This window comes from Coptis chinensis, chromosome 1 (genome assembly GCF_015680905.1).
Source record: "Coptis chinensis isolate HL-2020 chromosome 1, ASM1568090v1, whole genome shotgun sequence".
Taxonomy (NCBI): Eukaryota; Viridiplantae; Streptophyta; class Magnoliopsida; order Ranunculales; family Ranunculaceae; genus Coptis; species Coptis chinensis.
The window spans coordinates 51,391,729-51,535,907 of NC_141456.1; the positions used below are offsets into that span (position 1 = coordinate 51,391,729).

The 144,179-nt window shown below is 37.7% G+C and overlaps 7 protein-coding genes, 1 long non-coding RNA gene and 2 pseudogenes across 9 annotated transcripts; 7 read left to right on the forward strand and 3 right to left on the reverse strand.

Moving 5' to 3' along the window:
- The first annotated feature begins 16,616 nt into the window (after nt 1-16,616).
- LOC147524466 (uncharacterized) lies at nt 16,617-17,198 on the forward strand. The gene has a single exon (XM_086574937.1). The coding sequence runs from the start codon at nt 16,617-16,619 to the stop codon at nt 17,196-17,198; it is 582 nt and encodes a 193-aa protein (XP_086431063.1).
- Nucleotides 17,199-19,398: 2,200 nt separating this feature from the next.
- Nucleotides 19,399-20,593, forward strand: LOC147524467 (uncharacterized). The gene is made up of 2 exons (XM_086574950.1): nt 19,399-20,034; nt 20,132-20,593. The coding sequence occupies exons 1-2, from the start codon at nt 19,399-19,401 to the stop codon at nt 20,591-20,593; spliced, it is 1,098 nt and encodes a 365-aa protein (XP_086431076.1).
- Nucleotides 20,594-38,045: 17,452 nt separating this feature from the next.
- On the forward strand, nt 38,046-38,947 carry LOC147524468 (PR5-like receptor kinase). The gene is made up of 2 exons (XM_086574960.1): nt 38,046-38,281; nt 38,398-38,947. Exons 1-2 carry the CDS (start codon nt 38,046-38,048, stop codon nt 38,945-38,947), a joined length of 786 nt encoding a protein of 261 aa, XP_086431086.1.
- Nucleotides 38,948-41,510: 2,563 nt separating this feature from the next.
- On the reverse strand, nt 41,511-42,938 carry LOC147524469 (uncharacterized). Its single transcript, XR_015196972.1, has 2 exons — nt 42,490-42,938; nt 41,511-42,304 (listed from the first exon to the last, which is right to left on the reverse strand). It is a non-coding gene; the product is annotated as an uncharacterized LOC147524469 (long non-coding RNA).
- Nucleotides 42,939-43,259: 321 nt separating this feature from the next.
- On the forward strand, nt 43,260-44,499 carry LOC147524470 (mitogen-activated protein kinase kinase 10-like). The gene has a single exon (XM_086563371.1). The coding sequence runs from the start codon at nt 43,359-43,361 to the stop codon at nt 44,337-44,339; it is 981 nt and encodes a 326-aa protein (XP_086419497.1). The 5' UTR covers nt 43,260-43,358; the 3' UTR covers nt 44,340-44,499.
- Nucleotides 44,500-45,194: 695 nt separating this feature from the next.
- SAMBA (valine-tRNA ligase) lies at nt 45,195-51,998 on the reverse strand. The gene is made up of 3 exons (XM_086603374.1): nt 51,701-51,998; nt 51,358-51,468; nt 45,195-48,722 (listed from the first exon to the last, which is right to left on the reverse strand). Exons 1-3 carry the CDS (start codon nt 51,858-51,860, stop codon nt 48,661-48,663), a joined length of 333 nt encoding a protein of 110 aa, XP_086459500.1. The 5' UTR covers nt 51,861-51,998; the 3' UTR covers nt 45,195-48,660.
- Nucleotides 51,999-52,177: 179 nt separating this feature from the next.
- LOC147524472 (glutamate receptor 2.7-like) lies at nt 52,178-57,603 on the reverse strand (annotated as a pseudogene). Its single transcript, XR_015203031.1, has 5 exons — nt 57,548-57,603; nt 57,149-57,325; nt 54,695-54,750; nt 52,710-54,022; nt 52,178-52,618 (listed from the first exon to the last, which is right to left on the reverse strand). The product of XR_015203031.1 is annotated as a glutamate receptor 2.7-like (transcript).
- Nucleotides 57,604-65,561: 7,958 nt separating this feature from the next.
- On the forward strand, nt 65,562-66,941 carry LOC147524473 (uncharacterized). Its single transcript, XM_086574984.1, has 4 exons — nt 65,562-65,837; nt 65,904-66,044; nt 66,135-66,246; nt 66,466-66,941. Exons 1-4 carry the CDS (start codon nt 65,562-65,564, stop codon nt 66,939-66,941), a joined length of 1,005 nt encoding a protein of 334 aa, XP_086431110.1.
- Nucleotides 66,942-106,757: 39,816 nt separating this feature from the next.
- Nucleotides 106,758-107,594, forward strand: LOC147524474 (casein kinase 1-like protein HD16). The gene is made up of 4 exons (XM_086575000.1): nt 106,758-106,882; nt 106,974-107,103; nt 107,212-107,430; nt 107,514-107,594. Exons 1-4 carry the CDS (start codon nt 106,758-106,760, stop codon nt 107,592-107,594), a joined length of 555 nt encoding a protein of 184 aa, XP_086431126.1.
- A 289-nt stretch (nt 107,595-107,883) lies between these two features.
- LOC147524475 (elongation factor 2 pseudogene) lies at nt 107,884-108,378 on the forward strand (annotated as a pseudogene).
- The last annotated feature ends 35,801 nt before the right edge of the window (nt 108,379-144,179 follow it).

A 144,179-nucleotide genomic window follows, 5' to 3' on the forward strand; every position in this document is an offset into this window, starting at 1 on the left:
TGAAACCTTAGTTAGACACTGGATAGTAAATTAGTAATTTTGGTTTCAAGGAACGAATTAGATAATTCATGCACACAAATTAAATCCTATAATCAAACGAATAACTCTCCTTAATATAAGCATATAACCGGCGAGCGACCGCTCAGGCACCTCCACACACGCATGTCCAGTCTTTTGCCAGTTCAGTTGTTTTTTGATGTATAGTTGAACTCCAGGCTCGGATTTTGTAATAAAGTAGGATAAATCAATAGAACTTGTTTGTAATCGTTAGAGATAAAAAGAAAAACGAATTTTTTTTTAGGAAAAATGGTTTTTGATTGATTTTTGCGGATGAACATGAGTTGAACTTGGTTGAAGTTGTAAGCTTACCAAGGGATTAGAGTTTTCATTTCCTTGGGAAGTTCAAGTGCACGAGGCAAGTCGTCAATCATCACACACTTTGAATCAACTTAGTAATCAACACTCTAAGTATATTTAACTCTAGTTAATCTAGATAATCAATCTAAACTAGTTAATCTATTAGATTACTATAGTAGCAGTTTAATTTTAAGTTTTGGGCCCTTGAAGGCAAAGTTGCCTAATTATCAAAAACCCAACATGTGGGCTTCTTAAGTGAACCTTTATTGTAACTTAAAATAGGGTAAAGCTCGAAAGGTTGGGCCTGATTCTCAGATCACGTGCCAACCGACGTCGCCTTCTCCTCAAGCAGCATGTAAGCACGGCTTGAGAAGTAAATTATAAACCTCATCGAATCCCAAGTAAGAGGATACCTTGTGTGTTCAAGCATGCTTATGTGATTGTTTGAAATTTAATTTCCGCACTGCAATTTACATTCATGCATAAGGCTGAACCCGAGCCATATAACAACCATTGGGAAGTCATTCCCCAATGTAGGTAAGATGGACGTTACATGATTCTTGAAGCCCTAGACCAAAAAAATGAATTAAAATCAATCAATTAGAGCCCAAAGTAGTCACGGTCCTCTAGAAAAGGACAAAAATATAGCCAAGAGGATTTAGAGTAATCAGTTACCAGATTCCGGTGGACCAACCACCTTCCTCACTCCCCTCCTCCAGATTCATCGTGAGTGAGATTCTTGGTAACACATAACTTGGTGAAGTGACTACCTACTCTTCTGAGACGTGTAGCAGAGCCATTCTAGTCTCGCATCCAATTGTTCCCTTGAACAGGGCATAGTAAATTATAGACCAAAGCAATGTTTTAAAAACTTCATACTTGCAAAAACAAATTTCGATTTCTTGAGCATAATTTGCATCGTTTGCGCATGTTAGGATAGTTTTGGGGTCTTGCTAAAAGTACATGATACTGCGTTCAGGCACTACTGGTATTAGAAAGGATAAAACTTACTCACGTAGGATAGCACATTGTTAAAGACAATCTCCTGTTTCTAGTCCTCCATCTACTAAGACGACCGACGAAATAGTGCAAGCTGAAGAGCCTCTCTCTAACTTCTACACACCGTTACAAGATGGACCTCCATCTTGTATACGACTCACACCGCTCACAAGCGATTTTCGCATTCTACCGAACGTGTTCAATCTTCTACCCATCTTCCACGGGTTAGAATATGAGTTATCGTACGAGCATCTACGCCGGATACATGAAGTATGTAATACTTTCCGCCATCCGGACGTCACCAATGATCAGGTGAAGCTACGAGTGTTTCCTTTCACTCTAACTAGTAAAAGTCACACTTGGATTCTTTCGCAGAAGGCTAATTCTTTCGATACATGGGAAAAGGTTGTGTTTTCCTTCATGAATAAGTACTTTCCGCCAAAGAAAATAGATGAGATAAGAAGCAAGATACAGTTCTTTAGACAGAGCCCAAGTGAGACATTTTTCGAAACATGGGATGATTCTCTAACCTACTCCATTCATGTCCTCACCATAAACTAGAAAAATCCACTCTTATCCAATGTTTCTTCAAATGTCTTCTCCCATAACACAAAGTAACCCTCGACATCATGAGTAATGATAATTTTTTGGATAGAGGTGCAACCGATGCTTTAACCTTTCTTGAAAATCAAGCTGAAAAGAGTACCCATTGGGGCGACATAAACAATTCCAGAATAGCCCAACCCAGTACATCTAAGACTAGTAGTATTTTTTAGGTGAAATCCGATCCTGAAATCAAAACTTTAATTGAAACCCTCACAAGAAAGATAGATACCCTCACAACCAAAGAAAAAGACCAAACCCATTATCCTATCATGAACATAAATACATCATCATGCAATTTATATCTAAGCTTAAAACATATAGATGCCACCTGTCTCTTGATCACAAACCTATCATCACTTCAGCTAGAAGAAGTATGTGTTTTCAATGTACCAAATGCACCTTAGAGACAACATCCAAACTTCGCATGGACCAACATTCCACAAAACCAACCACCTCCAGGTTTCAATAAACCACCAAATACATTCAGACAAGGACAAGATACTTATAACAATCTGAACAGAGCATTGGTTCCATCCAAGTTTAACCAGAACTACCAAAACCCACCTATCAACAACCAAAGAGACCTAGTTCCTATTACACCATCAACTAGTGTCCAAACAGATAAGCCCACTGAAATAATGATATATGTCATGCAACAACAAACCCAAATCCTAGCATCCATGCAACAATCTCTGAACCTGTTAACCCAAGATAAAACCCAGAAAGGTGTGTTCCCTAGACAAGCTATTCCAAACCCTAAACCAACAAACACAGCCTTTAAAGCAACAAGTGACGTGAACGACGCTGGAGAGCTAAAAACTCTTTCTTAATCATCCCATCTATGAGGATTAAATCCTCTTTTCCGATGTATTCCTTTCCTATTCGATTTCACCTTTTCCTTTTAAGGGAATACATCAATAAGGTAACCGGACCTCTCCACTTAGAGGGTGTGGTTGTAAGTGCCGAAGCCTTGAGTCCACAATATATCTTATGCATTCCACATTAGCACTTTTACTCGTCGTTTGAGTAGTGTACCCTTATATAGCAAGTATACAAATTTTATTTTCTTTATTTTACACTTCTTTTTAGAATAGCTTTTCTATTCCTGTCATTTACAATTCCTATCTTTATTTTTATTTCCCTATTTTCTGTTTTTATGTTTTCTATTTTTACATAAGCATTTTTCTTTCAGTCTTCACCTTTGACGCTGAGTAGTTTTTCCTCTACAAAGAAGAGATGTGAAACAAAGCAGAGGGTGATGGGGATTGAGTGAAGGTGTCTTACGGTTGCCTCTCATGGTTGTTTAACATGTCTCGTCTTCTATAGGCATGCCATATCGTGCGATAGTTAGTAGCTGAAGCCCTTTGATTTCGAAAACTTTTTCCTTTTATGGGTGATTTCTAATTGTTTTGAGCTTCGTCTTTCTCTCTGGTTAGAATTGCTACCAAATAAGGCTAACTAAAGATTAGGAGAGGAGAGACTAGATTATCTAGGAATAGAGTTAGTCCTCTTCACTAGATTCGCTTTCTTGCAAAACAAGGAAGTGCACAATCTACGGCAAGCCAAACCCCACGCAGGTTCTCAATTAGAATCACTTAATTTCAAGCACCTTTTATTGGGAGGATCACTTTCGTCATAGTGATTTTTCTTAGTAGTTTTATAGTTTATATTTTTCTGTCATAGTAATTTAGGAACATAAAAACCAAAAAGCCAAAAACAAATGTTTCTTTCTTTCTTTAATAAAATTGTTGTTTTCACCGCGCTTATAATAGATGATTCTCGATACATCAATAGTTATGTGATTTTTCTAAAAAAACAAAACGGACAATGGATTTTACACAGACCAACCCCTAGAACAACGCAATCTATGGGTGTTTTGAGATCAGCTTTGCTTACTAAGGGTCGCCTATATCACCACAAACTTGTACAAAATTTTCAAAATTTTCAAAATTTTCCTTTCTTAAAAATCTTTCCCCTTCTCAATCTCTCTCTTTCAAAAACTTTCAAAAATGTCTTCTGTAGCAAATAAAAACCCTCCACCTAGTAAGACTAGAATGATAAGTTTCAATGATCGTGTACAAGCACTTTCTAGAGAGCTACAGGTAAAGATATGGACACATATACCGAAAATCATTCCTGGTTTAGGTAAGAGTTCATACGCACATAAGAGACGAGCTCTGAGAGAAGGCTGGTGCTTGAATTGTCAAACACCAACTTACCTTGGTCTTCAACCTCATAATAATTTTGTTTATAAAGTCTACACGTGCTATCCTCCAGTGCATTACGCTCAGACTAAGAAAGTAATACTACCATCTGATTAGGATTGACTCAAGTTTTCAAAAACTTCCAAGTCTTGGGGATCTGACTTAAAACGACCCATATTTTTAAAATTTCACTCAAACTTATTCAAAACTCAAAAAAATTAATTAAAATTTTTCTTATGTTATTTGTATATATTTCCTTACAATTCCTTTTCATTTCTTTCCATCATCTACTTTTTATCCACCGTTGGATGTGAGTGTACCTTATACCGTTACGTTGCATTTTCAATGTTGATCGTTTAGTACCTCACGGGTCAAGATCAGACAAGTAACGAAGCACTAAACAACTCTTGAAGTTGGAAAGGGACTGAGGACAAAATTGGAATTTCCTGATTTCATTTGGGCTTGGGCCAAAAATTCAATTTCACTTAGAAGGCACGTGCAAGGCATGTGCCATCAAATCCACTTAGCCCATGCGACCGCCCATATTCCCCTTCTTCCTCACAAAAATCCCCAACCCTAGCCGCCCTACACGCCACTGCCCAATTTTTTCACAGCCTGCCCCATTTTCAACCCTCATTCCAACTCAAAACCCTAATTTTATCAATCTCTACTCTAAATGGCTTGAGTTCACAAAATCGTGCCAGAGTAAAATTTTCAAAACCTCTTCAATTCCGATCTATTTGAAGTGCACTTCAAGGCTGAGATTAGAAGAAGATGATGGGATCCCTTGGTTTTGTTGGAAGGTGTGGCTTATTCTCCCTCTCTCACTCTTTCATTTTATAACTACATGCTTAGAGGGAGGATGACCGCATCACAGTTGTCAAGGATAGTCGCTCGCTTGAGCTCACCAAGGAGGTGGTGAGTGGAGTTATGGGGATTCCTCTAAAGGCTTATGTTCAGATGGAACAATCCCTGGACAACAAGACCATCGATGTGATGATGGTATAGACACTTCTCGAGAGGGTGAATAACCCCAAGTCTCACAGCGCGTTTCAGAGTTCACTGCGAAAAAATTAGTTGGCAGTATCTCAGTAGACAGCCTATGACCTGCTAGGCTCAGCCAAGCCTTTTGATATTGGTAAGGCGATGCTCCATATTCTATGGATTCTTCAAGAGCAGAAGAACAGCTTCAGCATCGTCACCTTCATTTGGGAGCAACTCTGTACACCGAAGAAGTCAACCGCCTATCTACCAGTGCTGGTCACCAGGATCATGCAGCACTAGGGGTTCGAGGCCACAGACGCCCTAGTGGAGGTCAAAGACACTACCATAAGTCCTATCTATGCCCACTGCATCCAAAAATTATAGCTTTCGCCTGCTGCCAGAGCCACCGAGCAAGCACTCCCGACTGAGAAAGTGGATTACTTCACAGAAGATGCAACTGGACAGTTCACTCAACCCATGGACGGAATTCACTTCCTCCATGGAGGCTAGAGGATTCTGCATATGTACCTCCACCAGCTCAGGGAAATTCAGGAAAACATCATAGTGGAACAACAAACCATCAGAGCGGAACAACATACCCTAGAGAGGAGCAGTGGTCCTTCCAGCAGGAGCAGCGACGTTTTCTGCACAGTGTCACTAGAACACTGCAGAGCATTAGAGACGCGCTCCCACATAGTGATAGGCATGCTAGGACCTGATGTCATCAAGGAGAAGGAGCTTCTAGACGTCGAGACAAGTCACGCACGGATTCTGACTAGGCATTTCCTTAGTGTCCGTATAGTTGGATATATTTATTTTTATCTTTCTTTCTTACGTGTCTGACATTTAGTATAAGTTTAATTATATGTTTAAATATTATATATGTTTGTTTTATTTGTTTTCTTGTGGAATTTGGTATATAAGTAGAAGGTAAAACAGATACATCATGCCAAATTTTTCCATTTTTCTTTCATGCATATTTTCAAAAATACAAAAACCCAAAAAGATTTCATAGTAGAATAGTTATCCCTAGTATATTAATAAACCATGTATTTCTTGTTCTGTATCAAACAACCCACGCCCTAAATTTATTTGGGGGTGGCGTATTTTCATCATGAAGAATAGAATACAAGTGTATCACCATTTTTGCTTATGTTTCTATGGTAATCTCCTTCCTTATCTCTTCATACTTTGAGGACAAAGTATAGTTATATTTGGGGGTGGTATAGTAATATTTTGCAAAAACTAGGCATTTTCTATATAGTAGATATAATAGTATATTTTTTCCTTTCTAAAAAAAATCGAAAAAGACCAAACAATTTTTTTTATTTAGTATGAAAAAGTCTTGTTTCCTTTGTCTAGGATGAATAAAAAGTTTAGAAGTCTCATTATAGGAATAGAGTAAGGATTCGTTATTCGTACTTAGACTGATATATATATACCAAGGCCTAATATTTCGAAATTGGGTGATATTTTGGACCCTTCAAAAAACAAAATATATCGGAAATGTTGATATATCGGACGATATATCTCTTTTTGTTGATTGGTCAAAAAACAATTTGTGTCAATATATGATAAGTGCTCAAAAAGTGCAATTTAACCCTCGATTATGCCTCTTGTTTAGCCATCTTAGTGGACTAATAGTGTTTATAAGTTGTGTTTTAAGATTCTACAGGTGAAAAAGTGAGTTTTGTGGAATATTAGAGAAAAAGTGGTAAAACGGAGCAATTCGGAGCATTAAGGATGACATGGGAAACCTGTGGACAATCGTGGAGAAGGCCAAGAAATTGGAGCTATTAAATATGCGACTTGGACCTATTTAAAAGCCTATTTGGTAGCCCAAAGCCAAATGATTCATTGCTTGGACTAAAGCCCGCAAAAGAGGATAGAAGGATAGAGCAGAAGAGACAAAATCAGCTAACACGTCTGGGACGCATGGATCGAGCGTCCAGACGCATTGATTGCATCTGAGACGCATGAATAGTGTGTCCAGACGCATGGATCGACACTGTAGCCAATTTCTTCTTAGTTTTGGAGAAGAAGTTAGACTCTGAAAGAAGTCTATTTGTATTAGGAAACAAATGACGGTTTGGAATGCTTCTAGAGCTCATTGTAATCTCTATAAATAGAGAACCTAAGTGCCTCATGTAATTTGCCAATTCACTTATATTTTTGTCTCCAGAACTTGAGGCAGAGAGAGATTAATAATAAAAGATCGGTTTTAACTAACTTAGTCTTAATAAATTAGTCTTTTTAGTCTTATCTTCTTCGACTCTTCTTCTTCTCGTTCTTCCTGTTCTTCCTTCTTTATGGAAGGCTAATCTTCTCCTTCAAGGGAGGAGATGAAGCCATTGCTTAAGGTTTAATGATTATTCTGGTTCATGGTATTCTTCAATCAGGTTAGTTCTTTATGTTTTTAGTTATTAGTTCCATTGCCCAGACCAGGGGATGGAAGTATAGATTAAGGTTTTTATTTATTGCAATCGAATATCATGCTAGTTTAGGGTTTTATTTATTGCAATTGAATATTTGCTAGTGACATGCTTTTATTTATTGCAATTGAATATAATGCTAGAATAAGGTTTTATTTATTGTAAATGAATATTATACTATTATTCTCTACGTTTCTTCTAGTTGTGTAATGTTTTAGAGTAAGGGAAGTATTCCTTGTGTTTGCCTTAGATGGTGATTCATTAAAGAGCTGCCCAAGCTCACATAAAAATAAAGAAGATGAACATAGGAACAACCTTAAGTAGAGTAATTTGTTAACGATGTTTTGTCCAAGAGGGCATCGACACTCGCTCGATTGCCTAATTGTAGTCAACTTGTGAGAACAACTATGAAGCAAAAGGTCATTGGATCAAAAGTATTGGTGGATTCTAATCTCTTGAATCCCCTTTCTTATAAATTCTCAATAGTTTAGTTTAGTTTAGTTTAGTTTAGTTTAGTTTAGCATTAGAATCTATAATATCTATAATAATAGTTTTTAATCCCTCAAACCCCCTTTCCAGTCCTGTCCTTCATATAAATATACACTTAAAAGTGGAACGATACCCTACTCATCCTTTACTTATTGAGGGATAATTAGGTTTTGATACTCTTCTATTTTGTTTAACGACCATCATCCATATCCCACATCTCACATACAAAAAAAAAAAGGCAAGGTCAATATATCGGGAAATATTGTAGATATATAGCGATATATATTGGAAATATTGGAAAAAAATAATAAAAAATCAGTCAAACATCGGTCAAAGTTAACAAAGTCGACGGACAAAATCGGATATATCGGTCAATATATATCTATATATCGGAAAACTCGATATATATCGGTTTGAAATTATATCAATATATCCATCTGAAATATTTTAATATCTCTATATCAGAGGGGCCAAAAACTTAAATATATCGCCGATATATCGATATATCGGCCGATATTTTTAGCCTTGATACGTACAATAGTTTCTGCATCTTTTCATGAATGACATGCATCAGAATTTGTTTGTATATAGCTGTGAGTTTCCGAAGTCAAGGTTAGAATAATTAAGTTCTATATCCTGTGAGAATCTAACCAAAAGTCTCATCTGAATGATTATTGAATAGGTTATCGGAAAAAAAAATGATTATTGAGTGACGACATAAAGGATGTACGGATAGAAAGACCACACGTCCACTTGCTTGATCACCACGTCATATCCTAAGAGAGAATTTAGGCCCTTTTTGGATCGATATAGCCAAATAAACGTTAAAACCCTAAAAACATAATTTTTCTCTAGTTAGCCCTCTTGAGCCTTCAACCTTTTCTAAAAGCCTTTTTATTCTTCACCAAAAATTCTTAACCCTTTACAACACACAATAAAAAGTTTACATGGCTGATGAGTTGAGAACTGAATGGATATCGGAAAAAGAGAAGAGAAGACCTTGTACAAAAACAGAACAGTTAGTTGCTTCGAAAATAAAAGAAAATAAAAAGAAAGAAAAGAAAAGAAATATATATCCAAAAACCAAAACTCCAAAAAAAATCAAAGGTATCAAAAATTGAATCTCCTAAAAGTTCAAAATCAAGGGGAGACAATATTAGAAACAAAAAGAAAAAGAAACAAAAGCAAAGTTAGGACTCCTAAAAATTCAAAATCATAAGGAGTCACAAAGCCAAAGGGCTAAAAGAATATATCACAATTCAGAAGAAAATAACAAAATGAGGTTTTTCTTTGGTTACAAGTATCTTGAAGACCTAGTTTCTCAACTTATCAGATTTTGTTTTCCCTTCCTTTTTCTTTCTAAACCATCACCCTAGCCTCGTAACTCTTAATGAAATACATCTAGCTCAATTAGGAATAGGATGGTGTGATAGTAAGTAGCAAGCGTGATCAATCGACCTCGGTTTCTTTGGACGTCATTTGAGTATGCGAAGAATATAAGTGTCCACTGCACTTGAGAGAACGAACCTTGAGTGAATCTATCAGAGAGTTGTGATTGCAACACACCCCTGTGAGAACCCACCTTAAGGACGCTCTCCAAAAGTATCAAAAATGACTCTGCTTTTGCATTTCATTGCTCATGTTTTGCACATTTATCTTTAAATGATTAAATTACTGTACATATGTTATTCTAAGTTCAAATAAGTTTGTCCTTATTCTCCACTAATGAGATGTATGGACTTCTGAGAATAAATAAGAAAACAAGACCCTTTTTACTAAATAGAAGAAGTTTGTGAGTACCTTCACTAGAAAACTCTCACAAGGCTTAAAGCTCATCCACTTGGAAATTCCTAGTGGTTTAAGGTCTTGTTGTATATAGTCAATGCAATCAAACTCTGCGAAACGAGATTAATATAACTTATAATAAATCACTCATTTGTGATCTTAGTTTTTTCTCTCATCCTTGCTTGAGGATAAGCAAGATGCTATTTGGGGGTGGTGATCAACTCCCAAATATGCGTTTTATTACCTTTATATTACTGCATTACAGCCCTTCTTATGCTTAATAAAAAGATAATTTATAGCTTTTATTGCCTTTTTCAAGTTACAGAGACTTTCAAACCACTTATCATAAAAGATGTGTCTTAGCACCAAAAGGAGCCTTAATCATGCTTATTATGAAGACCAGAAGCTACTATGAAAAAGTCAAAGGTCAAAGCCCTCAACTCAAGGGACCAAAGATGGAGGTCCTTATCTCAAAATATGGCATTCTCTAAAACCTATCTTGATCAAGAAGAAATCAAAAGGCAAAAGCAAAAGCAAAAGAAAAAAGTGAAGTATGAGGTGTCTCAATTATAATAGAGAAGGGCAAATCAGTAAAAGGCAAAAAGTATGGGTATATAATCTAAAAGTTAGGGAGAGAGAATGCACCTAAACTTAATCTAGTGTCATGTAGGATTTAATTTATAGTCTTTTACATTTTCATGTCTTTTACTTTATAGTTCTTCATTTATTTTCATTTCAATCTTGTTATTTTGCTTTATTTCAATAAATCAATCTATCTTCTTTTGTTGTTCTCGTTAAATCTTTCATTTCAATACTTTCTTTCAATGCTTTGAGTCATTTCAATCTTCAACAACTTAAACTTTCAATGTTTTTCATTCATAAACTAAAAAACTAAAGTAGTTCTAAACTAAGAGTCTACTTTCTTCCTTCAAATTCTCATCATTCAAACTTTAAACAATCTAGGATGAACCACATCAAAAACAAACTTTGAGATACTCTAATCTAGTCTACTTCATATGTCAAAGGTGAATGTATTGTTTACTCATATTATTAAGAGTGGTGAACCTGCTTTTAGTGTTTTGGTTCCAAGGTTTTTGTTGGGTGAATCGTTTCCCATGCCGGTTTATATATCGCTTCTTCCGATTATTGGTGGTTGCACACTTGCTGCTGTTACTGAACTTAATTTCAATATGATTGGTAAGTTATTTATTTCTTTGAAGAATTTTGGTACAATTTGTTTAGTATATTGATTTGATTCATTTTGTTCATTTTGGGCATTTTATTTGCTTTACTTTGTGGAATGGTTGTTTTTTTTCTGAATGAGGTTGGGTGGAAGTTGTTGTTTAATTGGGTTTATGGGAGCAATGATATCGAATTTGGCATTTGTATTCCACAACATATTTTGAAAGAGAGGAATGAAAGGAAGTATGTTGGTGGGATGAACTACTACGCTTGTTTGTCTATGTTGTCTCTTTTGATTCTCACACCTTTCGTTATTGTTGTGGAGGGCCCTCGGCCAGGCAGCGGTCGGGCAAACCGCCATCATCTCGAGATTGGATCCAATTTCATATGGTAAGAACAAATTTAATAGCTCACTATTATATGTTCTGTTTGCGAGCTATTACTTACTCGTCACAATTTGTGTTTAAGGTTAAGAGAAAATCTCATGGACCAAAATTTTCAACACTTTCAATAGGGCTAGACATATTGAAATGAGTTGATTTTTGTGAAGATTAATAATCTTCACAATAACATTTTATTACCTCCACAAAAATTCAGTCAGTAATTTGTGGTTTAGATCCACTTTATCGATGGGAGTGTAAATTGTAAGGGCATCTCCAATGGAGAGCGTAAAAATCCACCTCCACATAGGCTCCACATAAGCGCCATTAGGATTATACACTCTATCTAACTCCAAAATATATAAAGTATATATTTACTACTTGTGGCTCTTCCAATGGTAGGTGGAGGCAAATGTGTAAAAAGAGATAACAACGGACTTAATCTGTACCAGCCCATTCAAAATAATAAAAAATGACGGGCTTGGCCGTCGCAAAGGTTTAAAACAAATAATGGTCCACTTTCATAAGACATTCAAAGCAACGTCTGTGTTTTGCAAAACTTATCAATGGGACTGAGCAACGGATTTAGACCATCGCAAATAGAAAAATAAAGCTTCCCATGTTAGTTGAAGTGACGTCCGAGTTTTTTAGTTACACAAATGGTACTACAAGTGACGTCCTGGCTTTTTTATTAACTAATAGCCGGATGGGGAATTCCCCACCCCATCTATTAACTAATAAACTATTACCTACGATATACAACCCCCATTGGAAGGAGTTTTTTCGTACTTGGAGTGTAAACTTTACACTTTATACTGTTTACACCCCCATTAGAAACTTTGCTGGAAGTGCGGTAGAGTAAAGATGGCCTCGACAAGCAACCAACAGCGAGATGATGCCCAAAGAAATGGGAACGGAACTAGGTGGAGTGCTTTGTTTGGTCGAAGTGGAGCTCAGGAATCGACTGTAGCTTTTACATCGTTCTCTCCAATTCTCATAGATGGTGTTGCTCAAGTTCCAAAGGAGTTAGTAGAACAAGGGATAAAACAATGGGATGAATATTTGGTTGGATATTTCTTGGATAAATGTTTAGCGTTTCCCATGGTAAAAGATTTTCTGGGGAAGAAATGGAAACTAAGGGAGAGTTTGACATCACGACTAATAAGGACATGTTTTACATGAATTTTACTTTTACAGAAGATAGACAAATGGTATTAGATGAAGGACCGGTGTTTATTGCGGGGAGAGTGTTCGTGATAAAGCCTTGGACAATTGAGGTGAACAATTACAAGAGCAAGGAGGCTACAATACCGATTTGGGTAAAGCTGATGGAAGTGCCAAAGGAGATGTGGACACTGGATGGGTTGTCATATCTAGCAAGTTTGGTAGGAGGAGAACCAAAGTTCATGGATGATGCTACAGCAAAGAGGAAAAGGTTTGTCACAGCCCAAATTTCTAAACAATTAAAAAAAATGAATATTTGAAATATAAATATCTCAAACATCACTATGTTCAATTGTCTAAAAACCCAGACTATGACGGGGTGGATATAACACATGTCAAAACCTAAAACCCACATCATAAAGAATCTTAACAACAAAAATAATCTCCAAAATTCTCTTTATTACTTTATGAAAGTCTATCTTCCATCCAAAAATCATCAATATAACATTCTAAGAATAATAGGTCCTCCACATCATATTCTCATTCCATGATGAATATGAAACTGCGTTATTACATACTTCCAAAAAGATCAGACCTAATAAAAACTAACGGACTGCTCCAGATCAAATCCAAATCAAACGCCGCGGTTCCACTGCCTTCCACCTATGTTCCCAAGAACATACCCACGTTGCCAAAACAAAGCAAACATGGGTCAGCAAAATGGAATTTGCTAGTATGAGTAGACTAACCATATATAACCATTATCATACTTTAATTATCCAAACAATCACGTTATATTTTCCCATAACTTAATCATTCTCAGCTTGGAAGATAGGTAGTTCCGTCATGTCAACCGGCATAGTTTCTTCCCAAGCAAGACTTCTATTTTATTAACTCATTATAATAACTTGTTTTAATAACTAAGTCATTGAATTAAAACTTACCGATATCCACTGCTGTATAAGGGTAAGACCGCGTCCCTACACAAAATGTTATTAAGTCCTACCCTCCTGCAAAAGAAAGTTAAAACTTCTATATAACATATGTAGATATTATATTAGGTATTCAAAAATAAGCCCAAACACACTCGCATAATCAAATCAATACAACTAACCCGCAAAGCGAATACCTTAGTTCCTCTCTAGGGCAGTCCAAACAATCTGGTCATTCATGGCACATTCAATGAATACCCGGGTCATTCATGGCACATTCAATGAGTACCCATAGATAACGCTAATGGGCCATTTATGGCACATTCAATGAATGCCCACCTAACATATGACATTAACAGTCATAAAACTCAATTCCAAAACTTGAGGCGTGGAGAGTTCTAAAAGAGTGCGGTAAATTTGTTTACGCATTTTTTTGAACTTTATTGCATATATTATTTCAGAGAACTAAGGAGTACCTTGATTCATGTATTTTTTGGTTTACGCGTTATTAATTATATGGATGTCTAAGTGTCATAACATTGTATAACATAAAAGACTGAAAAATCACACAGTAGTTAATACACGTACATAAGTATATTTAGAAAGGTCTTAACCTAAAGTCAAGCATGCTAATAGTCCTAGACTTATCCTAATAGACCGAATCATAATCCGAGTTAAAAGTCAAACTGGGTCAACTGGTCAAAGTCAACCCTAGTCAACAGTCAAAGTCAAAGTCAACTCCGGTCAAAGTCAATCTAGCCAAGAACCCAAAGACTAAGGCCTAAAACCCTTGGCCTTTCCCAAGCCCAATCTAAACTTACTATTCATAAATTATAACCTGACCCACTTGGATTTATAAAACCAGCCCACACAATCAAAAACCGACCCAAAGAACTAAAGAAAATGAGCTGGCCCAAACAAACAATCTAAGGCCCAAGCCCAAAACCAACCGAAATAGAGTTAGAACTGGTGAGACTGGGAGCACCGGATCCAAATCTTGGTTATCCCCTCCACCACCAGCTCACATTTTTCAGCCACCTCTCCTCCCTTCCTCATCATATCAGTTTGACTCCCCATCAAAAACCAACCATCTTTCATACACACACCACTCCCTTTTATCCACTGTCGAGATCACTCCCAATTCTAGATCTCGACCGCCATTAATGCCCTTCCAAAGCTCCCAACAGCACCCCAACCATACACATTAACCCAACCATCAAACCTTTACTTCCCCGACATCAATCATCATTCTAGCATGCATCAAAAACCAAATCAACAAATGTTCACATAACCTACTGCGAAATTTCTTTGTTGCCGCCATTAACAACCAGCTTCTAAGCTTCAACAGCCCCTCTGCCAACCTCCATTACACAACCAAACCAATATTTAACCATCACAGTTCACCCAACCACCGATTCTACACCCGACCTCACCCATAAACCAAACAATCACAGTCCAATCAAAACGCATATATATTTACCTATCTCGACCCCAACATTTACAGTAACTATTAATCAATTATTTACTCGTTTTGTTTCAACGTATCGGGGCAAGTTTTCGGAGACAAACGGTTCTTCAAACGATAATCAAGATGTATGCGCAATTAACACTAAATAGTATCCAGTATAAAACTAAATCTTAAAACAGCAACTGAACAGTAAAAATCATATGTTTTCCAGCCTCATGCAATCTACAGTAAACGAGAACTTTATGAAAAACATACAATAGCTACTCACCTGTAGCGCGCTCCGATTATTAGCTAGCTAACAGAAGAAATCTTCCTTTTCTTCTTTCAGTAAAACTCCATTTTTTTCTAAAACTCTCGCTGTGTTTTTCCCTCAAAAACTCTACGTGAGAAAACTCACCGAAAAACAAGGACAACACTTATCTATTACTTACAAGACTTTTATCCCTAAGCTGATAGTTATCCTATATTATTTTATCTATTATTCATTATTATTATTATTAGGAAAATAAAAGAATAAAAACACGGGGTGTTATAAGGTTGTTGTTTGCTCGGTTCTGTATCGAATTCCCAGTAAACCATGAGTACAAAGAAAATATAAAAATCAACGTTGGGGATCGAGAAATTGTTATACCGCTTGAGTATCCATGGAAACCACAATCTTGTGAAAAATGCAATCGGTTCGGGCATACTACACTACAATGTGGAGTAAGGAGTACGATGGTATGGAGACAGAAGGCAAATGCACAACCACATGCTGCTGCAACTTATAGAGAGGAAGGAACCCAGGTGGTACCTAGAGCGCAGGTACAACAAGGAGTAAGGGTTCAAATAGCTCAAGGGCAGCAAGAGGGTGGAGAAACAGGTGGGAGTACTAGTACGCAAGGGCAGGCACTAGGTCAGAATGAAAGCGTAAGGGAAGAAGGGACAGAGGGATATTGGAGTGGGCCTGAACTAAGTATGCATATTAATGAAGAATATCATAGAGATGAAGAGGTACTAAGGTTTGGGGATGAGCAACAACAGGTGAGGGAGTCGCATTTACTACTGGTCTCCATTGCTAGTATTGAAGGTGCCATCTCTGAGCTGAGCCTAGATATAGAACAAGCCTTGGTCGTGATACAAGAGCTGATACATCAAGTAAGGCCTGAGCAACCTGGAGTTGGGCAGTTTATAGCGGAAAGAAATGTGTTTGAGGAGTTAGCAGAACTGGAGGATGATGATTTGTTTGACACAGAACCAGAACTGTTTGGAGATAGGTCAAACTCTACACCGTTGAGAGTGGGTCAGGGAGATACCCTAGTCCAAACCAGAGCACAGAAGAAGAAAAATGCAGAAAAACAACAAAAAACTACATCGGATAAGAGAGGTAGGGGAAAACCCAAAGGGAGGGGAAAGAGGAGAGGACATTAATAGCTTATTATGTCAATGGTGAAAGTAAGTAGCTGGAATGTTAGGGGACTAAATGACCCGAATAAAGCGAAAACTTTGAATAAGTATATTTTGGAGAACAAGTTAAGTTGTATGTGCTTCCTAGAAACAAAGGTCAGGATGGAGAAGCATCAGGAGATAACAGGAATAGTTTCCCCAACTTGGGGAACTATGTACAATTATGCTAGTAACGAGTATGGGAGAATATGGATTACATGGGATGTAAATTTTCTGGATATTCAGAAAGAGGTGGAAGGAGGGCAGTTTATACACTGCAAAGTTACAAGTTGCATTATGGGTATTCCTTCTTACTCATTGTTGTGTATGCCAGTAATAAAAGTCACGAAAGGTTAATTTTATGGGATGAGCTGAAAACCTTGAGTGTAGGTATACAAGGAGCATGGTGTGTCATGGGGGATTTTAATAATGTATTGTTTTCATATGAACGAGTTGGGGACAGAGAGGTACATCCCAGGGAAACAATACCATTTTCATCTTGTTTGAATGTAGCCGGACTGTTTGATCACACAGCTACTGGGTGTTTCTATACATGGAATAGTGGAGGGGCTAGTATCAGGAAGTGGTCGAAAATAGATAGATGTTTGGTAAATGCGGTTTGGACTTCTATTTCGCAAGCATCAAAGGTGGAATTTATAACCGAAGGACTATCAGACCACTCCCCCATGATCTTGACTTTTGTGAATAATTTTAGGAAGCATCCTCCGTTTAGATTCTGTAACAACTGGACTCTGCACCAGGATTTTGAGCCTTCTTTGAGAGAGTGTTAGGATATAGAAGTTCATGGTAGCCCGTCTTTTATGTTAACTAAAAAGCTCAAAAATCTGAAAGGAGTGTTAAAAGGATGAGCGAGACAGTTCAGTAATGATATTCAGAAATTGGTGGTGGACACAAGAGAAGAATTAAAGGTGATTCAAGAACAACTTCGCCTGAACCCCCTGGATCACTCCCTCAGTGTACAAGAATTTGCTATGAGGGACAAACTCTATAAGTATTTGAAACTAGAAGAAGCGGAGATGTATCACAAGACATACATAGATTGGCTTTGCTTTGGAGATAGATGTAGTAAGTTCTTCTTCAATGTCCTAAAGGAAAAGAAAACCAGAAACTACATATGGAATGTAATGGATGCACAAGGAACACAGAGAGAAGGGAAAGACCAAGTGGCAGAGGCATTTCTGAGCTACTACAAAGAATTACTAGGGGTGAGATCGAGAGAAGAATGTGATGCAGAATTTCTAGATAGTTTACAGGTGAATAAAGTATATTTGGTCACAAGACAAGCTTTGATTGAGCTGATCACTGAAATGGAAATCAAAGAAGCATTATTTGCAATGGAGGATAACAAGGCACTAGGCCCGGATGGCTTTAATGCATGCTTCCTCAAGTCAAGCTGGGAGATTATTAGGGAGGACTTTATAAAAGCCATCCAGCATATTTTTAGGCACAAGCAACTCATGGGAGGTACAAACTCCACTTTTCTCTACCTAATTCCTAAAATGAAAAATGCCTCACATGTTACTTCATTTAGACCTATTGCATGCTGTAACATTGTGTATAAATGTGTATCAAAAGTACTAACAAACAGAATGAAGAACTGCATTGCGTCTTTGATATCATGTTCTCACTCTGCATTTGTACTGAGGAGGTCTATTCAAGACAATTTGTTACTGGCTCATGAACTCCTTAGAGGGTATTCAAGGAAGAAAGGGCAGAAGAGATGTGCAATAAAGATGGACATCCAGAAAGCGTATGATTCAGTATCATGGCAAGCTCTGGAAGCAATCCTGTACAAGTTCAAGTTTCCATCTATGTTCATAGAATGGTTACTTATATGCTATACATCCCCGTATTTGTCGGTCTTGGTTAACAGGTCTCCTGAGGGATACTTCCAGGGGAAACGGGGGCTCAGGCAAGGGGACCCAGTATCTCCATATCTTTTTGTCCTTGTTATGGAAGTCCTGAGCACTCTTCTCTTACAAGGTCTACAGTCTAAAAGGATCTTTGCACATTCAAAGTGCAAGAAACTTAAGATCTCTCACCTCTGTTTTGCAGATGATGTGCTTCTCTTTTGTAAAGGAAACATGGAGTCTATCATGGCAATAAAGGATATCTTGGAGTCCTTCTCTAAAGCTACAGGGTTGTATTTGAGTAATGAAAGGCGACATTAATCGCTAATCGGGCAAGATGTCTGAGGCGGAAGGGCTAGAATTAGCAGCGGCTATGAATATATCGCTGGTTACTCCTCCGGTGATTTATCTAGGATTGCCTCTCACAGCAACAAGACTTGGAGTAAGAGAATGTCTACCGCTCATTGAAAAGATCACAGCAAGAATTTCAAACTGGAAGAACATAGATTTAAACAGGGTAGGAAGAGTGCAGCTGGTGAATTCTATTCTGTCATCCTTTCAAACTTATTGGTCTAAGACTTTTGTGCTTCCAAGAATAGTACTCAACAAGGTAGCAAAGATATGCAATAGGTTTATCTGGTCAGGGCCAAAGTTAGAGAAGAAAATGCACCATGCAAGCCACTATACACTCAGGGTGGACAAAGAACAGGGCGGTCTAGGTCTGGTGGATCCGAGGATCTAGAACAAAGCTGCTTACTGTGGGTTAGTGGTAAAACTAGCCCAAAAAACTGATTGTCTATGGGTGAAATGGACATGGGAACAACACATCAAGACCAAAAACTTCTGGACTATGAAAATCCCAACGGATTGTTCTTGGGTATGGCGAGAAATTTTAAAGCACAAAGAAGCTACATGGAAGTATGTGTGGTACTGTATAGCGGATGGAAAGAGTACGAGCTTCTAGCATGATCCTTGGTGTACATGGCCGTTGATTTTGAATGCTGAAGCTAAGTCTTTTCTCTCGAACTCTGTACTAAATGATGCAGTAGTGGCAGAGGTGATTGTCAATGGAGGATAGGGAAGGTGTATAATTAACCTACCGAATTGTGAGGTAAAAAAGATGATTATGGAAATAGAGATAAATTCGTTCATGATAGAGGACGCAGTTATTTGGACCCCCTCAAGCTCTGGGAACTTCTCTATAGCTTCAGCGTATGCAGTTTTAAAGAATGTACGAAGTAAGGTTAAATGGTATAAGATTGTTTGGGGAAAACTCTCAGTACCCAAGCACTCATTTACTATTTGGCAGTTGTTCTCTGGATGTCTTCCCACTCAGAACAGATTGATGGCAAAGCAAGTTATTGGATCCTCGAGGTGCTGTCTCTGTAACAACCAGGAAGAGAGCTCTGCCCACTTATTCTTCGACTGCCCTTTCTCAAAACTAGTGTGGCAAAGCTTTAAAAAAGCCATGGGTTTGCTAGAAGGAGTTCGAAACTCACATGATGAGTGGTACTACTTGATGAGGGTAAGCAGACTAAATTCAATAGCCTCTGAAGTAATTAGAGCGCTAATATGTGCAGCAGTTCAAGCAATATGGAACGAGCGAAATTGGCGCCTAAAGAAAAAGAGATTCAAGACTCCAGAAGTGGTAAGCTCGAAAGCCCTGAACTGCATGAGAGAGTACCTGGGGAAGAAACTGGATGTAGTCAAAGAAGATGTAGCAACTAGAGTTGTGTTGAGGAAGTTAGGTATTAGGGTCAGCTTTAAACAAAAGGAGGAGAAATGGGTAAAATGGGAGAGGGCGGGCTGATTCAAATATGGCAACTTTGAACACAGATAGTTCGGCCTAACAGGGGAAAGCAGGGTATGGAGGAGCATTGAGAGACCGAAATGGAGATGTCCAAATGGCCTTTAGTGGTAGCTCGAACAAGCTCTCAGTTATACATCAGGAATTACTAGGAGTCTTGAAAGGCATCAAAGGTGCAGCTGAGATGAATATCTTAGAAGTGGGAGTACAAGTACACTCACTCAGAGTAGCACAGATTTTGAATGGAACAGAGGCTCCGCCATGGTACTGCAGGAACTTGGTAGCACAGATAAGCGTGGAGAGGATCAATTTTGCAAAGCTAGTGGTAAGGCATGTGTTCAGGGAAGGAAATCAGGTGGCAGACTATTTGTCTAAAGTTAGTACCACTAGAAATAGTGTTAGTGATGATGATAGTTACAACACAATGTACTTTATTCCCCCGATGGATAAAAAATTGTCAGAGTTGATCAAAGGGGATAAAGAAGGAAGGATGTACTTGAGATGTTGATATTAATGAAGGTTGGGGAACCATAAACCCTAGTTATTTAAAAAAAAAAAAAAAAAAAAAAAAAAAAACCGCTCTATCCTTCCCTAAATAATCCCACATCTTGAATTTATTAATATGTTCAAAAAGGTTGTTGAATGCAACATTCCACAATAATACATCACCTCGCTTTCGTGAGAATTGACGGGTGTTCAACATCTTATATGATTGATAGAGGGGTGTCTCACGAAAAGGGGTCAATCCCATTAGTTAGGGTGCAAATACCGGCACCCTTTTTATGTAACTCGCTCCCTTAAGTAGTTTGTTTCTCACCCGAGAGTGCTCAGGTCTTTTTCCTCCACTTTACTCTTTATGGGTGAATTCATATTTCACGCCAAAATTTGAAACTTTGATACTTTTTGTTCTCCTTTTTCTTTCTATTCTCCCCTTTATAACAAAAATAAAACTACAGTAATCAGATTAATTAATTAATATATTGTTCACTTCATACTCCATTCATTATTTTTTACATATTTATTTATCAATTGACCATTTTATCCTTAAAGGAAGTGGTAGACCGAACTCTGGTTACTAGTGTGTTTAGATAAGAAATTGCTTTTTATTATACTAAAAGACACGTCATTTATTTTCATATAGGCTTTCAATTCATTTTCTTATCTAGTTTTTGTTTACCATATTCTCACTTTAATGTTCTTATAGGTAAGTAACTCTATCTAGCTTCATTCTATCGTCTACATGGTCCAACGACTACTTGTAACAGTGCATGTTGTATCACCTGAGAATTATGGAAGATTTTATTGGACTTGAAGAAAACTTGGATACTTTGTCAAAGGAGATTAATGTTCTAAAACATTTAAAGAAAAAAGTGGCTAGAAGTGGGAAACGATCAATGGACAAGTGGTTGCAAGATGTATGTAGATGTTTGGTGTTTAATGGACAATGACCTGATGATTTGTGTGATAGGGAATGGTTGCACTCTTCTTGGGATAAAAGTTGCTTACGTATCAAGTTTTTTCGGGTAAACTTGAATCAAGCCTTACGTAGTTCATCTCTCTCTACTTAAAGATGTTTGAGCTGACTTTCCTTATATGCTCCAGGCTGTTATGAAGTGCAGATTCACCTTGTGTGCTATCTTGATGATTTGTCATTACTCTGATGTTACAAAGTTAATGTTTCCTTAATCGGTGCGTTGACTGAGCTCCAAGATTGCGCTAGTTGATTTGCTTACATTTATGGCTGTAACTGATGCTTGGGATGACCTAGGGTCGGGTCGTTGGTACGTTCTGATAGAGTGGTATGAGCTGATAGAGAACGACATGGTGTATGGACACATGTACTATAATGCAGAACGGAGGGTACTTACACAGCCCCCTTTATTTGATCTGTTCTTTGGACAGCTGTGATGTAAAAAGGAAGGGTAAAATAAAGTTTCCTTTTTAAAACACATGTTGGATAGCTGGTAGGCTTAATTGGCTTTTGAAAAATGTGCAGGAACTGTTGGGCTGGATTCGTGGGCCCGAAATCACGGCGATTTGTGGGCAAGTAATGATTGTGTTATGTTGGAACACGAAACATTTTGTGTTCTCTTGAGGTTTTGGCAGCTGAGGGTTTTTGATGTGTTAAGGTGTTCTACTTTCTCATTTCGTCAATCTAGGAAAGAGCAGAGCGAAAGAAAGAAAGAGAGAAAAAAAAAAAAGCTTTTCCCCTCTTTGGTATCAGGAGCGTCTTTTGATCTTGCAAAATTTGATCTTTTGTTTATTTTTTTGAACTCGTAATGTCTGCTACCAGTGATAGTTTGAGTGGGGAGGTTGAAGTTGATCAATGGAGAGAGAGAACTTTGAATGGAGATGACGTTGAAGTTAGGGTTCGTAGTGGAGATGGAGCTTCATCGTCTTCTTCAGTGGAGACAAGGGATGAGGAAATGGGGCCTAGGTCAATTTATGCTGATCTGAAGGAGGAGTTCGGCTGGGTGAATGCCGACCTAGCCATATACGACTTTGGTGGAGAGGGGAGGTTGTATAACGATGACTATGTCCCTCTGGATGGAGGAGTGGTGGTTTGTTATGGGCAGTTGAAGGCTGGGATGAGGTTGCCATTTTCCCGTCTTGCTGTTGAGGTTTTAAACTATTGTGACAAATCCCCATGTCAGTTTATAGGGAATAGTTGGAGGGTTTTCCATGTGTTGGATTTGTTGAATGAGCGGGGTTGTAATATCCGCTTAGGAGATGTGTTGGAGCATTTCTTTGTGAAGAGATAGGTTACACTGAATTTTAGTTTGCAAGTTGTAAAAGGGAAATAGTCTTTAATTGTGGGGGTGAGTAAGGAGGACTGGAGGTGTAGGCCTTTGTTGGTTGTGGGTAACTACACTCCCCCTGGGTGTGAGCTGAGTACCTGCTCTGTAAAGTGGGCTGGTAGGTAGTTATTTTGTAGGTCATATGCAAGTATTGTACTTGATATGTTTGTACGTTCTGATGTTTTTGTGTTCTTTCGTGGAGAGGTTTCCATTCGAGGTCGTCTTGAGCTTGACATTGTAGAGAAGTTTGCTTGTTTGAGTTGGAAGGAAAAACGAGCTATCTTGGGGGAGGTTTCTCACTACTTTAAGAGGCGTGGATTGGAGAAGATCAACCGGAAGAAGGCGGAGCAAAAGAAGAGGGCTCGTAAGCTCATTTTTGACATCTCTGATTCTAGCTCAGACAGTGAGATGGAGAGGGAGAGCCAAAGGAAGGCACCTATTTCTGGATGGAAAATGGCTGGAGGAGCTGTTGATAGTCGTTCTGCATCCAAACGCTCTAAAGTGGGTGATGTTAAACGTTATGCAGCCAAACATTTCGAAGTAGGTGATGGTGAACGTTCTGGTCATGGTAGTGGGAGTGCTGTTGGTGGTGGTGATGCTCCCACTCAATTCTGGAGGCCTCAGCTGAAGAGGCGCTTTGAGGTGGTTGAGACTGAAGGGGCGAAAAAGTCCCAAACTGAATCTGAGGAGCGACCTAGTACTAGTGGAGGTTGTTCTTCTGTAGGTCGGGCTCCATTGAAGATGATGGATCTTAAGGAACTTGTTGTTGATGTGGGGGTTGTTGATACCCGAGGCAAGAAGAAGGCTAGTGAGAATGAGCCTGTTGCCCAGAAGTTGAAGGGATCGGGGAGTTCGGCCCTACGTCACAAGGGTGCTGATGACATTTTGGATAGGCTTGTCACCTATGAGGACCCAGCGAGTGGGTTGAGTAAGTTTGTGAAGAATGGGAACTGTAGTTTCAAGAGCTATTTAGTTGCTAGAAGGTTACTTGATAGCATTACCCTGGATGGAGATAGGCATCAGTTGGAGACTGGGAAGGACCTGGGGATGAACATTAAAGACATGGATCACTCCCTGTGCTTTGTAAGCCTCTCCGACCTAGGTACTGTCTTGTTTTCCACTTTTACTGCTTTGTGATTTACTTTCTTTGTTGTCAGGTCCTGGCTATGTATAGGAAGCTGAAAGAGATGGCTCTTATCTCCGACCTATACAAGAAGGAAGGAGTTGGATGCTGCCAAAGAAGCTTATGACAAGCTGCTTGCTGTTCAAGAGGTGGAGCGAGCTGAAATAGGGCTGAGGTTGCAGGTCGGAGATCTTGCTGGTAAGGCGACCTTGTTGCAACCGTCTCTTGATGCTTCACGGGTGGAGGTGCAGAACTGGATTGGTGAGTGCAGGAATGCACAGGTTGTTGCTGAAAGGGCTCAGAAGGAATATAACGATCTGGTCGACTTGGTAGAGAGCGGTGATACTTACGTTCTGGTGGACGTCCTCCTGGAGCTAGAACGTAAGTATAAAACCCTAAAGAGGTCGGTTGAAAGTGGGGCTGCACTAGTAGTTGTGAAAAGTACTGTTGTAGATGCTAGTAGACGACCTGATCTACCATCCGATCTTGTTGCTGCTTCAGACGCTCAGCCAACTGAAGACGTCTCCATAGAAGTTATGAATGTGAGTGGTGATTCAGCTAGTGGCCCTGTTGGTGAAGAAGGTGGCCCACTGGAGCCTTTGAATATGTAGAATCTTCCCCGTGTCCTCTAACTGTGCCTTTTCTCTCTTTGCTATTGATTTGTTTGAATGATGATGAACTATGTTTTCTCACTTGCTTTGGTTGATACTGATAACTAATATTGATAACTTTGATTTTTTATGATGGTGGTGCTGAGGTCATTTTCTCAGGATAACCTGGGGGCCTCTAGTATCCAACCAAATTTTGTAAGTAGTAAAGTATTTAAATTACTTACTTGTTCTGCCTTGATGTTCTCATTGAATTTTTTGTGGATGTGATTGCTTTTATTGTTGTTTGATTCGTTGTATGACGACCTATACTACATAGTGGTAGTCCTGATGACTTGTTGTACTATGGTAGATCGTCTAATGTCCTGTACGACCTGGTGAGATGACAGTAGCTATCACCTAGGTCGCCTTTTGTGCGTTTGATTGGGTAGTTCCTTTTGGGGGAACTCTGATTGTCTGATAACTAGCCTTTGATTGGTAGTTACAGTTGAGCCAAGCTTAACCCTGTTCAAAGGCCTTAAGTTGACTGTGGGTCCTTTTGGGGGTCCCATATGTTTGAATTTGACTGATAATTGCGTGAAATTTTCAGTTGAATCATGCTTAACCCTGGCCATGCGTTGGTGTTAAGTTGATTTAAGGTCCTTTTAGGGGACCTTGGGTTGGATTGATTTGATAATTTACCACTATGTGGTAACTATAGTTTAGTCCTTCTTGACTCTGTCTTTGATGTACGACCTGACATTGTGATGTCCTAGGTTGGGTTGGGTAGTGCGAGATGCCTGGCACTCATGTAATACAAAAGATGATATTTGTGCTCGAAATGTTGATGAAATTTTATTCATATTGACTGATACATCTGGAAAAAAAATTTATTGATAAAATCGCTTGAGGAGAGCTGTATTCCAAGGTCGGGGAAGTGTATCACCAAGTTGTATTTTGATCCAGTAAGCTCTATTTCTAACGACTTTGTCAACGATGTAGGGGCTTTCCCATGTTGGGTCAAGCTTGGCTGGAGCTAGAGTCTTTTTGAGGACTAGGTCACCAGCTTGGAAAGAGATTGGGATGACCTTTTTGTTGTAAGATCGTTGGATTGTTTGGTGGTACCGAGCTAGGGATATTGCAGCTACTTCTCTTCGCTCTTCTAGGAGATCGACTTCTTTTGCCAAGATGGTGTCACTATCACCTGTTTCGACGATGTCAGAACGTGTGGTTGTGATTGTTAGTTCTGATGGTATGACTGCCTCTGTTCCGAAGCAAAGTGTGAAAGGAGATTCATTGGTACTGGCTCTGGCTGTTGTTCTGTAAGCCCATAGAATGTTCTCGAATTACTCCGGCCATTGGCTTTTCTTGCTCTCCAACTTCTTTTGGAGATTTTCCTTGATTGCTTTGTTGGTAGCCTCTGCTTGACCATTGCTTTGTGCATATCTAGGTGTAGAAAATACTTGAATGATTTGCCATTTTTGCAAAAATGGCTTGACTTATGAGCCAGCAAATTGAGTGTCGTTATCCATGATAAGGGTGTGGGGGAGACCAAATCTTGTGATGATATTGGTCCATATGAAGTTGATGACATGGACCTCTTTAACTTGGACTGGTGGGATTGCTTCTACCCATTTGGTGAAGTAATCTGTGGCTACTAGGATGTATTTGAGTCATGTTTTCTTTTGTGGGATAAATGGTCCCATGATGTCTAGCCCCCACATATGAAAGGGCCATGGGTTGCCTATGTTGATCAACTTTCGTGCTGGACTCAAATAGTTGTGTTCAAATGTTTGACATTGGTAGCATTTGAGAACATATGTCTTTGCCTTGATGTGCATGCCTGGCCAATAATACCCTTGAACAATTACTTTGTGAGCCAGAGATCTTGCTCCTGCATGGTTGCCACATTCGCCTTTGTGAATTTCGTTAAAGATGAGTTAACATTCCCGTGGAGTTATGCACCTTAAGTGAGGTCCACCTGTGGATTTGTAGAACAATCGTCCATTGATTACAGTGTATCTGGGAGCTCGGAATTTTATGGCACGAGCGTTCTTTGCTTCTGTTGGGAGCTCCCTATGTTGGATAAATTGCAGAAATGGGTCCATCCAAGATTAAGTTATCTCTTCTTCGAATGAGGGCTGAAAGTCTGTGAGACTGTTGACGCTTTCTTGCTGGTATGCAGGCCTCTCCAGAAAGTCAATGTAGACTGTGGTTGGACATGCCTCTTGGGTCTTCGAGGCTAGGAAAGCTAGGCTGTCTGCATGTCTGTTATCCTCTCGAGGAATGTGTTCTAGTGAGAATATTTTGAACGAGCTGATGATATCATTGACGACTTGGGCGTATTTGGCCAGGTTTGTTCCGTTTGTTACATACTCTTTGGTGAGTTGTTTGACGATTAGTTGTGATTCACTGTGAGCTTTGATTTTCTGGACTTGTAGTTACTATGCCATGCGGAGGCCTGTGATTAATGCTTCGTACTCCGCTTCATTGTTGGATGTTGCGAAGTCGATCTTGATTGACTTTTGTAGTTGTGTTCATTCTGGTGAAGTTAACACAACCCCCAATCCACTACCGCTATTATTGCACGCTCCATCTACATAGAGATGTCATGTGTCTAAGGTGGATGGTTGATGAAATGAAGTAATTGGCTCGGGTTCCTAGTTTACATCTTCGACGGGGAAATCTACCAAGAAATCGGCATCGACCTGACCTTTGCGAGACGTTCTGGGAATGAAGTCGATGTGATGTTCTCCGAGTTCTTCAGCCCATTTGGCCATGCGGGCTGTTTTGTTGCTAGAACTCAAAACCTATTTGATGGGTACATCTGTGATGACCTTGATGCTGTGAGCCTGGAAGTAAGGTCAAAACTTCCAAGCTGAGTACAGTAAAGCTAACATTATTTTCTCCATTGGGGATTAATGTTTTTCTTAGTCGGCCAATGTCTTTTTTTTTTTTTTTTTTTTTTTTTTTTGGAAAAAGCTAGGGGTTAAGGATGCCCCAACCTTTATTTGATCATGATCTCAAGTACAACTTACCCTCTTCATCCTCTTTGACCAAAACATGCAGACTTTGGTCTAAAGGGGGAATGAAATACAAAACACTATCGTCTATAGAATCACTAAGCTTAGATAAATAATCTGCAGCCTGATTCCCTTCTCTGTAAACATGTACAAAGTCCACCAATTCAAACTCGTCCATAATGCGCTTTTATCCGGGCTCGCTATTCCTCTCCGCCCAAGGTGGCTCCTCCTTCAAGTTTAGAATACGTACAGCCCTCATGGAGTCAGAATGTACATGCAGTCGCTTTACTCCCAACTGGGCAGCTCCTTGTAGTCCTCTCATAACTCCTAGCGGTTCTGGCCGGGCTAATCGAAGGAGATGTGGACGATCCAGTAAACCCAAAGAGGACCCCGCCATCTGCGTTTCGTATTAGCCCCCCATACCCTGCCTTGCCGAGTTTCAGCGACCCATCGGTATTCAGCACCGGTACCTGATCATTCGTCTTTGACCAGCGCACCCACTGTTCCTCAACTGGCTGGTAGTTTCCTTCTATGCCTAGTCTTTCCAGCAGCACCTGCAGCGCATAGCTCTCCTTTATAGACTGCAGTGTTTTGCCAAGATAAACCTTCATATCATTCAGAATCTGCATACTCAAGAAACTCGGTAATCTTTTCCTGCCTTTCTTTAGACGCCAGTTCCTCTCATTCCAAATCGTGGACATTTCGCCGCGTGAAGGCCCGCAAAATTTCATTTTGCATTGAGTTCGCTCTGCATAGTCTCATTAAGAAGTACCACTCTTCATGCGATCTCTTCACCTGCCCAGACAAGCCCAAAGCTAGCTTTATCCTCGCCCAAACTTGCGTTGAGAACGCACAGTAAAAAAAAAGATGCGAAGAACATTCTGCGTGACCAGTGCATAAGCAACAGCTGGATACATTTATGACTTTCTTGAACATAAGTCGATTTTGGGTGGGCAGGGATCCAGAGAAGAGCTGCCATACAGTAAAGAGTGTTTGGGCACCGATAACTTACCCCAAACAAGCTTGAACCATTTCACTTTTCCTCGAATATTCTTGAGCGAGAGATAAGCCGATGCAAGGGAAAAGCGACCAGTGCTTGTTGGAGTCGAGATGACTCTATCCTCTGCCAAAAAGCTGTTTACCTCCGTTTCCATGATAAACTTTTTCAGTTCGCAGCTTGGTAATTGACAAATGGTATTTGACCAACTCCCATTTTCAATAATCGATCCAACACAAGCATCATCAGGAATAGAAGTCGCTAGCAGTTCCTTAGCTTGGGCGTTGAAGATCAAAGGGCCAAAACACCACGGATCATGCCAGAAGCTCGTTTTTAAACCATCAGCAATACTGTATCTCACACTCTTCCAGGCAGCCTCCCTGTGCCTAAGGATGCCTCTCCACACCAGAACAGTCCTTGGGTTCTTTCATAGTCCGAAATGTCCCCCTTTATAACGATGCTCCCATGTCCATTTCACCCACAAGCAATCATATTTCTGAGCAATCTTGACAACGAGCCCACAGTATGCCGCTTTGTTCCAAGTTCTAGGATCTAGCAGCCCAAGCCCACCTTGGTCTTTGGCCACTCTCATGGTTTCATGACTCGCATGATGCATCTTCCTCTCCATGGAAGGTCCAGCCCAGATAAACCTGTTACATAGCTTTGCTACCTTATCCAGCACCGTTTTCGGCAAAACAAAGGTTTTCGCCCAATACGTTTGGAAAGAGGAGAGGACCGACTGAACAAGCTGCACCCTTCCTGCACGGCTAAGAGCTGCATTTTTCCAATTTGAAATTCTCCCCGTTATTTTCTCAATGAGTGGGAGACATTCCTTAATACCCAATCTGGTGGCCGTGAGAGGTAAGCCGAGGTAGGAGACTGGAGGAGTAACCAAGGAGATTCCTAGAACTTCTGCAAGTTATAGCCCTTCTTCCTCAGACATACTACCCGTGAGGAGGGTAGTTTTTGCATTACTGAGCTGTAGCCCTGTTGCATTAGAAAATGCGGCCAAAATTTCTTTTATCGCCAGAAGTGACTCCATATCACCTTTACAGAAGAGCATAACATCATCGGCAAAACAAAGGTGCGAGATACCAATCTTTCTACACTTGGAGTGAGCATGGATAGACTTAGACCTAAGCCCTTTTTGCAGCATAGCACTTAACACCTCCATCACAAGAACAAAAAGATACGGAGAGACCGGGTCACCTTGCCTTAGCCCTCGTTTTCCTTCAAAATATCCTTCAGGTGTCCCATTAACTAGAACGGAGTAAAACGGAGATGAGAAGCACATCTTCAGCCATTCGACAAACAACGGGGGGAACTTAAATCTCTGTAGGATCATCAAGAGGGAATTCCAGCTTATAGAGTCATAGGCCTTCTTGATGTCCAGCTTTATTGCACACCTCTTTGGTCCTCTCTTCCGGCCATAACCTCGCAAAAGTTCATGAGCAAGCAACAAGTTATCCTGTATAGTCCTCCCAGGCACAAAAGCCGATTGTGCACAAGAAATCAAAGAAGAAATACATAATTTCATTCTGTTAGTGAGAACTTTAGATACACATTTGTAAATAATGTTGCAACATGCTATAGGTCTAAAAGACTCAACACTAGAAGACATTCTCTTCTTTGGAAGAAGACTGGGGATTGTGGAATTTATACCTCTAAGCATCTGCTTATGTTGGAAAATGTGCTGGATGGCTCTTATTACATCATTGCCAACAACATCCCAACACTTCTTGAAAAAGAAAGCGTTAAACCCATCAGACCCCGGAGCTTTATTATCGTTCATATCAAAAAGAGCTTCTTTTATCTCTGCATCAGTGATAGGGGAAGCCAGCTGTAGACTAGTGCAATTATCCACTTCAGTGATACTAAGCTCATTCAAGACTGCACGGTCACAAAAAGCAGGTGAGGTGACGCCCAGAAGGTCCTTGTAGTACTCAATAAACGCATCTTTCACCTCCATCTAGCCTTCTCTGAGATATCCCTCCTTGTCTTTTATACACCATACAACACTCCTAGACTTCTTCTCCTTTATAGAGTTAAAGAAAAAAGCATTACATTTTTCCCCGAAACATAGCCACTCAATATTTGTCTTCTGATAAAGGTCCGCCTCCTCCATCTTGATCAAAAGACAAAGTTTGCGCCTTGTGGCACTCTCTTGGCAGCATAACGAAGAATCTAGAGGGTTCACCTGTAGTCTCACTTGAAGATGTCTCAGCTCTTCTCTAGTTTCCTCCACAAGCCTGTGGGCATCATAACAAAAAGAGCGAGCCCAGCCCTTGAGGACAACCTTTAACGCTTTCAGCTTGCATGATAGCATGTACGGTGGGTTACCATGGTCTTGGATGTTCCAGCATTGAGCAAGGGTAGGTGCAAAATCCTCATGAAGTCGCCAAAAATTACAAAACCGAAAAGGTGGTCGACTTCTAATCTTATTCAGAAAAGACATCACTATTGGGCAGTGGTCAGAAAACTCCTGAGTTAGAAATTCCACGCTCGTAGCCAACTGTAAGGACGCCCAGGAGGAGTTCACAAGACACCGATCCAGCTTTGACCATTTCCTGACTACCTCACCCCCATTGTTCCATGTATAGAAGCATCCTGTTGCGGTATGATCGAACAGCCCCGAAGCATTTAAGCAATTTGCTAGTGGAGCTGTTTCCCTCTGGTGGACTGCCACATCCCCAATTCTTTCATGCGAGAAGAGAACATTATTCAGGTCCCCAATAACACACCACGGACCTTGAATTCCATGGTCGAGAAACTTCAGACTCTCCTCCGGAGGATCGGTCTCTCCGCATTGTTATTACTAGCATATATAACTGTCAAGGTAAACTGGAAATCATATTGTAAGATAGAGACCTTACAGTGAATAAATTGCGCCGTCTCCAGCTCTTTTGTAATCTCCATAACTACCGGATTCCATACAATCCAAACTCGTCCACTATCATCGCTTGCATAGTTATGCATACTTTCCCACGAAGGACATACTATTCCCGATATAGCTAGGAATTTCTCTCGTTTTACCTTCGTTTCCAAAATTCCCATACAACTAATATTCTTCTTTCTACTAAACAAATTTAGCTGTCTAGCTTTTGTGTGGTCATTTAACCCTCGCACATTCCAGCTACACACTCTTATCATAATGAAAATCAGTGAGCTTTTCTCTTTCCTTGCCCTCGGCCTCTCTGTTTACCTCTATTACTAGAAACTGCCTGTGTTTGGTGTTGGTTGTCGTTTCTATTCTTCTTTTGGCTTCGAGTCTGTACTGACATAATAGTTGGTATAGGAGGAGGAGTCCTATCACCAAACAGCTCCGGTTGTGCATCAGAGATGTCGTCCTCAAGGTCTTCGCCTGCTGCAAGGCATTCAAACATACCCCCTTCACTGATAAACTGTAGAGCGAGAGTGTTATCTGGTAGCAAGTGATGTAACGGCCTATCTTCATCCCCACTCTGTACCCTCACCATCTCGCAGCTCAGTTCTGCCTCTTGTAGCCCAGCAATGCTACCACTACATTCAGAAACTCCTACCACCATCAATTGGTTATCCTGCCTTGTTTCACCCTGTGGCGCTACGCCTCTTTGGGTTTGACAGTTAGCACCTTCACTGTGATTACTGGAAGCCACATTTACACCTGCAGTTAGGTCCACCACACCTACCTCTAACATTTGTCCAACAGCCTGAGTATCCACAACTGCTTCAGCCATGGCAGCATGCTGCTCAAGTTCCTCATTGCTACTTGAATTCGGAATCACTACAGCAGCTGTTCGCGATCCTGCTACTTCTTGGTTCTCTTGGACAGTTTCGATATCAATCCCCTCTTGGCTGGGAGTCACTCCTCTTATTCTTGTGGCTCTTATGGTTTCTCCACCATTACGCGAAACTGCCCTCTGTCTCCATATCCTAGTTTGTCTACCCGAGCATTGGTCTGCTGAGTGTCCAAATTTATTACAGGTTGTGCAGGACTTCGGTTGCCATGGGTATTCCAGAGGTATAACAACCTCTCTGTTCCCTGCTTTCACTGTTATTACTTCCTTGTAATCATGGTTCACTGGGAACTCAATGCAGAACCTAGCAAAAGATAGTCTTTTCCTTTTAGCTGTTGCATCATCCATAAACATAGGTGTGCCACCCACTAAGCTTGCGAGGTACAAATTGAAAGTCCATCGAAAGTCCACATTTCTTTCGGGACATCCATCAGCTTTACCCATAGAGGAATGGAGGCCACCTTGTTTTTGTAATTATCAACCTCCACTGTCCATGGCTTTACTACAAACACTCTGCCCGCAATAAAAATCGGACCTTCATCTAAAACCATTTGGTGATCCTCTGAGCTCGTAAAACTCATATAGAACAGCTCTTTATCTGTGGTGATATCAAAGGACCCCTTCAATTTCCACTTTCTCTGCAACACTTCCTTTACCATCGGGAATGACAATCTTTTGTCCAGAAAATACCCAACCAAATACTCATCCCACTCCTTTTTACCTTGTTCCAATAAATCGATTGAAGCTTCGGCCACTCCATCAACATAGATCGGGGAGAAAGACTTAAAAGCTCTTGTGGATTCAGAAGACCCAGACCGACCAAATAGGGACCTCCAGGACGTGGTTTGAGGGACAGCTTGCCCATTTGCACTGGTCGCAGAAGCCATGAGAACAAGCTAGGCTTAAAACTGTTCCAGGAGAAAGAGAACCAGCACTAAGAATTGCCTCAGCGAACTCACACTATAGATAGCGGAGGATTTTACCTTTGAGGCTAAAAGCTATAAACTTCCACTAATAAACTACCACTGTATAGCAATGGAGGATTTTACTATTAGTGGAAAGCAAAACCAGGAAAAACTAGATAAGAAACCTATGAAAGTTCAGTTTTTACTCTATTTTTGGTAAGAAAAGGAGCACCAGATCAAAGCAGCAACCTATGTTATCTCACAACCTATCGCACCAAACACTGTCCCCATGATCAAATGCACCAAACACTTCCAATTCGGCCAATGTCTTGCTGGTGAAGTAGACTGGTTTTTCATTTCCTTCGTGCTCCCGAAAGAGAACCGAGCTGATAGCAAAGTCGGTAGTTGCAAGGTAAAGCCCCAGTTTCTCTCCTTCTGTTGGTTTGGACAGGACGGGAGGAGTTGATAGGTAAGCTTTCAGGTCGTTGAAAGCTTTTTGGCATTCGTCTGTCCATGTGAATGTTGCGCCCTTCTTCAGTATTTGCAGGAACGATTTGAACTTGTCAGATGCACGTGAGATGAATTTGTTGAGGGCAAACACCATGCCAGATAACTTGTAGATTTGTTGCTTGGAGGTCGGTTCTGGCATCTCAAGGAAAGCTTGTATCTATTCTGGGTTTGCTTCGATGCGCTTTTGTGAGACAAGGTATCCTAGGAACTCCCCTGAAGCTACCCCAAATACGCATTTTGCTGGGTTGAGCTTCATTTTGTTTTGGCGTAGTCGTTCAAAGGCTTCTTGTAGGTGAGAAATGTGATCTCTAGCTTTTTCGCTTTTGACTACCATATCATCAATGTAGACTTTTATAGTGTCACCCAGCAAGTCTTTGAACATTTTTGTGACCAGTCTTTGGTAGGTCGCGCCTACGTTCTTCAAGCCGAATGGTAGGACGCTATAGTAGAACCTGTTCAGTGATAAAGGACGTCTTTTCTTGGTCTTCCTCTACCAGTGGTATTTGATTGTATCCATTGTAGGCGCCCATGAACGAAAGGAGTTTGTGACCGCATGTTTGATCGACCATAACGTCAATTCTTGTCAGGGGGAAGCTGTCCTTGGGGCAGTGCTTGTTGACGTTAGTGAAGTCTATGCAGAGTCGTACCTAACCGTTCTTCTTGGGAACGGCTATGATGTTAGCTAGCTAGGTCGGGTACTCGACTTCTCTGATGAATTTCACATTTTTTAGCTTTTCTATCTCTTCATTGATGGCTTTCTGAAATTTGAGAGCCAGTTTGCAAGGTCGTTGTTTGATAGGCTTTACATTTGGATTGACATTTAATTTGTGGCAAGCGACCTGTGGGTCAATTTCAGGCATATCGATATATGACCAAGCAAAAACATCTTTATTGATAGATAAAAATTTGACAAGTTGCTCCTTGAGCCTTAGGGTCTAAATCAGCCCCGACATAGACAAACTTTGGGTCATCATTTGTGCCCAAATTGACTTTTTCTCCAGGTTCTATTTGTGCTTATTTCCCTTTGAGCTTGTCTGCTGCTGCTGCTGGAGGGCTGGAAGCTTAAGGATCTTGCTTTTCTGGGACGTCCTTGCTGATGACCTGAGGCTTTGGTGTGGTTGTTGTGCTGACGTGATTGCATTGGTGAGCTTCTAATTAGTTGCTTCTGGGCTCCATGATGCATTGGGGTCCGGGGAATTGCAGGACCTGGTGTAGGGTTGATGGAATTGCTTGGATCTGGTGAATCCAACGGCATCCTAGAATGGCAGTGTAGGATGACTTGACATCGATCACACTGAAGCATGTTGAAGTTTTGGCCATGTCCTCCTTTTCGCCAATGGAGACTGGTAGGATGACGTCTCTAATGACATCTGTGCGATCTCTGTTGAACCCATAGAGTGGTGCATTAGATTCTATCATCACCGAGTCTGGCAGGTGCATGTCCTTGTATGCTTGATAGAAAAGTATGTCACACGAGATGCCTGGATCGATGAAGACTCTTTTGACTGTCCACCCATTGATTTTGACGTACATTACCAGGGCATCATTGTGGGGGTAAGCACACCTTGTCTAGATCGTCCTCCATGAATGTTATGGAGGTCATTGATTGAGAGCTGGTAGGAGTGATGACCTCGGCTTTGTGGGAGAGATAGCAGATCTCCTGAAGCGCTCCTACCCTTCTGCGCTTTTCCCGACCTAAGGTTTCGTCATTAAAGGTATCAGTAATCATGTTGATTACCTTTTCTTCGTCGTTGTCGGAGGAGTGTTGTCTCCTATTGTGTCTCGACCGACTAGGAGATTTAGATCATCGAACCGTGTTGCTTCTGCTTCTGTTGTTGGCAGAACGTTTGTGGTTATGGCTCCTACTTCTGTGGCGCTTGGTATCCAGCTTATGCCTAAGGTCGCTTTCTGGCAGGAATTCTTTCAATTTGCCCTCCTCGACTAAGTCTTGGAGGTAGTGCTTGAGGCTCCAACATTCGTTGGTGTCATGGTGGTGGAGTTTGTGAAAATGACAGTATGGACATTCTGGTATGGCGATCACCTTGTTGATGTTGGGTTTGAAGTATGGTGCTGTATAGATCTTCTTCAGGATTTGGCTCGGCGTCCTGGAGAAGTTGGAGAATTCTCTTTTTGTATAAGAGGGCTTGTTGGAGTTGGAGCCCTTGCTGTTGTTGTTGTTATTACCTGAGTAGTGCTTGTTTTCTTTGGGTTCTCGCTTGGTTACTGTGAGAACTTCTTTGCCTTTGCGCTAGGCCCGCCACTCTTTGTACTTGATACACTTATCAATTCTGTGGTACAGGTCGTCTAGGCGTTCTGGTTTGTTGCGCATCAGAGATCCTGCTAGGTCGGAGTTATCTAGGAGAGCGTTGGTGAATGCAGACATTGCAAAGCTATCCTTTAAGCCTGGCTCCATTGAGAGGAGCTCATTCATGAAATGTCCTAGGAACTCGCAAATTGTCTCGCCATGTGCTTGTTTTAGTTGAAACAAGGATTCTAGGTCGGCTTGCTTCTTCTTGTTGTGGACGAACTCTCCGCGAACGTCTCAGCTAGCTTGTAGAAGTTGTTGATTGAGTTAGGAGTGAGTGTGTAGAACCATTCTAAAACTCCGTCCTTCAGGCTGGCTGGAAAAAGCTTGCACTTCAGGTAGTCGTACTCTGGAGCGTTGTAGAGTGTGAGAGTCTGGCTGAAACGAGCTACGTGCTGGCCTGGACACGAGCTACCGTCGTACAGCGGGAACGTTGGTTGGATAAACTCTGACGGAGGTTGCTTGACCCTGATTTTCAGTTGTGAATGGTGGCGCCTTGTACGTCTTGAGTATCTTCGGTGCAATCTGCAGTGCGCTTGCCTTGTCATTCAACTTCTCCAACCTTTGTGCGAAGTCTTCTAACCTTTGATTGGTGGTGGTTGTGAGTGCTGTGACGGCGTTTGTTCTCCATTGCGTCTGGAGTGTCGTTGTTGGCGTTGTAGGTGGCTTGTTCCCGCATCGTCTGGTTCTCTTGTTGCAAGATGAGGAAGGATTCTTAGAGCATCTTCATCTGATCTGCCAACATCTGAAGTGAGGGGTCCATGGTGGTTTTTCTAACCAGCTTCGTGGGCTTGAGAAAAGAGTGTGTGTTCTTTTCTTAATGAAGCAAACCGGCAGACGGCGCCAATGTAGATGTGTGGTGTTTATTGGAGAACGACCTGATGATTTGTGTGATAGGGAATGGCTGCACTCTTCTTGGGATAAAAGTTGCCTACGTATCAAGTTTCTTCGGGTAAACTTGAATCAAACCTTACGTAGTTTATCTCTCTCTACTTATAGATGTTTGAGCTGACTTTTCTTATTTTCTCCAAGCCGTTATGAAGTGCCGATCCACCTTATGTGCTATCTTGATGATTCACCATTACTCTGATGTTACAAAGTTAATGTTTCCTTGATTGGTGCGTTGACTGAGTTTCAAGATTGCGCTAATTGATTTGCTTACATATATGGCTGTAACTGATGCTTGGGATAACCTAGGGTCGGGTCATTGGTATGTTCTGATAGAGTGGTACGAGCTAATGGAGGGTACTTACAATGTAGAAGGAAAGGTACGAGTGGTAGATAAAATACAGGAAGAAATGCAAGAACTTAAAAGAGGTTTTCATCCAAATGTTGATGCTAGGCAAAAACTTAATCTGAAAGTCATTGAAACACTAAAAGTTGTGAATGCTTTGACAGAAGATGTTGACTACAACTCAAAATCACTTAAAAGTTCATTAGGTGAACTTGAACAACATAAAATGCATCAATATTCTCAGGTGGAACTTGTGATTATTACAAAAACATGGATTAACTAGTATTACCCCCCTACTAGATGGGCCAATTAGGATTGCCCCCAACTAGATGGGGAAATTAGGGTCTCCCCCCTGAGTACACACAAAACAAAAGTCAACTTGGATTGACCGTGTTTTTTTTTTGTGTGCACTCAAGGAGGAGACCCTAATTTCCCCATCTAGTTGGGAAATCCTAATTGGCTCATCTAGTAGGAGGGTAATACTAGTTAACCCCAAAAACATTTTCTGATCAAATAGGTTCGGGTGCCTATGGAGATGTCTTTAGAGGTCATTTGTCTAACCATATGAAGGTAGCCATTAAGGTACTAAAAAGTAGTCGAAACGACATCGTGGAACGCACCTTCACAGCTGAAGTACGCACGATGAGTAGTACTCTCCATCGAAACTTAGTTAGACTCTATAGGTATTGCTTTGAGGCCAATATGAAAGCACTGGTCTATGAATACTTGGAGAGAGGATCTTTGGATAAGATATTATATGAGAATCGGCCTGATGTAAAGTGGGAAACGTTGTATGATATTGCAACAGAGACTTCAATGGCGCTCTCTTATTTGCATGAGAATTGCCATAAAGTAATAATTCACTATGATGTAAAGCCTGGCAATGTGCTCCTCGACTCATATCTTTCTCCTAAGGTTGCAGACTTTGGATTGGCCAGGTTTGTAACAGGGATGATAGTCAAATCTCCAAGATGGAATTCAGAGGGACTAATGGCTTCGCTGCACCAGATATGTTTATGAACATGCAGGCAACTTCGAAAACTGATGTTTACAGGTTCGGCATGATGCTATTTGAAATTTTGGGAAGGAGGAGAGTTTGTGAGGGCCAAGACTGGATTCCTGGACAAGTTTGGGAGAAGTTTAAGAAAGGAATACCAAACGAAATTCTAGTGGACTATGACATTGAGATCAAGAATAAAGAAAAAGCCAAGCGATTAGCTACAGTTGCGTTGTGGTGTACTCAGCACATGCCTGGAAAGAGACCGAGCATGGGCATTGTGGTGCAAGTTCTTAAGGGAAACTTTCCACTTGCGCCGCCTCCCGATCCGATGTATCCATTTGGTGATTCTTCGAGCACAAACAACTGGACTCCCTCAATAGTTGGTGTGCCCCCGCCTTCACCAGTTTCTTCAGTTGTCTCTTCCACACCAATGAAACGGTATGGTCACAAGCTCTCAGATTTTTCCAATGAAAAGCGTTGGAAGTTTAAGTTGGATGTGTTCTTGTGCTTGCAGCATGGAATACTTGTGGAAAAGTTAAATTATAGAAGAAAAAAAAAATTTGGGAAAAGTTACTACTGTCCATTCTTAGATAGCATGAATTAACTTAACGTCTTAACTTCCACAAAATTAGGGCCCCCACTATTGCTCACAGCCGAAAACATATAATGTTAATTTAAAATTAATATATTACTTAGTGTATTACAGTGACAGATGGAGATACAACTCCTTAGTCCTTGCATCATTTTTTTTTCGCTACAATTGTCTTACATCATTGATATGGCATTGTGCTTCCTTAATAAAACGTATAGGAATGTCTATGGAAGGAACATACTGAGGTCTGCAGTTACTCCATTGTGAGGTTTAAACACTATTGCTCAGAGCTTCAGACAATCTCAAATCCATTGTGAGATTCTCAAATGATTTGAAATAATGTAACTCATTTGGATAAAACTTATTAACTCCTGAACTGGCCAACCGGCCATCAAAAAATAACACTCTCAAATAACTTTTTTCAGCTCATACAAGACAGCTGTTAGAATTCGGGGAAGAAAAACTGCGCTGATGCCTAAGAAATTTAAATCACCGCGGGAAGGAGCACTCCACTTGATCCAAAAAGAAAATGGGAAATTGACAGGTATAGCTATTTTTTTTTATCTACAATAAAGTGCTTGTTGGATGCTGGAGTTGGTTAATGTTGTAATTCTATTAGTAATCTATTACTTGTGTATTTCAAAATACATGCCAGTTAGTCCCATACTCCCATACTGGAAAGTGAAACCTTCGAAATTGTGTTAGTCCTCGTGGCTGAGAAAAGCTGATAGGGAATAAAGGAGCGCACGCCCTTGGTTTGGCCTATCAGAGGGGCGCACGCATTTGGACTATTTTTAGTTAGGTATTTTATTTTCGAAGGGTTTTAATCGGTGGACTTTAAGGGTCTTTCAGTCATTGTTTGTTTTCAGTCATTGTTTGTTTAAGTGTTTCGACGCCTATTTAAGGCTATGTTAGGATTTGTAAAAGACACTTCTTGTTTATATTCAATTTATTTGATCAACTCTTAGTTAAAGATCAACTTTTATCAATTCTCGGTTAGAGATCGATTATTTTAGATTGTTTCAGAGCTAATACTGTATTATTCCTACATCAGTTGGTATCAGATTGAATTACGAACTGGATATGTATGATCGTGTGCGAATGACCAAACTTTTTAGGCAGGTAGCATCGCTAACCCGCCTGGTCGCCGCCATTACTCGGCAGCTTGACCAATCTTATGAGCATCAAACACTAGCAGTGTAAGATGCATTGAAGGTAAAAAGTTCTAAAACTTCGAACTTTGTTAATGTGGTTGAAAAAAATTCAATTTTTATTTTTGAAGTTGAGAAAAAATTAAGTTTTGTTGATTGGGATTTAACCCCTGTGTTTGATGAGGAGTCTATTGACGAGGGGATGTATTATCCAGCTGGTGATCAAAAGGAGTTTATCGATTGGGATTTATCATCAGTTTATAATGTTTATCGTGACGATGAATAATTATCTGTTTTGTGTTTTGTGGATCCGAGTTTGTCTAACTTGGAGGAAAGATCTAGTTGTGTTTGTTTGGTGCGTTTGTTTGAAAATTTCGCAGATCCGTTTCTTGAAATCTTTGCAGATTTATTAATGGCGAAGAATCTATGCTTTCTTTTCAGAATATATTTGTCTGTGCACGTTGTGACAACGAGTTCTTTTCATAAAACTATGCAAGTTAGTCAATATCGTGACAAAGTTCGAGGATAACTTCAGTCTGTTTTGTTGTTCATCTTTTGTCTTTACGCTTGTAACATTCGAAGACGAATGATAGGGAATAAAGGGGCGCACTCCCTTGGTTTGGCCTACCAGAGGGGCGCACGCCTTTGGACTATTTTTAGTTAGGACTTTTATTTTCGAAGGGTTTTAATCGGCATACTTTAAGTTTAAGGGTCTTTTAGTTATTGTTTATTTGTTTAAGTGTTTGGACGCATATTTAAGGCTATATTAGGGTTTGTAAAAGACATTTTTTGTTTATATTCAACGAGTATGCGAACCGTACTACGCATCGGTGTTTTTTCAAATCTTTAAACCTGTCACTCTAACATCTCTCTGATAGTATGATTTTTTTAATTATAGTTATAATCTAAAAAATAATATAAAAACATTAGGAGAGGTTGAATATAATTTGAGTGACGTGAATGAGATTTTCTAAATTATTTTAAATAATATGAAACTAATTCTAATTTTAATAAAGTGAGAGAGTTTTTGGTAAATTGTTTAAAAAAGAGGGAGCTGATTAGAATAATTAAGAGAGGTGGTTCTAAAATCATAAAATAGAGAGATTACAAATATACAGTTTGGTTGAAAAAAATTCCTCTAAAAATGCGGCTATCATATAGTGTAGAGATTTATTTGATCGACTCTTGGTTAAAGATCGACTTTTACCGATTCTCGGTTAGAGATTGATTATTTTAGATTGTTTGAGAGAGAGCTAACGATGCATTACTCCTACATCAAAAACCTGGGTGACTGGTTACGAGTCTATATAAATGGATTGGATAATAAGCCAATATTTCGTGTTCTTCTGCCAGAGAGTTATTAAGTTGTTCCAGAGGGTAGAAATACTCTGACTGCCCTTTAGCACCGTGGCCTGGGCTTAATCTTTCAACAAGTTTTCGATCATGTTGTTTTTATTTATTCTTTGTTCATACTTCGTACAATGTCTATGGTGTATCCTAACGACCTAACTCCTATTAAACACACAACACAGGCCGATAGGCACAACATATTTTTCTAAAAATTGAGATCTTTTTAGAATTATTTGAATAAAACACATAACTGAAGATTGCAATTGTGAATTTATCTATACTTTCAGCCGTCCTTTAGGACCACCTCTTCTGCACACTCGAGTTGATATAAAAGGAAGTGGCAACAGTAGTGATTCATGTATGAGCACTGAAGAGCTGAAAGAACATTTTATGAAGGTTTCCGTTTCTACAAACGACTCCCCAGTTGATATGAAAGGAAGTAGCAACAGTAGTATTTCGTGTGTGAGCACTGAAGCGCTGAAAGAACAGATAATGAAGGTTCCCGATTCTACAAACTCTCCAGTTGATATGAAAGGAAGTAACAACAATAGTAATTCAGGTATGAGCACTGAAGAGCTTAAAGAACATTTAATGAAGGTTTCCGTTTCTACAAACTCTCTAGTTGATTTGAGAGGAAGTAGCAACCACAGTGATTCGCTTATAAATACAAACAACAGTGATTCAGGTGTGAGCAGTGAAGAGCTGAAAGAACATCTTAGGAAGGTTTCTTTTTCTACAAACTCCAGCCGTAGTCAAGAAATTCCATCACTTGAAAAAGAGCTGGAAGAGAAGTCCAAGACAGATACCTATCTGAGCAGAAGGAGAGAAACCAAATCTTTGCTTGAAACATTTCAAAAGTTGTGTCCTCCTGGAGGTGAAAATTTGTTATTATTTACACAACTTCACTGGGGGGTATAAGGAAAACCATTGAAGCATGGAAGGAAGTCCGTTTAATATTACAATTCTATCAAATTGAGATGTATGAGAGAGACCTTTGGATGTACCCAGGATATAAAGAGGAATTGAGAGAGGTGTTAGGGAGAATAGAGGTACCTGTGGTGTTTGTAAAAGGAAGATTCATAGGTGGAGCTAATAAGGTCAAGGAGATGAATGAAGAAGGCGAACTAAGTATTTTACTTGATGGGATTCCCAACGCAACTGCTTAAGTATGAACAAGAAAACCTGTAATGAGAATGGATTAATCAAGTAGCATTTTCTCGGGATCAAGAGTTGCAAGTTGTAAGCTTGAAGACTCGAGTGTCTTCATACTTTCCGTCCTTTTGTAATTAAAGTAGTTCCAACCTACTCTCCCAGCTGATGGGTTGTTTACCAATCCAACTACCATTCCAGGCAAGTTGTTTTATACAATATGAATTTTATGCATAAAGAAAAATACTGAGGAGTATTATATGATCCATTTAGACTTGGGAGCTAACAAAGTGTAACTGAAAAACAAGGATGGCATAGCTGATTTTTGCATAATCACGCCAACCAGTGACCTCATTTTTATAGAACAGAAAAGAGTCCTGTTCCAAAGACCCAAAGTGGAGGAATAAAGAAGTAACAGACATGTATTGCATCGTTAATTTGCTAGTTTTGTGCCCATACTTTCGGACTCAAAAGTATATCATAATGTGCTCTAATCAAATTTCAGGTCGATTACAAGTGGTGACAACAAAATCCCATGAAAGTTGGTGTACACATGGAAGCTAAAAGACACGCACTACTCTGAAGTCTAAACCATAATCGACAAAACTCACTCACAACCAAATGATATATGCCGATGCAACCTCAAAAATCTCAGCTAACCCACTATATTCGGATCCTCAAACTACAAAACCATGAATGACTCATTTTCATGAACTATTGCATAAAGAAATAGGCAGTACGTAGAAACAGCCTCCAAAGTCCAAACCATCTAAATGGTTTTGGTGAGAGAAAGAAGACGCCAAGAAGCTCTCAGGCTCCCATTACCCATTCGTATACCTGCTCTACAATTCCAACAATGGAATACACACGCCTTACCAATGTCATCCAATGGACCAGAGTCTCCAAAGATAGAGAGTCTGTCTGACTTGGAGAAGTTGGAGGTCCTAGGCCATGGCAGTGGTGGTACTGTCTATAAAGTTCAACACAACCGGAATTCCTCCGTTTACGCTCTTAAAGTCATTCGGTTTGAGCAAGAAAGTGTTGGCTTTCTGAAGCAGGCAATTAGCGAGGCAGAGATACTCAAACAGGTTGATTCAGAATTTGTAGTGAAGTGTTATCGCGTGTTTGATAGTGGCAGAGATTCAGAAAAGGGGGACTTGTGCTTTTTGATGGAGTACATGGAAGGAGGGTCATTAAATGATTTATTGCGGTGTCATGGAAGGCTCCCGGAAAATGTTCTCATTGGTATGGCGAAACGAGTCTTGGAAGGGCTCAAATACCTGCATGGTTTGCACATTGTGCATAGAGACATTAAGCCATCAAATTTACTAATCAATGCTCAAGGGGATGTAAAAATTGCCGACTTTGGGGTTAGCAGGATGATAGCAGGTACACTAGATGCAAGTGACTCCTGCCAGGGGACCTGTGCGTACATGAGTCCTGAGAGGTTCAACTCTGATAACAGGATGGGGAGCCGGTGTGATGGATTTCCAGGAGATGTCTGGGCTCTTGGGTTGGCCTTGCTGGAATGTTACATGGGCCACTTCCCTCTGATAGCTCCTGGGAAGAAACCTGACTGGGCAACACTAATGTGTGCCATATGTTTCGTTGAACCACCAGAGATTCCCAAAACAGCATCACCAGAATTTAGGAGCTTCATCTATCGTTGTCTAGAGAAAGACTGGAGAATGAGGGCAACTGTAACTGAACTTCTCAGCCACCCTTTTGTGATTAAGTACAACTCTTCTGCATAACTGCATAAGGGCTTGCTTGATTCTTTTAAGTTGTTTCCTTAGATCTAGTAATGATAGGTTAGCTTGAAAGATTAATAAGGTACATGCATTCGCATTAGTTTACTTTGTCAGAGATATGCCCATGCGCAACAACATAACAACCAGTCCCCCTTCCCTGTAACTTTTGGCAATATTTACTCGTACTTAGAAAACATTACACTCAAAAGTTAAAACCAAATAACCAATCATATATGTTACCCATCCCACATTCCCACTGCCCCATTAATTTTTTTTGAAAATAAATAAATAAAGAATAAGAAAAAAAAAGTGTAAAATTCGAAAATGAAGGACAAATTCAGTACCACTCGGTGACAAATTAAATGTCTAAACTTGGGCCCATACATTTCCATTACCAAAAACTAAGTATAAAGCAGCACAAGAGGACCAAAGTCATGCGCCTATTGAAAAAAAGTTAAGGCAATTGATCTCTGGCACTAATGGTACTCTTTCCTGAAAATCTATGCAAAGAGGACAAGGACAAGGACAAGGACCAAGTTTAAGGACTTCGTGAAGGCACAGACACGGAGACACCTAACAAACTACATTATACTAGAGATGGGAAGTTAAAGAAGGACAAAGAAGTCCATTAATCTCAAGAACTATCCCCCAACAAAGGTCCTAAGACGCCAGTGATGGTGCACCATCCACCAAGAAACTGGATGCTACACCTTAGCAAATAGCAACGCAGCAGACCATAAATAGATTGACTCCTTTTCAATCAAATAGGACATACATGAGGAATCTTTCACTCATTTCTGGCCAACATTTGTAATCCTTCTCCCACTCTCCTCCAAGGTACCCAAGTAGCGAACTATCAAGCGGTATATAATTTTGTTTATAAGCGATATTATTGATACGAAACATGCCCTTCACAGTACATTTTCAAAAGAAAAAATGCTATTGCAGTGAAAGAGCTACAAGTTAGGTGTAGTACAGTAGTAGCATCACCTACGAATGGGTAATAAAAACATAAAGAACCAAAGAGGCACTCCAGAATGCATGCGCACCCAAGCAATAAAACAAGGAGAGTCAGTTCACATAAGCTTTGCCAGTGTACCTGAGCACCAATATCACAAAATAGCCGACTCCCAAGCTCACTGTTTGGGCATATACTCTCTTGTTTCCGAAAACCTTTAATTTCTTGTCTTCCACACTGCCCAAATCACTGCACATGGCGTGAGTCTCCACAGCTTGGCACCAAAGCCATTTCCTCTAATTTTGGGCCATATTGCTAACCATTCCTCCAAGGACACAATCTGTATAATGCAAGTAATAGCATCGCATACAAGCTGCATAAGCAAATTCCAAAACTCCAGATAAAATGAGGAAAGAAAAATGAATGCATGATGTTCTCATTAGATACACCACACACAGAGCACACGGGAGAAAATTGGTACCCCTTTGAATAAATGATTCCGCCGTAAGAGTCCTGCTATGCACTGCCGACCAAACAACAACCTGATCTTCACGCAATATAGGCACTTTCGAAACCAATTTCAAAGGAAATTTCTCAGTAATACAAGTGATATCACTATTTGGTTCAGCCAAAGAACAATAGAACGAGCTTAGCAAAAATACTCCACTGCTTGTCCAACGCCAACACCACACATCACTTTGATCAGATAAGATAACACTATCCAAAAACACCGCAAGATTTGCAGATTGTTGTACTTCCCATTCGTTGCTAAACCTTCTTAAAAGGACGTTCCAAGACCCCATTCTGTTCACTAGAACAAAACTCGCTGACCGTACCATCTTTCAACATTGATACTTGATAAATCAGAGGAAATTTAGGTCACAATGGTTCGTCAGCAGCCCATATATCCACCCAAAATCTGATAGTCTTGCCATTCCCAAGAGAAAAGGAAAAGGCCATTTCTGAACTTCTGCATAACTGATATACCTTTCCAAAGACTGCAGCATATGAGTAACAAATCAGAACACCCACCCAACCCTCCACTTCCGCACTTTGCCACAATTACTTTCTTCCACAACACCTCACTCTCAATACAGTATCTCCACATTGACCGCCCCAAGAGTGCTTTGTTCATTGCCGCCAAGTCGCGATATCCAAGCCCGCCATTTTCTTTCCGAGAGCATATTGTTTCCCACTTCACAAGGTGATACTTCCTTTTAGTTTCTGTCGACCCTCAGTTTCCGAGAGCATACTTCCTTTTAGTTGCCTTTCTTTCAATGCTTTTTGCACCACATTAACAGGGATGGGGAGCAAAGACATTTAGTATATGGGCAGGTTTACCAATACACTTTGCATGAGTATGGTTCTGGCTCCTCTGGAAAGTAACCTCCGCTGCCACCCAACCAACCTTCTTTGCACCGGATCCCAGATCTTCTTGTTTTTATAGGAAGCTCCTAAAAGCAGTCCCAATTAGAACAAGGCAAGTGCCAATGCCACACCCCATGAACCGAGCTAACAACTCCATATTTTCAACTTCGCCTACATCGAATAAGGTTGTACTCGCCATATTCGCATTTAAGCCTCATATCTCCTCGAAAATCAGTAAAATCAACTTGATGAGAATTAACTGAGAGATACAAGCATCTAGCATAAACAGGGTATCATCAGCCAAATGGTAGCATAGCCCCCTCTGGTTCGCTGCTCTGTAGACTAGGGGACTTAAAGCCTCCATTACGATATTAATCAAGAACGGAGATATTGGGTCCCCCTTCCTCAAACAACGCTGGCTATTAAAGAAACCTGTCGGCAATCCCTCCACAAGCAGAGAAAGTGATGCCGCAGAAATGCAAAGTCTGGTCCAGCGACTAAATCCACCAAACCCCATCCTTTTCATCAAGTGCCCTAGGAATTCCCAGTTAACATGATCATATGCCTTCGTTTTCACCTTGCAAATTATACCATTCCCTTTCCTTCTAATGCGAACATCAATGCATTCGTTAGCAATAAGGGGTGCATTTAAAATCAGCCTACCACCTAAAAAAACACACTGACAATACGATAAGATTGATGGCAAGACTGCCTTCAACCTGGTCGCCGGGACTTTTGTAACCACCTTATAGATTCCACAAACCAAACTAATTGGCCTAATAATCACCAAGAGATAAAGCACATTCTTTTTTGGAATATGGGTACTAAAATTTGAACTATTCCTCTTATCCTTGAAATTCTATTGAAATTAATTTCTTATGTTGGAAGCATTCCAAGGTTTTATAAAGAAAGTGGAATTTGCTTAAATCACGAGTAAGTGGTTGTTGTTGGGTTCGCATACACAAGATATGGTATGATGTGTAAATAGATAGGATGAGGAAGGGCCCAGTAATTTTTAAATAAATGCAAAAGAGCCTTGAGGCACAAAGCCTTAGAGGCGATTATTGCGTCAAAATATAAAATAATAAGATAATAAAATTATATAAAAAATAAATAAATGAAAGAACAAAAAAAAACAACTCAAGATATAAATGAATAAAAAATACGAGATACAATCATAAAACATGTCGTATGAACAATAGAAAAAAATTTAAGTTAGAATTTATTGAGGGCCATCTGTTTCTCTTGAGTACGTTGTGGGGCTACAGAGTGATTGTAGACATTTTAGGGTTGTTTTTTATATTAGAGGGGGCGTGGAGGATTCAACAGGAAAAACAAAAACAAACAAAAATAATAAAAATAAATAAATAAACCAAAAATTAGTTACTGTAGGGTTCATGGATATTGCAGAAAGTGAGGCTATAGGCTCAATGCCGTAGCTTCATGGTGTATGTCTCATACTATTGAAGCACAAGCCTTTTATACTATTGTGGCAATAGGCCAACAGGAAGTTGGGTATGAGGCTCTGAGGCTCTGAGGCAATTTAAACACTGGACCTTGTCAAAAAAAAACAACAGGCAAACATCAAAAGTAAAATTGTAAAGGTGAACACCTGCCAACAAGAAGATTCTTGTACTTATTGGAATTTGAAATCTAAATTGTCATAACTTTTGATTTAATAATTGTCTCGGCAATGTGTTACAAATGAGACGGCTCATGGACACCAAAGTTGATAAAAATAGACACGGAGTGGGGTGCCAAAGGCACCTTTTATGTCACCAATGGCAACCGCAGATCACCGCTAGTACTAAATAATTTAACGTAGACCAATCTGGGATCACAAAAGAGTTCTTGAATATTCAAATTATCAAATTTAATATTAAGGAAACAGTAACAGATAAGGGTAACAAAAATCTTGATTTCGTCCAGAATAAACCTATGCATGAGATAAATACACATCAAAGAGCAAAATGCAATCTGAGAAGTAAATAACATTAATCATTTAAGCTGACCCAGATGCCATCTTTTTGCTGTTTCAGTTTGGTTGTGCAATATACCACCTGCAAGAAAGCCCGATATCCTTAGTCCTTAGTGACAGATATTAAACAAGAGAAAAAAATGTAAACTTCTCTTTCTTCTTCCTTTTTTTTGGGTTTGAATACCGGACATGGCTGTGAGCTGCCATATTTTCTAAGAGTATTGTAGTTTAAAATGATAACATGTGAGTTCAAGTTAGTTATCATATTATCTGCTTCTATGATCAAATCTAGAACAAACAGTTTCTGAAGTGCAATACTCTAACATTTACTAAGAAAATTGGGAAAAAACTATTAAGCATAAAGACCATTGAATTGTATGAGAACAGGATATAGAAGGATTTTTATCATAGATAAAGAAATGGAATGATTTTCAAACATTAAGAGAAGGATATCCGGCTTGCCACCCTCGAGGGATGGAGACTCTCTCTCTCGTTGGTTTGTTGGAAACGGGACCTTTCAAAGATACATGATCCCTATTTGGATGAAATCATATTGTCCTCTAATGAGACTTATCACTATTCTTGTCGCAATGCTCAGGAAGAAAGAAGCAGGATGGCACACGATGAGTGGGTTAATGGATGTCAGCCTATTTGGGATGTCTTACTATCCATATAGATGCCCACACACCCTCTCCCTCTTTGATTCTATGCATTTGATGTCTTTCGATGTAATCTATATGCTTGATCAAAAAATAAAAAAGGTGCAAGAAAAAAAGCTAAATGACATTGACACGGATACCCGTGTCGGTGTCTGACCGGACATGGTTAACTATATGAAGTAAGATATGGGGATACAGCTAATTACGTAAAAAACCAATTATATTATTCAGTTACTCAATTAATTCTTGAGCTCAAGACCTTACAAAGCACCTCCTTACAAATAAATAACTATAAAAGTGGCATATTTTGGAGTTGTAACGATAATAATATATTATTCGAGTCTTTAGGGTATAGAAGAAACCCTAGTTTGAAATCTTATGCACAACATGTCCATGTTACTTAGCTTAAAAGCATCTCCAATTAGTTCACTAGAAATAGGGTCGTATAAGTGTCCGCACAAGTGGAGATAAAGAAGCATTAGAGTATAGAATGAGTAATACTTTTAGAGTGTGTGTTCCAATTGGACAATGAGTAAAATATATAGAGTGTGGACTGCCCCGGTAAATTTCATCAGTGCATCCGAATTTGAGAGCAAATTAAGACGCATGTATGTATAGGGGCATGAGAAACTTTTTGCACCTCAAGGAATCTTAAGGAAAGTTCTCAAGGGTGATGAAATTCCCCCATATATATATATTTCCCATCCCATACCACTTATATTTCCATGCAAACTGTCACGAGAGTGCCGCACAAACTTGGTATGCTTGCAAAACTTTCTTTACCACCATGAGGCACATAGGATCTTATCTGTCCCTATGTTTATCTGGAAATAGGGATGCAGATAGGAATAGGGAACTTTGAGAAGTTCTTAAAGGCATTGGCTCCCAAGGAACACAAATAGGGATATTCTTAATGATAGCGGCGCTCTAAGGAACCATCATCTAGATCAAAATCCTTACGTCTTTACTATTGTGTACATTATAGGCTGCTCCACCAAATACAGTAGCACTTAGATGTCTACAAGGTCAAATTCACTTAAGAGAAACTAGACACAAAATACCAATATTAATCACTGAGTCACCTTATGGCCATCCTAACAGAATGTGAAAGAGACATCTACAACAGACACCTCAAAATAATTTGGTCCAGCTGTTAGTTTTCACCAGCAAATTGACAAATTCCAATTTTAAGTGTACCACGTGAACTTTTCTAGTGTATTGGACCTTTACCTTTCTGAAGATCCATTTTAAAGTTGCAAGTGCACTGTGTCACAACCAAAAGCAACTAATTGTGGAAAGCCCACGGTTCAAGTTAAAACGTTTTCAGAAAGGTAAAGGCAGCAACTCCCTAGGCATGTTAATGAATTCCAATACCAAAGTAAAAGTAAAAGTCAGTAGAAAATGTCGTACTGTTCTTAGAAGGACAGGTTATGCGTTTTTTCTTTTCCCAATTTATTGTTCTTACCACTTATCTAGTGAAAGTTGAGGATCTTCGAAACAAAGGAGACGAACTTACACAAGATTGTGGAGGAGATCACAGAGAATTTGTAAGATTGGCCTTGTGCTTGTCCGATATTTAAATGGGTGATGTTTAGTGATTTCAAATGTAATTGGAACACTCTTGTAACATAAGTGTTCACATTTGAGCGGGCGGTCTAGTAGCTCCTTGCTACTTGAAACTCATATATTGTATTATGCAACCAGTAAACTTATATTATTGCTAATGAAGAAGAAAGTTTACAGAGAAACGAGAAAGTAAAGAGAGTACGGCTTAACTAGTTTCAGCCTTCTCTCACACTTTTTATATAGGGAAATAGTATGTTGACAATATGGAAAACATCAAACGTTTTATTTTGAATGAATGAAATGGATTTTACTGACCAAATATATATATATATATTTTTTTCTGGTAAAGTAAAATACAGCGTAAAATAGTTCAGCCGTGTGTAAGAGTGTGGATGTAGATGTCAGTAATGAGGATGCCATCTAGGCATCTAGTCTTGAACATCTATTATAAACAAATAAAAAATCTAAAATGGTGCTTTATTGAGAACGTGCCTGGTTTTGAAATAAGGTGGATTTGGGAGCGAGGGCCAGAAAACTTCCAGCTATCTTCATCCAAAGATTTCACTTCCTTCTGAAGCGCAGCCATCAAATCAGTTTTCAGAACTGACAACCATTACCACTTAATAGTCATTACCGATTCACAGAGAAAGAAAATATTGGTAAACAAAAATAAATAAACAAATCAAGAATATGGGAAAATAAAACTTATTAAGAGTAATGACAGAGAAAAAAGAACTGGTACCAAAACAAGGAAGGCTACTTGTCGACATGTTTTTTTTTGTTTTTTGGTCAAGTACTTATCGACATGGTTATCATAATTAAATAATGAATTTACCACGTAAGGCGTCATCCTTGCGGTCGTGGGCGGAGGAGATGGGATCAGTTGGAACATGAGTGGGAAAGTTGTTATCATCTGAGGCTACTGCCGCTGCTGCCACTGACAGAGACGTGCTAACGCTCGTTGAAATTGAATGAGATGGTGATGAGCCGCTCATTTTTCTTCTTCTTCACTCACTCTAGAGAGAGAGAGTATGTGTGTGTGTAAGAATGAATGAGTTGGCAGGGAAGAAAAGAAATACAATCCGAATCAGTTGTGCTGCGGTCACTCTAGAGACAGAGTGTGTATTAGACAGAGGAAATATTAGGGTGGAAATAGAAGAAATTGTTCTATTCTGATAAGTAAATGAGTGTTTCTACAGCAACTCACATTTTTGAACCGAATTTGTGAACACACTGGCGTGGCAAGCAGAGAGACCTTGATTTTCAGTACTTCTTTGACCAAACAAAACTTAAACAGGGTGATTTTGGACATACCCAATAAAACACTCCCTTACCCCCAATTTTAAAATAAATAAAAAAAATGATTTTAGACAGATTTAACTTTCTAAATTACCTTTCTTTTTTATTAGACGTACCCAAAATATTTATTGACTAAAACAAGTCATTTATTTACTCTACGTGATTCAGAAGAAAAAGACGTTTTTTTTTTTTTTTTTTTCTTCTTCTCCAATAACCTTTTATTCTTTTATCTCATCAATAAACATGCAAACACCCACTTTTAATTTGAATCAATCATACCAAAGTAATGAGGATGAATACCAACCGAATGAGGATGAAGAAAAAAATTCAAAATCAAATTTTGACGAATGGGAGAACGCGACTATTATATTTTGGATTACTACAATGAACAAATACAAACATATATCGACCAGTTGGCTGTTATTGTTATATCTCCCACCACAGCATCATAATTCTGATCATTCCCACCTCGAAAAATGAAGCAAATGAGAACAATCTATGGAGCTGTATGCTATGTCGATATAGTAAATATTAAGAAAATTTACCTTTAAGGTGGACTTGGTATATAAGAGCATTGTAACTGCCAGCACTTTTCCCATCCTCTCTTTGAAAGGGCACAAACTCATAAGGAAGAGTATATGGCAGTGACTCTATGGCAGATTTGAACACGTCTATACAATACCCACGGACTCTCGTCGAGTTGGTATAAGGGTCCTTTTCCACGTTCACCAACTCACTGAAGCCTTCTGGCACAGGAACACCAATTCTGAGTTTCTTCCCATTCATTGGGATCGCCCAACCCTTTGGTACAGTTGTTGATTCTCCTGGCCAAATAATAACTTGGAAATGCTCGGCTGAAGTTGAGTATGGTCCTTCACTATTTAAGTTCATTAGATCCCTCGAAATTCCATGTTTTGATGTCTAGAAGCCGACATCTCTCCCACCTTTACCAACAACATTGAGTATTCGAAAGGCTGAGGGTTGTAACTGTCCATTGACAAGATGGAATTCTCCAGTCAGTCCTTCAAATTTTATCTTTAAGATCTCTTCAAGTAGCTTTGGTCCTGTCTGGGAGACTCCCATACCAAGGACATCAGTAAAGTTTCCATCTGATTCCAGCCTGATAGGGAGTTGGGTTTCATATCTCCCACTCTCTCAGCTGCCATTGCGAGTGCCCATATAGTGTCATATGCCCATAGCCCAAAATTGATCATTTCTTTTCCGATGAACGACTCTCTTTTCCATCTTGTATTGAAGTTGTCAAGCTTTTCTGATCTTGCAATGTATGGGACTACTCCCAATGCACCTTGCATAGAATCAAGTCCAGTAGGTTCCAATATATCTAAGACGTTCATTAGCCCGCTTGTGAGTATCTATACATACCCTTCATTCATCATTCCCAAATCTTTTGAAGATTTGACACCAAAAGGTGCTGACATATGTACTATGAAAACACTAGTTTGCATTATCATCAACTTCTGCAACTCTTCAACGATTTGATCTTCTGTTGCAAAAGGAGAAATGAAGCTTCTATAAATGATACGAGTGTTTATATCTTGGAAGGCATTGATCAAATCTGGTACCAATCTATTTCCGTAGTCACTGTCTTCATGGATGAGGATGACTTTTCTCCATTCAAAGGCCCGGGTGATGGATGCAATAGCTTTTACTTGACTTTGTTCATCAGGAGCAGTTCAAACAAAATAAGGACTTCGTGAATAAATTGAAGGAATAGTTGCAGAGAATGATATTATTGGTATATGAACCTTGTAACCCAGATCGGCGATAAACTCAGTATGTTCAGACTTTTGAGGCCCTATGATCGCTTGCACTTTCGAACTTTCTAAGAGATCCATTGTTGTAACATTAACACCGCGAAGGAAGTGACATCAAGCATTAAACTATAATGTTTTGATTGTTAAGAAGAAAAGAGAAAAATGCCCTAGTACTCTGCTCCCTTGGTGAATGAAAAAAAATAAAACTGACACCCCTATCCAAGTTGACCTACACAACAAATAAATGGCAGAGATATATTTATGGAGATGCCCTCCTCCCCATGGAGACCATCTGACCAACAAAATCAGCTCATATTGTCTACTAAAATATTCGTTAAGAGTACTAAATAAAATCTTCATTTTTTGCTTCCTTATATTATTTGTCATAAAGATTCTCCCCTGAGAATCGTGTTGATGTGGCATCTTAAAATCCCAAAGTATCATTCTCCCTAGATTTTTTTTGTTAAGAACATACTATTAAATATGCACAAGAAATTATACAAAGGTGGAAACAACAAATCTCTCCGTGTTTTTGTTCGTAAAGAGCTTCTTCTTCTTGGCCTTCTTTGTCTTCTTGTTCTTCTTGTGGTGAAACATCTTCTTTCGTCTTTACTATTTAATTCTATTAATTTCTACTCTGAGTTCCTCATATATATCATATTTCTGTTGTGTACACTCTTTAAAATTTTGCTAAGATCCACTTTGAAATTTTAAACTATCTTGCATCTGCAGCACTGCAGCAGTGTTTTAAAGAACCGCACTGAGGCTTACCCCTTAAGGCTGGCCTTGAGCCTTTTTGGGTATCACTGTACTGATCAGTGGCACAGAGTAATCCAAGATTCTAAAAACTTAGTTTTTCCCATCTTAATTTTTTCCCTCACAACCGCCCTCAATCTTTGTTCAAACTTTAAAGGATAAAATACGTACGATACCCTTTTTTATATGAAAGTTTGTCCAATTTCTTGACAAAGGGAGGGACAGACAGACAGACAGACAAAGTAAGCATTTCTTGACAAAGGCGTAAGCCTCAAGCGCGCCTCTGAGCCTCACAGAGACAGACAGCCTTGAGGCTAAGATGTATGTTTTAAACATTGATTTGTTGTATCCCCGCTAGTTTGAATTGATACTTCTTGGATTTGTCTTCGATTCAATTCAGAACATCAAGCTTTAAATGAATAAGAAACAAAAATAGACTGAAACTCATGACAAAACAATTAGGATTGAGTGTTTTGGTTGACATTTTCCACGGTAAATCAAAATGAAAAATTATGAGTGGAAACTTTCGAAGAGTTACCCAAATTTAAGTCAGGTCCTTACGGAAAACGAGCTATTTTTCATTTTGCTAATAAAGAATGGACTAGTCACAGTCAGCTCCCCTGAATATCGTCAAGGATGAATGGCACAAGCCACGCTTCTAGCTAGATCATTTCAGGCTGTAAAATATATGGTTCTTTCCTAATTTCATAATCATCTAATGGATTTAACTTTTAGTGGCAAAATGAATGAATAACACACTAAAAACGCATTATGAGAACCTGAGAAGGCAGAGTTCAAAACACACTAATGCGAAGCCCAATTGGGTGGATTTGCAACCCCCCCTGCGTGCGACGTGCACTAAGGTTTTCTGGAGCTCCCACCTCCCGAGAGCCCCCAAACCAAGGAGGCCTTGTGTGCGCGCGAGCACCTCCTTATATCTCTCTACACTATCCCTCCATAAGGACACAACCAATATAAACTTAAGAGTCTTAAGTTTAGTAACCAATGTGGGACTAAAGCCCCCCACATTAGAGTGTAGTAGATACAAAAGGTCATGGGTTCAAACCCATGAGGACACAAATTCCTTCACATTTCCAACAATCCCCCACATGAATGGAATTATTAAGAAACAGAAGAAAAGAAAAAACAAAAACAAGAATGTCTGGAGTATGAAGAAGTTATGAATGGGCTGAAGGTGTCATACGACTTGAACCTTCGCTTGGTGTTTGTCTGTCGGGATTACTAGTTGACCAGTGACCTTAGTCTTGAACTGTTCAACATATATGTAAGCCAAGTCAACAGGTAACACACATAACTTCAAAAAATCATCATAGAGTTCCCTCAGTTGTGCTCGTATAGCCATGAGCTTCCCAGGTTTCATGAGTGCTCTAGAGAACAAGCCTATAAGTTCTCATAGGTAGCGGCTTTACTTCCTCACTCATATAGGTGCCTCTATCAGGAGTGTACTGTATCTTTACACCCCACTGGAAAAACCAGCTATAGAAAGCATTAAGAGTATTCACTCATCCTTTAAATGATACAGAAGGTACTACTACATCATAGGGATGGGTACAAAGTTTTCACTCTAGGTGTAGTACCCCCACAAATCACGCAGATAACTTGTTTCCCCATTGAACCTTGATCCTGGGATCTCCATTCACGAAGGTTGGGTGTCAATTATCGGTGATTTAATTAAATAGGCAATTAGTCTTTAATAGACTTTATCCCCATCCCCCTCGATGTACTAAAAACCAGCTCTCTAGCCAGGCCTTTAGTTAAAGGATCAGCTAAATTTTCTTTTGACCTCACAAAGTCAATAGCTATGATCCCATCTCTTAGCAACTGTCGCGACGGTGTTATGTCTTCGATTTAATATGTCGAGATTTCCCATTATAGGAAGTATTTTTGGCCCTCAAGATAGCGGCTTGGCTATCACGGTGAATAGAGCGAGGTGGAACAGGGTTTAGGCCAAAGCGGGATATCCATCAAAAAATTCGATCCACTCTGCTTCCTCACTAGCTTTGTCTAAAGCTATAAACTCGATTCCATAGTGGAGCGGGCAATGCAAGTTTGCTTAAATGATTTCCAAGACACTCGCGCACCCGCGCCATAGTGAACACATAACCACTAGTGGATTTAGATTCACGAGAATCGGCAATCCAATTGGCATCACTTTGTACCCTCAAGCGCGGTGGATATCGCCATAATGAACACCATAATTTGAAGTATATTTCAAATATCTCAATACCACGATAAGAGCATCCCAATGCTCCTTGCCGGGATTTATGGTGTATCTACTAAGTTTGCTTACGGCGTAAGCTATGTCGGTCTAGTGCAGTTCATAAGATACATGAGGCGCCTATAACCCTAGAAAACTCTAAAGGAGATACACCTAATCCAAAGTATTTTTTGTCAAATGTATACTAGGATCATATGGTGTTCGCGGCGGGTACCACAAATCAAATTGATTAAATCTTTTAAGCATTTTCTCTACATAATGAGATTGAGACAAAGTAATTCCATCAGAATTATACACTATCTTAATGCCAAGAATGACATCAGCGATACCCAAATCTTTCATGTCAAAATGCTTACTCAAAAAAGATTTAGTCTTATTGACGGTCTCTAAACTGGTTCCAATAATCAACATGTCATCCACATATAAACAGATAATTATACCAGATTGTTTCTCAAATTTACAATAAATGCATTTATCTGCCTCATTAATATTAAAACCATTAGAGATTAGCACACTATCAAATTTCTCATGCCACTGTTTAGGAGCTTGTTTGAGACCGTAAAGAGATTTCTTTAGCCTACAAACTTTTCTCTCAAGGCCTTCTAAAACAAACCCTTCTGGCTGATCCATATATATCTCCTCTTGTAATTCCCCATTTAGAAATGCCATTTTAACGTCCATTTGGTGAATTACGAGATTACGAGTAGAAGCAAAGGCTATTAACATTTCGATAGATGTAATCCTTGTCACAGAGAGTAAGTATCAAAGAAATCAAACCCTTCTCTCTGTTTATAGCCTTTTGCTACTAATCTCGCTTTATATTTATCAATGGATCCATCTGCCTTAAGTTTCTTTCTAAATAACCATTTATTCCCAATAGTTTTACAACCAGGGGGCAACTCAACCAGCTCCCAAGTGTTATTAGTTATAATGGACTCATATTCACTTAGAATGGCCTCCCTCCAAAAAATGGCATCAGAAGATGACATTGCCTCTAAATAGGTGTGAAGATCATCCTCTATCAAGAAAGTAAGGAAATCAGGTCCAAAAGAGGTGTTAGTCCTAGATCTCTTGCTCCTCCTGAGTTCAATTTCATCTTCAGCAGAAGAATCTTATCGAACTCTAGGGGCAAGTGTAGAAAAACTCGGAGTCCCTCCCGATATCTCAATAAATGGGAATTTATCCTCAAAAAAGACAGCATCCCTAGACTCAATAATGGTATTATCATCAACAAATTTATTTTTAGATTTGAAAACTAAAAACCTGTAGGCACTGCTATTCTATGCATGCCCAATAAAGACACAATCTACAGTTTTAGGGCCAAGTTTAGTCCTTTTGGGTGTTGGTATAGATACCTTAGCCAAACACCCCCACACTTTAAAGAATCTATAAGTCGGTGTCCTATTTTTCCACATCTCATATGGAGTTTTATCTGTGTCTTTAAAAGGTATCTTATTCATAATATAACAGGCCGTTAGCAAAGCCTCCCCCCATAGGTTCATAGAAGCCCCAGAGCTATTGATCATTGAATTGATCATATCTTTGAGAGTCCTATTTTTCCTCTCTGCTATCCCATTGGATTGGGGAGCATAAGGGGCAGTGGTCTCATGTACAATACCATTATTTTCACAAAATTTATTGAAAGGACCAGAATATTCACCTCCTCTATTAGACCTAACTATTTTTATTTTCTTGTCTAACTGGTTCTCAACTTCAATTTTAAAGGAAATAAATTTAGCTAAGCTATCATCCTTACTCTTAAGAAGATAAACATGACAGAAACGTGAAGCATCATCAATGAATGTAACAAAATATTTATTACCTCCTCTAGTCATGTAACCTTTAAGATCACATAAGTCAGTGTGAATCAATGCCAACAACTCAGTGTTTCTTTCTACCTTTTTGAAAGGTTTCCTAGCATATTTAGATTCTACACATACTTCACATCTCTTATTTTCAGAAATAGTATTCTTGGATATGTTACCTAGATGCATCATTTTTTAATTGAAACATTATTAAGCGTGTCCAAGTCTACTATGCCAATGAGATCAAATGACTCAACCATATAAGAAGAAGTAGATGCTTTATTAAATTCAAAATCAGTTACATTGAGCTTAAACAAGCCTTCATCTAAATAACCTTTACCCACAAAGGTTCCCCTTAGTCGAGAACAAATTTGTCCGACTCAAAGACAAGTTTGAACCCTTCTTACTTAAAAGGGAACCGAAACCAGATTTTTCCTAATATCAGGGAACATAAAGAACATCCTTCAAATTAAGAACATTTCCAGAAGTGAACTTCAAATTAACAGTCCCTTTTCCTTCAACTCTAGAAGCAGATGAGTTACCCATGAACAGACTTTCTCCTTCTCCCAGAGGAGTGAAGGACGCAAATGCACTTTTAGTGCCACAGATGTGTTTGGTAGCCCCAGTGTCTACCCACTAGTCAGTCATGTTACTCACCAAGTTAACCTCAGTAACCACAACAGAAAAGTTACCATCCTAAACTACATTTGCTTGTGCCTTATCTTTCTTCCCATCATTCGGACCTTTTTTGAATTTATAGTCCGGGGCTATATGACCTTGTGATCCGCACACATAGCAATGAATTTCAGGATTGTAAGGTTTCTTTTTAAAGTGAGGTTGGGACTGTTTATTCTTGTTCGCATATGGTTTCTTTTTGACGGGGAATTTAGTTGATTTAGACTTAGAAGAACTAGCAGCGTTACCTTCAACCAGGTTAGCCTTAGCCTTCATTTCTGAAGTCTCCACATTGATTTCAGCCTTCCTGTTATCCTCCTCGATCCGAAGGTTGATGATCAGATCTTCTAGGGTCATCTCTTTCTTCTTATGTTTGAGACTGTTTTTGTACTCCTTCCACGAGGAAGGGAGTTTCTCAATTATGGAAGCAACCTGGAAACCTTTGCAGATTTTATAACCTTCCTGCAAAATCTCATGAATGATTATTTGCAGCTCCTCCACTTGAGAAACAACAGATTTCCCATCTTCCATCTTGAATTCCAGAAACTTTCCTACAAGAAACTTCTTAGAACCTCGTGATCTTGGTAGCATACTTCTTATCAAGCAAATTCCACAATTCTGTAGCAGTCGTACACACAGCATAAACATCATACAAATCAAGGGAAAGACAATCAAGTATATAATTTCGACATAAATAATCTTTCTTTTCCCATCTGTCCACACCACCAGAATGACCAGGTTCATCATCATTTTCATTGTAAATGTGTTTCTCAATCGAAATCCATTCAACCAGTTTCAGAGTAGTCAGATAAAATCGCATTTTCATCTGCCAGCTCTTAAAATTTCTGCCATAAAAAATTTCAGGTTTGACAGACTTACCACTAGGTTTCTCCATCTTAGCAGTATTAAGAACAAACGAGCACAATACTAGATAATAACAGATCGTTATTAGACAATCGTTTTTTCATCTTAAGATTGTATTAACTAGTATCAAAAAACAGTAATAAGAAAGCAAGTAAAACTTATCATTGAGGATTGTGCTCGGCACAATTTCCTTAAGACGAAAAACGCCGCCGGTATGGTTGCTGCCAGCCTCAAGCGCACGTCTCCCAAGATACAACAATGGATGAGCGTGTCACTAGCCAATGACCTGCTCAGTAGAAACTCTCAACATACTCCAGACGGGTTTTTGATTTGAAGAACAATAAGCTGTGTTCAGCCTATTTGATAAACAAGAGAGAGTTTGGTTTTATAGATCTGACACTCGCCACTCAAGGCGAGAGTCACGACTTCAGTTTTTAATGTGCGCAAAAAGCGTGATTAGTAAGAGAAAGATTTTGAAACGGTTACAGTTTTAGTTTTGGAAAGAAGACCAAAAGATTCCGCAAAAACAAGTCCAGTACTCGTACCCACGCGAAGCCCAATTGGGTGGATTTGCACCCCCCTGCGCGCGACATGTGTGGGCACACGCGCACTAAGGTTTTCTGGAGCTCCCACCTCCCGAGAGCCCCCAAACCAAGGAGGCCTTGTGTGCGCACGAGCACCTCCTTATATCTCTCTACACTATCCCTCCATAAGGACACAACCAATATAAACTTAAGAGTCTTAAGTTTAGTAACCAATGTGGGACTAAAGCCCCCCACATTAGAGTGTAGTAGATACAAAAGGTCATGGGTTCAAACCCATGAGGACACAAATTCCTTCACATTTCCAACAATGAACAGACAATAACGAATGAAGAAGAAATAAGCTAAAACCTGATTCTCTTTTTTCAAAATTACATATGCTACAACATAATGAAAATTTAACTAGGAAGTATTTCTGAGAAAAAGATCTAGAAATATGAGAATACCTACTGCTTTGGTACCATAAACATTTGAAATAAGAGGATTTTTCAACCGAAGGTGCTCTTTAGACCATAGTAGAATATTGGCTTTTATTTTCCAGATTGCATAAAACAGTTATCATAATTGATGGGGAAGAACAAAAGTACCGCAAATGCAAAGCAAATATAATATCGGTTTGGAATCCCCTCGGTATGAAGAACAACCCTAGTTTTGTAGTTATCATGAATAGCCTAGTTTTGTAGTTATCATGTAGTTATATCAAAACACCACAAAATGACTTCTTTGGGAAAAATTGGAAAGATGTTCACATAGAACTTAGAAAGGAATATTGTTGAAACAAGGAATGTATTTCTTCTACAAAATCATCCACGAAGTTCTTTTTTATAGTCTAGCTTCAGGAGGAACTCGGGGTTTTATGAAGAAGAAGAGTGTGAAAAGAAATTTTCACTCAAAACAGGCGGGTACCAAAAAGAGGTGGTCGTTATTTTATTTTTTTTTATTTTTTTTTTAATCTTTTTGCCCTTATGGGAAATACCCCAAAAATATATGAGAGATATTATTGTATTTAGGCAGTTATTGGGGTATGGCAAAAATTTATGTTAGTTATGGGGTACGGGAGTGTTTTGTTGGGTATGTCCAAGATCACCCAAACAAAACTCTTAGGGGCGTTTGGATCCTATTTATTTATTGGCAAAAAGTGTTTATTAGTCAAAAAAACGTTTTTTGAAAAAATAAATGCGTTTGGTCTCTATTTTTCAAAAAAATTGTTTTTCATCGAAAAAATATTTATTGGTCCGAAAAACTGGTTTTATGATAATTACGTAAAACTTGTTTTTTAAGACAAAAATCTGTTTTTTCATCTCTTTCTCTCGTCTGCGCTAAAGGCAAACTGACTGCCCAGTTATTTTCTCCAAATAAAACTAGTTTTTTTTCAATATCTCGTCTCGATCTCTCACTCGAACAGGATCTCTTACTCGAATAGCATTTCTTTTCTCGATCTCTCACTCAAACAGCATCTCTCACTTGATTTCTAAAGATAAGAAGATCCTAAAAACGCCATTTTTTTTTGTTTGAATTCATTATACATGATTTGCATCTATGGATCTATAGTAGATTGATTCTATTGTGTGTTTCTGTATAATTTCTTACTATAGTATTCATCTAAGAAAGTATACACTGCCTCATCCTTCTGTGACTTGCGTCGACTAAGCAAGGATTTGAGAAGGCGTTTACTTTTGCTTGGAAACTGTTCGATGTCATTTTGATTGTCCCTTTCAAAGCATGAATGCCTTAATTTTGATGGTTGTTACTAGTTTTGAAGTAATTGCTAATAAGTAGGAACAATTGGTAGTTGCACGATCTTTGTGATGTTAAGTGGTGTTGTTCTTTGAATCGCCATTTTTTTATTTTTGGAGTTAAGGTTGAACAATCTACTCAGAGTTGCTAGATCCTCAAACAAAAGGCTTCTTGTAAAGAAAGGAGCATCCATGAAATAATAAAAGGTTAAGTGGGCATGCTCGCTACACTAGCTTAACGGCGTATCGGCTACTTAGAGTACACTACTTATAGCACACTACTGATTAAGGATTCTGGATTGCAACACATGACTTAGAGTTTCGACTCAACTCTGTTGAGTTTAATCAATGCTTGAGGGTGGGTATGGTTTGCTAATACTATTTGTCTCCTTTGCGATTTTGATACCTAGGAATTCTTTTGGTTATGTTAGGTTGTTAGAGAGTTGGTTACATTCGGTGATGCTTCTTTTCCCCGCTCTTGTCCCTTTGTTTCTTGTTTTCTAGTGGTACCGCTACATCCACCACCCTTTGTTAGCAGTAGCATTCCTGTCATCTCTCTCTCTGTCACTCTCTGTTTTGTTGTTTTTGGTGTTTTGAGGTGGTGAGAATGAAGTGGTGTGTTTTGAATACAAGTGTTAGATTTGTTGTTGGGTTTTGAAGTGGTGTTTATTTTTTGAAGTGTTCAGAAGTTCAAACGGCCACATGAATTCAAATCAAATGCTTATTTTATCACTTTGAGTGTGTATAATTGTTGATACTTTTGGTAAAGTTGTAAAAATCCATGCCCTCATTGAAAATTGAACATGAAGCTCAACAAGGTTCTTGGCGTTGGTATGATTATATTGGTGAATTATATTTGAATTTAATTCAATTTCTAAATATGGTCCCTTGTGTCGGATACTAATTTGAATCATTCCATTGTCATTTTTTTAGGACTTATCAAGATTTTTTATTTTTTATTTTGTATACTTGAGATGCTTTTGTTGTTGTCACTATATATAGAAGGGTTCAACTTTACTTGAGAGTTGATCATTAGTTGTTGTCACCATATATAGATGAGTAAAGGTACCACTTTTGGAAAAGTACGTGCAAATTGGAATGACAACCTTGATGTGATCTTTTCGGATGCGGTGGTTAAGGAGACTTTAGATGGTAATGTCACCCAAAATGGGTTCACCAAAGTCGGTTGGAATAATATATTGAAAGACTTCAACGAGCAGTCACAATGTGACTATAATATAGATCAAGTTTGTAACCGCTTGAATAATTTGAAGTCAAAATACAAAGTCGCAAAGGCACTTACTATTTTATCTAGTTTTGGGTGGGATCCGACTACTTGTGTGTTCACCGCTAGCAGTGCTGTTTGGGATGAATACTTGAAGGTACGTAATGTTTATCTGAAAATGTATATCCATATCTTGAAGATTTTGATGTTATTAGACTATTAATAAAAGGAATGTACATAGGCACATCCAGATGCAGAATGTTTTAAAAAATCACCATTTATCGTGTTATGGCTTTTCTATGTGATGGAAAAGTTGCTGAAGGAAAATTTCGGAAGTCGTACCACCGACAACCAAATCAAGAACGGGTTTCTATCGACATACTTGAAGACACACAAGAGGTAAGGGCAAATGGTGAGTCTTTGCCTTTACAGGATGAGCCAGTTATACAACGAGAAGAGTTTGTGCATTCACCTAATAACGAACGAAGTGTTACTAGAGATGCAAACAAGGGAAGAGAAACAACTAATGCTAACCGAAAGGCTTCTAATATTAGTGAATTGTCTGATGCTATAACAGAGTTAGCTGAGGCACATCAATTTAGGGCATCTTATTTTCGATCAGTTGATGATCCTTATGGCTTGAACAGATGTATTACTACACTAGAGGAATTGGAAGGCATTGAAGAAGAAGAGATATATGATGTAATAGAATTGTTTGAAAAACCTCATGCTAGGGAAGCATTTATGTCTCTTAAGCCACATCGTCGTTTAAATTGGCTTAGGAGGGAGCTTTCTCGACCAACTATGGTTTAAAGGCTCTCTTAATTATGTTATATATGTTTAGAACGATTGTGACGTTCCATATTTTTACTATTTAAGTTTAGTTGTGTGTTGAGCTGGAAGAATCTTCCTTTTTGATGATTTAGATATTATGATGTCTATGTTCTTTTGGGATTTTATTTGGTTTGAACGTCTTGGGAAAATTCTCTATGGCTGGTGGGTTTTTCAGTTTCTTCTTCCCTTTTTTTTTGCTTTATTCATTGATGTTTGTTTGTTTAGTGTGATATATGAAGGTGATGTTAATATCATTATATATGAGACATGCTACATCTTAGATATATGATGCAGTGTGTTTCCTGTCAGTGAAAAAATACTTGTGACTTGAACCTCTTTCCTGTCAGTACCTTGAGACACTAAATTGTAGAATAGGTGATCTGTCCCTTAAGATGCTAAATTTCTGAAGCTCTCTTTGGTTTGTATCGTCATGTATTAAACTGTATTTCCCTATTCATCTGCTTGCTATAATGGAACAATGAAATTACTGTAGACTGCTGTGTTATATAATTGGTTGGGTTGCAATTAAATTATATTGGTCCACTATTTCTGCCTTTTAGCCTTGCTTGATCCATAGAGAACCTGTATGTTGAATAGTGTAAAATTTGAGGCTCCCCTTCTCCGCTTTGGAAGTAAGCTATAATAATAATAATTAAAGAAGTTGCCCAATTTTCATACGTACCAGGAACTATATCCAGCCTGTGTTTGACCGAAAACAAACATTCCACCACAAGGGTCTTGATGCAACATCTATACTTCAAGTTTCTTTTGGGTCAAATTTCCTTCTGGACTGTGTTCTCTGAAGTCATGAACTAGTAAGTAGTAATAGCAGATGTGGTGTGAAAAGAATACGACCTTGTCGTGATGCTGTATTCTTATGATGAGTATATGTTGTATGTTATTGAATAATGATTAGTATTCTTAATAGGTGAGATATTTTTTAATTATGGATTTCGATGATGAGCTAGATGAAATTGAAGAATACCTCATAGAACAGGTGATTGCGTATGTTATTGGTATAATTGGAAGGCGTTTTGACAAGCAACCTTGTAATGATTCTATGCTTAGTGGTGGTGCCTATATGAATGAGGTTTTAGAGGGGCACAATGATCGATGCCGCAGAATGTTTCGTATGGATAAACCTGTTTTTGTGAAGTTTTGCAAGATTCTCAAAAATAAGGAGTTGCTACAAGATTCTTTTACTATTAGTGTACGAGAACAAGTAGGAATGTTTTTATATACTATGGGTCACTGTGCATCAAATATGATTTGTCAAGAATGATTTCAGCATTCCGGTGAAACAATTAGCCGCCATTTTCACAATGTTCTAAATACAGTTTTATCCTTATCAGAAGAGTTCATTCACCCACCTACAACTAATACGCCTCCTGAGATTCAAAATAATGAAAGGTTTTTTCCTTTTTTCAATGTAATTTATAAACATTGTTTTTAGTTTAAAGTCATGTGTTTTTCATTTGGTATTATGTATCTGACATGATTGACTATTTGAAAATTATAGGATTGCATTGGGGCTTTGGATGGTGCTCACATACCTGCTAATCTTCCACTAAATCAGCAAGTTAGCTTTCATAATAGGAAAAACGATATCACACAAAATGTTTTGGTGGCTTGTACTTTTGACATGCAAATTTGCTATGTATATGCCGGTTGGGAAGGCTTCTCTAGGTGATGCATCGCGTGTGCTAAAATCTACCTTTGGAAGACCCGGATGCTAGATTTCCTCACCCACCTGAAGGTATATATGTTTATGTTGATTTCTAATTTATTTAATATGCATTCCACATTATCATATAATTATTTACTTAATTCTAATTTTGTTCTTGAACTAGGCAAGTATTATGTTGTTGATGCTGGGTATGCAAATACAAAAAGGTTTTTGGCTCCTTATCGAGGAGTTCGATATCATTTGCAAGATTACAGAGGGAGAAAAAATCCACCAAGAACTAAAGAAGAGTTGTATAACCATAGACATTCATCTCTTAGAAATGTCACCGAGCATTGTTTTGGAGTTCTTAAATCTCGATTTCTGATACTTAAATTTGTGCCAGCCTATCCATTTGAGACGCAGCGTGATATTGTATTTGCAGCATGTGTGTTACATAACTACATTCGTCTGGAAGGGAAAAATGATTGGATTTTCACTAGGTATGAAAATATGGCAGATGAAAACGTCCCAAGTGAAGAAAATGACCAAGTGGAGGTGGTTGCATCACGATCAAGTGCGCGTGTTCAAAGAGTTAACCAACGCCAAGCTTCATTACTAAGGGATTCAATTGCACACGACTTATGGAGTGCAAGAGATTGAGCGTATTTGATCAATCAATTTTATGATATGGGTTTGTTTTTAACTTTTATATAACTTGAACGGTTTGTAATAATTTTTTTTATTGTATTATCTGAGCGAGTTTAGTTTATTAAGATTGACTATTTTTCCACGCACAAATTTGGACTTTAAATAAATACGTTTGATTCCTATTTTTTAAGAAAAAAAATATTTTTTTATAAAAATAGCTTTTGAAAAAAATCTCAACCAAACATGTTTATTCAAAAACTGTTTTTAGAATAAATATTTTTTCAAAAAAACACTTTTTGAGAAAAACTGATTTTTGGAAAAAATAGGATCCAAACACCCACTTAAAATTATCTCTGTTTTCCTGGAAAACTAGAGTCGCTTCCATTCTCTTTTTTCTTCTCTCTTTTCATACATTCCTCTTCCCTTAATTCCAGAGATTTCTTTTCTTACTAGCCTTAATTCCTCTTCCCTTACACTTGTCCAACTACTCCTACATCTCACTCTATTATAAATACTATCCTACCCTTATAATATAACTAATGTAATTACTCGCATGTCCTTATAATAGGACATGCCGTCTCCTTTAAGAATCCTTGTCCTTAAGGATTAAAGTGAGGATAGTGTGTGGTGATGTTCGACCAATCTTCCCAGGTAGCATCATCTAGAGAGGTATGAGACCATTGGATAAGAATCTGAGCTACACCTTGGTTGTTCCTTGGGGATGAGTCTGCGAGATAGGATGGCTATGGGCTCCATTTTGAATTGTCATGTCTGGTCGACGAGAGGGAGCTGAGGAGATGGCACTACAATGGAACCTAGCTTCTTCTTGAGTTGAGATACATGGAAAATTGGATGGATTCTTGAATCTGGTGGTAAGTGGAGTTTGTAAGCAACTACACCAACTCTTGCTGACACCTGAAAAGGACCATAAAACTTGGCTGAAAGCTTCAAATTCCTGCAAATTGAGATGGAAGTTTGCTTGTAGGGTTGGAGCTTCAAATAGACCCAATCACCAACCAAAAACTATCTCTCGGTTCTTTTTTTGTCTGCAAAATGCTTCATACATTCTTGAGCTTTAGTTAAACCATCTTTAATCATGCCCACCATGGTTTGCCTCTATTTGAGGTAGTCTTCTACAGCTGCCACAGAAGTGGTGATTATGCTGGGGATGGCGAGGTAAGGTGGAGTGTATCCATATAAAGCTGTGAAAGGTGACATCTTGAAGCTGGTGTGAAAGTTAGTGTTGAACCACCATTCTGCCAAAGAGAGCCACCTTACCCAATGTTGTGGTGTGTGTCTGGTCATGCATCTCAAATAAGCTTCCAAGCAGGCATTCGTGCATTCAGTTTGTCCATCAGTTTGAAAGTGGTAAGCTGTGCTGAGATGTAGTTCAGTTCCCAATGCCTTGAACAAATGTTGCCAAAAAGAGCTGATGAAAACCTTGTCTCTGTCAGAAATAATGGTTTGGGGAAGGCCATGGAGTTTGTAGATATGATCCATGAAGACTGTAGCCACTGAAGAAGCAATATAAGGATGACTGAGAGCCAAGAAATGGCTATATTTGGTGAATCTGTCCATTACAACTAAAATAACATCTTTGCTTGCCGATTTGGGTAAACCTTCAATGAAGTCTATACTAATGTGTTGCCAAGCATGCACTGGAATAGGCAATGGCTAAAGCAGTCCGGTAGGAAAGTTATGTTCTCCCTTGCACCTCTGACAGACAACACAAGTAGTTACAAATTCAAGTAAATCTTTCTTCATACCTGGCTAGTAGAAGTAGGTCTTGGCTCTGAGATAAGTTCCTTGAATACCAGAATGACCACCTATAGCAGAAGAATGGATTGTTGATAACAACTTGGACCATAAGGCAGTCTTACTACCAATATAAAGTTTACCCTTGTATCGGAGGACACTTGAATCATAAGAGTACAGTGGGAAACTTGTTGGTGCATCCATGATTTGAGAGATGAATTGTTAGAGGGTCGCGTCTTGAGCATAACTGAGGGACACTTCTGTTATCCATTGTGGTTGTACCACAGTCATAAGATGACATTCTCCTTGTTCTTCCACTACTCTTGAAAGTGCGTCAGCTGCGGTGTTTTCCTTCCCCTTTTTGTACCTTATTTCATAATCAAAGCCCAATAGTTTGGTAAGCCACCTCTGTTGTAAGAGTGTTATAATTCTTTGCTCCATACAGAATTTGATACTTTGCTGGTCTGTGTGAACTATAAAGTGGTGCCCTTGTAGATAGGATCTCCATCTTGTTACTGCCATGACAATTGCAAGGAGTTCTTTCTCATAGGTAGAAAAACCTAGTGCTTTAGGACCTAATGCCTTACTAAAGAAAGAGATAGGACGACCTCCTTGCAGTAAAATTCCTCGTGCACATGCATCAGTCTCCACTATGAAGGTTTGCTTGAAATCAGGGAGTGCTAGAACAGGTGTTGAAGTCATTGCTCTTTTCAGTTCATCAAATGCCTTTTCTACTGCGGAGGACTATTTAAAATTACTCTTCTTTAGCATATTAGTGAGAGGTCGACTGATGTTGCCATATCCTTGGACATACCTCCTGTAGTAGCCTGTTAAACCTAGGAAGCCTCTCAACCCTTTGATTGTTTTAGGTTTTGGCCAATTGATCATGGCATCGATCTTGGCTGGATCAGCTGCTACTCCTTCAGGTGTGATTAAGTGACCCAAATACTCTAATTAAGATTGTGCGAAAGTGCATTTAGAAGCCTTTGCATAGAGTGTATGTTGCCTCAGTGTGTCTAAAACCTGTCTCAAATGGAGTAAATGCTCATCCAAATTGGTACCATATACTAGTATGTCATCAAAGAACACTAATACCTGCTTCCTTAGAAAAGGACTGAAAATCTCATTCATTAGGGCTTGGAATGTAGCTGGAGCATTAGTTAGTCCAAAGGGCATCACCTTAAATTCGTAGTGGCCTTGATGAGTTCTGAATGCTGTGTAGATGTCTTCTGGATGTACCAAAATCTGGTGATAACTTGATCGAAGGTCTAATTTGGAAAAAATGCAAGCCCCATGTAACTCATCTAGTAATTCATCTATAACTGGCATGAAAAACTTATCCTTCACTGTCATATCATTCAACTTCCTATAATCCACACAGAAACGCCATGTCCCATCCTTTTTCTTAACTAATAACATAGGTGAAGCGAATGTGATGTGACTGGGTTGAATCAATCTAGATTGTAGCATTTCTTTCATTAATGATTCGAGAATTGCCTTTTGAATGTAAGGATGCTTGGACGGTCATTGGTTGGTGGGTTCAACATCATTTTTGAGTGGGATATGGTGGTCTAATGTTCTGGAAGGAGGAAGACCTTGAGGTTCTTGAAATACATCAGCAAATTCTTAGAGTAAAGGAACTACCTCAGTTGGAATTTCAAGCTTGATGGCAGTAACTGTGATGGAAAATATTTGACCCACAAGAGCATGAGTGTTCTTTTTCAGAAATTTTGATAAGGCCTTTGCGGTAATCATCTTTAGAGAAGCAACCTCTGGGCATCCTCGTAGTACTATCTTCTGGCTTCCCCTTGTAAAAGTTAGTTGGAGCTTCTGAAGGTTAAGTATCACATCTCCACACTGCTTCAGCTAGTCACCACCTAAGACCATGTCACACCCACCCAATGGTAGTATTCTAATGTCATCTTCGAAAGAATGTCCTTGCATCTCCCATTTCAATTTATGGCATATAGCTTTACTAATAGTCTTCTCACCATTAGCAACTGTAACTAACATGTGAGCTGTTGGTTTAATCTTGCATCCAGCCTGTCTAGCCACTTTCGATTCTAGGAAACTATGTGTGCTACCGGTGTCTATTAACACAGTAATGTATCTCTTTTTTATTAAACCTGGGATTCGTATGGTATTCTGCCCCACATTCCATGTTAATGCATGGAGTGAAATCTTCATATCCGTTTCTACTTGCTGTAATATCTGTTCTTCCTCGCAATCATCTTCCATAGGTTCATGATCTTCTTCTGTCCCTACCAACATATACAAGTGTTGAGTTGTACACTTGTGTCCAAGTTTGTAAGTTTCCTCACAATTATAACAAAGTCCCTTTTCTCTTATGATTCTCATTTGTGCTGGCATGAGTCGTTTAATGGGTGGTAAGGTGGTGTTTGCACTATTGGAGTTACTTGGGGTGGTATTCAAGGGTTTGATGGTGTTTGGGACTTTTGGAATGGGATTGGAGGTTGTGGGTTGTTTAGTCTGGTAAGATGGAGTGGAAAAATATGATGTGGTGTTGGTGTAGTTTTTTTGTATAGGTTTTGTTGCTTTCTTAACCTGGGCATCCAATGCCACTTCCTGCATCCTTGCGAGGTGCAATGCATTACTCAGATTGGTAGGTTTAAACATTTGAACGAAAGCTTTCAATTTATTTTTCTACCCACTAAGAAAACTAAGAACAAAGTACTCTTCACTGAACTGTTTATTTTTACTCACCATAAGAGCTTGAAGTTCTTCAAACTGCTCAAAGTATTCATCCACCGTACCCACTTGAATCAGTTTATTAAAATTGCCTACATAGTTCTCTTAGCATACCAATTCGAATCGATCACAAATGACTTCAACTAAAGCATTCCAATCTACTAATTCCTTCCCATCTTGGTAAGTCAGGAACCATGAATCTGTTCTTCCTTCAAAGTATAGTGATGCTATACTAATCTTTTTTTTATCGTCCATGGGATGCAAGTGAAAAAACTGATTACACTTCCTAGCCCACACACGAGGATTAGTGCTGTCAAAATGTGGAAATTCTAACTTAGGGTTTTTAAGAAGATTACCCTGGTCATTCCGTCATTTGGAATCTTTTGTCTTGAGTAAGTTGTCGATTGTTCAACTTCAATGGTGGTTTCTAGAGGAGTTCCAGACCCAGAAGGCAACTCAGCCGCTACGGTGGTGTTCTTCCCTTTGTCATTCATTATTTTCAACAGCTGGTCAAATCTAGCGTCTAACTTCTTATCTGAAAGTTCGAGTCTCGCCTCCATTTTCCTTTCTGCTACTTCTCTTGCTTGGATCTCTTTGATTAATCTGTCGTTGACTTGAGTCATTAACCCTTGCATCTCATTAACTTGGTGTTGTGTTCCTTTAGCTAGTTTTTCCACTTCACCTAGTGTCATAGTCACCAGAAACGTAAGCTCTGAATACCAATTGTTCTATTCTGATAAGTAAACAGAAACAAAACACTTAAAATTATCTCTATTTTCCTGGAAAACTAGAGCCACTTCTATTCTCTTTTTTCTTCTCTCTTTTCATACATTCCTTTTCCCTTAATACAAGAGATTTCTTTTCTTACTAGCCTTACACTTGTCCAACTACTACTGCATCTCACTCTATTAGAAATACTATCCTACCCTTATATAACTAAAGTAATTACTCGCATGTCCTTACAATAGGACATGACAGAAATCCAGTTTTTTATGTACTAGAATAACTACGATGCAGTGGGAGCGTGAGCGGAGGGTGGAGAAGAAAGAGAGAGGGAGAGTTAGGGAAGAGAGAGAGAGAGAGTTGGGTTTGGTTGAGGAGGGTTATGGGTGAAGGAGAGTCACGAGAGAGGGAGTAAATGAAGGAGAAGAAGAAGAAGAAGAAGAGGAGAGGGGTGTGCGTGAACGGGGGAGTGGTGGCGGGGAAAAAATCGGCTGGGGAGAGAGAGAGTGAAGTTGTGAAAGAGGGGGGGACACAAAACCCAAACAAAAATTTTCCCAACTTTCCAAACAAAACTAAAAAACGTTCGCTGTTTGCTACCTCTCACTTGATTAATAATAAACTTTATTTCATTCTTTATTTTTACTAGATAACTACTAAGCAGTGGGGGCGTGAGCGGAGGGTGGAGAAGAGAGAGGGAGAGATGGTTTGTGGGTGGGGAGAGAGAGAGAGTTAGGGTTTGGTTGAGAGGGAGAGGGAGACAGATAGAAACCAACCAACTTAGTTTTTGTTCGCAGATAACACCCCCCCCTCTGCCCAAGATCGTTTGCTCCGCTCACTTGATTATAACCATAAAACCTTGAACCTTTTGTTTTTTGGGGGCTTCTTCAGTGCACGTGATGTGTGTGGCTACGCACGATTCCTGACCACATATTTTCCAACCCGAAACCGATAGCCGAAGTGTCCACCTAGGGGTAGCGTTGGCATTTCACATATTTTCCTTCGTCCCTAATTTCTCGTATTTTCTATTCTTCTTAATTAGATTGCGCACCCAAATCTTCACCCCCTTTCACCTCTTCTTAAATTCATGGTCAATCATTTACTTCTTTTACTCTCTACAATTTACAGCAAGGAAGTAGAGCAAAATAGAGTGACAACAACCAACAACACTACACGGCTTGAATACGTTTGAACATTGAGGTTAGTTTATCATTCAATCACATGTATCCACAAATCTAATCAACGTGAATCAAAACATAAAGAACTACCTAAAATTAACTTGATAACAGAACTTGCACCCATTTGTTCTGCCGCCTTTTTTGCTCCTGGCGGGAGTACCGATATATGTTTTACCATGGAAATCCAAAGTTGACATGAACACTAGAACAAGACAATTTGACTGGGTAGTTGTATAAAAAGGCATTTCCAAACCAATCTTCACAGCAAATTCATTAAGGATGGATTTGCAATAGGTCATATCCTGCAAGAGTGACAAAAACAAATAAAAATATATAACCTAAGTTACATTGACACGGAGACACACACACACACACACACACATACATGCAACACACCTCATCTATTATTCGTCTTTGACCTTCTTCAATATAGATTCCAGAGCAACTTTAGCAGCATTCTGTTCCGCCTCTTTCTTATGTAGAAATGTCTCAACCGACATAAAATTTACCCCATCAACCAAAACAAAAGATCTAAATTGTGGCACAGTTCCAAAGCTTTTAGTATTATAGGTCAGAAGTGGCCGTTTGGATTTCTGAGCATACTCTTGCAATCGGTTTTTATGCATGCATTCATCTGGAATACTTACACAAATATTACAAAATATCAGGATATGGGTGTTTATCGATACTCAATTTCTTGATATGTATCGTGGATGTCCAAATTGAGCCCAGTATTTGAACAATGTAAAAGTTGAGAATGTACCACTTGTGTCCATCATGACTTTAATTAGACCACGGGTTATTCCGAATCAGACAAAAAAAAAACATCCATGTCAACAACTTTTTTGCACTGAGTTAAAAAGTAGGGATCTAGACAAAAAAAAAAAAGTTAAAAGTCAGAAGGGAAAAAGCAAAAAACCATCTCACAAGGCATTTGACATCAAAACTTTGTGTGTGTGGTAGGTACAATAAACACAGGATTCATCCTATCATTATTAATCATCATAAAGTCAAAATCAAGCATGATAACTGACCTTGATTAGAATGAAGAAAGAGACAAACGAAATCCCAAAATCTCGTTTCAGATACAAAATCCAAGTTAACCCATTAAGTTGGTGATTCGTTTTGGTTGAGTTATGGAGATTGTGGCAATTGGAAATTGAATTGACAGAGAGAGCAAGAATGAGGATAAATACAAAGAGAGCAAAATACAAAAGATTTGATAACCGAAGAGTTTCATTAGGCGATTTGAATTCATTCATAAAAATTTCAATTTAATTTAATCAATAATTATGAAAGAAGATTCAATGCTCCTTTTTCTATATTAATCGCTTCAAATTCTATTCTACAATATCAAAACCAATGCTTTATTTCCAACACAGATTTGGTAACTTTGTGTAGCCAGTTAAACAACTCATCTGCTGATTTTACCCTTATTCAGTTTTGATGAAAGATTCAAAATTGACGGTGCAAAACACTGCACATAGAGTGCATTTATAGTAATGCGCATTGAAGAAAAAGTAATTTTTGTGGGACCCAATAAAATTTGAAAATTGCAACCCAAATAAGTCAATTTGAAGGGGAATTGATTCACATATTCTCTCTCCAAATGTCCAAAAGGGCCTTTTCTCTCTTCAACCCAAAAACCCTTATTTGAGGCTTTCTCTTTTCAATTTTCTAGAACCCTAAATTGAAACCCCTAAATGAAACACCAGACTCAAACCTTAAATTGAAAACAAAATTGTATACCCGATTTGCATCTGCAGTGGAAGGTACACTTCAAGTTTTGATTTTAATTTGATGTGATTGTTTTCGTATTTGTGCAATTATATTTTCGGAACCCTTATATTTTCACCATTTTCCCATATTTTGTTTTCTTGAACAAATGTGTGGTGTTATTTCTTTACATTTTAGGTTAAGTTAGGGTAAAAGGTTTAGCATCGTGTAAAATATAATAAGGGAAAAATCTTAAACAGTAAAATGTCAAGACATATCACTAAATCATATTAATGTCTTTGCATTTCTCTATTGTTGTTTATGATATTCCTTAGATATTTTTGTCACGACGCTTAATCTTTTTTCGAATCTTTTTTTGTCATGTAGTAATATGAAAATATTTGAAAGAAAGGTTATGATAGAGTTGGCTATCCAGGTGGGAGTTCTATTATAATGATCTGTCTTCTCAATTTGAAAAAAACTTTCAATTTGAAAGGATAGATCATTATAACAGTACATCCACCGGAGGTAGGTAACTCTTTCATATCCAACTTTTCAATTATTTCCTTAAGTTTTAGGTGAAGTTTGGGTAAAAGGTTTAGCATCATGACAAATATAATAAGGGAAAAATATTAAATAGTAAAATGTCAAGACATATCACTAAATCATATTGATGTCTTTGCATTTCTCTATTGTTGTTTATGATATTCCCAAGATATTTTTGTCACGACGCTTAATCTTTTTTCGGATATTTTTTTGTCATGTAGTAATATGAAAATATTTGAAAGGAATGTTATGATAGAGTTGGCTATCCCGGTGGGCGTTCGGTTATAATGATCTGTCTTCTCAATTTGAAAAAAAAACTTTCAATTTGAGAGGATAGATCATTATAACAATACATCCACCGGAGGTAGGTAACTTTTTCATGTCCAACTTTTCAATTATTTTCTTACATTTTAGGTGAAGTTTGGGTAAAAGGTTTAGCATCGTGACAAATATAATAAGGAAAAAATCTTAAATAGTAAAATGTCAAGACATATCACTAAATCATATTGATGTCTTTGCATTACTCTATTGTTGTTTATGATATTCCCTAGATATTTTTGTCATAATGCTTAATCTTTTTTCGGATTTTTTTTTTGTTATGTAGTAATATGAAAATATTTGACAGGATTATTATGATAGAGTTGGCTATCCCGGTGGGTGTTCGATTATAATGATCTGTCTTCTCAATTTGAAAAAAACTTTCAATTTGAGAGGATAGATCATTATAACAATATATTCACCGGAGGTAGGTAACTCTTTCATGTCCAACTTTTCAATTATTTCCTTAAGTTTTAGGTGAAGTTTGGATAAAAGGTTTAGCATCGTGACAAATATAATAAGGGAAAAACCTTAAATAGTAAAATGTCAAGACCTATCACTAAATCATATTGATGTCTTTGCATTTCTCTATTGTTGTTTATGATATTCCCTAGATGTTTTTGTCACGATGCTTAATCTTTTTTCGGATCTTTTTTTGTCATGTAGTAATATGAAAATATTTGAAAGGAATGTTATGATAGAGTTGGCTATCCCGGTGGGCGTTCGGTTATAATGATCTGTCTTCTCAATTTGAAAAAAAAACTTTCAATTTGAGCCGGAGGTAGGTAACTCTTTCATGTCCAACTTTTCAATTATTTTCTTACGTTTTAGATGAAGTTTGGGTAAAAGGTTTAGCATCATGACAAATATAATAAGGGAAAAATATTAAATAGTAAAATGTCAAGACATATCACTAAATCATATTGATGTCTTTGCATTTCTCTTTTGTTGTTTATGATATTCCCTAGATATTTTTGTCACGACGCTTAATCTTTTTTCGGATATATTTTTGTCATGTAGTAATATGAAAATATTTGAAAGATAGAGTTGGCTATCCCGGTGGGCGTTCGGTTATAATGATTTGTCTTCTGAATTTGAAAAAAAAAAAAACTTTCAATTTGAGAGGATAGATCATTATAACAATACATCCACCGAGAGGTAGGTAACTCTTTCATGTCCAACTTTTCAATTATTTTCTTACGTTTTAGGTGAAGTTTGGGTAAAAGGTTTAGCATCGTGATAAATATAATAAGGAAAAAATCTTAAATAGTAAAATGTCAAGACATATCACTAAATCATATTGATGTCTTTGCATTACTCTATTGTTGTTTATGATATTACCTAGAAATTTTTGTCATAATGCTTAATCTTTTTTTGGATTTTTTTTTTTTTTGTTATGTAGTAATATGAAAATATTTGAAAGGAAGGTTATGATAGAGTTGGCTATCCCGTTGGGTGTTCAATTATAATGATCTGTCTTCTCAATTTGAAAAAAACTTTCAATTTGAGAGGATAGATCATTATAACAATATATCCACCGGAGGTAGGTAACTCTTTCATGTCCAACTTTTCAATTATTTCCTTAAGTTTTAGGTGAAGTTTGGATAAAAGGTTTAGCATCGTGACAAATATAATAAGGGAAAAACCTTAAATAGTAAAATGTCAAGACCTATCACTAAATCATATTGATGTCTTTGCATTTCTCTATTGTTGTTTATGATATTCCCTAGATGTTTTTGTCACGATGATTAATCTTTTTTTGTCATGTAGTAATATGAAAATATTTAAAAGGAATGTTATGATAGAGTTGGCTATCCCGGTGGGCGTTCGGTTATAATGATCTGTCTTCTCAATTTGAAAAAAATCTTTCAATTTGAGAGGATATATCACTATAACAACACATCCACTGGAGGTACGTAACTCTTTCATGTCCAACTTTTCAATTATTTTCTTACGTTTTAGATGAAGTTTGGTTAAAAGGTTTAGTATCGTGATAAATATTATAAAGGAAAAATCTTTAACAGTAAAATGTCAAGACATGTCACTAAATCATATTAATGTCTTTGCATTACTCTATTGTTGTTTATGATATTCCCTAGATATTTTTGTCACAATGCTTAATCTTTTTTTGGATTTTTTTTTGTCATGTAGTAATATGAAAATATTTGAAAGGAAGGTTATGATAGAGTTGGCTATCCCAGTGGGTGTTCGATTATAATGATCTGTCTTCTCCATTTGAAAAAATCTTTCAATTTGAGAGGATAGATCATTATAACAATACATCCACCGGAGGTAGGTAACTCTTTCACGTCCAACTTTTCAATTATTTTCTTACATTTTAGGTGAAGTTTGGGTAAAAGGTTTAGCATCGTGACAAATATAATAAGGAAAAAATCTTAAATAGTAAAATGTCAAGACATATCACTAAATCATATTGATGTCTTTGCATTACTCTATTGTTGTTTATGATATTCCCTAGATATTTTTGTCATAATGCTTAATATTTTTTTCGGATTTTTTTTTTGTTATGTAGTAATATGAAAATATTTGAAAGGAAGGTTATGATAGAGTTGGCTATCCCGGTGGGTGTTCGATTATAATGATCTGTCTTCTCAATTTGAAAAAAACTTTCCATTTGAGAGGATAGATCTTTATAACAATATATCCACCGGAGGTAGGTAACTCTTTCATGTCCAACTTTTCAATTATTTCCATAAGTTTTAGGTGAAGTTTGGATAAAAGGTTTAGCATCGTGACAAATATAATAAGGGAAAAACCTTAAATAGTAAAATGTCCAGACCTATCACTAAATTATATTGATGTCTTTGCATTTCTCTATTGTTGTTTATGATATTCCCTATATGTTTTTGTCACGATGCTTAATCTTTTTTCGGATCTTTTTTTGTCATGTAGTAATATGAAAATATTTGAAAGGAATGTTATGATAGAGTTGGCTATCCCGGTGGGTGTTCGGTTATAATGATCTGTCTTCTCAATTTGAAAAAAAAACTTTCAATTTGAGAAGATAGATCACTATAACAATACATCCACCGGAGGTAGGTAACTCTTTCATGTCCAACTTTTCAATTATTTTCTTACGTTTTAGATGAAGTTTGGGTAAAAGGTTTAGCATCGTGATAAATATTATAAGGGAAAAATCTTTAACAGTAAAATGTCAAGACATATCACTAAATCATATTAATGTCTTTGCATTACTCTATTGTTGTTTATGATATTCCCTAGATATTTTTGTCACAATGCTTAATCTTTTTTCGGATTTTTTTTTGTCATGTAGTAATATGAAAATATTTGAAAGGAAGGTTATGATAGAGTTGGCTATCCCAGTGGGTGTTCGATTATAATGATCTGTCTTCTCCATTTGAAAAAATCTTTCAATTTGAGAGGATAGATCATTATAACAATACATCGATCGGAGGTAGGTAACTCTTTCATGTACAACTTTTCAATTATTTCCTTAAGTTTTAGGTGAAGTTTGGATAAAAGGTTTAGCATCGTGACAAATATAATAAAGGAAAAATCTTAAATAGTAAAATGTCAAGACATATCACTAAATCATATTGATGTCTTTGCATTTCTCTATTGTTATTTAAGATATTCCTTAGATATTTTTGTCACGACGCTTAATTTTTTTTCGGATTTTTTTTCGTCATGTAGTAATATGAAAATATTTGAAAGGAAGGTAATGATAGAGTTGGCTATCCTGGTGGGTGTTTGGTTATTAATGATCTGTTTTCTCAATTTGAAAAAAAACTTTCAATTTGAAAGGATAGATCATTATAACAGTACATCCACCGGAGGTAGGTAACTCTTTCATGTCCAACTTTTCAATTATTTCCTTAATTTTTAGGTGAAGTTTGGGTAAAAGGTTTAGCATCATGACAAATATAATAAGGGAAAAATCCAAAACAGTAAAATGTCAATACATATCACTAAATCATATTGATGTCTTTGCATTTCTCTATTGTTGTTTATGATATTCCCTAGATATTTTTGTCACGACGCTTAATCTTTTTTCGAATCTTTTTTTGTCTTGTAGTAATATGAAAATATTTGAAAGGAAGGTTATGATAAAGTTGGCTATCCCGTGGGGTGTTCGGTTGTAATGATCTGTCTTCTCAATTTGAAAAAAACTTTCAATTTGGGTACAAGGTTGTTCCATATATAGATATAGATAAATATCTGCCACACAGTTTGATACATCACATAAGACAATGCTACTTTAGTTATTTTCATTGTCGAATTTGGTAATTACATTTGATCATGAGATATCTTATTGTAGTTATTGGTAGAGGTAGAGAAAGTATTTTGATTGGGGAAACAATGTTTACTATTTCATATTGGTGAAACTGTTGGCTAATTAGGAAGAAAAATGTTATTATGTTTTATGTTATTTTGTCTAAGATGAAGAAAGATGTGTATAAATATAAGCCTAAAAAAGTTGAAGACGGTCGACCTCGAGGTGGTATCAAGGTTACCAATCGATGTTGTCCGAAAATGCTCGAGGATAAGTTGTTTTTGACATTTGATATAGATAAAAGGGTTGATTTCAGGAAATCAGCTTTTGGTTTTCTTCTAGATATTAATACAGTAGATCCGACTGACAGTAAAAGGTATACTATGCTTGTCTACTGCAATATGATTGTGGAAGTATTGCAAAAGGGATTTTACCACTGATTTACAAAATAAAAGAGGTATACTTAACTTTCAAGGAGTTGGATGTGACCCTTCTTACTGGACTGTCCACAGATCGACCTCCTGACTAGTATTTCCGGATGGATTCAACGGTGCCTACCACCTTTTGGTTAAGGTATTTCACGACAACCAAACTTCAGTAGAGTTACTATGACGATGTTTTTCTAACGGAGATTTTGACGGCAAGGACGTTAGCTAAGACAAAGTCAGTACGAAGGAATAAGACGACTAGGAATGACATATACCGCCTGAACAGATTGTTTGTGGTCGGGGCTTTTTTTATGCCAAAGTCTACGAACGGAGTTAGTGTACTTCATGTCGACATTGCACAAGTTTTGGAACAGTTTGATGCATTTCCATGGGGCTTACTTTCGAAGGCATTAAAGCTAGTGTGGAGCTTCTAAACAATGAAATGGAGAAGCAGTTTAACAGTTTTCAGGAGAAGCCGTTTACACACACCCTAGACGGTTGTGCAATTGCTTTCACCTTGTGGATATTCCTTCATATTCCCTCTTTGGATGCATATTGATTGGATATGAATGTTTTCCCCTGGTTTCTAGGGTGGGTTAAAGTTGCAAGGAAAACCATGCAGAACAGTAAGTGGGACCCCAGTTTGAAAACATGAGAAAAGTTCATGTGGTGAATGACTTACAAGTTCCACGGAATGTGCAAGCAATGAGAGTCTACAGAGATGTAGTTAAGGTTAAGTTGTAAATTTGTTTTGTTAGTACGGATCCCTTGTTTGTTTCTATTAAAAGTGTTTTTGATTAGGTTGTTTGTTACAGAGAGAAGCTGCTGATAAGCAGGTTCCTCTAGACATTTGTTTTCATCAAGCAAAGCAAACAGAGGTAATGTTTTATCTTCCTCTATTTCTTTGGTCCATTAGTCTAATAAGTATCAGTGATGTATGTTGGCATGAATCTCATGTTATAATGACAGGTGATTAAACGAAAAGCTGAGGAGATGTTATGGGAGCTTTCAAGCAAAGTTGCTGGACCTGTTGTGGAAGTTGAGGGAACTGAAGGGCAAACTATGGTACCGGAGGACTGTGGTGATGATGTGTTTGCAGAATCGTCGGCAAAGAGGTTGCCAAGAGGGAGAAGTCTTACCAAGAAGAAAAGAAAATCAGACACCAAGCAAGTTTAAGACAACCCTGAACCGCTGAGGAAGAGGCAACCATCAACTAAACATGTAGCCACATGACATGAACATCTAGTGAAGCAGGCGAGGACCACACACAAGTCTAGTTTGAAGATTCTACCCTTTACTAAGAAACCCAGGACGCAAAAGACAAAAATTTCTAATGATAATGATCTATCTCAGCAAATTGCAGAGAAGAATGTTGTTGAAATTGAAAAAGAATGTGAAGAGGGAGAAGACCTGCCCAATGAAGTCTTAAGCATAAGTTCATTGGAAAATGAGTCCATTGGGGGTTCTCAACTGCAAAATGTTTAGAACACCAGTGGTGGAGTTGTTGAGAATAATTGCAGTGAAGTGGTGGTTGATAACAACGGTTGCAAAGTACAAACATCAACTGCTGCAAAATTGGTATTTCCATGCTTTTATCTTTTTTGTTTGTACACTGTGGTTGGAAGATTGCAATACTGGATGCATCTTTCTTCCCTTGTTTTTTTGGCAGTCTGAAGGGGAAATCTCAATTGATCTGAAGAAGTCAATTTATGATGAAGGGGTGGGTGGTTTATTGTGTTCAAAGGATTCTATCTACTTTTGTCTTAAATATTTACAAGTTATGTGAAGTGTAAATTCAATTGTTTTGACCTCAACTGTTGTAAGCTCAAATGTTGATTTTGCAGAATGCAGACATGGATATTGCTAACGATTCATCTGGACAGTCAAAGTGCTCAATACAAAATTGGCTTAAGATGAGTATGTCTTGTTACATCAATTTCGATGTTGTAATAAACAGTGCAAGAGTATGCAGGTGAACTTTTAAACATGTGAGGAATGAATCCATAACTAAACTAAAAGTAGGCTTTACACGGCTTTGCACATTGCACAGGGTAAGAGTATGCAAGAAAAATAACTTGATATTCCCTGTGAAAAAGAAAAGGTTATGCATGTGGCAATGATTTGCTAATGAAAGTGAGTACCAAGCATTGGCTAACGAAAGTTCTAGATTGGCATAAGGTTACTTGTTTGAAACTTAATGTTTTTTCCACTATTTAGAGTGTGTAGTGTTGACTCACGCACTTATTTGTACTAATTGTATCCATATTTTCTTCATCTATTAACAAGACGGAGAAGTTGAAAAGGTTGATGATGGTGACTCTATTCTACATGCAACTAACTCACATTTATCTTATATACTATTGTAATTTTTATCCTTTTATTTAAGAATTATATTTTGTTGATACTGAACACTGTCAGAAGTCCTAATAAGGCTATATTGGCAAGTATAACCTCTCAAACACCAACCCACGAATCATGTAGCTTTCAAGAACTTGTAATTGAACCAGCTAACAATAAATAGGATAAGAGCACAAGAACTTTGATGTCAAAATGTTTCATTTAGATTTGGAAATGAAGCATCGACACTGGATACCCTTGTAGAATTTATGAAAGAGGATGATGAGAAGAATGTTTAGTCCATGAAATCTGGTTTAGTCCATAATGTCTCTTAAGCAGTTGTAATTCAGTTTTTTTGAGGTGCATAAGTATTTTGTTTATAGTAATCAAATTCTAAGTATAAAGGATCCGAAGTTTTTGATATTATTAACTTTTTATTATTTCCTCCAGATCCATTTTATTTCTACCTAGATTCATAATTAGTAATTGTAAAGACTATATAAACAAGATGTATAAAACTACATCGGATCCTACCTAAAACATAACCTAGAAGCAGATCCTCCTTATCTAAACAAACCCGAAACAGACCATTGGGAAGTGATTCAGTAATTAAACCTTCACGTATCCATTTTTGTTGTAACTCGTTCAAACAACTATTCAGGCTTGATTGTCTAATAGAGGCCACACTTATTTGTGGAGAAGAAGATAGACTAATTTTAAACTTTCTAAATTGAATAATTTTAATTACCCTTTTAATTATTAATTAGAAAATAATGAGAATGCTCTAATTGGTGAGAGTGATGATGGAATCTAGCAGCATAATTAGTGGTTAACAAATTCATACTTAGTTTCTACCTACTTCATGTGGACCACCTCAGCAATCCCAAATATTTAGTTCCTTTAGTTTTTGGGGGGAAACTAGAAGTAGGAAAGTTTTTGTTCTTCTCTCCATCTGTTTTTTCGTAAGTTCTCTCTCGAAAGCTTAACATTGAAGTTAAATTTTCAACCAAAATTTCAACCCAAATTTCTGTCGTTTAAATCGGATTTAAATTTTGGAGCAACTTGATTTGGTTTTTCCTTAAAGGTATGAACTTTACTGTACTATATCAGTTAATTTGACCATATTTGTTTTCCTTAATTGTGCCCTAATTTCAATAGTTGAAAATTTGTAATTGACTCGAATATTCAAAATAGAGTATTCCGTTGCTACTTTTAATTTTGGAAATTATCATAGGGGCCGTTCTCATATTTAGGTTACAATGTTCGAAATTGAAAATTTAATTTTTTCTTGTGTAGAATGAAAAAGGGTGGGGGCAAGAGAAAGTAGTGCCCAATTAGAACTATGTGTAGAAAGAGAAGGAAGTGAAGAAGAAGGTTGTTTCGAAGAAGAAGGAAAAGTCGAAACCTCCTCCGAGAAGAAACATCAAGGTTACTTGTCGATGTTCTCCAAAAGTGCTGGAAGAGCAACTGTTTTCCACATTCAACAAAGATGAAACCAAACATTTCAAAAAGTCTCCATTTGTTTTTCTCCTTGATATGAATTCAGTTGATGTTCAAGGCGGTGAGAAAATTCATTTGGTTGCCTACCCAAATTTGATTATTGAGGTTTTGGAAAAGAAGATTTTGCCAATGACTTTCAACATAGGAAACCGATATTTGACTTTCACTCCTTCCGATGTGGCCCTCCTTACCAGTCTATCCATAGAGCTAACACCTCAGTGGTTTTACAAAATGGACGTGTTTGACCCTTCTGATTTTTGTCTAAGGTATTTTTAGCTAGAGGGAAGACGCTCGACTCCGCTTGGGGCCGTTATGCTGACCGAGTTTGTGGCAGCAAGGAAAAAAGCTAAGAAAGTTTCGGTACGTAGAGATCCGAACACTTGTGACGACATCCACCAACTTAACCGTTTGTTTGTGCTCGGGGCTTTCCTCTTGCCAAGCGGTTCGAAGGGCATTGATGTCAAACATATTGATATTGCAGCTGATTTGACAAAGTTTGACAAATTCCCTTGGGGGTATCTGACGTTTGAAGGCATTCTTGATGGTGTTAAGGTTCTATATATAGATATGGAGACGCACTTTCAGGTTCAACCGGAAAAGACGTTTACACACACCCTATATGGGTGTGCACTAGCATTCGAGTGTTGGGTTTTCCTTCATGTGCCCGCTTTGAATGTCCACCGGGTGGATGGGGAGATATTCCCCTGATTTCGAAGTTGGGTGGGTTTCCCTCGGAAAACCACCCGTGGGAGAACTTGGGAGACCAAATTAAACAACCCCAAGAAATTTATTGTGCTGGGTAAGTGATAAACGTAAAATAATTAGCTTACCTACGAAATGAACGATGAAACTCAAAACGTAAGTAAACTAAAACTATTTATGATGCTTATATGCTTATCAAAGATTTCTACTCTCAATCCTATGAGATATAGTGGAGTAGAGTGATTCGTTCCACTCCTAGTCCTTCCAAGATTTGTGTTATCCGCGTGTAATTACTCTACTTAAGGTCTAATGAGAGATTTCTTAAAAGGCAACTAGACTACGATGCAACTACCCACAAGATGCAACTAGCCGGTTATCAAAATAACTAAGGGAATGCTACGTTTATTCGATGATAAGGAGTTAGAGGGGGATTGATTCCACCTTAACTCGACTTAATCCTATTAACGCGATTTAATCGTCGTAATTGAATTGAACTGCCCTTCAGAGAACAATTGGTTCTTCCTAATCCCTAATTACACATGGCACTCCTACCAATTCATAACTAGCATGTGAACGATTAAACCCATTCTCATGGTGAACTAATCGTTTCTAGAGTGGAAAGGAAATTACAACAATTCTACGATAGTCGGAATCAAGCTTTCATCAAGGCTTCTCAACCCCCTCTAATGGAGGTTTAGCCGAGAATCATTATGCAATCATTTCCGATTAAAGTTAAACTAAACATGATATAAAGAATTGAAATTTACTAATCTAAATTAAATAATAATTAAAATCTAATTAATAACTAAGAATTGAATAACAAGTAGTAAATGAATCAGATCTAACACAAATGTAAATGACAAGAATCGAAATTTAACAACTAGCTATTTTATTAATCAAACTAATTAAGAGTAATGATTCTGATAGTTTAATCTAAAACAAGAATTGGATTTGAAATTAAACTTAATTAAAACAATTAAATCTAGATCTAGAAGCTATTCTAATGGCTACTTTCTATTCTAAGTTATCTACCATTAACTATCCACCATTAACAAAGAGCTAAGCTTTTGTTTTTATACTTTCAGATCCAAAAATCATGCATGGGCTTGGAGCCATGTTTTGGGCCAGAGAATCAGGCCCAAAACCCAATTCTTTCAGTCCAAAAGGCCTCTTCAACTGCAGTTGGCTTCAATAGACTTTTCGTCCACTTTTGCTCCTCTGATTGGATCACGGCTTAGACCATTGGAAATCTCTTTCCGATCCGGTCGTTTTGACATAAGGTAGGCCCCATTCCGAGGTCTGAGTCCAAAGATATGGCCTTCGAAAAGTTCACTGACTTTGTGTCTTTGTTTCTACCCGCGTCGACTTTTCAGCTTTTGACCGGGCTTTAGAAAGGCTTTGTCTTCTTGAATCTTGGCCTTTAATCACGGAACTCCTTAGTAACCGACCTTTGCTCCTTTATCTTGCTAAAGTGACACATTTCTGCACATAATGGACTTTGAAGCCTGAAATGCATAAAAACACGTAATCAGTGTTAACTCTTAATTATTACTCACATAATTGGTCTAAAAGTATGTCTATTACAGGGTTAAAACTACAGTTTTGGGCTCTTATCAAACCACCCCCAAACAGCATTTTGCTTGTCCTCAAGCAAAGATGAGAAATTAGAATAAGTGACAAAAAATGGAGTTCTAACTACTCTAGTTTATTTGAGCGATTGCATTGACCATATATGCAACAAGGCCTTAAACCACTAGGAATTCCCTAGTGAACGAGAAGTTATAGCCTCGTGAGAGTTTTTCGATGAAGGTACTCACAAACTTCATCTATACTACAACGACTAAGAAATAAAACTATTGTTTCCTTATTCATGCTCCAAATTATCTATACCTCTCATTAGCAATGTATATAGAGTAATCAAGTCGAAACCTAAGCTAATATATGCATAATAATCAATCATCTACAATAAACATATATACAATGAGTAATACTATGAAATGCAATAGCGGTCCGTTTTGAAACTTCGGAATAAGCGTCCTTAAGTAGGTTCTCACAATAATAGTCAAGATACAACACTCAGATTTTTCCACTCAAGTTTCATTTTACTCTAAGAAGGTGGGCACACTTTACCTTACGATCTCAATGACAACAAGGAAGCCGGAGTCGATCAAACACATCTGCCACTTACTATCACACTAACCTATTCTTAATTGAGCTAGAGGTCTTTATTAGGTGTTGCGGGGATTAGGAGATGGTTTAAGAAGGAAGGAAATGGATATTCAAAAGGACAAGTCTGAGATAATAGAGTCTTCATATTGTGTAACTTAGAGAAAACCTTGTTATTTTCTTTTGCTTCTATACTTTGTTTCCATCCTTAGCCATATTTTTTTCTTTTTCTTTACTTTGGCTTTTGACTCCCTTTTATTATTATTTTTTTTTTGGAGTTTTTATTTTATTTCTATTTTTTTTTTCTTTTCTTTGGATGAAAACTTCTTTTCTTTATTTTCTGAAGCAATTAACTAACTTTTGTTTACACAGGTTTTTCTCTTCTTCTTTCTTCCTCATTCTATTCTCAGACTTATCTTAATTGGGTAGGTTGAATATTATTATTATTTTTTTAATTTTGTAACAGGGTAAAGGATTTGTGGTTTATGAAAGGCTAAAGAAAGGCTCAGAGGGGCGACTAGCGGAAAATAATTCATAGGTTTGAATTTCTGGCTATATCGATCCAAAGAGGGCCTAAATTCTCACTTAGGATATGGTTTAGTGATCAAGCAAGTGGACGTGTGATATCTCTATCCGGATTTTACTTCTCCCTTGTGTCATTTCTCAAATGTTTCGCTCATATAAGGCTTTAGGCTATATTCTCACAGGATTTGTAGAATAAGTACTCTAGCCTAGAATTCAGAAACTTACTGCTAACAATCATCGATACTCATGTAATATATTTATAAATAGATGCAAAGATTATTACCTACATATTAACCTATGTTTCTAAAAATTATTTCGATGCAAAAGCTACGGAGATTTCTAGATTGTTAAGAGCATAGAAGGAAAACAATACCACTATTCCTAAGTGTATAGCATGAACTTATTTATTTATATTTTTGAATTTTTAAAATTTTAACTAGAAAACAAATGCATATTAACTCTATCTATATCCTAACAGATGCCTTAATTACCGTGTTTCTATGCCCCCAAACAAGAAGCATCGTTGTCCTCAAAGCATTTAAATAAAGAGGGTAGGAAAAATACCATTGAAACGCGTGAAATTCAGGAATATCTGCAAAACAAAGTTAGAACGTACTAATATAGGAAATAAAAACTGACGCAACTCTATACGAGTTCTACCCATTATGGGGTTAACAAGAATGAAATTGCTTGGGACATAAGCAGACACTAACTAGAATGAAAACTTACCTTATCTCCCGCATTACTCATCATCTTACTCATCCTCTTCTTTCATAAAGAAGTGAGGTTCCTTTCCATCCTGCCATGCCATGATAATTTGCCAGGCTTCCCGCCATTTATCATCTATTATTGCTAACCTATTAAGAGCCACTTGGTCTGATGGGGTGTAGGGTGCAACCTGATGGGGTTGTATCCTCCACCCTTGCCAAGTCATTGCACGGAAGGATCGAATAATACTATTGGTGGGTCATACCGCGGTCGACCGTAATCCAATCCGCGGAAACGCGTGTACAAAAACAGGAAAGAAACATAGCATAATACGGAAACTAGAACGGGCATAAGAAGGAACTTATGCCTCATGCTATGGGGGCTCGAGCTAAAGTAGACATCAAGGTTCGGGAAGGTCATGACACATACGCCCCGTGGCTAAAGCAAGGAAAACGCCGCAAGTGGCATCATTCACGAAAAAAACGCCATTCCCTAAAATGTTTAGCATGATCCAAAACATAACAGTTCCTATGCGTTCATGGACAGGCTACCAAAAGCGACGTTATAGTCCCCTTGGTCCTCGATACGGAAAATGCCTGCGCCGTACGGCTCATGCAAGAACTCGTAAGTGTAGACATACATATTATCTACCCAATAGCACCATGGGTCTTGTATTTCAGCGGGCATAGCAAGTCCAAGAACAAATGCTAGCAAGAACCTGGTAATTTCCATTGGTTCATTATCAATGTTGATGGAGAACACTTGTTCTCCATCTGGTCTTTCAAAGAAAATGCAGTTATCGTAAAAATAAGATGCTAGTGTTGGAGAATAAAGTGCATCAGGTCTTACCATAAGCGGCTCCCAACCAACGTATGTGATCGCCTCGCGAAACCAAGCACCATAAGTAGTGCTTTGGAACAAATCTTCGAAAGACTGTTCCGGTATCAATGTTGGAGATGTCATCTCAAACTTATGCTCTGGAATAGCTGCGAATGATTCGGATACTTCCCGCAGAAAACTGGAAATTTTTCTGTCCACGGAAGAAGTCGCGCGCCTCGAATAGTTGGAATTTCCAGTGTTTGAGCTGGTCGCTTCGGCCTTTGGGCCGAAAAGCGCCTCGACAAAAATTCAGAAAACAAATAATGCAGAGCTGCTTGAGTCTTTCGGAGTTGTTGAAACTTCGGAAAATGAGCGAAAACGGGAATCGTGGGAGTGAAAGGTGAGTAATGGAGTTTAGGTGTAGTGTGAGTTGTGAGTGTAGAATGTATGAAGTTTATATAGGTTTTAAGTTGCTAAAACGGATCGGAAGTTGCCAAAACTAATTACGGCAGTTTCCGGAAATCCTAAAATTTCCAAACCCGAAAACGGAAACAACTCATTATCTTGATTCTAATTCAAACCTAGTATCTTTTAGGTTGAATTTATGATAGAATCTACCTATTTAATCTAGATTTCATCCTACCCTTATACTTATTCTCGGATATGCCTAAACGGCCATATTTTCACCTTGACTCGCGAATAAATTCTAACACGAGGGTTATATAAAAATCATCTTTGGAATAGATAAAACCACCCCAAACAATTTGGGAAGGTGGGATCAATATGAGACAAACCACGATAGTAAAATAACCATTATATTAAAATTTTCATTCGAGTACATTTCACTACAAAATTCAAATTACGGAAATAAAACTTACATTAAAATAAATAACAATAATGAAACTACAAATAAACATAAAACATCAAACGATGCTATCCCTAACTACTCCTGCAGATCGTAGCAGAGGGCACACGGTCCGAGATCGCTTGGCTCTCCGATGGGCCAAGACCATTAGATCCTTCGGCGACGACGCTCGTGCCTCGATGGTGTGTCCTCGAGGAGAGAGTCCCGTGAGGTGGGAATCGGTAAGCATCTTCCCGAACCGGCGGCGAGCTTCTAGCTCGCCCTCATCTGTTCCCACCTCTCATCCTCTCTGCGGTAACGGATCTCGGTTATGATGCATCGTTGCCGTCGAGTCCGGAGGTCTTCGCAGATGGTGTTGAGCGAACGCATGCCACGATGAATCACAACCATGCGTTCTGCGTCTGACCAACACCTCTCCAAGGCATCCATATCAAAACAAGTCAAATCCTCCTCATCCTCCGAGGCATTCTGATTTCCCCCAGCCTCCTCGGCATTCCCATCTCCACCATCCTCTTCTTCTTCTTCTCTATCCTCAGCCAACCTCCACACTCGTTGGACACACTCCTTATAGATGCGAGGGTTTCGGTGTAGGGTGATGTAAGTCCTATCAGTCGCCTGAGCTGCTCTCAACTTCAGCATGATCTTGGTTATCAACACAGGGAGAGGTGCAACAGACTTCCCTACTCCCCTAATCATGCTAAGTAAAAACTCCAAGATGCAGAACTTATACTTCCGCTCCTGGAGTATCCATAAGATGTGGAGGTAGTTCAGGCCGATGTCGCTGACCTTCTCCTTCCCCAGGACGTTCCGACCAATCCACTGAGTTGTAGCCAGTTGGTTGGTCCTAAGGGAAGCCTGTCGAACACAATGCGACCTCGCATTGTAGTCCCCTCCAATAACTGTCTCGTTCATCAATGGCTCTACCCAATTATGTTGGGACTCCTGCAACGTGACATCCAGATGGATTCTAGGTGGAATGCCTAGAATCTCAGCCAACAACCCAGTCGTCACTTCCTTCCTCCTCTTCGCCACCACAACAAAAATCCTAGTCCCTTCCAACTCCCTCGTATTGTAGAACCATCGGACTAAGTACTCGTGGTAATAGGTTTTCACCGAGTACCACAAGCTATTCCATCCTCGACCGATCATTTAAATCACCGTAAAATGGTGAAGTGGTCGCCCGATAAAAGCTTGTTCGACAAAATTCGGCGTTGTTGAGCCATTGGTGTTTGGAATGTAGTGGGGGCTTAAATGGGATGTGGTGGTGGGATTTTAATCGACCGACTGAAGCAACAAGTGGTGGTGGTGGTGGAGTGGTGGGCGGCAGCACGAAATTCGAATTTTGGTAGTTTTGGTGATGTAAATCGGTGGAGGTTGTGGGGGATGCGGTTGAGTCGATTTGGGTTGGGTATTGATTGTGGGTGGGTAAATTTAGTTTTCTTTTAATTTGATTTTGTTTTAGGTTTTGGAGCTTTTGGCGTTAATGGCGGTTTGTGGAAGATGAAGTACTGTTGGGCTAAGGTAAAGGCGTGGTGGCTGCCGGTGGATGGTTGGGCCCAAGCCCAAATCGAAATTTTGATTTTTTTCGATTTTTCGCGAAACTTCAAATCAAAATTGCCGCTTCGTTACCGGTCCGATTTTAGCGAATGAGATATGGAAATGATCAAGAGAGAATTTCCAATCCAATGATCTATAAAACCTTCTATTCCGACCGTGGATGACATATAAGATAGTGTAAAACACCTCGAAGTGCGCGCATGACATACGTTATGCGAACAATTGGACTCTAAAATCATGGATTATGTCAACCCAAATCGTAATACAATTAAACGGCCTAAGCAACTGTAATGGGACATAAATGTTCTAGGACGGAAACATGAACACCCCACCCCCAAACAAATTTTTTACAACGGAGCTTAGAAAATTTGTTTTTAGTAGTGGGTCTTTTAAAGTCAGATTCCCAAGACTTCCTAGATTACTATGTTTATTCTTTAATATATATATCTATATATATATATTTACTTTTAAAAAGAAAAACAATAAACAAGAAAGACATAATTCACCCCATAGAGAAACATGACTCAAAAATCCGAGAAAACATGCAAGAGTGGAAAACGTGAATTATGTCAAACGTGGACTTAGGATCCGTACTTACAGCCACCACACACTCCATAGGGAGGGCCGGTTACCTTAATGGTGCACTCACCAATATATGGAAATGAAAGGAAATGCACCAAAAACAAAAGTTGAGTCGTTTATAGTCAGATACTCGAGACTTTATCTAAACATATGTATGAACATGCAGTTTATCATATATCAACAACCGAAATAGTTGTGGATCATTCCATAAATAAATATCACAGAAAACATATCTAAACACAATTAAGCACCAAGATTTCCTATGACTCAACCTAGTGAAATGAAAGTGAAGTCGGATAACCCTATTACTTAACCTAGCCTGCACCTTTTTTTTCATTTTTGAACAAGAGGGTGTCCTAGTGAATAAGTGTGGAAGAGTGAATGGTTATGGAGAATATGGTGGATATGGGTAAGTTGTAGAAGGAAAGCATGGAAAAAATGAGGATGTGGGTTTAGCACAAAACTCATTCATAGTGTAGGTAGGGACTGTCTCAAGTCTGAAAATGAAGGTGTCACATGCTTTTGTCTTTTGAAGTATTTGTTTACTAGGTGAATTTAAAAAATTATGAAGCACAGAAGAAACAACAGGATCGAGTGCAAACTCGAGATTCCTTTGAAAGGGTGGAAGGAGGGGAGATGAGGTGGATGTTGTGGAAAGTAGTTCTTGATAGGGTGAATTATCACCTGCTCTAACAAACTCATCGAATTGCTCATCTAGATTGGTTATATCCTCGTTACTATGATAGTCCTCTACATCTTTGAGAAAGTCATCTATCTCATCCTCATCCGTAATAAGTGTATCGACTAGTGTAGGGATGGAAATGTTGGAGTTTGAACTTCCAAAGGAAAGAAATTTGGGCATATGATTATCCGGGAACGTGTTGTTGAAATAATCTCGAAAGCAAAGCTCTCGATCATGCTAACTCCATCCATCCATAGCATTAATCGGGTAACTCGCGGTCTTTGTTTTAAAAACATTGACTTCAACAGCAAGATGGCCAAAAGACATGGACATTGAACCATCGCTGAAATTAATGAGCCGATTGGCAGTTTCCGTGAAAGGACGCCTCTAAGATGATCGACAGAGTCGTTAATCCACTTTCGCGGTCGAGGATGACAAAATCAGCCGGATAGTAAAAAATCCTGAATTTTTACGTAACATTTTCGACGACACCCTTAGGATACTTAATAGACCGATCAGCTAATTGCAACGCCATTTTAGTGGGTTGCATCTCGCCTAGACCTATTTGTCTATACAAATAAAACGGGAGTAAGTTAACGCTTAGCCCCAAGTCTAATAACGCCGGTCGTCGTGATAAGAATCTCCTAAGGTGCATTATACGATGGGATCTACCAGGCCCTTTGTACTTAACAATTCTATTATGTTCAGATAGAGTCGGGAATTGTTCTGTTAAAAAGGCGTTTTTTGGTATATTGGTCTTACGCCTAGTAGTACACAATTCCTTAAGAAACTTAGCATGGTGTTGTAGCTTTTTTATAGCTTCGAGGAAGGGAAGGTTTATAGTTAGATTCTTGAGAACATTCCTAATCTCCTCATAATTTGTATCCCTAGTTAACACGGCTAATTTTTGTGGAAACGACGGTTTCTGTTTATATTTAGCAATGTTATCACCTGGATGTTTAACCGTGGCTTTCTGTTTCTTAGGTTGTGTTGTAACTGGTACCTCTACAGTGGTAGGCTCTTCAGTTTCTATTTCGGTATCTAGTAAAATAGCAGGTGTAGGGGCGACTGGTAGGGTAACTATAGGCATTGTTACTTTGTTATCAACCACTCTACCAGAACGGAGAGTGGTGATGGCCTTTAGCTCACCTACATTTTCATATTCATTACTAGTATTATCGGTTACCTCAAAGGCTGTATTTGTTGTTTTAGTATTAGGTATTGCGTGACCTGGAAACACACCTTTGGGTTGAGCTTTATCTTGAGCCAACTGTTGCGTTAAATTATTAACGGATTGTAGAAGCTGTTAGTTAGATTGACCCTTGGTTTGGAAAAGTTTTTGGCTCACTTGTATGAAGGTGTCAAGACGATCCGGTTGTGTGGGTGTAGTAGTCACGGGTGGTGTGATTGGAACTATTTCACGTGAATTATTTATGGGTGGATTTTGATAGTTATTATTTACCGGAACGATACCTCTATTAGCATTATAATTATTATAACTACCTTGACTTTGTGCTTGACCTTGTCGAGGTTGCACTTGGTTGTTATAATTATTGAAATTCCCGACTCGCCCTATGTCGTAGTGGGGCTTGGTTAAAGCCGCGCGTAGGCCTAACATATTGATTATTGTACCCTTGAGGTGTGACGTGTTGGTTATTTCTCCAACCGGAAGTTGGGATTTGTCTCCAAGGGCGTTAGGTTCACTATTAATGAGAACAAGCCCTGTTCATAGGCTATAGGGGATGATGGGAGTCGGGATGCTCGGGGCTCCAAACAGAAACTACATGGATTTGAATTTATATTCATGCCGGGGATAGGCTTTTGTTGAACGAAATGGCCTCTACCTTTTAGTGAGTGATTCGATTAGAGTTTTAAGCTCGAATCATGTTTAATTTCAAATATACCGGCCTTAATCAGTATTAGAAGAACTAGCGAGCGGTGGATATCATCACTACCCCCCAGTTGTTATTTCGCTTTAGTTTGATCCTCTAAAATTTATAAGCCTCCAGAGGCTCCTTTGCTTAAGAAACTACCCCCATTCATTATGTCTAGGACTTCTTTATGGTGGTGTAGAAGTCCTTTGAAAAGGCACGAACCAACGTGTCTTTCGCTAAGTTATGATGTGGACACTCTATAAGGAGATCGGTGAAACGATTCCAAGCCCTCGAAAATGATTCATGAGGATTTTGTCGAAAAGAAATGAATCTTGGAAAGCATCTCGTCCGTCTTTAGGGGTGGGTAAAAATGTTCCATAAACAAATTGAACAAGTTTAGCCCATGAGTCCACAGAATTTAGGCGTTTGGGCAGTTAACCAAGACGCCTTTATTGGCTAAGGTGAAAGGGAATACCGAGTTTAATTTGTTCCGCACCAACGGTAGGATGGTGGAATGTTGTTAGGACTTGTTCAATCCTACGATGTAGCCGATAAGGTTTTTCATGGTCTAATCCATGAAAAACGGGTAACAAATTAAAATATTTGGGGATTCGAAATCCCCAATCGGTCCGCTAGAACGATGCAAGATTTGGGGCTATCGCCAAGGCTTTGTAGAAGTCGAGAGGAGTCTCTTCTTCGCCGGGCATCAGGTCGTGATGTGTGTGAAATAGTAGCTAGAGGTGTAGTGGGTGGTATACTAGATAGACTTGTTTGTTGACGTTGTTGTGTAATTACGCTCGCGGTTTTGTTCGCCGGACTTTAATCTCACACAAGGCTAAAACCAAATTTAGCTAAACACATCAATACTCCAAACAATTTCGATATACTAGTATAAACCTCTAACAGGAGACGCGAGGTGTGGAAGAAAGGAATACCCGATTGCGCCCTTGCTTCGCTTTATGAATAACGCCTTGTTTACTCGCGTGTTCGGTGTATATAACAGGTTAGAACACGAAAAAATTTGAAAAATCAAAGTTCGAGTCAAACCGTAGAATTCGGAAAAATTAACAAAAGGGCACGGGCGCGCCAAGATAGATAGCGGTCGCTCGGGTAATTTTCAAATTACAGTGTTTTTTAGGGCGAAGTCGCCACATGGGGGCGGGTCGCTCAGTGTTAAAGCTATATTAAGTAAGTCCTTTCTTCGAGCTGGGCTTCCATTGTAATTTCTCGCTGAAATTTTCAACGATGAAACGGAAAGCCACAAGATGAATCAAACACGGGTGGGTGGGTGAAATGAGACTTTTAAGAAAAGTACTTACACTACGAAAACAATGCGAAAGTGCAACTAAGATGGCAGCGGTGCCATTTGATATATATACGTAAAATAATTAGTTTACCTAAGAAATGAACGATGAAACTCAAAACGTAAGTAAACTAAAACTATTTATGATGGTTATATGCTTATCAAAGATTTCTACTCTCAATCCTATGAGATATAGTGGAGTAGAGTGATTCGTTCCACTCCTAGTCCTTCCAAGATCTTTGGTTATCACGTGTAATTACTCTACTAATTAAGGTCTAATGAGAGATTTACGAAAAGGCAACTAGACTACGATGCAACTACCCACAAGATGAAACTAGCCGGTTATCAAAATAACTAAGGGAATGTTACGTTTATTCGATGATAAGGAGTTAGAGGGGGATTGATTCCACCTTAACTCGACTTAATCCTATTAACGATGAATCGTCGTAATCCGAATTGAACTGCTTCACAGAATAATTGGTTCTTCCTAATCCCTAATTACACATGGCATTCCTACCAATTCCTAACTAGCATGTGAACGATTAAACCCATTCTCATGGTGAACTAATCGTTTCTAGAGTGGAAAGGAAATTACTTAACGATTCTAACGATAGTCGGAATCAAGCTTTCATCAAGGCTTCTCAACCCCTCTAATGGAGGTTTAGCCGAGAATCATTACGCAATCATTTCTGATTAAAGTTAAACTAAACATGATAAAAAGAATTGAAATTTACTAATCTAAATTAAACAATAATTAAAATCTAATTAATAACTAAGAATTGAATAACAAGTAGTAAATGAATCAGATCTAACACAAATGTAAATGACAAGAATCGAAATTTAACAACTAGCTATTTTATTAATCAAACTAATTAAGAGTAATGATTCTAATAGTTTAATCTAAAACAAGAATTGGATTTGAAATTAAACTTAATTAAAACAATTAAATCTAGATCTAGAAGTTATTCTAATGGCTACTTTCTATTCTAAGCTATCTACCATTAACTATCGACCATTAACAAAGAGCTAAGCTTTTGTTTTTATACTTTCAGATCCAAAAATCGTGCATGGGCTTGGAGCCATGTTTTGGGCCAGAGAATCAGGCCCAAAACCCAATTCTTTCAGTCCAAAAAGGCCTCTTCAGCTGCAGTTGGCTTTAACAGACTTTTTGTCCACTTCTACTCCTCTGATTGGATCACGTCTTAGACCATTGGAAAGCTCTTTCCGAGCCGGTCGTTTTGACATAAGGTAGGCCCCATTCCGAGGTCTGAGTCCAAAGATATGGCCTTCGGAAGTTTTACTGACTTTGTGTGCTGTTTCTGCCCGCGTCGACTTTTCAGCTTTTGACCGGGCTTTAGAAAGGCTTTGTCTTCTTGAATCTTGGCCTTTAATCACGGAACTCCTTAGTAACCGACCTTTGCTCGTTTATCTCGCTAAAGTGGCACATTTCTGCACATAATGGACTTTGAAGCCTGAAATGCATAAAAACACGTAATCGGTGTTAACTCTTAATTATTACTCACATAATTGGTCTAAAAGTATGTCTGTTACAGGGTTAAAACTACAATTTTGGGCTCTTATCAGTAAGTTACATATTCCTCCGACCGTGCAAGCAGAGGGAGTCTACAGAAAGGCGCTAAAGGTTTAGAAGTCTTGCTACTTTGGATATGATGGATTGTTTTTCTGTTATTATTATTGTCGTATTGGTGTTGAATTTCATGGTTTGTTACAACAAGAACCTGATGATAAGAAGCTTCTTTCTTTGGACATTTTCTGTGAACTGAAGAAGCAAAATGAGGTTAATTTTTGCGTGTTGCACTTTTTGTTGATATTGAGAATCTCAGTACTGACAAAGCTTATCATCTGTGATCTCGTAATTGCAGGTCTTGACCCAGGCTGCAAAGTTGTTCTTAGAGTAATCTCTTAATACTAGAAGTGGTCATGTGGAGCAACGAACTGTGGTAATGTGTAGTGCGATGTATCTTCATATTGCCACAATGTAGTTATGAGTAAACCTAATGTTTTGTGCTCCTGTACTGGTAGAATTTAAATCGGGTGGCTGCTAAGGAAGTGAGGAAGGTGCCTACTAAAATAGGAATAAATTTGGTCCTGGATGATGAAGAAAATGTGGTGATTTTATGTGTTATTGAATGTATGTTATTATTTGCACTACAAAAATGCAAGATGAATACAATTTTCCCTTGGATTCAGCTCTTTCAGGAATTAGTGAAACGTCGTGCGAAAAGAAGAAAATGTTCTGTAGAAGATTGACAACCATTGGTAATTCATTAAGTACTCTTGTACTCCAACCCATCCCTTAAATGTTTTTTTGGAAGTTGATATAGTGTCTTGGTAAATTTATATGTACTTTCATATTTGTAATTAATTAAAGGAAGCTGGATTTGTGTTAAAAGAAGGGGTGATCGATGATGATAATAGTAGTGATAATGATTTTGTTCAGCCTCCAAAGAGAAAGGCAATAGCACCATGTGAGAATAAATCAACTAAGAGCGGAAAACAGACGAAACCACCAACCAAAAACCGAAACAAACTTTCAACTAAGAACAGTCCCAAAGAAAAGTCTATTCCAACAAGCATGCAGCGAGATAACCAATATTGTAGTGAGCGGATTGGGGGGAACAGTCGTGAACCGCTAGGGCCTTCTTACTTTTCGGAAAAGACTCCTGAAAAATTTGACTCGATAGTGGTAGAGGCACAGTTCACGGTTATGCAAATAGTGAATGAAATTAATAGTACATTTGATCCTTTGTTACAACATTTTAATGATCTATCTCAACAAAATGCGGTGGAAAATGCTTGTGTAAATGCAGCTGAAGTTGTAAATGTATGTGACTCTTTCAGTCAAAGTTTATATAGATGCAACCTTTTATTTATCATTCATAATATGAAGGATATATTCTTAACATTTTATGTATCCTTTATGTATTACAACAGGGTGAAAGGAGTAAAGAGGATATCACTTCAGAACCGAATGACCCTCCAATGGAGTCAAATCAAGTGTTTACCATGTTTGTGATTATGGTTATGTACAACATATAATTTACGTGACCCACGCTTATTATTAGTTTATAATCTTAGGTTGTTGTTCAGAAGGAGATGGGGGACTTTGTTCGCCGACCAATTGCACTAGGATTGGCGGTTCAGAATTGGGTACCAAAGGAATCCAAACAAATATTAGAATTGTCAATTTCAGGAACTGAGGCCACAATAAACAACCCGGATGGCGGTTCTCAATCGGAGGGTCTTCAGGAAGTAACTAGTTATCTGTCTATTTCACAACGAGCATGTTGCCATTTGGGCCACTCGCAGCCTGAGATGAGCTACTGGACTCTTTAAGGATTGAAAATTTTCCGAAAGTGTTTCGCACTCATTACGATCAGCGGGTGTTTGCAAATAATGGGGCGGCCAACACTCCCGCACTTGCTGAGTACCATGGGGAACTTCAAGTTGAGGTCGACAATATAGTGGAACATGACTTCATGACTTTGGCACATGGCGTGAATATGCTGTTATAGGATCCGACTGATATTGTACACCCACCCGAAGATGCAGGAAGTTTTGACCCTAAAATACTAGACTTTTTGAGGAATGAAAATTTTGAGAAAGAGTTACGCGATCAGCATGTGTTTGCAAATGATGGGGCAGCCAACAATCCCACACTTGCTGAGTACCATGGGGAACTTCAAGATGTGGTCGACAATATAACGGAGCTTGACTTCATGACATTGGCAGATGGCGTGAATATGCTATTACAGAATCCGGACGATATTGTACACCCACCCGAAGATGCAGCAAATTTTGAAATTGAGGATACAACCATTGAAGAAGATTTGGATGTTAACACAACTGATTGAAAAGTGGTTTGTGCATTGTTCTGAACACCTTTATCTTAAGTTCCAAGTATTTTTGCAAAAGTTAACATTGCAGGGTGCGTCTGTTAAACATTGTAATCTACAGTTGCCAATCTCGGTATAAAATTTATCTGCAGGAGTTATTTTTCCATCCACTGCGACAATGTAGTGTAGATGTGCGGCAGTGTAATAGTTCGCACAGAAGATGTGATGTTTCTGACAACTAATTTCTGCAGGGGAAGCAATGGTATACTTCGAAGAGTAGGCAGTGGAACAAATTTTCTCACCTTGAAGAAGCAATATATACCATTTGCGAAGACAAAATTCATGAAAAATTTGATGAAATTCCATTGGTAAGGAGGAACTACTCAATACCTACATTGAATGAATTGCCTAGTGACCGCGATAAATGCACAACGTCTGGAGAACTGATTGCACATTACTGGAGCCAGTATGAGGAAGACGAAAGGGTCAGGGCTGTTGCATCCACTATCATAGTCATGCGCTATGGACATGGTTTAGAACTAAATCTGAGAAGTTTCTCCTTTCCCAAGCACCAAGGATGGCTGAACGATAAGGTCTATACTACTTCGCAAAATATATATGTTGTTGATTCTTACCAGTTAGTCACCCTCTTCCTTTATTTTACCAATATTTTATTTTATTTTTAATATCCCTTTAAGGTTGTCTCCCTCTACATGGCATTACTCAGAAGGTGGCAACTGAAAGAGGGGCAATCTCGGTATAAAACTCGGGATTCAGGAAAGTACACTATTATTGCGGACACGCTCATTCCGATTAGTTATGTCACTCTCCACCTCATTCTCATATTTTTAGCAACTGTATTACTTAACAATCAGAATTTTTGAGTTATACAGGTTTCCCTACTTACCTTATATGGAACCCTAGAGGGAAAGTTAAATGATGGAAGTCTGACTACAGAGCAAAAGATTTCTGAAACTGCGTCCCTAATGCCATGGAGCCTGATTATGCTCTTCAGAGATATGGTTTCAGAAAAAAGTGATGTACCCCACGCAACAAAATCTAAAGGAGTAATGATGGCTTTGAGTGTGGGAATGAACAAACACTAGGTTCTTGCTGTTTTTGACTTTTCTACTTGGGGTACATGTTTGACACTCTTGGGTTCTTCTGTATGATTCCTTAGAATCAGTAATGTTTGACACTCTACCAACTTTGAAGATGATAGGTGCAGTGCTACCTTATGGGTTGTTAGTACATGATCCTCAGTGCATACATCGGTCACAGTTGCATAGACAGTTAGAAATTATTCTTGTTGACTGCGTTAAACAACATGATTCATGGAATTGCGGTGTTTTCGTACTAGCTTATGCAGATCAGTTATTGCGGGGTGCACACGTCCAATTTGGAAGGGACGCTGCCCATATTTGGATGACAATAGCGAATGACCTTCTAGATTGTGGAATTACAGAGAGACAGTTTCCCAACAAAAAGGAAGACGTCCAATCTCTATGTAAAGAAGGCATGGTCATTCATAGAACACCAATGAGTAAACCAAACCGAATACTTCTCAGTTTTTTATCTCAATGGTATGCTTGTTCACGTAGCTAACAAGCTCGACGTGCCATTCGGATTCAAAGCCAACACATTCATTTCATGAAAGGCAATTATAAGGAGGCCATTCTGTGATGATTTTATGAAGTTTTGTTTTGAAAGGTTCTATGTGGGTGTATGGTCATTAAGGAAAAAACATAATTTGGTCCGTCTGCTCGATTTCATTATGCACGAAAGAACGTACCAGTTGGCATTTTGTTGGGACCAATCCCATTGCACTACCACTGAGTTGCACACTGTTGACAACATTGACAAGCCTGTCATGTTAAAAGAACTAATCAAAATTTGGGATAAGGATGACCCAAATCTTCCTTGGGAAAGGAGAGAGTATAATGAATCAAACACAGTGATGTTGGATGATTCTCCGTATAAAGCATTGTTTAATTCCGCATACACTGCCATATTCCCGAGTTCATACGATTTTCAGAATGAAAATGATAATTCCTTAGGACATGGGGGTGATATTAGGATGTATTTGGAAGGATTAGCGACAAGTAAAAATGTCCAAAAGTATATTGAGCAACATCCTTTTGGCCAACAAGCTCTTACGAAGAGCGATCCATCTTGGCCACATTATTTGCAGCTCATTAATTCTCGTTTGCATGCTCCTTCAGACCCTAGATTGTGAAAATTGGTGAATCATTTTTATTCTTATATATTGTTGTAATTTTTGTTTCCTTTTTTTGTTTGAGTGTTAGATGTTATTGAAGTACTTGTCTGATTAAGTATTTTGTTAGATGTTGTTGTAGTAAATGAAGCACTTTGTTTTGTAGTACTTTTTTGTTTGAGTGCTAGTGTTATATGTTGTTTGAGTGTTAGTGTTAGATGTTGTTTCCCTTTAACCTAGTTTTGCATCTTCCAACGTGGCTTCACTAGTCCATGTGCAATTAACTCACCTTTATCACTATGAGATTAATCTAATGGTTGTCATTGAGTAACCGTTGGAGAGTCGTTGCAGTCATCTTTGTCAGCAATTGCTTCAAATTTAACCTTTAAAAGTGAGTGAAAACTAAAAAAACAATCAGAAACTGATGTCTTCTTCTTCAACCAATGTTGGTAAGTTCATCATTTTCAATATTGTCATCTTTTTTGTTTTTCTGCAACAGGGGGATTTTTCAAATGATTTTGGTGATTTAACTTGAAATTATATATTTTTCCAGATTCATTGCCAAATTTGCAATGAAGTAGGACATCCAGCTTATAGATGTCCTTGGGTGTAAACCCCCAGCGAAGATCCCAAATGCGATGGGTTTCTTATGTTGCAGCTTTCTCAAACATCAAGAAATCCCTTTAGAAAGTATCTAAAGTGCCAATATGGGAACTGTCAAAGTGGATTAAAATGGCTTGATGAGGCTATTTTAGATGTTAAAAATGATTCAACAAATGGATGTCATAAGTGCGGAGATACAAGCCACTGGAAAATACAATGCCCATGGAACAATTGTGTCTGCAATAACAAGATGTGTGGTGGAGAGTGGTCACTCAAGACTACTCAAAATGGGTTGAACACTAGGAGGAAGTACTTGAAATGCTCACTATGTTTAAGTTTTGAGTGGCTGTCTGATGCAATGATGGAGGCAAGACAAAAGACTGAAAAATTTGACCCAACGATTACCATAAAGATGGCACTATCAAACTTTGCAAAAATGAGTCTTAATTAAGTAATGTATGCATGAATGAATCAAGATATGAGTGCCAAATCCTTATAATGAATAAACATATGAACGCAATTTTCTTAGTTTTTAGCAGTCCTAATCAAATAACAGTCCTTAATAAAATAGCCTAATCAATGTATGCATGAATGAATCAAGATAACAGTCCTTTAGGGTTCTTGACCCAATCAATTTAGGGTCAATTTATGGTCAAGAAATATCTATGGGAAGATCTATACCCTACACTTATTGGGTTGGTTTATTCTCCCATATTTATTCGAAAATGCTAAAGAGACAGCTACTGGCCTCTGATAAGTGCTCAAAAAGTGCAATTTAACCCTCGATTATGCCTCTTGTTTAGCCATCTTAGTGGACTAATAGTGTTTATAAGTTATGTTTTATGATTCTACAGGTAAAAAAGAGAGTTTTGTGGAATATTAGAGAAAAAGGGGTAAAACGGATCAATTCAAAGCATTAAGGATCACATGGGAAACCCGTGGACAGTCATGGAGAAGGCCAAGAAATTGAAGCTATTAAAGATGCGACTTGGACCTATTTTAAAGCCTATTTGGAAGCCCAAGGCAAAAGGATTTGTTGCTTGGACCAAAGCCCACAAAAGAGGATAGAAAGATAGAGCAAAAGAGGGAAAATAGACTTCCGCGTTTAGGATGGAAGGATCGTGCGTCTAGACGCAATGCTCGTGTCTGAGATGCAAGGATCGTGCGTCCAGACGCATGAACTGACACTGTAGCCACTTCCTTCTCAGTTTTGGAGACGAAGTTGGACTTTGAAAGAAGTTGATTTGTATTAGGAAACAAATGGCAGTTTGGAATGCTTCTAGAACTCATTGTAACCCCTATAAATAGAGGACCTAAGTGCCTCATGTAACTCGCCAATTCACTTATATCCTTGTCTCCAGAACTTGAGACAGAGAGAGATTAATAATAAAATATTCGGTTTTCATTAGTCGAGTCTTAATAAATTAGTCTTTCTAGTCTTATGTTCTTCGACTCGTCTTCTTCTCGTTCTTCTCGTTCTTCCTTCTTTATGGAAGACTAATCTTCTCTTTCAAGGGAGAAGATGAAGCCGGTGCTTAGGGTTCGTTGATTCTTGTTGTTCATGGTATTCTCCAATAAAGTTAGTTCTTTATGTTTTTAGTTATTAGTTCCATTGCCCAGACTAGGGGATAGAAGTATAGATTAAGGTTTTTATTTATTGCAATCGAATATCATGCAATTTTAGGGTTTTATTTATTGCAATTGAATATTTGCTAGTGACATACTTTTATTTACTGCAATTGAATATAATGCTAGAATAGGGTTTTATTTATTGTAATTGAATATTATACTATTATTCTCGACTTTTCTTCTAGTTGTGTAGTATTTCAGAGTAAGGGAAGTATTCCTTATGTTTGCCTTACATGGTGATTCATTGAATAGCTGCCCAAGCTCACATAAAAGGAAAGAAGATATTAATAGCATAAACATACACTACAACAAATATGACATATGACATCACTAATTTTAGATCACTTTCAGTGAAGTGATGTCATATGAAAACTATGACTCACTTTTCTCAGCATGTGATATAATAATTATCACAATCTTTTTTTAACATCACTTATTTGAAAGGCTGATATAGTAGAGTTGTACAACATCATTTTAATAAGTGATGTCGTGATAGTGATATAGTAACACTTTTTTACGTCACTTGCTGTGTCACTTATAAAGTGATGTAATATCTACATATTCAACATCACTTTAAAGGTGTTATTACTCACTGTGTCCCTTATAAAGTGATGTAATATCTATGTATTCAACATCACTTTAAAAATGATTTTGCCAAGTTTTCGAAATCACTTGTAACGTGACTTCCAGAAGTATTATTATTAATATACCTATTAATTATTAAGTTAATTAGTTAGAATAACCATCAAAAAAAATTAGGTTAAATAGAAATGAAACAGGCGTGTGATTGGTTTGCTAGACTAGGCGCCCTTAAACGAGATATATTTAAATCGGAGAAGCCTCTCATACAAGTTCCATATTTTGTTTCCATAGTTGTGCTATAAAATCGCCGATTACTCGCCGAGGACTCCCTACTCGGTACCTAGCCGACCAGTTCAGCTCATTACTCCCCACGAGTGATCGGGGATGAAAAATCGCTGAGAAATCGGCCGATATTTGAAATAATTGAGTGAGCAGAAGCGAATGATCTTGGCAGAACGGGGGGCTATGCGGACAAAAACCAACTTGGTTGGTTTCTGTCTGTCTGTTCTCACCTTCTCTCTCATTTTTTCTTCGCCCCCAATACCCTTTCTCCTTCACCCATCTCTCTCTCTCCCCCCGCAGCTCCGCTCACTCCCCACTGCCACGCAGTATACTAGTAAGTACTCGGGCTCGGGTGATTTAGTAGCGTGAAATTGGGCCATTTTGTTTGGCCCGCGAACAGTTAATAAAAAAATTGAGGGCTCGCGAAACAGTTTGTACACTTTTCATCAACTTCAGTTCGTCTTCTCCAGGTACGCTTCCTCTTCTTCTTCTCTATTTTTTCTTCTTCTTCTCTCACTTCTCCTCACTTCTTCAGTTCTTCTCCTCACTTCTTCAGTTCTTGTCTTCACTTCTCATCCTCCTCCTCCTTCTGTTCTCTCACGAAAGCACGAGTAGGACTAGCAAAGGGCAGCTAAGAACGTTTATTTCGAAGCTTAAACCTTAATTGTAGCAAGCACCCGATCATCATTCTCATCATTTCGAGAGAGTGAATTCAAGTCGAAATAAATTTTTGAATTGTATATTTTAATTTTAGCATGGAATTTGTAATGTGGGTGTTAATTTATATGTGATTGAGTGCTCTTTAAAATAAACCTTAATTATTTTAGATTTTTTATAACATGGGTGCTTTTTATTTTAGATTTAGGAATATGGGTTTTGTACTATTGTTCATTTTAGGTTCTGAACCAATGTAGCATGGAATTTGTAATGTGGGTGTTTGAGATTTTCTAGAGAGGGTTTTGTTTACTTTTTGTACATTGTTATGCTGAAAATTGTATGTGGTTTAAATTTGTATGCATTTCATATGTTTTCTAATATCACTACTCACTGACTTGTTCCTATTGTAAAAGTTGTGTACTCAGTTATTCTTAGTTTTAGCGGTTTGGGGTGTGTGTAATGTTTGTTTTCAATTGCAACTAATTTGACAGCATTACAATTCCTGCTTGGTCAAAACCCTGAGCTTATGCTTCAACTGAGTTTTGAGTGGTGCAACTAGTTGCCCAACCTTGAATAAGGAATGTGATTGGGCTTAGGTCCATGCCAACATTTCTTTTCTAGTTAGCCACGAAATTCCAATGTTGCGATGGTATAGCAAGATCAGCATTGTTTAAACACCAAGGATGTTTAGTTGAATCAGTACGTTGTCGTTCTGCCTGGTAAACCTTGTGTTCTTTGCTGAATGGGGGGACCGATCTATGCTTGCAACAATCGCTCTAGGTGCTACTGGGCAGCATGTTGAATATGATGTTGCAGCAACAAAATGGAGAGATGGTGCTACTGGGCAGAATGTTGAATATGATCAACGCCCTAACGTGTTCAGGTATTTGGCATTTCTCATATTTCAATATGTGATGATTTATGGATGCGAACCTGTAATTATTATCTGACCATTTTTATATTACCTGCTATAGAGGAACCATGCGATATGCTAGTGTTCATGCCCACCTGGGAAGAACAGCCAATAGAAGAGATGATCTAGAGTCTCTTGCATACACACTCATCTTTCTTCATCGAGGCAGGTTACCATGGCAGGGTTATCAGGTATACCTATTTTCTGCCTATCATAGGCGCGTATTGCTTTGCCTTGAGGATAGATGTCATCGACTCATTGTACAACATATAATATTCAAATATTTTTCCTTATGCCAGGGTGACAATAAATCATTCCTAGTTTGCAAGAAAAAAATGGCCACCACCCTTGATATGTTGTGTTGCTTCTGTCCTCCACCCTTGAAGCAATTTCTCCAGATTGTGGTTAACATGAAATTTGACGAGGAGCCCAACTATTCCAAGCTGATATCAGTATTTGAGACTTTGATAGGACCAAACCCAGCTATAACGCCAATAAATACTGATGGTGCTCAAAAGGTTGGATTCTACTTATATGTGGTTTTGTACGAGTACATAACTTTTCTAGATTTCCATTTGTAACTTACATGAAAACTTTGCAGATTATATATCAAGTTGGTCAAAAGTGGGGTAGGTTGACTGCTGAGGAAGAAAATGATGGACAACCAAAAAAGGTCCGTTGAGGGGTTCCGGCTAACCAATGGATTTCAGTTTACAATGCTAGAATGCCTATGAAATAGAGGTATTATTATGTATCTTCATAGCACTTTTAATTTTTGACAACTTGTAAGAGTGTGAATACATTGTTCTGGATGATTTGGTACTTGAAATGCTACCACTTGGAAAATGATTTGACATTTCTGGATTCTTCTACTTCATTTTCGTGCATATTTTTTAATTTGAAAATACTACTAGTTCTTGCAAAATAAAATGCTTTGGTTGACTCTGCAGTAATATTTATTGCCCTGTAAAATGAACATGGGTATTTGCTTTGAGGTATGTGATGTCGTGCTCCATGCTGATGCCATTCACAGGGGTGGTGGTCAGGTCATTCCAACTACAAGGACAGTCATCTATGCTTCACAGATTATTACTACCAAGCCAAGGTTGTTGGAGCCTGTTTACATGGTCGAGATTCAGGCCCCAGAGCAGGCACTTGGTGACATTTATGGTGTTTTGAATAAGAAACGTGGGCATGTCTTTGAGGAGATGCAGAGGCCATGTACTCCATTATATAACATCAAAGAGTACTTGCCAGTCATTGAGTCATTTGGGTTCTCCGGGCAACTTAGAACTGCAACATCCGGACAGGCCTTCCCACAGTGTGTGTTTGATCACTGGGACATGATGTCCTCAGATCCTTTGGAGGCTGGGTCGCAAGCAGCAACCCTTGTGTCTGATATTCGTAGGAGGAAGGGCTTGAAGGAGCAAATGACACCTCTCTCCGAATTTGAGGACAAGCTATAAGGTGTTAATTATCAAGTTGGGGTTTTCCCATCGTACTTTTGGCTGTCATGTGATATGTTCTTATTATGATTTTGACACTCTGTTGACTGCTCTACACACTTATGTTTCCAACTTTCATGTTTTAAGGTTTACTTGTGGTTATTTGGATTCGGTTATTTTAAGGGTTACCTCATAACTGTTTAAATGTGATTTAAATATACATTTCATTTTTATTTGATGATAAATGACCAGGACAATGGTATTATATTGGGATGATATTGGCAATTGTGTTTTTTAATTAATTTATTTTTTTCTTTTGATAAATGGGACATCACTTTTAAAGTGATTTATAGAGTTATTTCACATCACTTTACAAGTAATTTGGAATATGAATGAAAAGTGATGTTAAACGTTATAATATCACTTGTGGACATCGATTAAAAAGTGATGCAAAGTTATAACATCACTTGTGGACATCAATTAAAAAGTGATGGGAAGCAACATCACTTGTGGACATCGTTTAAAAAGTGATGTGGACAACCCTGACTTTTCACGTTGCCACCATTCACAACACTCTCAAAAGTGATGTCTTATATTTTTTACATCACTTTTTAAGTGATTGGAAATGTCATTTATGTTGTAGTGATAGGAACAACTTTAAGTAGAGTTATTCGTTAACGATGTTTTGTCCAAGAGGGCATCGACACTCGCTCGATTGCCTAATTGTAATCTACTTGTGAGAACAACCATGAAGCAGAAGGTCACAAATCAAAGGTATCGGTGGATTCTAATATCTTGAATTCCCTTTCTTATAAATTCTCAATAATTTAGTTAGTTTAGTTTAGTTTAGCATTAGAATCTAAAATCTATAATAATAGTTTTTAATCCCTCAAACCCCCTTTCCAATCCTGTCCTTCATAGAAACATACACTTAAAAATGGAACGAGATCCTACTCATCCTTTACTTATTGAGGGATAATTAGGTTTTGATACGTTTCTGTTTTGTTCAACAACACATTCCATATGCCATCTCATACACACAAAAGAAACTTGTCAGCCTCTATTTATATGACAGACCAAACACAATATGCCACGTGGCAACTACGAAACTGGATATCGGTTGATTAGAAAATAGAGAAAATGGGCAAAAAAAAAGGTAATCAAGGAACTCTACCACCCTTTTTTCTTTTAAATTTATATTTTAAACTGGAGTTAAAGGTTCCCAATTTCACAGAAGCAACGTGGCGTATTTTGTTTGGGTTGTCACTTAGATGGAAGCCAGGCTGTTCCCATAACATTACTCATATTTATTCTCTGTCTCTTTGGGAAGTGGGAAATATAAGTCCCCATAACAAAACACATACCCCAATTCACACCTTAAGTTTCTTCCTATTAACCCACCGCCCAGAGCTTTGAGAGATATTATTCACTACTAGACCTTTCCCTTCTTTTTCTCCCTTCTACTTTTGCCACACCAAATCTACTTTTTAAGGTTTGCAAACATACGCTACATGCAAACTTATGGCATGTTCCCAATTAACCATGCGTCCCCTTCTTACTCCAGTTAATAAGGGAACTAATAAATGGTCATTCTATTCTTAAACCGCTTACTAGGGTGTAATACTTTGCAAAAACGGTTTGAAAAAAAGGAACCGAGACTTGAGAAAATGGTTACAGTAACCTCCATCCAATTCAGTATAAAATCTTTAAACAGAGTCATGGAAACAGTTTATGCCATACAAAGCAAAAACAGACAACAGATCAAACATACAATGGCGGCCTCTTCGTCTATTGCACACAATAGCAACAATGGAAAGGAGTTGCATACAGATATGTGGGCAGAGGTTCTTAAACATGCTCCACTCCCATTTGTCCAGAAGTCAAAATTTGTGTCCCGATAATGGGAAAGCCTTACAAGTGGAAATTCCTTTGTCATGGACAACGTATTACTCACGAGATCATTTCTTGGTTACCTTATAAATACTGACAAAAAATGGGAATCCATAGTATCTTTCACATCCAGCATTGAAAAAAACCCACCAATTTCAACCCCAACATTGAAGTACAAACCGTATGGTACTGTAATCGCTGCCATTGTCACCAAGTATGGTACGGGTTTAAAATGATGTCTTTGAAAAAAACTTAGTTCGTGTTTTAAACGGAACGTCTCGGGAAAAAAATGGAAAAAAAGGCGTAAAAAAACGTGGGGCATAAAAAACAGGTTTAAAACGGTAAAACAGGTTTAAAACGTATAATACATACAATACGTAAAAGAAACGGTAAAAACCGATGATAAAGAATATAATAGATAAAGAATTTGATTTTTTTTATAAGAGTGGAAAAAAGAATTGACACATAAAATAAAAATAAAAATAATACAAATAAAAGAAAATTCAAATACATGAAAGTATCAAATTATCATTACTCATCCAAATACTAGAAGTTTTAGATTCAGTACCAAAACACGACTCTAAATAAGATACTACTAATTACCAACCATAATGGCATAATCAAGTTCTACAAATAAGTTAATAACTTTAAAATTTATAATTAATTATTAATAATCCAAAACAAAATAAAACTGTCTTAATAAGTCAATCTAACGCTCACTCTTCAAAAAGGTAAACTCCAAAACCCCTTTTTCTTCTTCGTGTTTTCTTTTAGATAAAAAAAAAAAAAAAAGTTTTAAACGGGAGATTTTCAAAATCTCGAGTTTTAAACGTTTTTTAAGTTTAAAACGCAGCGTTAAAAAGCGTTTAAAACGGGGTTTTTTTTTTTTAAAACCCAGGTTTTAAACTGGAACCAGACGCCTTGCTAATATCTCGGGTTTTAAACGCGTTTTTTTCAAAAAAAAACGCCGAACTTGGTGACAATGATCGCTGCGTCTTCAATGCAAGGTATTGTTCTCTTGACCACACCTTACCAGAAAAACCAACAATATTACCTTTGCAAACCAACGACAGGAGAGGTCTATCAACTCAATACTACTAGGGTTAGATTCTTTATAGAATCCCTTGGAATGTTGGTGAATTCAATGGAACCATTAGGCTTCACTATAGTTCGACTGTCAAATCCCAATTTCAACACTGTAAGGCCTACCCGAGCAAATAAAACGAAGCAATCTCACATCATGTATGTTGAATTGTTTGATTCCCAAAGTTTGAAATGGAGAAGGTTGAACGACTTGGAGCTGCCATTTCTTGATGAATATATCAAGAAGTAGCCCGCAGTTGTTGCAAAAGGATCTCTTCACTGGTCTCTTTATGATGCAGACATATTGATATTTAACATTGCCCTCGAATCTTGGATGAGGATTGGGCTACCGTAAACTAAATCCCCACCAAAGTCGTACAAACTGTTTCAATTTAATGGTATTATTGCTATTATATTCAAGTTCTGGGGTGAGGAGAACAATGCTACTGAGAAATTAGAACTTAGGGTATTATATGAATACAACAATAGGTTATTGAGTGAACCAAGGAAGTATTCATTGGACAAATTATATTCCTCTTACCGTCATCCGTGTTTCGTCGACCTACTCACAGAAAATATTGCAATTTTTTAATGCAACGACAGGATCCTTTGGTACGATTTTAGTGTAAAGAAGTTGCTATTTGTCAAAAGAATCCCAACCTTCGGCAATCACTCCATTCTCCCATTCATGTCAGACTTCACTACAACTCTATTTAACCCGTAGTTGTATCTTGTAATGTACTACTTATATTTAGGGTGACATCAATCTTTTGAGTTTATTATCGATTTCGGTTTCTTATGCATGTTCTTTAAATAGACAATATAGTTTGGTTATACGCCAATGTAGTATGGTTATACTGCAATTAAACGAGAACATAATCATTTTTTTTGTTTTTAGCAGTCCTAATCAAATAGCAGTCCAAATGAAATAGCCTAATCAATGAAGTACGTTTTTTATGCTTTTGACCCAATCAATTTATAGTCAATATGTTGATTTAGGTTTCAATTCAATATCAAGCATTCAAGCTTTGGCAACGCTTTCAAACATGGCTAAAAGTGGTCTGCTAGTTATTGCTTTTGTTTATCGGCCACACTCTTAGCGCAGCGAAAACTTTATAATTTTGTAATGTTTTAAATGCGATTTGGTTCCTGCTTCAAATTTGGTAATAGCTAAACAACACAAGAAAATAAACAATCAAAACATATCAAATCCAACAAAAAAACTTGTCCAAATTTTTGCAATTCAAGTCGATTGTGACTAGTATTTTTGCAATGCCCCCTTCCAGTATATGCTGTGACATTGAGTGCGTGAAATAATAAGAATGTGAGACCAACCACAAAATAGATATGAAACAATAATTTGAAATAAATAATTCACCATTGAGTTGGCAGATAGTAGACATGTTTCCTTTTTGGTTGGGAACATTTTGCGAAGTTGGAGAGACCACCAGTCGATGACTTGTTGAATTGAGCATTTTTTAGATTCAAAACAAAGTATAAATGAAGTAAGTTCTACAAATAAATGAAGGTCAAATATCGAAATTAAAAAATAGCAAAGTGTAAACATTATTCAGTTGATGTAAAGTCAGGTATGAACATTCGTTATTCATAGTTCAATGGAATGAACAATGAATGTTCATAGTCCAAATAGGTATGAACATTCATTGTTCATACTCCACTTGGTATATGAACACTGAATGTTCATAGCCCAACAAGAGTATGAACATTCATTGGTCACAGTCCACTACTAGACTATGAACATGGAATGTTCATAGTCCAATGGTATAAACATTATTCTGTTGATATAATGTCAGGTATGAACAGTCATTGTTCATAGTTCAATGGTATGCACATTCATTGTTCATAGTCCACTAGGTGTATGAACACTGAATGTTCATAGCCCGACAAGAGTATGAACATTCATTGTTCATAGTCTAGAAAGGAGTATCAGAATTTACTTGATAATCAATTTCCCTATGAAACAGAAGGTCAATGTATTATGAAACAAAATGTCAATGCATTACCAAACAAAAGGTTAATGTTGATTTAGGTTTTAATTCAATATCAAGCATGATAGGGTTATATACTAAAAACATTACATTTGTAATAACTCTAATTCATTATATTTTGAAAGAGAATCATATGGGCAAATGTTATGCATATTATATATGTTATTAGTTATATGCATGCGTCTAATACTTTATGTTGTAGATGATATGGTGTGTGGTGACACACAGAAGATCATATCATCAGTACCTTATAAAGTAAAAGTAAACGTTCACAACCTAGATGGATTTGGACAAACCATTGGTCCGATTGTAGTATAATCTGGTATTGGTCTATCTTGACTACATGATTACACTAGTACACTTTGTGTGTATTGAACAGGACCAAGTGAGGTTGTTTCTCTTTATACTGACTATATAAGAGAACAAACACCTCTGTTATTATGGATGCTTGTCCTCTTAATTGGGATATAATAATGAGCACTTATGTGCATTGTACATTGCTTTAAATCATCAATGAGTAAGATTCATTTGTGAATCAACAAACTTGATTGATTGGGTAATGACATTGTATGTAAGGTGTGTTGTTGATTATAGAAGGAATCCGTGACCCGCAGGAAGTCGGGTTGATGATGTCCCTTTGAGGAGCTCATAAGGATTGTCATGTAAACCCTGCAGGTGGATTTAATCCGACATGACAATGAGGTTGAGTGGCACTACTCAAGGACATAAGAAGTTGATTAATGTAGTTGTCAGTAACTTGACTTAATTAGCGAGCATTCGATATCTTAAACATGGGGAGATCAACGAGCATATAATATGGAGCCCATAAACGTAATACACGTAATTTGGGATTAGGGCAGTAGTGCAACAATGGCCTTTAGTGGAATAAGCCATTTGTTGACGGACTTGGGCCGTGTGTTCTGGGCGAACATGGGAAGCCTAAGCCCGTCATGAGACCTAACACTAATTTCTCCTCATGGTCCTTGTTGTAGCCTATATAAAGAAACATTTCTTCTTGGCCGAAATTAATCAATGATTTAGTGATTGAAAAAGAGAGGCAAAAAGACAAAGAAAGGGTTAGTAGATCGTTGCCAACACAACGTCCATTCTAAGGATAGGAATACAACAGAAGATCAAGAGGTTGCTGATTCGTATTCTTAGAGATATCACAGCTAATCTAAAGGTATGATTCTAACCAAAACCGTGAGAACCCTTTATTCTGATGTGTATTGGTTTTCACGGTTTGTAAATCATTACATAAAACCATAATGGTTCCTACAAAGTATTCAAGCTTTGGTAACACTTTCATACATGGCTAAAAGTGGTCTGCTAGTTATTGCTTTTGTTATCGGCCACACTCTTAGTGTAGCAAAAACTTTTATAATTTTGTACTGTATTAAATGCGACCTGGTTCTTGCTTCAAATTTTGTAATAGCTAAACAACACAAGAAAATAAACCATCAAAGCATATCGAATCTAACAAAAAAAACTTGTCCAAAATACATAGTCATATCATACAAAAAGATCTACTGCATACAAAATGTACTGCTTGGAGACATTTTCACCAACTTGTAGTGTTTGCACTGCAAGAAAACCCAAAACATTTCCCCCACGTCTTTAACACATTAGCCCAATTGAATTTTGCAATTGAAAAAACGGATGTAGTGAGATTCATATAACTAGATATGAAATAGAGAGTAGATGTACACCTTTACACAGTAATCAGGTAATAGGCATGGACATATTATTATATATAAAAAATTTCTTATGACTTTTGAGAAAGTGTGGCAATAATATGATAAATGGATGTGAAATATATAAGAACCTACAATGAATAGACCAAGGTATATATGTATTGGTGTAGGTAACAAAGTTGGACATGCTAATGGAAACTCATTGCATGTTTCCTTTGATCTCCCTGCCCATGCAAAGTTACAGGTCTATTGCATCTGAAGGTCAAAAGCAGGGTGCCTACGGCAATTGACACTAGTGTAATCATAAAAAAAGAACTTGACATAAACAATTTGTCAAAGGTAAATAAGACCAGCAGACAAAAAAAATGTAAGCAATAGCGTCGCATTGCCAAAGTGCATGAAGGTGTCATAAAGTATGAAGTTAGTGAACTAGACCATCAAGGTATCATGATCACTTAGTTAAGTTAGGAGTTAATTAGGTATCAGTATATCTAATTTGACCACTCAAGCTAAGCACTCACCATTCTTAGTTGAACCAGGAGAGCAATGAAGATGAGTATCCAATATATAGCCACTACCGTGTGAAGACAAGGCCGATATGATGGCAAATTGCCCAGTGTTGTAGGGGACTTTTTCATGACATTCACTACCACTCCCCATCCCCAATCAGTTTCGCTGTCACGTATCCTTCAAACTCGCACTTTCTTGAATTGGACCTTGTTGAATTCCTCTCCATTAATCCCATAGTCTACTAAGTCCTTTGCTAGGGCTTTCCGGAGGCAATACGGTTCTTTTCTAAACACAACAAGCATATGCCTGATCACACAATCGACAAATGCAAGTACATACACCCCGCAATTCCATGTATCATTTTGTTTAGCACACTCTACAAACATAATTTCCCAGTTCTTTCCTAACTGCATATCCAGCATACACTTTGTATCGTGCAACAATATCCCAACATGCAGTAGCATACCAAGTGCCTTCAATTTCGAATTTAGGTCGCTTGCCGGTGCTTTTGAAGAATCGTACATATAACATGTCCATGTCAAGAAGTTGAAGACAACATGGACCCAATGTGTGTTCTTCCCTACGTTTAACGCCATCATTAACCCGTTTGATTTCAAGACATGTGGCACATCTCCATTTTCTTGAACTAAATCTCTAATTGTCATCTTCAGACCTAATAAGAACAACAACCCACATTTTGAAATCTTCTCTTCAATAGTAAGACCTGTCTCATGTAGTATGCCAACCACTTGTTCATACATGTCTAGCAAACGTACCTATTTTTGAATTAAAACAAAGTAACAAACATATATTTATCACTTCTCACACCTGTCAAACAAAAAAAACAAAGGATGTGTTCATTTTAACAAATACCGGGAAGAATGTCTCAGGCAAAATAGTGTAAGTATCAAAACCAGGTGTTGTATGTGGCACAAACTTCCTTCCGTAAGTAATCCACCGCCTATGCAACTCCAGGTAGGTAGAAATCAACTTCAAACATAATAAAGGTGTTATTTAGATACATGTTAGCCTAACATATAACTACAAATAATTACTTAGTAGTTTGGAATACTATAAACCTTATCATTCAGCCATTGTCTGCCCTTGAGAAGGTAGAAGGTTGCCAAATCTAATTTTAAATAATTACCATAGTATATTACATCGGTAACCAATATCCTGCCTTTCACCGATTCCCTCTCCAACCAATATTCAGTTGCATAATCTTCTGAACTGCTGCAGTTCACACTTTTATCCCATAGCTTACCTGGCGCAGTTACTTTAGAGCTCTTATTTATGAAGGGTCCTTCACCCATAACTTTAACAATCTTTGGAATGCATATATGAGCCACTTCAGTTCAGCTTCTGAAAATTTGTTCCTCTGTGCCACCTTCCTTCCTAAGATTTCTTTCACCTGTTCAAAACAATAGCCAGGTTAAATGCACTGTCTAAATAAGTAAACAAAAAGGACAAAGGAATAAATACATTTCTCATACAAAAAATTAATAAAATTCAAATAAAATTAAATAACATAAATGATAAACCTTATCAGGATCCCTTTCATTACTATTGTTCCCTTCAAAACTTTCATTTTCCAATAACTGAACATCATCATTTCCAGTAACTGAACACAACAAACTTTGCACAATTAATACCTTCACTATTATTAGTAAATATATAAATCTAAATTCTAAACAACCAGTACTTGCTATCCCCTTATAAATAAAATACTGGAATACATTGAGTTTTTCAGAACTTAGGTTTCCAGACCTTTCCTGCATCATTGTTGGTACATCTCACTTTTGACTTCGCTTTATAGTCCGTCCGAATAACTGCTTACTTCGTTCCACTACCAGTCCCTAATTCTTTTGTCCTCACAGCAGTTTCTTTGGGAACATCATCAGGTTCTTTTAATTCATCTGTATCTCTACCACCCTCATTTTTCCTCACTTGTCCCGACATATTACGGACCCTCATCTAGCCGATCATGTCTTTCCACACAAACCACTTCTATTTGCAACACCTTCATTCTGCATAACCACATAATTGTCACTAAAATAGGTATCTATGTCACCTATATAAACCTAACTTTTAAATCCAGGAGGTGCTTGCCCCTTTACATTGTCGCAAACCAACAATATATTGACTTTTATCAGAAAACCTACCTTTTCCTGATCTTTGTTGGTACGTATCATTTTTGTCTTCTCTATGCGGTCCGTCCGGAGATTCCACTACCAATCCCTAATTCCTTTGTCTTCACAGTAGCTTCTTTTAGAACATCACCACTATGTTTCACTTGAACTAAATCATCAATATCTTGACCACCCTCATTTTTCTTCACTTGTCCCGACATATTACGGGCCCTCAGGCTAGCCGCTCTTGTCATTCTACACAAACCACTTCTATTTGCAATACCTTCATACTGCATAACCACATAATTGTCACTAAAATAGGTATCTATGGCACCTATATAATCCTAACTTTTAAATCCAATAGTTGCTTGCCCCTTTACATTGTCCCAAACTAACAATATATTGAATTTTATCAGAAAACCTACCTTTTTCGGATCTTTGTTGGTACGTATCACTTTTGGCTTCTCTATGCGGTCCGTCCGGATAGCCACTTGCTTGATTCCACTACCAATCCCTAATTCCATTGTCTTCACAGCAGCCTCTTTTAGAACATCATCACTACATTTCACTTGCACTAAATCACCAGTATCTTTACCACCCTAATTTTTCTTCACTTGTCCAAAGATTTTATGGTCCCTCAGGATAGCCGCTCGTATATTTCCACACAAACCGTTTCTATTTGCAATACCTTCATTCTACATAACCACATAATTGTCATTAAAATAGGTATCTATGGCACCTATATAAAACTAACTTTTAAAGCCTTGTAAAGCAAACATGAGACTTTTGGTAGATGCACTAAAAATACATTGTGGAAGATCAAACTAACCTTCTCAGCGACATTAACCCGGTACCTACCACTTCTTCAACTGTCGTCAAAGCACCTTGTTCAATAACATCAACACAAACATACTCTTGAGAAACACAATTTTTTTTAAAATGATAAAAAGCTTCCTCGCGCGAGTGAAGCAGCTGGTGGTGATTCCACAATATTTTCCGCATAACCCATTCTTCTCATAACCAGTTGCATTTTTTTCCCCTCCAGTTCTGGTGAAGATAATCGAGTCTTGGTACCGAAGCCCACATGTGGACCATTAAGATTCACAAGACGTTTCAACTGTCTCTGCCCTGGATTTTGGTCAATTGTTGATTTTCGACTTCCAACTGTACTTGTTTTCGGTTCGCGATGAATTCGTATTACCCTATCATCTGACACCTGCAAAATGATCAAATACATATTCGAAATACTGTTTAATATTTAATATTCTGACCAAACAACAACTTGGAAAGTCAGCATAGTCAGGGAATAACAATAATTAACTTACCCCCTAACTTTTATAGAGTATGTCAAGATTACCATAGTGCGTATTAACACTCCTTTCAAGCTGCAACAAAATTAACGCTATTACAAAATATGACAAAATAAATAAAATAAAAAACTAACTACTTCAAACGACAGAGAGGATTGACCACCTCAAGTGCATTTTTCACAGCCAGCTTTTCTTTCACACAATCTGGAAGACGTAGCTCTTCCCTCACCACTAGAGTCTTCCGATTCTTTAATTTCCCTTCCCAGGTACTACCCCTTGTTGTTTTCCATAGAATATCCACCCATCCTAACAACCAAGGGAAAACATTTTCATCCAAACAATGTGGACCCAAAGAAGTGACACGGAGGAAAATCCAAAGACTAAAAATTATTAAAGAGCCATGGAGGGCTGAACTAAAATTGGGCTGGTCCGGAAGTTCCATTTTCTTGTTAAAAGCCTCCAAACTATCCTTAATAACTTCAAATACAATATAGTCCCAAGGAAACCTATCAAAGGCTACCAAATCATCAGCAACATCGACATTTTGAACGCTCCATGATGGCTCATGGGTATCAGAAAAGAGCCTAGAACATACAACCTGTTTAGTCTATAGACATCATTCCAACACTTTGCATCATTGATGCCATTTTTCTTTTCCATCGCCCTAGCTTCTAAAATTTCAACTATAGAAATCGCACTTTTCTGCTTACTTCTAGGAGTAACATGAAAATACTTTTCCCTAAACTTCCTTGATTTATTCTTACACATCCTGTAGTACATGTCATCAGGCTGATCGGTCGACAACCCCGTAAAAAGTGCAACATCAGACTTCTTAAAAGTCAAGTATTCAACCTTAATTCTATAAGTCAGCTTCGACACCCTCTTCTTCGACACTTCCAAAATCAGTCTCTTATGGGTAACAAGTTCGGACATCCTTGGTTCCTCATTTGCAGAACCAACCTGACTAGGAACTGCAAATGGATACGCATTCACCAAAAACCCAAAAGGAGACGAACTCAATTCAGCTGCTTCTTGCGGTTTCAATGTATCAATGAAATCCCTTTACAACTTTGACAAACTGGAACGTGCCCATAATAATACAGTTTTCCCCGTGTTTTCCCTTATATTTTTATCCTCTTTTTGCTGGCCCTTCTTCTTAGGGCTAATGTACTTTTGCGCCTCTTTTCTCTTTATCCTAGAAGAGAGCAAATATAAACAACAAATAAAAAATTTAGGCAATCTACCGTAAACCAGAGATTTAGTCCACCATATGTATACAGTAAAACCTCATTAGCAAACAAAAATACGACAAAATTGGTAGTAAGGAGAACAATTCATAAAGAGTATTCATAACTAGAACTCTCACACTAGGGTAGAACAGAATTGGTAAAATACTATATGAAAAACTAAATCAAAATTAAACTAAAGCCCCAATCAACTGACACTAAATTCCAAACAACAAATTCTTCAAATGGACCCATCTACAAAACATGTAAGGGTACATCAAACATCTAAAACAAAAATGAAACAAATTGGGTTGTGAGGAAAACAATATTACCTATCAGTTTAGGAACTGCAAATAAGACTTTATTAGTGCTACATTGCAAAACCCAAAATTCAAATGAAAGTAAAGTCTTTCACACTTCGCAAATAATGGGGTTTAATTTTGTATTCCAAAATCAACATACAATTTCAGTTTAATATTAGGGTTCAATTATCGGTTACTTGGGTTGAAAAAATAGTTGAAATCCGATTGAAATACTTGGTATTCAATTCCTGGGAAAAAGGTATGGCTCCCCAAAAAAAAGGCAACTCATAAATTTCAGCATGTTCCCCCCAAAAATATATATATTCACGTGCACTGGATGCATATTAGACTAATTTGAAACAAGATCATATCAAAGATTCAAGGGTCCGAAGATTCAAAGTTAAACGTTAATTTCAAGTTGCTGATGTCACCATTACAAATAGTGACAACACGTGCCTTAATCTTGGAAATCTATCGAACGGCTATTAAAGAGGAGTTCCAGACAAGCTTATAAGGGAAGCTTCTCCCTTCACAATACGTGAAAACCAAGGCTTCAAACACTTCCAATACTTTTTTGATGGCTTTTGCTTGGACGTTCAAAGCTACCGAAGATGGTGAAGCTTCACTTACATTCAAAACTCAACTTATTCAAGATCATGCAATTCCCCCAATCAATTCTTCTGTTTGTGTGGTAAGAGGGTCTAAAACCTCATTTAATTCCTCTATTATCTTATATTTACTGTTATGTCCAGATACAATATTCTTTACATTTTCTTTTCAGCTCCCTTTTAATTTTTAAATAACAGTTGATTACATTCGGCTCACAGGTCACATGTCAGATCTGTGAATCAAGGAAATATACTGCACTTGATTGTAAACGCCTTAATACCATTTTCCACAAACAACATTGCAATTGTTTTATGATACCACATTATGGAGTTTATTAAAATGGTGAAGTGCACAAGTTTTTGATATTCTCCAACCCTCGCTACAATGGATTTGAACAACTACACGGTGATTTGGATTCTTGTTATTGTGGTGAAACAGATCACTAGATAGGCATATGTCCTTACAAAGACATCCCATGTCCAAGTGGTTGTCAAGGGGAGAGGGAATTTACCAAGATGTTTCCAAACTTGGCTGGAAGAGGGCTTACAATGCTTAAATGTGAACTGTGTGGGCAGAGTGAGATGGTTGGGCCGCTGGTGGAGAAGCTTAAGAAGTTGTCTGTCACTGCTAATGTAAGAGTTGAGTGATAGAAATGGTTTTCAAATAATAATTTATTATGGATTCTAGTTTCTTATGCATGTTCTTCAAATCGACAATCTAGTGTGGTGATACGACAATATAGTATGGTTATACTGCAATTAAACAATAACATAATCAAATTTTTTGTTTTTAGCAGTCCTAATGAAATAGCATAATCAATGAAGTACGTTTTTTATGCTCTTGACCCAATCAAAAAAAATTATCTATGGGAAGATCTATATACTTATTCTCCCATACTTATTCTCTGTCTCTTTGGGAAATGGAGAACGCAGGTCCCCATAACAAAACAAACACCCCAATACCATTTCATCACCACACCTTCAGTTAATAATAAGGTTAAATAATAAATTCACCACAAATTTAGGTACAACAAAAGTTCCTAAGTACTACCTGCAATGTAGTAATCCAATACGAGAATGAATGGATGAAGTACGTAGTGGATAAAAGCAATCGTGGTGTAAATATTTCCTATTGTAACCCTTACATCTCCTTACACGAGCTTCTGTTGCATTCCAAAATATTCTTCTGTTACCTCCCAAAGCACAATACTAATTACACCAAAATTAAACAACATTACAAATGGCGAAATAAGACAACTACAACATCACATAGGAAAAGTTTTGTCCGTTGCAAGAACATTGGAAGGACGTACAGTGGCACCCTTGTCATCAACAAAATTCTTGCAAGGCATTTTGTTGTGCCCTTTCTCTCCGCACAAGGTGCAATGTATTTCTTGCTTTGGCCCCATCCGTGATGTCCAAAACTTCATCCTTAAAGTCGAGGGACAACCTGCTTGATGTTTGCCTTCAGGTGGTAAAATGTGCTCATCGTCACATTCAATGTCCCATTGCTCCCTACTAGGAATTCCTTTCCACACCTTAGCGTATGTCCACTTCCACATGTCTATTGTAAAGTACTGATCAACAAAAGTGTGATATGTCCCACCTCTCCCGCTATGGTGATTGACACTGATAACTTTGCATGCATGCGCACATGATACCCATTTGTTGGAACCACCCACAAGAACACTCCCTTTTCATGAGATCAACAACGAACTTTCTGCCTTCGGTGGAGAGAATGTCAAATGTGTTGTCTGAACACCAATTTACTAAAAGAGTCATTGACCTGCTAATGTTATCACACAAAAGAGAAGTAGCAAGTGGTGTTAAGCTTTCAAATTTCAAGGACCACGCATCTGCAACAGTACAGAATTTGCAGAAATGAACTCCCAAAATCGTTCTTATTTCATCAACAAGAACAGTCACGGGACATGAACGGTTATCAACAATCATTGCATTCCACCTTTCAACGTGGTTTGTATATATAATGCCATACCGCTTCACTTCACTAGCACTAGAAGCCCACTTTTCTAGTGCTAGTGACTTATTAACTTATTAACTTATTAACAATCATTGACTTATTAACTTATTTGGTTAATTATTTTTCTTCTTATTTTTGTTTTCCTCTGTTAATGTGTTTTTTGTGTTACATACTTACATATAAGCATCCAAACTAATCATTCATTTTAAGATAGTTTCATTGGAGTATACTCAATCATTTAATTATTATTTATTTGAGGTGGTTGCACAGTTTAAACTATGTTTTTATATAAACAATATACACCTACAAATACGATTATGCATTATAAAATTATTTTAAACGTTCTAGTGGTGGGAGATGATCCTCACTTGGTTACAGCTGACATCTAAATGATTACATTGCAGCGCTTCTACTAGAACCAAAAGAAGTGGTTTGCACGAAATGGGAACGATCATACCGCCACGGACAAGCAGTCACTAGTATATGCAAGATGACCATATATCGTCGTTACTTGTGGAGGGAGTGGTAATTTATTTTGATTTCTACTCTGCTTTAATTTTATTGAACATATCAATTCACAACCAATAACTCATGTAAATGATAAATAGGATCGTCTAGTGGTTCGTACCCATGAGCACACTAAAAATTTACATCAGTGGAAGTTATCTACAGACCAAAAGAAGATAGTTTCAAAAATGGGGTTTCAATACCTTAGAAAAATTCAACATTTCCAAGGGGACAGAGAGTTGATATATGCTCTGATTAACCGATGGAGACCTAAAACCAATTCTTTCCACTTCCCGTCATTTGAACTTACAATTACTCTTCAGGATGTAGGTCATATATTAGGCTTGAACATCTTTGGGAATGCCCTTATTGACAACTTGGACTGGAGTGCAGAAAAGGCTTGCTCAAAAATTTTGGGCGTTTCACCCCCTAAAGACAAAGTAAGAGGGAAAAGCGTTGATATCTGATGGTTGACAGATACCTTTTCCAATGTTGGATCTGAACATCAGACAAGGGCCACAATTGCATATGTCATGTACCTCATTGGAAGCACCATATTTTCTGAAGGAAGGGGCAACTGTGTCCATACCAAGTACCTACAATTTCTGAACAATATTGAGTCTTGTGCCATGTATGCTTAGGCTAGTGTTGCTCTTGCGTATTTATTTAAGGCCATAAAGGGAGCATCAATCCGCCGTGCACCAAATGAGTGCGGGAGAGGAACAAATTCAAATTTTTGACTCAACTTGTATGGTTCTTCTACATTGTTGTTGGTACGTATTGTTGGGTATAGTTGAACTTTTTTAGATTAATTGTATATTATGGAATTGATGTAACTTTTAAAATTTTGACTGTAGACTTGGTTTTATGAGAGGTTCCACTTGTATCCATTGACTCGTGAACCAAAAGTTGTATTCCCTGTGGCTTACAGATGGAAATATACCAGGGATCAACCTCGCAGAAAGTAATCGTTCCAAGTTATCAGGGATGAGTTGAACACACTCCATGAGGATCAGGTTAGCGTCTTATCAGTACCAACAATTTATAAAACACATTATGTCTGGCATATTGTTACTAATATTAATTTGTTTCTTAGGTTGTCTGGCAGCCATGGGATAAGTGGCTGAATACTCCTGATTTTGCCTTTTTGTCTTCACTCTTGGTCCCGACACCTACATGGCTGATCCACTTCGATTATGTAAAGAAGTATATGCATGATCGTTGTATGAGGCAATTTGGGTTTCAACAACATTTACCAGCCCCGCTAGATAGATGGGACCGTGAAGCAAAATCAGAATTCATGGAAAGATGTGTTAAGAAGTGGAATGATTGGTGGATGGGTCATTGTGAACACGTAGTAGACTACTCTCAGGATACGAGTGAAGTGTATCTGGATTGGTACTTGGATCACTGTTTGACTCGAGTTACACCACTGGCTTCTGGCGAGTTGTGTTCATGGAGAGATGGAATCGAGAGGTGATTTTTTGTGAATCTATTAGTTTGCTCTATACCCCAACTTCTACTATGATGTGATGAATGACTTGAAAAAAAATTAAAATTGGTGTTCAAATAAATAGTCTGATGGTGACCTACCCATTCCCTAATTTTATCAATCTATGATGGATTTGTCATTACAATAGTCTCGTTATTTTTGTTTACTTATGGTTAATTCTGTAATTGATGTAATCATTAACAAGTTATTGTAAGTTTCGTCTTTCTTGCAAAGGGAGCGCTCTGTTCAGTTTGCAAAGTTGGTTGAACCAATACTGCTAAATACTCGTGATCAAGAAATCCCTCCACAGTTGCGTTCGATGCTTGCGGAGATATTAAAAGATTCCTCAATACAACAATAACCACGTACGAGTAGCGAGCAATGTGACCTGACTACAATTGATCCTGGATTGGTATCAACTTATACAAGCTCCGATAGTGGCAGTGACATGGCCTGAGAGGCTGAAGATGACAATGATGATGATGCTCCAACTGGTGACATTTTAGCCACTCATCTTGATAGCAAATCCATTAGGGCCCATTATGGAGGGATTTGGGTTGGTAAAAAAATGAGAGGGATGAAAGTGTGGGTGTACAATGGTGGTAAAGTTGCTGATTCTCTAGAGATGCAACTTAATGAAATGACAAGAGCGAAGTTATTTAATTGGATACGAGAAGTTATTGAATGTCCCTCTGATGAAAATGTTACTGTTTGTTGGCTGGTTAGGGGAATGAAAATTACACTAGAAACTGACGACGCGATGATAGAGTTCTTTGCCAATTCAGCTCCTCACAAAGATGGGCTCGTTCATATTTATGTGGACTTTGTGCAAGATCTGACAGAGACGGTCCTACCAAGAATTCAACAAACTAGCCAAGAAGGTGAGTATTCCTTTTCCATCTTCACTTGTCATTGTCACATGATTTTCCTAAGTTTAGTGGGTGAAACTGAGAAGGACTGAAAGACTAAGAGTATGAACATCCAGTGTTCATAGTTCACTAGGAGTATGAGTGGACTATGAACACTGAATGTTCATAGTCCAACTAGAGTATGAACATTCAGTGTTCATAGTCCACTAGGAGTATGAACACTGATTGTTCATAGTCCACTAGGAGTATGAACATTTAGTGTTCATAGTGTATGAACACTGATTGTTCATAGTCCACTAGGAGTATGAACACTAATGTTCATAGTCCAACAAGAGTATGAACATTCAATGTTCATAGTCCACTAGGAGTATGAACACTGAATGTTCATAGTCTAACAAGAGTATGAACATTCAATGTTCATAGTCTACTAAAAGTATGAACACTGAATGTTCATAGTCCAACAAGAGTATGAACATTCAGTGTTCATACTCCTAGTAGACTATGAACACTGAGTATGAACAACAAAGGAAAGGAAGGACAAAGAAGAAATGGGACCCATGATTGTCTTTAACTCAGTACTAGTTTTGGCTCTTGAGTTCTCGACTCAAGCTCAAAGCCATATTCCTTCTGAACAAAGTACATGGTTGTCCACCTAAGTAAAAAACTGACCATTAGATTAATTGATCCGACACGCTATTTAGAGTACGAAAGTGAGTAAACTGTGGTGAGTAAACTAATCCCTTCCCTATATCTATATTTCTTCATCCGTTTGAGAGTTAGTTGACTGTGAATTTGTTATTTACTTAAATTGTTCAATTTGTTATTTCGGTATATTAAAGGACATTTGATATATTTGACAATATAGCTAAAGACAATATAATGTTCTTAATTGTAGTTTATTGTTTTTCACATATACTGATGTTCTAAGGCATCCAGCTCCAATGCCTAATTCCACAATTGTCAAGGAAACACAAGCAGGTGCAACAATAGTGCAAGGGGCATCAGATTTTCAGTAAGAAGGACCCTCGGTGCAGCAACTACAAAAAGATGTAGTTGACGTTGGCAAACAAAAGAAAGAGAATAAGCGGAAGCTTGGTGTTGAAGAGTCAAATTCCACTCTTGAAGTTGCCAGGATTACAAGATCAATGAAGCATCTGGAAGGCTGACATTTGTGGAGTTTTACGCCAAAGCAATGTTACATTGGCGTAGTGTTTCTCTTCATAAACAGACGAGTGTTTCTCTTCACCAAGTATTTTGGCAATGTAAATAATCAGGTGACAAAGATACAATCTGAGTTTGAAGTGTGTTAGTTGGCAGCCGATGCAAATCCAGAAGATTGTAAGCTTCTTCAAGACTTGGAAACTAAAGAAAGATGTTTAATCAATGCAGAATCAAATAGATTCCATGGCAGCTTAAGGATAGAATCAAACAGATTCCATGGCAACTATGTCCCAATCGAAATTCAATTATGTTACTATTAAGATATCTGCACAGCCTAAGCCAGGAAAATCCATGAAAACATATAATCAATCAATCAATTAGTGTATGACATTTACGTTAACTTAATGCGAAATCCGCGGCAATCAATCCTCCCTACATCAATTGTACCAGTCATTTACCAAAAAACGAAACCCAACAGAGACTCGACTGTACAGAAATGAAAAGAAGCCTTCATTGTATACATCCATTGAGGGACTCAAAGCAGCATCCACACATTTTTGTTTAACAACGTATAAGGGATTACAAGACTGCCTAATACATCAAACCTAGTCAATTAGGAGAACACCCTCCCAGCCACCACTACCATCGCATCAAAGCCATACAATTCACTTAAATCTTCTTAGCTTACATGAACCCATACTTCCACCAAATCTTAGTCTCATGTATATCAAAGACTCATTTTAACACCACAATGATTCATTACATTTCAAAATCTTCATAGCCATCTTTGCACGATGTTTCAACATTTTCTGTGGAGTGAAGCTACTCTTATTAAACTCTTTACAATTCGCAATTTTTTGCATAATCCTGCTCAGAAATACACCACAGTCCACCCTGTTACATGGAAAATATTATTAGTATCTGAACTTTATTTGTTGCGATGAAATGAACTAATTCTTAAACATCTCTAACAACGATAGTATAATCCATATAAAGCTAATATGACTATCACCATCCATTCCTTCTAGCTTGCTTGACCAAACTGCCATGAATTATATGTACGCGTGTATTAACTTTCATTTCAAATCGAACATGTGTACATTATTCATACATACGCCATATATATCACACCGTCTTCTGATAATTTATTCTTAGAAATATTGAGTATCTTCTACTCAGAAATTCTCAGATGATATATACCAGAAAGAAACCATAAAAAAGCTATCTGGTCAAGGATATTTTACTCGGGATGGTTATATTATGAGGAAGTTACCCGTTCCCCCAAATTGCCTGTCGATACCTGAAATTTCTGATGGAATTAGCATTATGTCATTTGTAAGTTCATACTTAATGTCACTGACTATTATTTCTCAAGTTATGCAACGGTGCTTTCATGTCTTGGTGGTTCTTAATTCTTGTCGACCAACTCATATAGGTGAACCTTATTTTGTTCAATTACCTTCTCTTCAAATGTAATCAGTTCGGCAATATCGAGTGGCAGACCAATTTTATTCACTTCAACCCGATGAGACTTGAAATTTGGATGACCCGATCTTGAGCTCTTTATAATTTCCACTTGTTTAAGAAATTTCCTGAGTATTGATAAAGATCCTGGAAATTGGTTTGTCACTCGAAATTGCCCAAAGGATTACATTTGAAGAGAAGGTAACTGAACGAAATAAGGTTCACCTACAAGAGTTGGTCGACAAGAAGTAAGAACCACCAAGACCTGAAAGCACTGTTTCATAACTTGTGAAATTATAGTCAGTGACATTAAGTAAGAACTTACAGATGACATCATGCTAATTCCATCAGAAATTTCGGGTATCGACATGCAATTTGGGGGAACGGGTAACTTCTGAAGAATATAGTCATCCTGAGTAAAATATCCTTGACTAGAAAGCTTCTTTCTGATATCTTTTGAGAATTTATGAGAATTATTTAGTAGAAGATACTCAGTATTTCTCAGAATAAATTCTCAGAAGATACTTTGTGATACTATGACGTATTTCTCAAAATAAATTTCTTATACTATGACGTATACTCTGTGATATTCAGTATTTCTCAGAAAAAATTTCTTAGAATTTTTTAGTAGAAGATACTCAGTATTTCTTAGAATAAATTCTCAGAAGATACTCTCAGAATATATGACGTGTGTATGTACATACACACGTTTGATTTGAAATGCAAGTTAATACACGTGTACGTATAATATAAAGGATATAAGAATTCCCACCTAAAGCATATAAGAATTCCCACCTAAAGCCAACTGAAACACGAAGAATATATATATAAAGACTATCACCATTCAGGTTTCCTTCTATCTTGCATGACCAAGCCACCATGGATGAAGCTAAAGTTTCAATAGTCCAAATTGATAACCAAAGATACTAATATACAGCCACAGTGACTCATCAAATGATATATTCTTCTAAAGTATGAAAAGAGTTCTTACTTTAGACTCAGAAGAATAATGAAAATCATATTAACCAATTTGGTCCCCTAAACTGTCGAGCATCTCAAAAGCAATGAATTCAACTCTACCATGTCAACTTTTGATCTACAACTTTGGTGAGCCCATGACATGCCATTCAGGCCCCTAAACTTTAATGGTTTGATCATAAAGTTATCTAGTTGCCCATTTTTGTGAGAAACTCCACCAACCCTTGAGCAATGGTGTCATTTCACATAGCAGAAGTGATTGAAGAACACTTCAACTAAGTGAAATAAGGTAATTGAATGGGAGAGGGGCACAAAAAATACTATTAATTATCAACAAATTGTATACGTTTTCAAAGCTTAGTCCCCTTTTAATGTGTTGTCTAAAACTTGAATTCAACTAGGTAAATTGGTAGAAAACAACTTCCTACCAACAGTAGAACTCAAAATAACCATTAATTTTCTTTTCTAAATAATTAAATATAAACTATTGAGGGCATAAACTATTAACTACATGACAACTTTAATTGGTAAGAAATTAAAATAAACTAATACTAGAAAAACTAAGGGCGTTGTCAGATTTTGACAGTGTCAGTGACACTTACTTACAGGATCCTTGTATACCACACGTGTTGCACCCACTCCGGAGCCTCAATTCTGTGCTCCCCAATAGGATCCTCCTTCGAACCTTGCTCCTAACTAGGTTACAAAATAGGTTCAATAACTTTCATGATATAACTCATTATTGAATATTCACTTATTTACATTTTTTATTTACATAGTAATAAGTTAATGAATTCAAACTGATGTATGTCACACTTTATAGCAGTATAAATTTGGATTTCTCTATTATAATTATGAGGCTAAGAAATTTAAGAATGGAAAAAGATATATGATAACGATATACGATTTGATAACTATGAATCTTAATATCTTGTAAGTCCTTACCATAGCACTATTAGAGTATGCCACTGTTGGCGACATATGTTTGAAATGATTTTGTTCGGCATTACAGAGCCGAACATATCCAAATGAAAAATATGACACTCTTGGCAACATACATGCAGAATTATGTCTGTTTGGTGTTTCAGTTCTGAATGAGAAAAGTGACCTGCTAAAGTGACATAACATTGAAGTATGGCTTTTATAATGTCATGGTCAACAAAATTTAGACCTCCACATGTACCCACACTATATAAGGGAACATTGTTTTTAATACAACAAGTACCACTAGACTAAAGCACAAACAAACCAAATACTAGTAGTATTCAGCACAAAACTTTATATCTTGGGATAAAATGAAATAGCTTAGTACTTACGAATCTGAAGGTTGTTGTGGGTAATCAGCAATTGATATGGCTTTTCGTGGATTCTGATCATGATGTGGAGGTTCTAACTGAGTGTTTACAAGTTCTTCTTGAATCTTTGCCTTCTGTTGAATGAGAAAATACAAGTCTAAATATTAAGCTTAATATTAGATTGAAGAAGCTAACTAATAAATTTGGTTATGGAAGACATATTACACATGTTATTCTATTTTCATTGTTTACCATTTGCAGTGCAGCTTTGTAGTGTGGGCAATTATTTGGATTTTCTCTTGCTTTGATGGAGTTGTAGAATTCCCAATTCATTGCTAGACTCAAATCTAGCTCCAATAGTGTGAAGTGGTTGTCCACAACGACAAGGAAGAGCACATGATGCACCTCATTATGGTCTTTGGCCATCATTTCCATCCTTCTCGTCACCAAGCGCTTAAAACACTTTTCTCTTAACTTCTGATCTTTCATCTCAGGTGATATGTATCTCTATGGGGAAAAAAAAACTGTAATATTAGATGTCAGGTGTTATAGACTATATATTGCCCTCATAAACTATAAGTATGTGGAATTGAGTTTGATGTTCTTATGTATGCCCAAGAACTAAAAACAGCTATTTGATTTTGGTTCTTCAGTTATTTTCAACATAACTTCCGTAATAGTCGACTAACTGTAAAAAAAATAAAATAAACAGAAAAAGCTGTGTAGTTAGTAAAATGTTGAATTACAGTAGTGTATGATTGAGAATTTAGGTAATAACTTACGTTGCCTGAGAGCATATTATTATGCAGCAGCCGTTCAAACTCCACTCCTGCCAAACAACTTTCTCCTTCTTTGTCCTCCCATAATATTGTGCTCTTGAAAATGTTTTTATAGCATTTTGTTAATTTTTCTCTGTCATCATCCCTGATATATCTCAAGCATTTTGATCGTTTTAGCTCTTTCAACCTCACTTCATGTCGACTAACAGAAGTGAAATCATCGAGATCAATAACATTGACCTCTTTCTTATTCTTCTCAGTAGAAATCATTTTCTTCTTGTTTTTCTCCCCTGCCACTTCGTTGCCTCCTATTTCACCCGGATAAATGAAGAAACCCTTCTTTGATCTAGTTATTCTGCCAACAGTTGGTGAAGAAGTAGACTATGTTTCTTCTAAAGCAACAGTACAACACCACTTTTTACAACTACTTACTCTGGCTATTGGTGGCTTCAATGTGGGTCCAATTTCAATCTGTAGGTATGATGGTTGTTGCTCTTGCACTACTTCTTGTGAGGATCCTGCAATAGATGGACTTCCATGAGAAAGACTAATAAAATACTCCATGAAACAACATACAAAAAAAAACCACAATGACACAATTCCTTATGAGCGAGACTTATAAGAAATTTAACTAACTACATTTTTACTGCATTCAAAGTAAATAGTTCGCCATTCGCTCAATGAGTTGGATCGCCATGCCAAAGAATGGATTGAATATGGTCATAATTCATAACAGTTATCCTAACCCCACATGACTCAACATGGTCTGAATGCCCACTTCTTTCAGAGTGGGGGGTTTAATAATTTCGACTTGAGCAATATGGGTTCAACTTGAAGTCATCACACACAACCAACAATAACAAACAAGAGAATGACAGTTTTCCCAAGTATATACATTGCAAAACTACAAGAAATAAAACCTCAGGAGTCAGGAGTCGAAACAAAATTGTCGTCGTCAAAACAATATTTTAAGACATTATCTATATATATGATAAAACTATCTATATGACAATCACTCCTTGAAACAATTTCAGATGATCAAACCTCATCGTGTATGACTCCCTATACCGGTGACCAAACCCGACACTCGTACCCGTACACATACAACAAAAGAGTAAACAATATGCAATTGACAAAGTAAGAATTAGGTAAAAAAAAAAACTTACCTTTATTACAAGCAGCTGAACTTTGTTCACCGAGCATTTCATTTCCCTCGACGGTGGCAATCTTTCTTGGATCACCTCTACTTTGGGTTTTTGTAGTTCCTTTCTTTAATAGAACATCTATATAAGAAAAGGGATTGTTATAGACAGACATGTTATATACACAGGTATTGACAACTGAAAAAGGATACTGACCATTTCCAGCTTCATCAGTGTCTTCTTCTGAGTCTCTCCCACTATATGACCTTCTAGCACCATGCTCACTCAACAAACCCATTCCACTATCCCCGTTAACTGCTTCTCTTGCAATTGATTTGCCTTTAATATTGCTATCTACAAAAAAATATCAGATACATTAGAAATGGACAGAATATGTTTAATGCACAACTGCATTTACCTTACGGAATATGGACATGCTCAAGTGGTGACCGCATGGAAGTTTTTGGGTGACGGTTGGTTTCAGCCTGTCCATCAGTGTCACTACCACTAGTTAGGGAGGAATAAGTGGGTGCCACATAAGGATCCACTTCCAGATGGTCCATTTGCAAACCACTTTCTTCAACCGTCACGCCTTCTGTTGCATCTCTTAATATTTCATTGTGCAAGTCTCGCAACTCTTGAGGGATAATGACACCAGGGATTTGTTGAAAAACAGGTTCAAGCATTCTCGCTAGGCAAAAACAATGATTACTCTATTAGAAAGCATAAGCAGTGTTAGTTACGAAGACATTGGGACTTGACACATATGCCAAGTATAAACCATAAGACAAGAAAAACTCACATAAGTAGTTAAGGTCGACTATAAAAGTGCCAAAGTTCAAGCTTTATAAAGATACAAAATCCAATTTTTTTTTATAAAATCACAAAAACATGGCATTATGAATTCACAATTACTACATATATAACCTGATTTATGCCATATTATATGGCCTACTACCTAGGCCCATTGCCCATAATGCGTATGCATGATCAAGTTAATACCATAAATAAAATTTTAAATTTTAAAAAAAAATTAAAAATATAAATTGACCCCTCATGACTTAAACTCAGAACTCATGAATGATCAAGTTTGATTAACTGTAGGTCGATCAGGTCTAAAAGAAATCATGGCATTCAATCAATACAAAATCAATAGACTATGGCAATAAGGCAAATGAATAAATCATGAGGCATTCAATTTGACGATGAACACAAAGTGCAAAGGTTTTAAGAGATTATTTACTATTGCTCACGAAGGCATATATTTCCACAACATGTACTACTTCTACAAATTTGAACTCAGCAGAACATGCTATGGATATTTTGCACTGACCACAACATTAAGTACTATTAAGCACCGATTTTGCATAACCGATTAGTTATTGAATAAATTAGTAAAGAAGTACCAAAAGCAAACAAACTCGTAGATTTATAAAAGTATCACCTATTCGTTAAGTCTATCCTTTAGCAATGACTCGCGACTAGACAATGGTCTGATGTGAGTGACACTATGAATCTCATACCATTCAAGATATGCTGCCTGTGTTGCTGCAAAAAATCTTACTTCTACCTCGACACAGTCCCACAACTGCCACTGATCCCACTCTGTGCATGTGGCTGTCATATCAGCTCCTTTTGCTTTCCGGTTCCATCTAAGTGGGGGATGCGGTATGTGTTGTTGTAACCCATACTACCCCAAACATCTCTCAGGCATAGACCTCTCGAGGATGTCAAACTGGATCAACCATGTAGACAAGGGTTGAATACAAGAAGAATCTAGGGCTAACTTAGGAGCATCCCCCCATGAATCCCACGGAAGCCAAATTACCGAATGAAATACACATTAGTTTATATTTAGCGTATACATTTATTTCAAATTCAAGAATACCCGACTCATAATCATTAAGGATGGCTTCATGTTAGATATATATAATATGACTGGTATTATTAACTACTTGTTCACATGACCGCTAAAAAGTCGAATTGAGAATCAAACACACAACTAACCTGATCTTCCCGAAGTTTGTCCAACTCTTCACTCAAAAATCCGTATGTGTGCTTGCAAGGTCGGTTTAAGGAGTTGTTCCATCGGCAAGCAGCAGGGAATACAATCATTGGTTGACACCTCGGTTGCCATTTGCTAAACCTCTCGTAATACCACAACTACAACCAAATTTTCATTAGGGAACAACAATTCATCAATACACAGTTAATAATTAAACGATTAAGTTTGGAACCAAAAATACCTACCGACAACAGAGTAGAAGAGCCACATAGATTTGAAACAATGCAATTACTTCTTCGACCATGCATGTTTGGTTCATGCCGAAGTGATGCCCTCCAAAGTGTGTTGAATAAGAATGCAAGAACAGCACTGCCCCAACCATACTGACCACACTTGAGCGTATTTGTAAGGAGAGGTAGGTACTTAGTTTGTACATTATAGCCTCTGGGCTCTGAAAAAATTGTGCTTCCAATTAGGAAGAGCACATACGCTATTATGCGTTGTCTTTCATCAACATTTAAACCAGCTTGAACTGTGGAAAATGTCTGTGTCAACCAACATAGTTTAACACTCTTCCCTCTTACTGCTGTCTTTGGAGGTTGGACACCCAAATATTTTTTATACGCTCGACTTACAGACAATTTGGATTTCCCAACCACCACTTTCCCAAACACATTTAAGCCCAGTATATATGATACATCTTCAAGCGTAATGGTCATCTCGAAAGCAGGAAAATGAAAAGAATTGGTCTCCGGCCTCCAACGATCTACTAAAGTAGATACAAGGTGTTTATCTACTTGAAAATGCCTAATGTTTCTCAGCTGCTTGAAGCCCATATCTTCGATCATCTCCTCTTGGCTCTTCGACAACTCCCATAGCTTTAGTTTCAAATTATGGTCGTGTGTGCGCACAATTGGTCTAGGCTGTTAGTCAATTAGAAGAGTTACTGATTCTACAATAAATTAACAATCTGAAAATACTAAAAAACTAATAATAAGAATAATTAATTGAGGATAGTTACCTCTCCAGCCAAGAGTAAGGAAGAAATGTGGTCATCCTGCATATACAAATGTGACCTATTTATTGGCACTCTATCCCTGGAGATTTAACAGCACCTACATCAATAGAGATTACAAAATTTAACAAAGCTTTGTCTGTTCAAGCATACACACATATTCTATCCATCGACTACAAACCGGGTATGTAACATGGCTCCTACCACACTGCATGTCTCATGAACGATCAAGATAGTACCAAGAACCTCACTCATTTATTAGGATCACCAATTATTTCAAGGTCAGGTACATACTACATTCCACATGACAGGTGAGCGATGAGAATCTAAAATACTAAGGTATTATACAAAGAAGATGAACCATCACGAGACTCAAAGAATGGCCCCAAAAACCTTTTGAAGGAGAAGGAGACAAAATACATCAAACATCATTTAAGGGTCCCTTAGTTTTGTTTATCTAGTCTCAATAAGGTTAATACTTTAAGGGGCCCTAAACATTGTCTACAACAACTTAGTGTATAAATTTGTATATATTTCATTGAACTGAATTATATGTTGCACAGAGTACTGTAAGAAAGTAGTGTGCACCAAGAAACTTCAAATTTATCTATAGAAAGCATAAACATTCATTAACCTTGTAGTAAATTATACAATTAGTCACTTGTAATAAATTATACAATTATATGAACCATCATGAAACTCAGCTTAATTGTGTTTGCCCAAACGTAAATTCAAAACATGCTTGTTTTTAACCATATGTTGGAAAATTAATCCATTCAAGTTTTCTTTACCTTTCACATTTGATGACCAACATATTACTAATTACTAATCCTAGACAAATGACATATCAAAAATGCTAACAATCAAAATTATCTGTACCCATCATCTCAAATCACCAAAAAAATCTATAAACTAAAACTTTCACTTTAAAATTGCATATATACCTTGGGGAGTTTCAATCCTAGGATATTCAACCATTCGAGGAGGAACCTCAGGCTCTTCTTCAACATAAACGCCTTTATCTAGTGACACTGAATAGAAGAGAATGAGTGAAGTGTGGAGATAAGGTAGTTGTGCTGTCAAAATGCACTTCAACTGTGTGTGTGGATCATTATTGAGGAGAACGTGTGAGAACGAGAAAGAATTGTGGGTTATCTTGGAATAGTTTAGGGAGAGAGTAGTTGAGGGAGGAGTTATTGAGACTAGGGAGAGAGTAGTTGAGGGAGGAGTTATTTGGAAAGTTGAGTCGAGCGAGGGGAATTATGAGTTTGAGAACGTGGGTTGTAATGCATAGATTTCAAATTTCAATGAAATTTCAAAATTTGTTTTGGGTTATTTGGTGTAGGGTTGGGATCGACATTTAGCCCAAAACCGGAAACAAAGTCCAAGCCCAGCCCAGAAATGTTTGGCTTTGCCTGGCCCAAGACCAATGACCCAATGCAAATCCCAAGCAACTATGAGCGGGCTATGGACTCCTACCATGTTTACTCATTTACCATCCCAAGTACTCGCTGCTTAGCAAACCTGACTAACAATTTAATTATCGATCACAATTGGGCTCAAAAACTCCCCAAGTACTTCGTCGATTAGCCCCGATTAGCCGATTAATACGTACAAATTAACCTAGTAATTGTATTAACAATTCCCCTGTCAAACATCTAACTCGACATTTTGCTGATCAATCAACACTTCATTCTTGAAAGTTATACATTTTAATCATATTTATTTTAGTTGATTGAGTGTTTTGATTGTTTATTGATTGATTGAGTTCTTAATTGGCTTCATTATGATGTTAAAGAAATATAGTGTTTTGAAAAATCGCCCGATTAATGTCGATTAATCCCCGACCAATTACACCTAGTCGCTCTACAAACAAGTAGTGACCGAGTACCGATTTAACTGCGCATTCCCAACTTAAGCGCTTGCTATATATATATATATATATATATATATATATATATTTGTTTGCTCATATTTGTTATCCCATTTATTTTATTTGCGTTATTTGTTTTTGTTTTATTAGTTTAAACCCACCATGTATCACTTACAACACCAACACCATCACATACAAATAGGACACGAAAAAATATTGTTCATTTATGACTGAGCCTATCAGCCGATTAAGAATAGTAATCTCGTCATCTAAACTAACATGATGTTAATTGTTTCATTCCGAGCGAGAGAGACATGAATGAGAGAATTAACCATAGTGACTACTATCCAAACCACCATGTTGGGCTACTGTATCACACGTCGTCCAAAAAAAATCAAAAAGTATATGCAATCATTTTGTGTATCCAAAAAAAGTAAAAAAGCTAAAAAGTGTAATGTGATCATTTTGTGTATCCAATTCAATCAGTCGAACCTTTTTAATCAAACACAATGAATTGTAAAACCTACACCAATACACATCATGGTCAGTATCATCTCTGATGTGTACATATCTCTATCATGGAATGCTGGCAAAGGTTGACAGAGCCCTTGTAAGCATAGCTAGTAAATTCACGAACGGTAAAAATTTGATATGAAAATTATTCATTAAAAATTCAAAATTTTGAATAATAGTATGTTTAAAAATTCGGCCAAAAAAACGAAAAAAACACCAAATATACAAATCGTCTTTTATACGCATATAATACGAAAAAAAACGGATATACTTTGTTGCATTACAAGTTTAGAATGTAATAATTTGCCAAAATTGGTCATTAACTATACATACATAACTCAAATTTTCAATTATATTTACTTGCTAACACTTTAGTTCTTCGATATTCTTTAGGCATGGAAGGTTCTAACTTAAGTGGATTTTCAAAACCTTCTATTTTGAAGTTGCATCATACCTTTTTATAGTACGTTTTTTTCATTTAAAAAGTACGAACCTTATTATTCGGCAATTATAAGCCTGGATCATAGAATTCGTGTATTAATCCCTAGGTTTGAAACGTTCGCCTTATTATTCATATTATACCTAAAAATGTATAAAACGTGTATAAAATGGGCATTAAATGCGAATTTACTAGCTATTCTTGTAAGTAGGGCAGGGAATCGGGTTAGGTTTGACTCCAATCGGACCTGACCCGAATATGAATAGTAGTTCAGGTTCGGGTCGATTTTCATATTCGTTTATTTATTCGGGTTCAGATTCAGGTTTAGATATAATTTTTGGGTTTTTTTTTTAAATTTTTAGTGTTATCCGATCAGGTTGATTTGGGTTCGGATCAAGTTCGAGTTGAAAATTTCGGTTTGATTCGGATTCAGGTTCGGATTCGGATATAGCCATATCCAACCCGAACCCGACCCGTTCCCTGCCCTACTTGTAAGCATTGTCTTAAGTTTGGGATTTGATCTACTTCAAATTAGCTTGAAACAATATAAGAAATTGAAGATTTGGCTTGTGTTTTTCATAGTTGCACTTTTTGGGCTGAGAAGGATATCGTTGGATTGAAAACTCGTTATCTCTACCAACGAACTTTCTACACATGCAAAATCGGGTTTGAAGCTGATTGGTGGACATGGATGATTACATGAAAACTATGGGTTAAGATGGTGAAGTTCGGGTTGGACTAATCCTTATTGGTTTTGCAACAATAGTTTAACCTTAAGGCAGCTATCAGATTTTGGGTTTGGCTTGGTAATTAAAGATTATTCTTATAATGTAACTTGTTAGGCTTGCTTAAGAGGGGATTAGTAGATTAACTAGTTTGTAATGGTTGCTCCCTCTAATGATCATACTCTTAGAGTGGAATGTAACTTTGGTTATATACAGGTGGGGGTCTGCCTTAACCCCAGCTTATTTTGAAAAAAAAATGGTTTTACAACTCCCCCTATTTGACCGGGATTCGAAACTCCCCAAGTTGACTTTTTACTATTTAACCGGGTTGAACGAGTTTTTTGACGGTTTGAACCATAATACAAAATATCGCAATAAATATTGAGATTTCAAAAAAAAAATATATAAATATCGTGATAAGTTTAGAGATATATACAATTGTAAATATCGGCGATATTTTGATGATATTTTAGGATATATTGCGAGATTTGGGGATATTTAGTTTAGATAACTATCTTATTTAATATTTACTATCATATTTCAAATAAATATAAATGATATATCGTGATATATTGAAAGATATCCATAATATCCACAATATTTGTCGATATATCCTTTTAGATATATCTACGATATTTGCATATCAAACAATGTAAAATGTCCCCAAAGATGGGGATCTATCCATGATACATATCAAGAAATTGAGTATCAATAAACACTCATATCCTGATATTTTGTACTATGTTTTGAACTGCCCGATTCAAGTTATGAACCGATCAACTCGGTTGTTCGAATGTTAAAAAACATGTTTAACTTGGGAGTTTTCAATCAACCCAGCCGTGTTGATTCAACCAAATACTTCCTTTAGTAGCCTCAATTATAATTACAGGTTATAATCATATCACTAAATCTACGGTGTGCAGGTTGTACCAAAACTAATGACGCACGATTTTTACTTAACAAAGAACTACTCTGGTTTTATTTGAACTAGTGGTTTGAACCAGCGGTCTAACCTAATCCAGTTAAAAAACCAGTTCTGACTTTGACCCAAATCGAGTAAGGTTGACGAAATCAGTTTAGTCAAATACTTAAATTTCATAAGGTCATATAGTCAATACAAATTTCAAAATTTTGCGAAAGAGGGAAACCAAAGCAACCCGAAAATTTGAAAACCAAAAATCCCGCTCTAACATTATTTTGGATCCTTTTGGAAACCTCAAAATCCCCGCTCATATGAGGAAACAAAACCTCCCTTTCTCTCCTCTCTCCATTACTGGCTAGTACACACTCTTTTCTCACTGCTGTTGTGTGATATTCTAAACCAGCTAGGGTAAGTAGAATACTTCACTCATCTCTCCATTAATTGTTAACAATTTGTTTTTCATCTCTCTTAATTTATGGGTTTTCATTTCTGTTGCTTAGATTTTGCTTGCATTGATTTTTCTTGCTTCAAAGGTATGTTTTATGAGGCTGCTTTATATTTTATTAGTTATTAATGTGAATTTAATATATCGATACTGTTCCGGTTTTGCTTGGTTTGAAGATACTTTATTTTTATCTTATTTGTTTGAAATTAGTATCTTCATACTATTATAATTTTGGTTGGTTCAAGGGTGTTTACCTCACTATGATTTTATTTCGTTTGAAATTATGGGGGTGTTTCAATTTCCGTATAAACTCTAAAAAAAATGAGAGCGAAAAAAAAATCTTATTTCTTTGGTAAATTGGACGTATTTTTTAGTCTAAACACAATGTTATACATATTGTGATGTTGGTGAATAGTGAAGTCCAAGTGGTGCTCGAACGTCATCAGGAACTTAAATAAGTTACATGGTAATGGTGCAAAGGGGTGCAAAGGGGGCGAATCAAGTCCCACCTTGGAGCATTGGTACTGGAACATACCTATTCACTCACAAGAAGGAGGCTTCAAGATAGTAGATACAAATACTTATTCACTTGCAACCCATGGTAAAGAAAATGTATATTAAAATGTATCGGGTATTTAAGTTAGTTAAAATTCACCATCTGACCAAATCATGTCATATACATTCTACATATATGGTACAAAGGTTTAAATTCCATGAAAACTAAATAAATTTGTCCAAAGTATACATAGCAACACAGCCCAAAAATAAATATGCAACCCGCATAGGGTACTACCAAAAATATCTACAATATTTAGCCAATAATTAAAAATATATATATATGCAGGACGACTCCGATACAGACTAGGACTACTTCACTTGGTCATCTATGTTTGCTTAGTATGTTTACACTTAGGTGTTTATTCTGTGTTCGACCATACTTCTCGTAATTAGAGTAGGACTACATTAAATATTCTGGTCGTGTATAATTTTGTTGTTGTTCATCATGTATTTTGGACAATTTGTAGTTTCTTTAAGTTTGTTATATATATCAACTTGTGTAAATGGCATCACACGATGAAACAGTGGTGTTTAGTTTTGTTACAAAGCTTTCACACTTGTGTTATCTTTTGTGTTGTGGGTGACAACTTGGCTTGCTCGGAGGACTCGCGTCATCGAGTCACCATAGGTGCGTTCCATAACCAGTATGCCCTAAAGGGGACCCTGATAACTTTTTCTATATAAATGACGCATAAATTTCTTAGGCTTAAGAGTCATGGAAAATAAATAGATTGTTCCATGTTATGTGATTTCATTGCTACAGCTGACCCAATCCTCATATGTTGACCGGACTGGTACACATCGGTTATGTTATGGTGTTATATCCATGTCAGGATACAATACCACTCTCGCACCAAACATTTTATACTAGGTGCATGGGATGTGTTGCATTGCATATAGTCACGTCTCAAGTTCGTGAAGGTGAGATTAGGTTTGTTTACTTGTCTTGTTAGTGAGTTGTCTCTTTTGAGAGAAAGAAAAGAATGTGGGAGACGGAGCAATTGAGACAGGCCTGGGATGGTTGACCCAATTATGGTTGGATATAATATCCCCATTTGTTTGAATTGTATCTAAATTTCTTGATTTTGATGTACATTTAACTTAAGTTAACTTTTCTCTTTCTTTTTTAATTCTTGGGCAGCTCCTAGTATCTCATACCTATCATTTGGGATATGTGGCCTTACTAGAGTAGCTAGGGTTTCAAACAGACTTAAAAAGTAAATTGATGACATTGGAGGTTAGTGTTTTGGGAACAATCTAGCTCAGGGCTTTTGCTTAGTATAGCTCTAACTAAAGGCAAGTGATTCTACATTGGTAGAAAATGGGTATTAAAAACAATAAGCTTTAATGCTCTATTGTCATGCTTACTAAACTATCAAATACTCAATATTGCTTATAAATATTATCTTCCATATTGTTCATCTCTTTTTCAATTTGTAATGTATTTGAGTATGCCTGGGGATGCAATTTTGTACTCTACTCTCCTCCACTGAATGAAATCATACAGTGTATTGTGGAAAAAGACTGTCTTGGGATACAACTCATTGAATGCAGGTTTGGGTCGCCCTGAACCCCTAACCTTTTCATAACAAAAAAGAACAAAAAAAAATTACATTTACTTGCATGAGTGTTCTTTGCATCATAGCATTGTACTGATTACCTCCATCTCTTTGGAATCAGAAAAATTCACACTTCTTAAACAAGTTGTTGGAGCTTGTTGTGTTGCTCAGATTTCTTGCAGTTTAGTTAACTATAAGAAAATAAGAGGTCAGATCTCTTAACATTGCATTTGACTAAGCCTTACTCATTTATCTCTCTTAATGTAATTTAATTGCTTGCATGAGTGTTCTTTGCATCATAGCATTGTACTGATTACCTCCATCTCTATGGAATCAGAAAAACTTGAAATGCTTATTGCTTGCATCTTTACTTGCATTACCTTTGTTACGATAATAAGGATATTTAGGTCATTTTGTAAGGGTATTGTAATCAACTGCAGGGCATATATTTGGGGTATGTATATATTTGTATTAGGTTTCTAGGGTTATTGAACAAGTTCATAGAATGTAGCCTTTAGATTTGTAATACCTTAACACTATTGTCTTTGCATCAGGTGTAGGTGAGCTCTTACTATTGACTCAAAACACGCACATTTCATATGTTCTTCTAAATGTTGATTCACTAAACCGTAGACCTACTAGGGCATTAGGTCTAGCTCAAGACTCTTCAGAAGCAGGAATTTCCATGGTTATGACTTCACTTAGTTACCTAGAGTAAAGTATTTCACTTAGTTCATGTTAAAATATTAATATGTTGCAAAACATTGCAGACTAGTGATCAGTAGAGCAATAAAAATAGTGAGATAATGATTGTAAACAAAATCGATAAGTAAGATTAACTACTAACCGTTTACTTGGACTCGACTTGCAATAATTAGCTTGGACACTTTATCATTTTATTGGAGTTGTGATGTCCTGTCTATTTGATGAATTTATATTAGTAACGAGAATGACCTTTAGTTGAAACTGTTGAATTTTCATTATGTCTTTTTTGCAGTGAAACTTAGGAATGGTCATTGCTCTATTATTCTCCAGTCTTCATATCAATGGATCTAATTATCCGATAGTGCAGTGACCACAAAGAGGTTAATTTTGAGGCCCAAAACAATAACGAAAAGAAGCTAGACCAGGGTGTAGAAGATGTACAAGAAGCAGGACGAGTTATCAGAGTAACTAGAACAAATATATATATGCTATATGTAAGGTACATATAAAGTAGGTCATTAAGATTTGGAAGTTTACAGTTTGCTTTTTGGATGCTTGAATATGTACTTTGCGTCCTTTATGTGAGTTGTGTGATGTAAGTGGTTTTGTATGTGGGATAGACTTGGAACATATC

Coding starts and splice junctions, on each gene's coding strand:
- LOC147524466 (XM_086574937.1), top strand. CDS start 16,617: ATGGATTACATGGGATGTAAATTTTCTGGATATTCAGAAAGAGGTGGA.
- LOC147524467 (XM_086574950.1), top strand. CDS start 19,399: ATGATTATGGAAATAGAGATAAATTCGTTCATGATAGAGGACGCAGTT. Junction 20,035..20,131: donor TGAGGAAGTTAGGTATTAGG/GTCAGCTTTAAA, acceptor TCGGCCTAACAG/GGGAAAGCAGGGTATGGAGG.
- LOC147524468 (XM_086574960.1), top strand. CDS start 38,046: ATGAAAGCACTGGTCTATGAATACTTGGAGAGAGGATCTTTGGATAAG. Junction 38,282..38,397: donor GCAGACTTTGGATTGGCCAG/GTTTGTAACAGG, acceptor TGATGTTTACAG/GTTCGGCATGATGCTATTTG.
- LOC147524470 (XM_086563371.1), top strand. CDS start 43,359: ATGGTTTTGGTGAGAGAAAGAAGACGCCAAGAAGCTCTCAGGCTCCCA.
- SAMBA (XM_086603374.1), bottom strand. CDS start 51,860: ATGAGCGGCTCATCACCATCTCATTCAATTTCAACGAGCGTTAGCACG. Junction 51,469..51,700: donor CAAGGATGACGCCTTACGTG/GTAAATTCATTA, acceptor AATGGTTGTCAG/TTCTGAAAACTGATTTGATG. Junction 48,723..51,357: donor CCACCTTATTTCAAAACCAG/GCACGTTCTCAA, acceptor GCTTTCTTGCAG/GTGGTATATTGCACAACCAA.
- LOC147524473 (XM_086574984.1), top strand. CDS start 65,562: ATGGATTTCGATGATGAGCTAGATGAAATTGAAGAATACCTCATAGAA. Junction 66,045..66,134: donor GGTTTTTTCCTTTTTTCAAT/GTAATTTATAAA, acceptor TGAAAATTATAG/GATTGCATTGGGGCTTTGGA. Junction 66,247..66,465: donor ACAAAATGTTTTGGTGGCTT/GTACTTTTGACA, acceptor TTCTTGAACTAG/GCAAGTATTATGTTGTTGAT.
- LOC147524474 (XM_086575000.1), top strand. CDS start 106,758: ATGCTTGCAACAATCGCTCTAGGTGCTACTGGGCAGCATGTTGAATAT. Junction 106,883..106,973: donor CAACGCCCTAACGTGTTCAG/GTATTTGGCATT, acceptor TACCTGCTATAG/AGGAACCATGCGATATGCTA. Junction 107,431..107,513: donor ATACTGATGGTGCTCAAAAG/GTTGGATTCTAC, acceptor AAAACTTTGCAG/ATTATATATCAAGTTGGTCA.